This window comes from Chenopodium album, chromosome 15, assembly GCF_948465745.1.
Source record: "Chenopodium album chromosome 15, dcCheAlbu1.1, whole genome shotgun sequence".
In the NCBI taxonomy this organism is placed as follows: Eukaryota; Viridiplantae; Streptophyta; class Magnoliopsida; order Caryophyllales; family Amaranthaceae; genus Chenopodium; species Chenopodium album.
The window spans coordinates 42,596,004-42,740,182 of record NC_137848.1 but is presented as its reverse complement, the minus strand read 5'-3'; the positions used below and the strand labels follow the sequence as shown (position 1 = coordinate 42,740,182).

Below are 144,179 nucleotides of genomic sequence, written 5' to 3'. Positions count from 1 at the left end.
CCCAAACCCGATAAGATGTATGGCCCAACGTGACCTGACTCAAGCATGACCCAACCCGAACCTGACCCGCATAGGTTACGGCATTAACCCGAATTAACCCGACCCGAGTTGACCCGACCTACTCTTACCCGACCCGTTTACCCGAATTGACAGCTCTACTTCTTATTCCTAGCAGCCTTCTCACTCGACTCCATCTCTCTTTATCCCTCTCTTCTACTTCACAATCCTTCCTTTTCCTTCCTATGAGAATCATTTCAGCATTCATACTATGATCAGTCCCTAGGATCTCTTTTCCACCCTTTCACAGCCCCACTATCTCCCTTTATTGCACTACTCCCACCTAGACCTTCATTTTTATTTTTCTCCGAAGTAGCAAGTACTACTAAAAAAGAAAACATCACTCCCTCCAATCTTCTCATTTTCTGCACTATCAACATTCTTCTCCTTCACAGGTTCTTTATGCAACTCCACTTCACCAAATTTATCCAACAACTCATTCACACGAGATGCCTCTTCGGGATCAGAAACATGTTTCTTTGGTTTAGTGATAAAAAGAGGACGAGCACACTTCGTACTGCCATGATCAGCCCCTTCATTCTTAAACCCCATGCTATATTTCCATGGGGATGCTTCCATCCAAGCACCATATGTAGTGACCGGATTATCCTCATCCCTGTACTCATCACAAATCTTTGTACCATGACCCATAAGCCCACAATAGAAGCAAAAAAGTGGAGGTTTCTCATACTTCATATCAAAGAATTCCTTAATTCCACCCCTTAACTTTAATTTAACTTGTTTAGCCAAAGGTTTTCGAACATCAACTAGAACTCGAATTCTTATAGATTTATCAATACCCACCCTAGCATCACTATCCATCTTTACAAAAACCCCTAATTTATTTCCAATTTTTTCAACATTGCTAATATTTAATCTTCCCTTAAGAGGGAGGTTGTATTCCCTAATCCACATTGGCAAAAAGAAAAGTTCAATATCAGAAGGTTTTACCGATTCTATTGTTTCGCCAAGGATCAAAGCATGTTTTTTATCACGGTTGCTCCTCAAGAACACGATTTTTGTCTCGCCAATGATAGAATTGGAACATGAACACGTTTTTCCCAATGCTCGTAATATCAACACCATGCTTAGGTTGCCACACTCCTTTGATTGTTGAAATAAAGGCATTAACATTAATGTTACGTTCAGTCCAAATCTTCCCAACTGGGGCAAGTTCTATACGATCATCATCATCATCATTCTCTCCAGTCTCGTCCCAATCAATTGCTTCATTCGAATCAACCTTATTATCATGATCTTTATTACTATCTTCACCCCCCTCCTTCTCTTCTATCGAGAGGGATTGGTTTGTGAATTCCATAACGAAAAATAAAGAGCAGCAATGCAACAAGCACTACGAAAATATGAAAACTCAATCTAAAATCGAGAAGAAACCTTGAAAAATAGGAAACCCTAGCCAGGGAGATTAGAAGAAACCCTCTCAAGGAAAACCTAGAGGGAAAATAGGCTCAGGGATATAATGTTCTTTGCTGCTCCATAAATACCATTTCTCCACCTTCATTTTTTGTTATTAATTTACAAGAATGTTAATCAAGATTTTTTTTCACTTGCTCATAATAGCTATCAACGAGAGAAGGCTTAACCAAACTAAGTACGCAGAAACTTTTTCAAAACCACAAAATGCACTTTAAATTGATACCAAATGACATGTTATCAATAATATTCCTTGATTAATTAACATCATATTGTTCAAATAGGCTAGAATAAAGTCAAAAATAGTAAATTACATCATTGACCACCAAAAGGTTTGCTTATAAAATAATGGAACGCTCATAATATACTAATGTCCACAAAGTTATAGTCAATGATATGGAGTTTGATGCACGGTTGAAGCCTCACTTGATTGACCTTGATCTTATGAGCGGTTGCTTCTTCTTGACCTCTTCCACTTCCACTTCCACATCCACTTGCAAGTGTACTACCATCAGTGGAAACTTAGGAGATCATGTTCATGGAGATAAAGGGAGGCAGTAGATGTCGTGGCTTTTTTTATGAAGAAAAATAGTCTCTAACTTTGTTAGTTGAAGTTAGAAGGAAAGGTGTTAATGCCACATCTGATAGGAATGGTGTACTTCGAACAAGTGTATTATTTCGATAGAGGGTTCGGAGCTACTGAAAAGCTATTTATTCAGTAAGTTCAAGTAATCGGAATGCCTAGATGGAGGCTGCTTCCGATCAGTAATATTAATGCATAATTAGTATTACAGCTTAATCTTGACTGAACCCTTCGGGTTACACCCAAGCAACTAACAATCTGACACGACGAATTAATTCGGAAGGAATTAATGAGTCGCTCGAGTAATAAATATTTACACGTCGGAAATCGAGCTAGGAGCGTCGAAACCGAGCGTCGCAAGTCGATTCGAATTAATTAAAGACGAGACGGTAAAATCACTAATTAATCAACAATTTACCGAAATACCCCTAGCATCGGAATGCCCCGAGCAAACCGAGTGCTAGGGGCATTTGGTATAGCAAGGTGGCTAGCATGCGCGCCAAGCCGAGCCTAGCATGGCTGGCTAGGTGCTGCGGCATGCTAGCGCACCATGGCTAGCTGCAGGGCTGCCAGCACATGGCTAGCAAGCCATGCTAGCATGTGCGTGGCAGCCGCAGCATGCTAGCAGCCCAACACGCATGGCGCTACGACCAGCCGCACATAGCAGCAGCGTAGCGCGCATGGTGCTACGGGCAGCCGCACATAGCAGCAGGCTAACCGCACTCCAAGCGTCAGCTGGGCTGCTTGGGTGCCTAGGCTCGGCCTGCCACGTGGCGGCAACTCGTTAGGGCACATGGCACTAGGGAGCCGGTTCTTGGGAAGCCTTGGGGATCAAGTTTTGGTCCCCCCCCCTCCCTTGTGGTCCTTACCTAACCCCTTCTCTTAGAATGCCACTTATTGATTAATTAGTTGTTAGCTATTTTCTTTTGTTTATGATTAATAAATAAAAGGAGAAAATTGATTTTACCAACTCTCCCACATTGATGGGAGAGTGGAGTTCTCATTGAGTTTCCCTATAAATCCCACTTGGGAATTGGGAAAACTCACTTGAGTAAGATCTCAATTAGACATTTCCACTTGAGAGAAAACCTATAAGCTCATTCATTACTCGGGTAGTCTTTCTGGTCGGACTTGGCTAACCTCCAAGTAGTAGACCGATCGGGTCGCGTTGTGGGTGGACTTCGTCGGAGATCCTCGCTCTTTATGAGGCTCGGCTTTCTCAAGTAAGAGCTTCATCCGATCGAGCGAAGCACGCTACATGGGTAATTTAGTCTTTTCTCTATTCTTGTTATTTATTAATTTTGTTATATTAATTATGAGTTTGTTCTTGGGCTCAGGTTTTATTTCCGCGGTGAGCTGGACTCATCGAAACCCAACAACATCATCAATTTTATGAGCCAAATTAGTCTTATAAGTTAAAAGTTACCTGTTGAGTTTTTCTTAGCAGGTTAAAGATAAATTTTCTTGTTTAAAGAAAATATACAATAAAGTTTATAATAGTGATGAATAATTAAAAGTTTGTCTAGTTTAAAGAAAACCAAGTAAAGTTTGTATATTTATATTAATTTTTCCTTATTATTATTATTATTATTATTATTATTATTATTATTATTATTATTATTATTATTATTATTATTATTATTATTATTATTATATCTCAAAAACAAATAATGTCATTACTATTATTATAATTTATTTATTTATTTTTATAATTATTATTATTATTATTATTATATCTCAAAAACAGATAATTTCATTACTATTATTATAATTTATTTATTTATTAATTATTATTATTATTATTATTATTATTATTATTATATCTCAAAAACAGATAATTTCATTACTATTATTATAATTTATTTATTTATTTATTTATTTATTTATTATTATTATTATTATTATTATTATTATTATATCTCAAAAACAGATAAAGTTATACAATCTATAGAAAATTAATGGGAAGCCAAGATACAATCTAGCTAAAGAAAAGTCTATCCTACTAAAATTATTATTTATTTATTTATTATTATTATTACTAAACTTTTCTAATTTAATTATTTTAGTAAACTAAAAATGTAATAAATATCTTGATAAAATAAGCGGATTCATTGTCGAAAAATGACAATCTATTTTTTTTATTAGTGTGTTCAATCAACATAAATAAATTATATTTAAATTATTCGTACATTAACAAATTACGTAAAACTATATATGCATTAACAAATTATGTAAATCTTCTATATATATATTTACGTGATTATGTCTATGAATATTTTTTAATAATTTTCTCATTTGGATTCTTGATCAATGATCTCACCATGTGTATTTCCTGTTAATCAAGCAATACTACCATCCAATTACAGTACTCGTATCAATATGAACGATAACTTCACTCCCGAACGTAGGATTTAGATGATTTCAAGAACTATTGTAAATAGAGAGTCTTTTATGGACTTGATTTGAAAGTAGCACAAGCTTGAAAAAAATGAGCATGCACATATAATTAAAGAGAAAGTATTGGGTTTCTCAAAAAAAAAAAGGGTTTTTCTACATTATAACCCTCTAATTTTCTGTTTTCTACGATGTGCCCTCCCTTTTTGAGAAATCTACACTGTAACCTTAAAATACATTTAGTTTCTATACGCTAACCTTGCCGTTAACAAATTTCGTTAGTGGGGCCTACTCACCATTTTATAATATTTTTTTATCAATTTGCGTGTTGAAAATGGTTCTGTTAAAGGTTTTGGGGGTATTTTGGCCTTAAAGGTCCAAATTGAGCTCAGATTTAGCAAAATAATAACACAAATGCCTCGTTTTGCATATTAAAAAATGTCTCGATTTGCGCGTTTACGTATTTAATATGCAAAATAAGACATTTGCGTCATTTTTTGTGAAATCTGAGCTCAATTTGGACCCTTTAGGACCAAAATACCCCCAAAACCTTTAACGGAACCATTTCTAACACGCAAATCGATAAAAAAATATAACTAACGGAATTTGTTAACGGCAAGGTTACCGTATAGAAGCTAAATGTATTTTAAGGTTACAGTGTAGATTTCTCAAAAAGAGGGGGCACAACGTAGAAAACGGAAAATTAGAGGGTTATAATGTAAAAAATGAAGGAATTATGTCTTCGATAAGTGCAATTACTAGATATATCAAGGATCACTATTATGGAGATAATAAGTTCATTCTATTGGGGCGTCATCCTCTGTTGCTAGACTATGAGAGATGATCTTTGGGCTAGTCAAATGGTCCAAAGCCCTTTAGAATGGATCCTATATTGGTCACACACAAGGGTATTGGGTTAAGCAAGTAAGAGGCCCATTAATGGGCCTCATGAGCAATTAACTAATCATGAATTGGATTGGGCTAGCATAGTTGGATTGGAATTAGGTTTTGGGCTTTTGACATGGGCTCTTATTTAGAGATGAGATCTATAAATAAGATCCATGCCTAGGGTTTGTAAGAAGGAGTCATAATTCACACACTGTGAATTTTGACATCAATGCAACCAATCCCAAAACCCTAACCTTCTCTCCAACTCACGGCCCTCATCCTCCCCTCACGTCCGTACGGCCGGCCACCCCTTGGTGGCGCATGTGGTGGTTATCGTGGTGGTTCTTGGTTAGTATGTCTCTCCTCTCCGTTGAAGGTTGATTGAAGCGTTCAGTCACGACTAACTAGCATTAGTGGAGGTCTTAATCTGTGCCCGTGGACCAAGTAGAGGAATCACGCTTGGGGTTCTTTATCTCCCTTTGTTCTTGCTCGATCGCACGTGGAATCACGCTTCAAAGGTACAATTATTTGTGCTTTATGTGTTATGCATTAGATCCTTGGATTAGGTACTGTATGAATATGATTCATGTTTATTTCCGCTGCGTAGTACCTATAAACTCCTACAGAACCCAAAAAAAAAAAAAATATTGGTTGCGGCAAGTCGTACCAAACAATTCGTGCGTTAAGTATATATGATATGCATTATTTAATATAGGATATATATTATTTGATAGTGGATATGTACAACTTATTGGAGGATATGTGTTATTTGATAGAGGATACGTATATTTTGTTGTAGGATATACATTGTTTGTTATAGAATCTGTAGTATTTGATAGAGGATATGTACAATTTATCTTTGATAGAGGATACGTACAGTTTGTTAGAGGATATCATCATATAGCCAATAGAATCATCCAGTGTATATATAATATCATAAACACAATTATAAATTATATCATATAGCCAATAGAGGATAACATCCAGCCTGTATATGATAGCATAGACACAATTATAAATGATATCATATAGCTAATAGAGGATAACATCCAACTCATAAAAAGATACTCGTATCATAAAAACAATATAGGATGCTAAAAAAAAAATAGAGGATATATCATCCATCATATAGATTATATTATAGATACAATACATGATATCATCCAATCTTTAGATGCATGATATCATCCAGATAATTAAATGAATAAAATTATACATATTTTATATTTAGTAATCTTTATTTTTTAATAAACAAATACAATAATTATCTTCCTATATAATTGTATTTACTCAGTAAATGTACAAATGTTAGTTTACATTATAACTAAATTAATTAAAAAAGTAGGTGGTCTTTAATTTTTTTTCTTTTAGATACAAATAAAGATTAGGATTTTTTGGAAATAACCACCTACTTTTGTTGTCATTTAGTAATTACCACCTACAATTCATTTTTTTTTTCCACCTACTATTTTTAAAAACATGAAAATTTCCCACCAGATTTCCCAAGCCCTCATACATGACGTCATCATGCCTTCTTTTTCCTCGATTCTCATGCTCAATGATTTTTTTTTCAATATAAATAAAATAAGATTAGGGAAAAGCATTTAGTAGTTGATTTAACATAATTTAAGCTCACATGAACATAATTAAGTCACTAATCATTTAGGGTTAATTCCAAATTTGGGAAATTTTTCAAACTGAGATAATTTTTCAAATTAAGCATTATTTACATTGATTAACTCTGTATAGAACTAATAAATTTGCTCAATTTAGGTTTGTAAATCAAAATTTAGAAAAATGTTTGATTTTAAAATATCCCTAAAATACATATGAACCCTAATTTTTCATATCAATAATTAGTAATAATTTCTTAACAATAATATCAATTTCGGTACTAATTGAAGACATATTACGTTAATCGTTGCAAAGTAGTCCCAATTTCATGAATTAATCACTAAATAACAAACTCCTAATTTCATTTCAAAACCCTAAATGATGAACACCATTACACCATCTTATAGTTAATCCTAATTTTGTAAATTAGGTACCTAATTTAGTGGTTTGTTTGCATAATTTAGATTTGCAATTCAAAAAATCGAAGATCAAGATTAGAAAAAGGAATGAAATTGAAAAAATCCGTCGGTGGGGCCCATAATGACGTCATGTAGGCAATCAAGTGGGAAATTTTCATGTTTTTAAAAATAGTAGGTGGTAACATACAAAAAAAAAAAGAATTGTAGGTGGTAATTACTAAAACGACAATAATAGTAGGTGGTAATTGTCAAAAAATCCTAAAGATTATACGAAGGAGTAACTTGTGGGTTGTGGCAGTACAACGAAAAAATAATACGAAGTATATTTGATTTTGATTTCTCGTCGGTTTGGCATTGAGTTTCGTCTTCCAACCATTGAAGGTCAACAATGGCGGAACCACCATTAAAGGTCCCGTACTTAGCTCATGGGTATAACATAACATGCTCATTTCTCAACTAAAATACATGCATTTGTTATCAAAACGCTCACAATTCAACAAACACATAGGACAATCAATTTCAACAATTATACATCACACAAGAAAGCCCCAAATCGATTTTTTGGCATTTTTCGAAATATCCGAGAATTTTAAGCAATTATAATTCAAACATAAGTCATGGACAAATATAATCAACAATCAACGAGTTTCTCGCAATCGAGGATACCACCGCCAATAACAATGCCGCCGATGGGAGCCATCATCGGTATAAAGCAAAAACCCCACGAAAAATTTGACCAGGCTGAACTGACGCAATAGTTTGTGATAATTGAAAGCAAAAACAAGTAACACTTAGTTTATCAATTGAACAAACTCCTAAAATCCAACAAATTAACACCTAATATAATAGCAAAAGAGCACAGAAAATCGACCTTATTAAATCAAAATAAAAAATCAGGTGTAGCAAATCTACAAAATTATTAGCAGTCACGTAGTTAACTATCAGGGATAAATTGTTGAAATGTGGCATACAAAATGAGTCTTAAACATGGAACTTAAAAAAGGCAGCACAAAGTGATTAAAAGCAAAAACAGCGAAGTATGTAACACTGGCATCTGAGCTTACAACTTCAAAATCATATAAAACTTAAGTCAAGGACGAGCTTTAACATCAAGTTTAACATAGGAGTTCAATTATTAATAGGAGAGATAGTCTATAAATTAAGCAAGTAAACCAACTTACCAGTAGAGGAGCAGTAGCACCTGAAGATCGTTGCGGGACGCATGGCGAACATTGACGACGGCATGCTGAGGGATTGCAGGTAAATCATACAAAACTTAAGTCAAGGACGAGCTTTAACACCAAGTATCAAAGTAACATTTGTCATTCCATTTCCTTAGCACAATCAAATCAGGCAAGAGACTAATAGTCAACGCAATAGAGCATTTGGTTCTTAGCATTATCAATAATTAAGAAGGCAATAGACTAATAGTCAACGCAGTGAGTATTTGGTTCTTTGTATACATAATGCTAAGGCATAATATCATTGTAGTAACCAAGCTAAACTTAGTCTAGTGGTAAGATTGACACCTTCCAACCTTGAGGTTGGGGGTTCTATCCCCACTAGTGACACTTTGAGGGTGGGAATCCCTTACCCTTTCCCCTCACTCTCAAAGTGTCGGACCAAAAAAATCGTGAGGGTCGATCAGGGTCTCTCCGGATGGAGTAGATCAAAAAACGTAAAAAGCCTAATCACCTCTCCTAGTTTAAGATAAGAGAAATCCCTCAAATGAGTCCCATGAGATTTGATCCCTACACCTTAGGGATACGAGGGAGCAATGCCACTACCTCCTCAACCTCATTCCTGTTTTTTGATGGAGAGTGGTTCATTTAAAATGGTGCGACTATTTCAAGTTTGCTTTGGAGGCTTTTTTTCTTCTTCTCTTTTCGAAGAAGTCATTTCACATCAGTACAACCTAATAAGTAATAACACAGCAGCTTAATCAGATTCAATAAAGATTACCAGGCCAAGAAATTCATCTATTTCATCAGATAAGGAATAAGTTTATTTTACATATTCTGTACACGAATTCCCACATGATATACATCATATACTATCCTCTAGCTAGTTGAAAAAAAGATATTTAAAAAATCTGCCCAAGAATCACCCGCTCAGAATGGAGATGCATTATCTTTTCTGCAGATGAACCACAATTCAGAGAGCCAATGAACATCTTATTGCAGCTCCGGAAAGAAGTCACAGGACGATGATGAATAATTTCAGATTTTGCTTCAACTTGCAAAATTTGTGCCACAATTTTAACAGCATTGCTGCTGTTCAGCAGTACAATCCTTCAGTAATATAGGATGCAATGCAGCTTCATATACACAGAAGCTGGACCAACTGAGCAAATTGATGTTCCAGACAGAGACCTTATAAGTGCAGATTAACAAGTATTCAGTTAAGTACATTGTGAACTCGTTCAAGGAGTTGCACCACCTGGTCAACTGATACAGGTGAATGAGGAGACCTGGAGCTTGATGAAACTTCGGCAGTTGCACAAGGTAATCCCAACACAGCTTCTTGTTGGATGCTTGTAAGCTCCAAAAACTGAGCCAACATGTCTCCATCAAGCATTGTAGGCACCACACCCTGATCAAGTGAGGAAAAAAGTAACCAACAGAGCAAATTGGAAAAGAACAAAAAAAAAAAAAAAAAAAAAAAACCTCTTATCTAAGTTTTAAATGTCTAAATAGATAAGAGGGTTGGCTGTGGGCCCCATTAAAGTCACCAGAATACCCTCTCTCTTACTAATATAAGTAGATGTGCTCTTACAAAAATGGGATGTCAAGACAGGACAATTGGACTGGAATGTCTGCGGTATAGCTTATAAGGTAACTTGGTGATTCCATCTATATTTATACGACTCTGCCGTTCATGTTAGAAACTTGCAATTCATCTAACAGAAAACTTCCTAAAGGCTATGGTGGTTATAATATGTAATTTAAACATAACTTCTTTCACACAATCCAAAATTTTAAATGTGATTTAGTGATGAAAAGAGCATGAAATATGTAATAAAATCCATTTTTCATATATATACTTTATACAAACTTTAAGGGGATTACGAAAATAACAATTCTCTAATGAAACCCATCGTTTCTTTTCACTTGATAACTTTTTACTCAATTGGACTTTATGCTCATTTGAAGAGCGCTCCTAATGAACAAAAAAATACCCTTTGATACAATTAACTCTAGAGGTATCTTACCCTCCCATTCTACTACCCTGTGCATCTGTTTATATTTGCATATTATATATTTATATTTGCCGATTTGCATTAAGGTTACATCAGGTAATTGTTTTAAAAGTAGTATCTTAGAAGAGTATGATAAGTTTCAATCCTAGATACTAAAATGACAAATAATTGCTAAACGCGTGAGAATGAACTTAGGGTGTGTTTATAGTTAAGACTATAAATTTACACACAAGTTAATACACAAGTTCAATAAAGTCCATAAAAGTTTAACTTAAAACATTAAGATGTCAAAATAAGTTGATGAGAAGACCCTTTAATAGACCAAATCAAACACGAAAAAGAAATATCCTGATATACCTGGTTCTCACGACTACGAAACTCGCTATGATTGTTCCCAAGTATAGGAGCAGTAAGAGGATGAACTGCAAGTCTGGCTTGTACAGGCTTCAAAAGCTCATATTCCTCCCTGTGGCAAAATCAAAGAGAGCATAAATGACGTACCAAAACCAGATTAACTCATTGAACTACAAAGAACACCCACAGAACTAAAGAAGTACAACAATTTCATGGAGTTGTTCCTCTAAACCGGCCTTTGAACACCTTCAATAACATTATTTATAAGTAACAGGTACATAAATTTGCTAAATTGTCAAAAAAATGAAGACAATCAAGGGATTAAACAAAAGAAATCAGCTGAGACAAAACAGGTTTCTTTTTCCCTTCAATTCCACGGAGACTGCTTAGTGTCTCAAATTGGGATTTCAATAAGGGATACCTTCCTTGCTACTATGTAATGAAGTACATCACTTTGTAGGGTTCGACGCTTTAAAAGCAGCTACCATCAGGGCTGGCTAATACCCTACGCAAGTTGTGCAACGAAATAAGGCCCCCGATTTCAAAAGGCCCATGTTTTTGGAAAACAAACAAAACACAACATATGAAGGTTCACAAAAAATAATACGTAAACTATTAGCAATGACTCCATGGTTGGTTGTTAGCAAGATAAGATAACCCCACCGCAAGTAGCAGGATCAAATCCCAATATACATGCTTTGCAATTTATTTTTTAATTTATAAGATTTAGTATTATGCTTTGCTACTTCCTTTTTATGTTTTCACCTTACGTTTTTTGGCTTCGCTAATTCATATCATTTCTCTTGTCTGCACCTTCCTCTTCCCATATCCTTCGTATTCGTAAATTTTCTTTTAGCTAAATTCCTATTTTTGTCTTTTAAAAAAAAAAAAAAAAAAACAAAACAAAACAAAACCAAAAACAAAATTGCTCTTCCATCTCATTTTATTTGATTTTTTTTACCCTATTTTATTGTGTTCCATCTGAAAATACAGAGGAAATATATGTAACACTGTAACACATGTCTTTTTTTAATACTCAATATATAATTTAAAGTTCCAGGACCACTTGGAACATTTCGCTTCTGAGCATCCTTTAGCAGTAGTTTGCTCGGCCTCCTATACCAGAGACCAGGGCAAACTCATGAACGAAGCTATTTTAGTATGGAGTAAGATTTTTAAGGCTCAATTATAAAATTTGCACAGATCCTCGTAATTGTTTAGAACGGCCCTAGTTACCATCTAGATTGAAAAAATACTTAGATTTTTAAGAGTGTAATGGCCTCAAGCCATTGTTAGAGAGTGATAGCCTCAAGCTATTAACCTATCTTTTGTAAACCTTGCAATTTTCATTCGATATTCAAACTTCTATTTTTATTATACTTGCATTATAAAATCTGAATTTCAAAGCTAGATAATCAGTCCATTACAAAGTGTATGCTCTATATAGTATATCCTGTTACAACTTATAAATCTGCCAGTCATTTTAACTGGGAGGGAATCATTAGCTAATTTAATGATAAGATCACTGAAGAGACTTTCAAGATAAGGGAGTAAATAATTGGATACAAATAAATAAACAATTCATCTGTTAAAATGGTAAATGAGATATTTACGTAAGGTTAGAGGATAATAGCTTGGTAAACTTTACATTTGTCTCCTCTATAATAAAATTTTCAAAGAGGCAGTAAAGTTCACTACTAATCAAATAGTTTTGAAAACAATATAGTTCCAGATTCAAAAGAAAGGTACCTGGATATAGGGATGAAAATTAAAATGCTTCCGAGTAGAGTACTGGCCATGATACCATTGCGCAACAAATCAACAACACTATTACCACCATCACACCCTTTAAATCCATCTTCAGCAGGCATTTTATAAGAGAATGACCCCTACACGAACACATACAGCAATATGATAGAATGCCATGTATTAAGAGTGACAAAATGAAAATCACATAGCATTAGAGAAAAATATCACAGCAATGTCCAAGAGGAACACAGTATCAATAGTGACAACATGATAGAATGCCATGCACTAAAAATGACAATGAAAATCACATAGCATTCAAGAAAACTTCACAGCAACGTCTAAGAAGCACACAATATCAATAGTGACAACATGATAGAATATATGCAATTTTCAATGCCTAAATAGTTTCCATGAAACAATCTATAAAGAAGAAAAGACATAGTAATTACATGAAAATAACAATTCATATGTGCAGCCTTAAACCTGGAAATGCCATCTTTCAAATAACGCCAAACCATTATCTCTAAAGATGAGACAAACATAAGAGTCATAGTGGCCCAATTGCATAAAATGAATTGCTGCATACACTAGTTTCCCTTCATCACCACTAAATTTGTTAAATTTATTTGCTCCATTACCACTAAATATAAGTAAATGTAAGTTTTAATTTAACAAAGATAAGTTCAGCAAAAATAAGCTAATGAGAATAGAGCCAGTGTTGCTCCTTTGTTATGAATTCATGACCGATTTATTTTGCTCACAGAAAGAAGACAGAAAATAGAGAGAAAGATTGAATCTTTCATTAATATACTAAGTTTCTTTTAACAAACTAGTAGCTTTAGGTACCACTCTCCATATAAGTGAAAAGCAACCATTCACCAAGGTAATGACTTTAAACAACAATTACCTGCCTACTCAGTTTTTCTCTCTCACTATCTACATACATGGTTTCAATCCTAGGATGATTCTAGACTGAGCTTTTGTCTCATGTGCACAGGTGGCGTCTCTTGGTTCATTGCATATTCTCCCTTATTTATACTTGTAATAATTTGATGACATCTAAGTACTAACAATATTAGACTACCTGTATGCCCATCCCCTAGGTTGGTTCACTACAAGGAGCTTCCCGACAAAAGCTCAACTGAGATACACTAAAGCACAAGGCACTGCGAGGTGCCAACAAAAGAGCATCTGAGTAGTCTTCAGACAACGCAGATCAAGAGGCACACACCACAGGATGCCTCAACCAAGTGCAAGGCTTCCCTTCTTGCACATCTTGGAAGCTGCCTAGGAAAGGGATAAAAGAAAATAACTTGTGAGAGATTGACAGATTCGGAAGAATTTTCAGTCTTTAATCCATCTCATCAACTTGCCAAAGGTATTGACTATTTTCTCTCTACATTTTCTTTTCTCCCTCCCTTTCTCTATTATAGTAGATCATGTGTTTCCCACTGCCTCCCATTTGATTATTCTTACTTTTCTTTTCAAACATAGCTTTCTTCTAAATCTTCTTCCAGATTTCTTTTTTTGTCAGTAATTGTTGATAGAGATATGAAAATCCCATCTCTTCTTGACTTAGAGGAGGCAGTAGAGTGTTGGGAGAAGGACTTGGGCCGGATGCTGACTGGTTAGGAGGTTGAAATCATGCGTACTTACCGCACTTGGCTTAACTTTTTAACCTTGTAAAACAGTCTAAATAAAATGTTAATCCAGACTAATTCAAGGAGAATAACCGGAGAAGGAGTGAGCATTTTATGCTCTTTGATACCATCCTTTGGTTTCACATCATCAAAATTTTCCACAATCAGGACAAACAGTGGTTTTTTTGTTTCTTTTGTTAATCATCTTCCAAGTACATATGTTTTAGATTTTCCATGATGATCCAAAATGATTTGCAGTCGGCTAACATGAATCGTCATAAGGAAATGTACCATATAAAGGAAAAGGGCATAACAAGATAATCAGTTGAAAGAGTTTGTAAACAGGTGAGTAAAGTGAGAAAAAGAAAGAGCATCCAAGAAAATATTAAGGTTGTTTTTAAAGAGAACCAAGAATAAAATTCAAGAAAGTTTTAAAAGAGTGGTTAAAACGTTGGAGTAAAAAAAACATATAAGGTTTGAGAAAACTTTAGCAAAGGATATCAATACAGTTCATAAAACACTAATGGGAATATGGGATAAAATAATAAGAGTAAATACTAAGATAAATTTAAAAAGTATAGATATAAAAAAGAATTAAATAATTAAATCAAAATAATATTGTTTTGATTTTTTTTATTTATTTACAATAAAGCTCAATACACATTTTAAAATAAACAATTATATGAAAGTAAAGCCTCATGTGAGTGGCTCAGCTCCAAACGATGACCCAGTTTTGCTGCCCTAGGGTTAGTATCCATGAGAGCTAATGTACTAATCAGCCCTAATGTCTTGAGGACCAAGATAGCACGCTGCAATGTTTTTTCTTCTACAGATAAGGTTATACACCTTTAAGAATAGGTATCTGAAATAAGGTTATACACCTTTAAGGTACTTGAGGTATCTGAAGTAAGGTAATCTGACTGACCTAAATTTATTAAGGCCTGATCGATTCTGATATGAATCTTCTTGGTCTTATCTCCTAGTCTAAGCATTGACCATATTTTACAACTAATTTCTAGGAAAAACATTATCATGTGGGGTCTCATTAGATTTGGCTCAATGTGTAATTTTCAAATATCAATTTTCATAATCTCTACATAAAAGTAATCAAAACTTTGTTTCCACAAAACAAATATAAAATTACATAGTATGCAGGTACCATTGTGTCAGCAGTTCACATAGTATGAAGGTTCCCTTGTGTCAGCACTTCACAATATGACAGGGGCAAGTGCCAAGTCCAAGCATCACAAAAAGGAAATTTAATTTTTAGGCCAATCTAAATGGATATAAATATAAAAATAAATTTACTGCGGTCGGAATTTCTCCTCAACTACCAGCCCAAAACTTCAATAAAAAATAGAATACGATACTTCATAAATTAAATAAGTACACTACACACTTTTTCAGATTAAACTATGTTTAAAATTATAGGTGAAACTTCTGTAAAAAGTATAGTCTCCGGAGTAATGCAAGGAATAATGAGAACAGATACTAAAAACAGCCTTTGACTTACCTTCTTGATGCTCATTGCAATCTCGCCTGTATAATATGAACAGCTCACTGTTAGGTTGCATTCAGGACTCGCATTGTCTGGGGCATTAGAGGAAAGATGTTAATGATCCTAAACATGTCATCTCCAAAAACAAGATACATTGTAGGAAGAAAAACCCCTACCTGATTAGCTAGATTTAAAAAATTAAGCTTATTGCCTACAATAATGAAAAAATAAAGCTAACCTTCCAAATGAGTTGAGGATGTTAGAACAGCAATGCTTCCCTTACGATCCGAAACAAAGGCAGTGCTGGTATCAGTAAGGAGACAATCAGCAACTAACCTCTGACCAGGATCACAATAGATCTGCTCCAGTTTCTTTGCAGTCTTGTGTTTTTGGTCATGGAGACAAGTGTTAGCACATTCATAGAACAGTTACCAAAATAATGTTGAGAATCAATTTTCATACCCAAAAAAAAAAAAAAAAAAAAAAAAGGTTATCACTAATCACAAACATACAATGGAGAATTTACTGGAAGAAGCCAGCAGTATTTACCTCATGATAATCATAAAACAGCACACCATCACGACAATCACCAACAGCAATCCTTGTGAAGTAAGCTGTCAATGAGACTATCATAAACCGCGTTCTTTCAACAGCATACCTTTTAAGTCTCTTGGGATTATCATTTTGAAAGCCACATACATAGAACTGAAAATAAAAAGAAGATTGGATACTCAACATCGTCAAGTACATCTAATAATCATCAGGATAAGAGGAAGGATAGCAATTTACAGCGTTGCCAGAAGAAGCTAAGAAGTACTCATCAAGGTAAGGACATATTGCAAGCACCACTCCAGGCCAAGTAATTGCACTAAGAAATTCTAGTTGCCAAGCTTCAGAATCTTCAAGCTTCACTTCATCACAGCTATTATCATCTGGGCTACTGCAACGGCTGCTATTAGACATCCTTTCAGCAGTGTATCCAGCAGCTTCACAAACTGGCGAAATATGTTGCATAGATGAACTCGATTTCAAACGCATTGTCATTGACCCACTATCCGAATTGTGCGAGTGCTCTAGGCGGAACATAATTAATCGACCCTTTGTACTGCCAAAGTTATGTCCAGTTAGGATGCACACATAAACAGGACATATTAAACTATTAACTCGAAAGTCATAAGAACGGAAATGCAAAAGGGAAATTTTATCTCGAACCAGATCCAAGTGCAGTTTTAAAGCTGAACTTAAAGAACCCCAAAAAAAAAAAAAGTCAGAAGATAAGGGAATCCAAGATACGACTAACCTTTCAGCCTCTCCACTAGGCATTATAGCTGGCCCAGAAGATAAACTGGTTCCAACCAACAGTACCTGCTGATTCCCAACCTGCACAAACTCCATGCATTTTCCAGTTTCACCCACATCAAACTTAAAAGCAGAGACCACAGACCCACTGAGGGGATCTACACAGCAAATATCAGAGGAAAACGGATCGATATCCAAATCAGTCCTCATAACGAGCAGCAACCTGCTCTCACTATGATACAAGACCTTTCGTGGAGTTCCACCCAGATGAATTTTCTGCACATTAAGCCTCTTACTATGCACCATCTCTACCTACAACATCAAGTTGTTTCTATATTATTAGTTATCACCAGCAAAAGATGTGTCTAATAACAAAAATACTACTATTATAAAAACAAAAGTTGTTGTTGGAGCAATATAGGTATGAGGTCCTATAATTAAATAGACAACAGGGCAATGTCAGAAGAAACAAATGTCCACGTATCTTTAAGTAAGAATATTTTAGACATAGGTCATAAGATCAGCTTTAACCGCCAAATCACCAGACTGAATGAAGAAGGATTTTCACTGATATAAACAGAGAGATTTTAATTTGTTTGAGGTAAATGACAGTTGGCTTTCATTTTGAGGATCCTTGTGTCCTTATCACAAGTGTTCCTATCAAACTCTTTATTCATTGACAGCTACACTCTTTAACAAGGCCCCATGTAGGAATGAATTAGCTACCTGACTTAATTAACCCAGCATATGGACTATAAAGGGAAAAAAAATCCAATAACAGCCCTAATCCCGTTGATCCAATATACTACAGAAACAACACTCACCAGATGTAGACAGTTCTCTGCTACAAATAGAAGTCCCTTTGGACATTCAGCTGAGCATACAGGAGTCACATAAGTTGAAGGTTCAAACGAGATTGAAATGTATGAAAGGCTGTGCCTAGCAGCTTGGACTAACCAAGGCCTGTCGCTGAGAGCAATAACATCAGCATCTAATGACTCGCTGAGAGGAACAAGGAAAACAGGGGTAATACCAATCCGACGAATAGCAATTAATAGGAGATGAACAGGATCATTATCCTTTGGCCTTTCATAGGAGTTGACACCACTAAGCTGTGGACCAAGAACGGCTGGAGCTGATGCCTTTAACAAACCAGATTTTGAACACAAAGTGGTCCTATAACAGGGTAGATCAGATTCCCAGGATGTTGTAGGCCACTCAAAGCGTAACAACATTCCATTTCTTAACCCAGAGAGAATATACAGCCTATCAACCAGCACAAGCCTTACATCCTGCGGAATACACCCACTGATAGCGGTACCAGTCGTGTTTGTCAGTGATATCATTCCAGCGGCAAGAACTCGTATTCCTTGACCATGCACATAAGATAGAATTTCCACAGATGGCTTGTGTGTACCAATCACAAATGTATTACCGATATCAAATCCAGCTGGGATAGGACCAGAATCTCTTCCTATACTGTGCATTTGTGGAATAGATATGCAAGACAATTCACTTTGAAGTCTAACATGTTGCATCTCATATATTTCATAGTCATACAATGATAGCAATTTAACACCAAGAATTATAAGGAAACAAGGATTTGCAGTGGCAACAATTATCATGTTGTGTCCAACAGCTCCTAAGCTTATACCAACTTTATCAGGAGACCAGGAAGTACATGTTGGTGAAGACATCGGAATACCATCTGGATGAGCAACTGAAGTAGGCAAGCAAAGTCTGACATAATTTTGATCAATCTGAACCAATACATTATCAACAACAAGACCACATGCTAATGTACAGACATCAGGCTGAAAACCAACTGACTCTGTTACATCAGTGAAGCTTACACCAACTGACAACACCCTGGTTTCCTCAACAAAAGAAAGCACAAGAAAAGAGTGATTTGAATCTTTTATTCTCATCTTAACAGTCCATATAGCAGTTATTCCTTCATATATAGGAGCTGTCCTTACTAATCTTTCCAGACTTGCACCATTTCTGATTATCCTCAATGATCCTTCAGGAGCCACTCCACAGCAAGCAAACATTTGATCCTGCTTTTCATCGTGATAATCCATGACTGACATGTCTAGGATGGGAGCAATATTTTGAATCGGACCTACATAAGCCAGATATTCATCTTTCATTTCACCAACATCTGCCAATTTTAGGACCATGCCATCGTCCATCTCCACAATTGCTGCCAAATAGCCACCGGTGGTCCATAATAATGCTATACTGGGAAGACCAACAAAAAGACAATGAGATAACAAGACCTCAGGACCATCAGGGCCAAAAGTGATTTCAATAAAAAAATATTCCCCTGTATCCACCGAAAATATCATCCTTGGTTTCGTATTTGTTCCTGGTTCCCAACTCCATGAACTTACAAACATAGGTACAGATTTAGCACTGTGCACATCCACATCGATGCTCATGGGATCATTACCCTTATTAAAATCCATCCCATAATCCTGCAACTCTAGCAAAGCACGAGCAGCAATGAAGCCTTCATCGTCACCATCCTGCATCTTGAAAGGGTCTTCCATACAACTCTTCTCCTCACTCGGGTTGATTGGAGTACTCAGGTCTGTTCTTTGCACACAAAAAGGATTACAAGCATCACTAAGATCCAAAAGTAAGATATCACCAACCCTAAATAAAAATGCAAGTCCCGGAGATCCATGAACTTCAGCAATAGTACGAGCTAAGGGTCCACTTTCCACAAACCTAGAAAGAATATGGATTGTATTCTCTCTGACATCCCAACCCAAAAGAAGCAGCTCATTCAAGGATGATTCCTTCCTGCAGATTATTATCTTTCTTTAAACTTGAGGCACATATAAAGAATGACCTTAGTCATCTAACTAGTAATCAAAATAACAAGATCCATGAGCATAGACAAAAAACAGCAATGTTTTCTTATCTGGAATTTTTTATCATCATACCTGGTGACAAGAATTGCTAGTACAGGATTGTTCTCCTTGCTCAATTGGTCAGAATGCTTTGAAATAAAGCACATGCTCCAAATAGTTCCATTTATATATGATATTGGAGGTGTTGGAGCAGACTCTACACTTATTTCCTCTACAGGCAATGAATTAACCAAGATAGACTGGCCGGTTTGCTGGAGTTCTATGTCAATCAAATCATCCTCAGGTTCAGGGGGATAGGTTATTCGCTAGAACAAAGCAAAGGAAAATTTCAACTTCATAAGAAAAACCCCAAACAGAATATACTTGAATAAAACAGAATAAACTTGCAGTACATTCCAGGATCAAGGATCATTTGCATATAGTAAACTCAAATAACTCTAATACCTTGTCAATCATATCAACATCGCTTGATTGTGAAACAGAAAAAAGAGCCACACGTTCTTCATAAGCACTAACGGCAATGTAAAACCCTCTGGAACAAATAGCACAATTAAACACACAAACACAATCAAAAACAAGAAATTGATGGAAAGCAGTAGAAAGAAGAGGGTAGTGAATTAGGGTGGGAGAATGTGAACAAAGATTGAAAGAGAACTAGAATTAAGAAGAACAATTAGGGAGAGAAATTTAAGCACAATATCAAGTTCATGGAACACAAAATTAAAATTACAACCAGGAAATTGACACATGGTCATAAACACAACACGCACACAAGATTATAGTGTGCCAATGTATTAGTCACATTAACCAGATCAAACATCTAGGCATCCAACACTCAAAGTCTCAAACTAGGACTCTCGTGTCATTTGTGATACCGGTGAGTAGAGATGCATTTACTAAATAATCCTTCTAGTGCAGCACTCATGGATAAATAGAAACCAGAAAAGCCCTCTGCTTTTAATTGACTGATGATCCAGCATTGAATCCATCACGCTAATTTAAACAGTTAAGAGTGTAGCAAGAATCTATTTATTGATGAGGCACCCTACATTTGCATCAGGGCAAAGCATAGCCAGGATATAGTCTCCAGATATGGATATGAAGAGGTGGCAAAATTACATTGCAATAACTCCAAAGAAAATACTTACAAGGCATCAACAGCAAGCATTCTACCAATCTGGTGTCTTGAGTTGCCAGGGACTGAAAGTTGAACATGAGTCACTGGAAAGAACCTAATCAGTCAGCGGAAGCACAAATATAAGTCACCAACTAAACCATAATTAGTTCACAACAATGAGAAACTATAAACACATCCAATTTTACTATTAAAAAGCAGAGGAGAACCCATAGAGGAAGGCTCTAGATGAGAGTATAACCTGTGCATTTCATTACAAAATGTTAGGAAAGAGAGCTTTCCAGAATCGGAAATGATAACCAACATGTCTTTCCCCATAACCTGCAGAAGGAATAAAATATGCATTCAATTACCCCGCAAGAAAAGTGATGTAGCCATTATGAGCAGTAAATGAGGGTTCCTTATATCATGTAAAACCTGTGAGTTATGTGTACGAAGTTTCTTAGTCCTAGGTAGAATAGCCATGTCTTTTATTATACCAAATACTGATTGCTCGCAGATAGATTGCACCACGCCATCCTCACTCATTTCTACCAACTCAATAGATGTCTCCTGCACGACACAACCCATTTAGACATATTCTGAATAGAATACCAATGCATAAGACACAATTGCTTCATTCTACATGATAACACCTTTCTCTGACTTGTAAACAACTCAAAATAGAACATACGGAATAGGCAAGAAGACAAAATATCTGCAGATGACCACTACATTTGAGACAAATTGACAAAAAGAGCGTAGTATAGAAACAAACAACCGAACAAAAAGAAAACACAACCTCTCATTTCACAATGATTATCAGTAGCGAATGAGAAAGTTAACTAACTCTAAATCAAAATCCCCTCATTGCCATTTAAGTAAATATCATGAAAATAGATACGATTAAGGGCAACCCAAACAATGCAATCGCAGAGATTTCAATTTTCAACAAAATGAAAAGTAATTGTTTTTCATGATGCCAGTGAGTAGATGCAGTAACTGGGGAGTTTTTCCCCCTAAATTTTTAAACACTAGCTCATTTTCATCACCCATACAAAGAACTTTTAACAGACAATAACACAGTTTTCGTAATCGATACAAAGAACACTAAATATGTTACAAAACTTATGAAACCTAGTAACACACAATCACAGAAATCAATTCACTATATTGAATTAAACCCAATAAAAATTGAACAAAACCGATTTCAAAAATTAATCAAAAATAAAAAGAATCCAAAATTCACTAAGAATTACAATCAAATCAAAGTTTGATTAAATTAAATAAGACCTTGCCGAAAACGATGTCATTGGAAGAAGGAGAACGAATATGGCCATGAACAACTTGAAGAACAACGGAGCTCGGAAGAACGCATTTAGCGAGATAGTGAGCGCCATTAGAAGGCTGAAATTCAAAATTTGATGCTGGTGTTGAAGATGATGATGATTCTGCTTCAGTGACCGCCATTTTTGTGGGAATTTCTGCAACTTTTTTTAGGGTTCATAGATGATATGATGTCGAATTAAATAGATTGACGATAAATTAGATGTAGAAAAGTGAAAATTAGGATTATTGATTTGATTGTGTCGAGATGAAAGAAGAATTTTTAGGGGGGAAAGAGAAGAATTTGGTTGGTTTTCTCACTCTTTTTCTTCCTGCTTAGTAGGAGTTATTTTTTCAAATAAAAAATTTGCCAATTTTGTAATTTTTGGAAGACTCCATATTACGGGAGTTTTTTTTTTTTTTTTTTTTTTTTCTCTTCTCTCTCTCTTTTTTGTGTTTCCTATTACAGGGAGTGTAAATGTGTAATAATACTAGTTTGACTAATTTCAGGAATAAGATTAAACTAGTGTGTGGCACGGGCGATGCCCAGACTTGCTAGTTTGTACTTGTTTAATTTGCTAATTAAATTCGACTGTTTAGATAGTAAGACTTGTTGGTTTTGAGTTTAAGTTTTGGTATAAACATTTTTTAGTTATCAAACTCAATCATTACATAATGGAAACAAATAGTATAATAAGACACAAATTAACTTATCTAAGTTAACTATAATTTTGATGGATAAAAAAAACACAATTAATAAATGGTTATGATGGTAAGACTCTTAACTTAAGACTTGTTGGTCTTGAGTTCAAGTCTTGTTATAAGCATTTTTTAGATGCAAACCAAATACATGTGAAAGTGACAGTGGAACATATTCTGTTTTAGGAACGCTTATTCAGTAAAGGCAATTTGGGGTGAAAATTCCTTTTCTCTCCCCACTCCCAAAGGGCCTAACCCGCTAACCCGAGTCGGGTTGACTTGTGAAATGTTCTAATCTGATAGACCTTTTCTCTTTACCATAAATAAAAAATAAAAAAATATTCCATTTACTGATAATTTCACGCTCTCTTCGATCTCAACAATGGAAGTTGAGGAGTTCTCAATTTCGCAACAATAGAGCTTGAGGATCGATATCAATAGAGGATGGAAAACTCACACGCAAATGATAAATATCTTTCCTTTGGAGTTAATTATGCCTTAAATTTGTATATTTTGCTTAGGATTTTCTTTGTTCCGCCGTCAAAATGGTTGTGTTGGGGTTGATGGTGTTGGGTTTGCTGTTTGATGCACTACTGGGTCGTATTTGTCATTGTTGTTGAGATATGGAGGAGTTAAAAGGATAAAAAAGACTAAAGAATTACAACAATGTCATTTTAGTAATACATTTTGTTACTCATATTGGTAACTTAAGCACGCTTTTTATATTAGAGAGAGACATATTTAAAGAAAGAGATTTACAGAGCAATTTATGTCAATCTAAGTTTGATGATTTTGTAAATAAAGATGAAAGTGATATTTAATGATTCAGTTAACCTTTTTAATTTGATTAACTATATGTTTTTATTATTAGATCATTATATATGTTATAATAATTACATTATTTTGCATGATTATCGTGAATGTCATTGTTTCTTTGCAATTTTGATATTTATTGGATCTGTATATTTATTATTGCAACAATTTTTTTAAAATTGGTGGTCTTTTGCAACATTTTTTTAAAAGGTGGTTATATGCAAAAAAACAAGATTTAAAAGGCGAATTTATGCAAAATTTCGTTTTTTTAATCGAATGGAATATAATCTTTGAGTATGACCATTATGTTCTATAGGTCTAACTTATATGTTCGTTACATTACACAAAAAAAAAAAAAAAAAAAAAAAAAAAAGAAGTTTTGTAAGGTATGTAAAAAACATAAATAAAAAATCATTAAGTTTTTTCAATAATACGAATAATGTTCTTTTCAATTGCATTATATGTTCTTCAATATTCATATTCTTTTGGGCATTTTTTTAAAATTATATTATCCCTTATACTTTTTGAATTTGGTTCGTATGAGTATTCATGTTCTTTTGTTTTATCCTTTATGTATTTTTTCTTACTAGAAAAAAATGGTAAAAATAATCCCAACTTTTGTCCATTCGCTTAAAATAATGCCAACTATAAATTATTTTTAAATAATCTGAATTTGGGGGGTTATCCACTTTTACTGGTCCCAATTGACTAGTAATTTGTTAAAGAGATATGTAATTTTTTTTTTTGTTTGACACGTGTCACCACGTGATTGCTTAAAAAATAATAATAAAAACTAATAAAAAGCCCCTCCCACGCAAATCCACCACCACTTGGCAGCGCCCCTTACCATAATATGTGAAACTTTTGTGTCAAACAAAAAAAAAATGTGAAACTGAAATGGAGGGAGAGAAAATATTTTTTGGAAAATAATATTTTTTGAAAAGACTTCATCAATTATTGCGGGACATGGGTAGTTTTTCCAATTAAATGAAATCAAGATTAGAGTATATCATGTCCTTTTCGTAAAGCTTTTATATTCTTTGGTTGGAAATGTTCTTTTTCAAAATGTAGTACGAAGTATGTTCTTCCCCTCCTTTTTTTAAGTTTGTTCAATCCATACATTTTATTTTATTGGGTATGTCGTTTTTAATCGGGTGTAACATGTGTATCGCATGTTACACCCGGGTGTACACATCAGGGATTAAAATGAAAATGTTTTCTCTATTATGTGCGTTGATCTCAAAGAACAAACCAATGATACCATTAGCGGTTTTCTAAATAGAATCAATAATGATTTAACATATTAATTTGTCTTCTATTCAAGTCATAAGTTTATATTTTGTACTTGTTGATCAACATTTAAAGTCGCTACTAATTATAGAGGTTTTTTTTTTTATAAAACCGCAAACACTAGTACAACCATTGAGTAACTATAAATAAAACAATCTATTGGTGTTAGCTTTTTCATTTTAAGTAAAAGTCATATCGTCGATAACGTCTTTAGACTAGCAAAAAAAAATGTAATAGATTCCACAAAAACGTTATGTTAGTTTGATGCTGTAGAGGTTCCATAAATAAAACGCAGCTAATATGTTCATTCATTGCAAAATTCGAGGCATTGCCCAAACACTCAAACTTCTCTCTGTTGTCACTTTACATTATTATTTGGTCTAAGGGCATGTTCGGCAATACCTTTTGAGTAGCTTTTAGAGTCAAACCACAACGTAACAAAAAAATTTGAGTGTTTGACAATGTAGTGGTGGGGGTACTTTTTAATAGTAAAGGTAGCTTTTATCAAAAGTTGCTATTAAAAGTTAACCTATACTTCCTCTGTTTTTTTAGAGCATCCATATTTAGGGATGTCAATGGGGCGGGGTGGGGCGGATGTTGGCCTTCCCATCCTCATCCCCACCTAACATTTTCATCTCCATCCCCGCGGCGGGTCCAGAATTCATCTCTATCCCCGCCCCGGCGGGTACAACTCCAAAACCATCCCCGTCCCGTCCCCCACTTAGATATCCACCCCCACCTAATCCCCACTAAAAACCCGCCTAATCCCCACCCAAAACACGTCTAATATTCGCCTTTCAAATACACAATCCAACATAATTAATACGTATTACAATAAAAAAAAATCGATCTTAATATTACACACTTTTTTGTTTATAATATAAGTGTAATACAAAGTATTATAATTAATATTTTATTTCATGTAATTATTTTATAAAATAGTATAAAAGTATATAATTTTGTTTTTAAAGATATATAAATGTGGATATTAGGTGGAAATAGGGCGGGTACGAAGTGGGGCAGGTGGGATGGGGCGGGTACAACTTAAAATCCACCCCCGCGCCCATCACCCATGGTGGGTATGGTTTTTATCCCCATCCCCACCCCACCCCACCACCCGCCAAATCAAGACCCATCCCTGCCTCATTGGGGCGAGTCTCCTACTTGACCCGCCACGCTGACATCCCTATCCACATTGGTGGAGTAGCTCACAATTTTTCTCTCCAATTTTAATTCTTCCACATCATATTCCACTAACTTTAGCTACTAACTTGAGTCACTCATTTACTTTTTTCACAATGGTGAGCTAGTTCATTACAATTGAAAAAATTGTTTTATGTTAATTTTGGACAAAAAAAATAAAATGAAAATATAAAAAATTGCCACTTGTCTTCTCCTTGCTTGTCACTGGGCTCGTGTGCCGAGGTTGTCAGTTAATTGGAAGAGGGAGGAGCCTCACCCTATGAGTCACCTTTCACAATAGTAAGCTAGCTCAAAATAGGAGAGAGAGTGTTGTGGGGAGGGTCTTGAGTCACCCATTGTGGGTGCTCTTATACTTGCAACACTTCTCTGTTCACGCTTATCGATGCATTATTTCAATCGTTTATATCTTTAATTAGCAATATGTAAAAATTATAAATGTTAGATATTAAAACAGTATAAACCGAGACGAATCTAACAAGATCCCACATGACTATATTTTTTCTTACCTATAAAACATTTAAGCTAGTCAAAGTAGAGTACATGAATATTGTAAAAGTCAAACTGTTGCAAGTATAAAAAAAACGGAGGAAGTAATTTTTTTAATTTTTATGTGTAACTGCTAGTCAACTGCTATTTTACCAAACATTCATACCTAAATTATCTATTTTCACAACAACTACCTTCACTGCTATATTTGCCGAATACGGCCTAAATGTCATTAGATTTTGTCGTTGAATCTAACCACCTAGAATTGAGCCTAGAATCCGGATTAGCATAAAAGGTGAAGCGGGTGGAACACACACACACACACACACACAAAAAAAAAAGATTTTTTTTACAAAATTGTCACTTGGAATTGATATTTTAACAAAATTGTCGCGAGTTATCTTTTTTTACCAAATTGTCATTATGAGTTCGTTTTGTTTACCAACTTGGTCCATTAGCTGAAGGACCTATTCTCTTCAGCTTAATTTCAGTTCAGTTTAGTTCAGTTCAGCTCCTAATTTCTTTCTCTCATAAATAATTTCATTATCTATTCAGTTCACTTCAATTCATTTCCAATCAATTCAGTTTAGTTTAGTAAATCACAACAGATCCGAAATTCACAATTGATAAAAGTTGTTTTTTATTTACGAAATTGCCACTCATAGAGTAATTTACTTGAATTTCCCGTTTTAATTTTTTTTTTTTAAATCACCATTCTCTCTCATACCTCCGCCCAAAGCGGCAGCCGCCATCATCGCCGCCTTGCAATTGGCGGCTGTACATGTGTGCCTTCTGGGTCACGTGACTCAGCAGGGAAAATAAATAAAAAAAAAAAACCAAAACGCGTGAAGCACTGAAGCGAATAGGGTAACCAAACGAAACTCAAAGTCTCGACTCAAACGGCACAACCCTAACTCCCTCTCTGACATCATTCCGATCGCCGACGCCGGACGAGCCACCACCAGCCCACCGTACCAGTACGCGCCAGCCACCAGGCCTTGGATCTACGGCGACCACCAGCCCACCGTTTTGTAGATCTGCGACTGACTGTAGTCTCCTCAGTCCTCACTCTCCTTCCTGTCTGCAACTCTGCAAGCCTGCCTCGCCGCCACACCGCCTTCCTCCACCGACCGGGGTGAATGAGTGACCACCGTCCACCGATTGAACTTTGAGGCAGAGCAAGAGCAACTGAGCAAGGTATTATTGTATTAAAATTTAAATTATGAACTATCTAATTTGTTATTTACTTTTAATTTTAATTATGTATAATTTCAGTCTTTTGATTGATAAATTGAACTGAATTGTTGATTTGTTCTTCATTATTGTGTTAATTACTTAATTAATTGTAATTTCAGTCTTTGACAGGTTGTTCACTTCATCACTTGTTCAATATGTTCATTGTGGTGTTCATTGTTGAAATGTTGAATTGAATTAAACTTTATTTGGTAAAATTGGTACTTTGTAGTCTTGATTAGTTGGTTATTGACCTTATTGTTTCATACTTTGATAGTTTGATTTGTTTCAGATTTGATTGATATTTGATTGTATTATTTGTATTCAAATGAACTGAAATTCTGTATATTTGATTGTATATTTCAATTGCTGAATTTTTTGTTATTTATTGAATGATTTTCAGAATGATGCGGAAACGTACTCCAAATAAAATGCATAATATCGCTAGTTTGATTGAAATCAAGTACTATTTGGTTGTATTATGGATTTTTATGTCTTATTTGTTTGATTGAAATCAAGTTGGTTGTCATATATGTTTTTTTGTTAATATTTTTGGATTCGAAATTTTTTTGGTACTTTTACGGTTCATCAATAATTCAGGGTGACTCACAAGCTCGGAAATCCTAGATCTGCCACTTGTAGTTGCAAATGGCGACAGCAACATATCCTCCACCACCACCATTCTATAAGCTTTACAAAGATTACACACAAAACCCTAAATCTGCCCCTGAACCACCTCCTCCTATTGAAGGCACCTATACCTGCTATGGCGCCACTTACACCGTCAGTTTTCTCTCTCTTCGATAATTTCTGATTTTGCGTGATTTTTTGCTTATTTTGTGAATTTATTTGTGTAGTTGCTCATTAATTAAACTTTGAGTTTAATTAATATTTTGATTGATTGATTGAATTGTTGTATAATTTGAAATTAATTGTAGACTGATGATGTGCTCCCGAGTTTGGAAGATCAAGGTGTTCGACAAATGTACCCTAAAGGGCCTAATATAGGTATTCTTTTGTTCTGTTAAGTTTGTCGAATTTTTGGGTGTATTCCACATAATTGTTTGATTTTGGTTTTGTACATTTTCTCGAAAATTGTTTGATTTTTAGGACAAAATGTGGGAAATTGATCGAGGGATTAGTAATGCTGATGAAAATTGTGGAATCCTGAATTAGGAGATACTTAATTCCCTGGCTGCTGGATGGGTTTATGCTGATATTTTGGTGTGAATTTTGTTCATTAGGAAAAGAGAAACGACACGCTATATGTGCTGGTTATCTCTTGTAGTCTTGTTATTAATATTTAGGTTTGATCAGTGTTTTTCGAAAGGGTTTAGTTGTCGTAGAGATGATGCACAACATTTTTAAATTGAAGTAATATAAATACTTTCAGGGTTCTATTTAGAAAGCAAACTGGTGTTGTATGTATTTGTAATTTGTTGGGGGTTAGTGATTACTCCCACCATCCCTATTTTTTTTGCTCCATTGGAAGGGTTGGACTTTGGGAGGGAAAAAAACATATGTTCCTTGTGGCAATCAATTGTCATCTGTTTTTGTAGTTATTAATCCTACATGTTGGAAATTAGAGCATGCACTATTCTTTTCATACTGTAATCTTTATACGTTTCTGTCTGTGCCAGAAAGATAGTTTTTATGCTGCTTGAAAGTCTTCCTTCTTCCTATGTGGCATAATTCTAGACAGTGGCAGATCAGGAAAGAGTGAATCGTGTCATGTTGTGTTAGGATATAGTGCTAATTGTGCATAATATATATAAAAATAAATATGTATAATGGGTTTATAAAAGATATTATTGATAATATTATATATTTTTTTTTGAGTTTACAATGATTTATATAGAAAGATTAGTTACATTGGCATAGTTATATTTGATATATGCCAACTTGATTTTACATGCATAACTATTAATTTACATTGCCAATTCATATGACAACAAACTTAACTATATATATTTTGGTGAGAGTGAGTAAAATAAGGAAGGCCTTCACATTTTAACATGTTGTACTATAGTCATGAACTGTCACATGAGATTGTGCTTCTGCCGTATAATTCTCATTCGATATATACCTGAATAGCTTGTCTTATTTTTCCTCTACTTTGTTTGTAATATTAGTGTGCCTAATGATATAGTATAGACTTCAAGAAAGAATTGAAGACGCTCAATAGGGAGTTGCAGCTGCATTTGTTGGAGCTAGCTGACATTCTTGTTGAAAGACCATCACAGTATGCTAGAAGAGTGGAAGAGATATCGCTTATGTTCAAGAATCTACATCATCTGCTCAATTCACTACGTCCTCACCAGGTACTATTCTAACCGTTGAGTTTTCTTTATCTTACTACGTCTTTTTAGTCTTCCTGTGCTATGTATATTTATGCATTTACTTTATTATTCTTAGGCTAGAGCAACACTGATCCACATTCTAGAGCTTCAAATACAACGAAGAAAACAAGCTGTTGAGGATATCAAAAGGTGTGTTTCTTAAAATGCCATCCTCTGATTTATTTTACCCAGAGGCTGAAATAGAAGTTTGTAGATCCCTTCACCATATTTCTACTAAATTCTCTATAGAAAAAAATACAATATTAAGAGTGAAGAATTAGAGTAGGTCTTGTGTATGATTTTTCAATTTGCATCTAGAGCTTGATGATGATGTTATACTTTCTATGAAGCCATAGTTCGTGTTCTGTGAGGGTAATGAGCACATATTTTCATTTTGCATCTGGAATTTTTAAGATGATAATATACTTTTTAATTGGTCAATCTTTCCATTTTGTGTGGGTAACTAGGGTACCAAATGCATGAAGGTTACACATTAGCTAAATCAATCAAATCTCACACCTCACACCATCCAAATATCCAAAGAAAGGCCAATTGATTTTAAGACCATTAAAGTACTACGAAGCTTCTAACAAAAAGTCAATGTGAGGCTAACCTTTTGGGAAGACTTTTGTAGAGTACTAGTTGTGCACCCCATGTGCATGCATAAATGCCATCCTCATACCAAATAGGTTGCTACCTATCAACAAACAATAGAATATTTGCAAACATCTCGTCATTTGTCTTAAAATTTGGTCGTGGTGTCACTACTAGAATAAGGGTCTTTTATGACGAGATATTTCTTCGTTAAAAGCCAAAAAATCCTCGTTTAAACTTTTAAAGACCAAAAGTATTTTGCCGTTTTGTAATAGTTTTGTCGTTATTGGTTTTTAATGACAATCATTCCTTTCGTCGTTTGTAATTAATGATATTCTAAAGACTTATAACAATAACGACTAGAGCCTTAATCCCAAAGATGAGGTCAACTACATGATCCTCTCTTTTTATTCCCTTATGTCGAATGTCATATGTTCCTACAATACTAACTTCTTCATGCTCTCAACTCCTTCCATCCTTGTCATCTTTGGTCTTCGCTTCTTCTCGGACCCCCTTATCACAACCCTATACTTTCCTTATCGGTGCTTCTTCCGATCTTCGACTATTATGCCTAAACCAATGCAATTGGTTCTCCTTATATATATTTTCGATTTTGGAAACTCCAAATTTCCTCCTTATATCTTCATTTTTAATTCTATCCTTAAAGGCTTTCTACATATACATCTCTAATACTCCCATTTTCCTAATATGATCCTATATGCCCTATAGAATTTTTCTAAAATGGAAATATCATATTACTTGACCCATACTATATTTGGCAAGCTTTTGGTAGACAAATTCTTTAAAATACCCTAATAAAATGCATGTGGAGCTATGTTGCACTTGAGTTTGGGTGTCATATCAAAGTAGGGGATCGGATCCTTCGATTCCAAAAACAATTGATATGGGGAATTGGGGATACGGTAAAAGAGCGGTTTGACTAATTTTTTGGACACGGCTAGCATATACAGTGTCGGGAAATTTTTTAGTTACTTCTGGAAAAAAATTTACGTGTAAAAAAACAAAGTCAAACCATCCAATTGTTGTAACATAAACTACTTTAACTCTTTTATACTACTACGTACTCCCTCCGTCCCTTATTTTTTATTTTATTGCATATATTTGAGTCAAAATTTTAAAACTTTGACCATGAATTCTCACTAATCTTTAAGTGATAATATATTCATGTGGTATTTTGTTGGAACCGTCTCATTATATATTTTATTAATATTAAGTTTTTATAATTTTTACTTTTATAGAAATGGAGATATATACGTTTGAAGATACGTTTTGGAGATAGTAAAAAATTAAATGGGACAAAAAATTAAGGGACAAAGGGAGTATTAACCTTCCTCCAATTCTTTGTGCTAGGAAGGGATAAAGGGTGTGGTGTCATGTAGAAGTAAAAAAATAAGAGGGTATAAGGGTGTTGGGTAAAAGGGTGTTGAATAGTTGCTAGTGAGGCCAGATTGACTTCAAATAATAATAAAAGTGACTTTGAGCTGTCATACTCCATACCCTACTATACCCCCATTTTATGGAAAGAGTAAAGTAAGAATTTTTAGCCCATCTTCAAGGATTTCAACCTTATATCTAGGTCAACTTTTATGGAGCAATTGAAAGCCATGTGCTAAGGATTCCGCCACTTGCTTTAGGGCAATCTTGTGTTACGCGAGTCGATGCTTAAACCTACGCGTGTCGCGTGTCGTGTCGAGTCGACACGCGATACTATATGGGTGGAGGAGTGTCGGGGTAACACATATATGGGAACAACTTTCGAGGGTAATAAGGTGAACCATGTGCATCAAAATATAATTTCTCTCCTCTCCTTAAATATTGTGTCAAATGCTATGGGTAAATAATTAGAAAAGGAGGATGTAATTGTTAGTGGTGTTAGTTGTCTTATTAAGCAAGTATTTTGATTGTGTTAATTTCTTTATTTTAGCTAATGAGTTTCACACTTCACTTGTAAAGGCTATTTATGTAGTCTAACTTTCCATTTGTTGAATGAATGAATGCAATATTTTTCTGCGTTACCCGACATTCTCCTCCACCAAGAGTATCGCGTGTCGACTCGACACGATGCTAGACACGCTTGTGTTGAGGCGTTGACTCGCATACTATAGAAGTGTCCAGGAGTGAGTGTGGGGATCCTTAACAGGTGTGTATAGAAGAAGAAACAAATAATATTTAAGCCCTTTTTTTTAAACCACTTTGATTGTTATGAACAAATATTCGACTACATTAAACGCTACTAACAAAGATCCGAAGAAAAAAAAAAACCAAAATTTTAAGCTTTTTCGGCGATGACTTTTGATTGCTCCATAAAAGTCTCTCTGGATAAGATGGATGGGCGGGCTGAAAAGTCTTACAAAGTACTTTATTTTTTATAAATGAGATACCAAAGTTGGGTATGGTGTGTGACAGGTAGAAGTCACTTTTATTTGAAGTCAATCTGACCCTATTAGCTATTCAACACCCTTTTTCCCTCGTATTTTTTGTTTCACATGGCATCACACCTCCTTTTCCTTTTTTTAATTACTAGCACAAAGAATTGGAGAGGTTAATATTAAAAAATTAGATGGTTTGACTTTGATTTTTTTCAATGTCAATTTGTTTTTAATATTAGAATTTTTTTACCAAGTATACAAAAAATTTCCAAACTCTTTATATACTAGTCGTATCCAAAAAGCTACTCAAAGATGCTCTATTGACCGTATTCTCGTATCTGCTATTTTTGGAATTGATGGATCGGATCCTCCGATCCCTACTTTGATACGACACCCAAACTCTTTGCAACATAGGTATTTTTATTTCCAACGTTTTCCTTGCTTTTGCATTATTTGTTCCAACAAAATTGGTATCAGAGCCCGAGTTCAGTTGAGTGTTCTTCTGTATTATGGATAACTCACATTTGAGGGGGAGTGTTAAGCCCATGAACAAACCCACATATGAATGGAAGTGTTGAACCACATTAAAAAGAGTATAAAAGTAAAGGAAAGTGTTGGGATGTGTATCGCACATTGAAGAAAAGTGATAGTTGTATCCACTTTATAAGGCTAAGGGTCTGTTCTTTTCAGCTTAATTTCAGTTCACCTCAGCCCGCTCCAATCAATTCCTAATTTCCTTCTGTCATAAACAATTCATTTCAGCTCTAATCAGTTCAATTCAGCTCCAATCAGTTCAGTTTATCTTAGTATAGGCCCTAAGGGGTAAAGGTGGGCACGGGCCGTGCCGGCACGCGGGCGGCACGGGCACGGGTGGCGGCACGGCACGGCGGCCCACCTGTGGGCCGTGGGCCGTGCCGTGAACAAAAATCCTGGGTGTGGCACGGGCACGGCCCTTGGCACGGCGGGTGGCACGGTGGCCGGCACGTGGGCCGGCACGCTGGCACGACCCGCCGGCACGGCACGTGGCACGGCCAGGCACGGCGCGGCACGAAGCCAGGCACGGCCCGTGCCTTATGGCCGTTGGAAAGTAGCCGTTTATGGCCGTTTTCCAACTAAACATGGGCACGGGCCGTGCCGGGCCGCGGGCCAAACCGTGCCTACCTTTATTTATTTATTTTTTTTTTAAAAAAAATAAATGTTAAAAAAAAACGAATTAAAAACAGAAATGCATATAATAAAAAAAAAATACTAGTGCGATGATCCGAAAACACAAAAAATTGAAGAATAACTTATTTTATTATATGACGGTAGCCGGTACGAATGTACGATAATTCAATAATACAAAATTACAAAATAAGTAATGATAATTAAAAATCGTACAATAGTGTATGAATATTGAATAACTTCACTTATTATACGGAATACGAAGTTCGATAATACAAAAAAGAATACAATAGTGTATAATGTAAATATGTAATCATGTAATTATTATTGGTCGTCTTCGTCTTCGCCTTCGTCTTCATCTTCGTCTTCGTCTCCTAGAGGTTCAAGTTTATCCGCCAATTGAGTGGATCGAGAAGTGTGAGAACTAAAAGAAGTCGACGTTCCTTCATCGTCGTCGTTTTGTGCATAAGTACGATCTTGAGAACGAGTTTCGGCATCCAACCAATCCTTGAAGCAAACACACATTTCAAGTGTTTCGGGTTTTAGTTTTGTTCTTCTATCGTCTAGAACTCTTCCCGACGCACTAAAAGCTCTTTCGGAAGCAACGGAGGAGACTTGGATAGCAAAAATATCACGAGCCATTGCCGACAAAATTGGATGTTTCACGGCTTGTGATTTCCACCAATCAAGGATGTCGAGGCCAAACTTCTCTTCATCGTCCATGCCTTTCATGAAGTCGTAACTTAAGTACATTTGCAACTCCGAAACATCGCTTTGTGTTCTCCTAGATGATGATGATTCTGTACCTGAATACTTGGACATCAAGTTAGCAGCTTGTGCAAATAAACCTTTGGCCCGTTTACTTACATTTTTGGATGTTTGAGAAGGGGCAAATCGAGACACGGTTCCATATTTACTTTCATAAACATTATATAAATTAAAAAACTCATCCGTCACCTTATTCTTAAAAGTTTCAACATCATCTTCAAAATTCATGTTACTATAATAAATATCAATTAATAAAAAGGTGCCATCATATTTTTGTCTAGGATCTAAAATAGATGCAAAAATATAAATCATAGGAATATCGGTGTAATATTTACGCCATTTATCCTCCATGGATGGAAGATATCCACGATAAACATGTTGTGATCGGTGTTCCGCAAAAAGTTGTGCAAGTAAACATGCATTGCTAAGAAAAGAATGAGCACAAGGATTATATACAGAAGAAAAACAATGTGTCATACCATATAGTAATTGTAAAAACTGCATATATTTTTCACAATTAGCCCAATCATCTTCAAGTAAAGCATTTTGTGGAAATTTCATATTATAAAAAAGTGTTAAATGAACCTTGTACTCGATTGCCCGACTCAACATTTCATAGGTGGAGTTCCTAGTTGGACAATCCGGTGCTATTTTTATGGTTTTTATCCGTTGTTGCCTGCAAAAACCTTTCCATTCTTGATATCTCATGTTAGAGCTATTAATAGTGCAAATAGCATTCCTTATTTTGTGATAAAATGGACCAATTGCTTGTGTTCCATCCTTCACACACAAGTTAAGAACATGACAAATGCATCTAACATGAAGTGCATCTCCATCTAATATAACATCGTTCAATTGGGATTTGACCAAATTCGCACTATATGTCATAGAAGTTGCATTATCGAAAGTCATAGACATGATTTTATCCCTAAGACTATATGCATCAATGACTTCCATTAAATGATGTGAAATGTTAAGACCGGTATGAGGGTATTCAAGCATTTTGAAATGAATGATGCGTTTTTGTAACATCCACTCATTATCTAACCAATGACAAGTAACACATAAATAGTGAAGTCCGTACCCACCATCCCATGCATCGGCGGTTAAAGAAACTCTACTAGGAAGATTAGCTAATTCATTTACTAATTTCAATTTGTACTCTAGATAAGTCTTCATGGCAGCAGATCAAACGGTTTTTCGGGAGATTTTTTTGTGTTTTGATTGTAGTGCTCGGTTAATATAGTTGTTGAAGGCATCATTTTCGGCGAAAAGAAAAGGTTGTTCTGCATGTACAATCATTCTCCCAAGTTCATCCCTATCTCTCTCGTAATTGTAAATGAAACCTTGTGGATGGAATTGAGAAATTTTAGGTTGGGTTGGATCACTAGATGGTCCACCACATTTTTTTGTATGTCTAGTAAGGTGTCCCGTCCCTCCCTTGGTATCGGCCGAGAAAATTTTACCACAAGTCCGACACTTGCATTTTTTTCCATCTTTACTTAATTGATAATGTGCCCAACATTCACTCTTTCTTTTGGTTTGAGCAAAATCCTCTTCGGTACACCACTCTAATATGTTAGGATTTTGGGTGGATGGTTCACTCGACCCGGAGGCTTGTGTTTGGCTACCTTGGGAAGGAGGAGGAGGAGGAGGAAAAGGAAATTCATATTGTTGAAATTGAGTTTGTTGAAATTGGGTCCAAGGAGCCATATCATCCATTTGTTCTTGCCCTCCCGTGTTTTGGGGATGAAAGAAAGGGGTGGAAGTGTTTGGAAAGGGCATGTTAGAAAAGGGAAAGGGCATGTTAGGGGGGGGCATAGACATTGAAGTGTTTGGGTTTGGTGATTCCCTACGTTTTGACTTGACTTTTCTAGAGGAGGAGGAAACGTTCTGGTTTGATGCCATGATTAATTAATAATAATAACACAACTAACAATAACAAAGTAACAATTAACAACAATGAGATCAATGAGAATTAATTAGTAAATAGTTTTTATATAAATTAAATTTTCAAAAATAATTATAATAATAGTAGATTACTTGGATCAATGAGATCCCAGGTAGGAGAGGTTAGGATCGACGTTGTCCAGAGCCCAAATCCCGTCTTAGACAGATTTCAACAATCCAAATAACCCACAATTAAAATAGAAAGTAGTTTTTATATAATTAAGTAGTTCCAAGAATACAATAATAATAATAATAATAATAACAATAATAATAACAATAACAATAACAATAACAAATTAAAATAAAGTTGAGTTAGATCTTACAAAGACGCTTTAATGCTTTCCCAAATTTATAATTTCTCGAACTTATAATTTCCCGAATTTTTAATTTCCCGAATGTAAATATAACAATTTTTTTTTTTTTTTTTTGGTAGTAGACTAATAAAAGTAATAATAGTAAAAATGTAAAATTTATAAGAGAGTAGGAATTTTTTTTTTTCTTTTCACAAAAGAGAGGAAGATTGTATGATTTGTAGGAATTTGAGAATTGAGAATTTGGGAGTAAGAAAATTAGAGAATAAGAGAGAAGAGATGAGTTGATGAATTGTGAAAATTTTGGAGGAAAATATGAGGTATTTATAGGGTATTTATAGGTATTATATAAAAACTACTTTCTATTTTAATTGTGGGTTATTTGGATTGTTGAAATCTGTCTAAGGCGGGATTTGGGCTCTGGACAACGTCGATCCTAACCTCTCCTACCTGGGATCTCATTGATCCAAGTAATCTACTATTATTATAATTATTTTTGAAAATTTAATTTATATAAAAACTACTTACTAATTAATTCTCATTGATCTCATTGTTGTTAATTGTTACTTTGTTATTGTTAGTTGTGTTATTATTATTAATTAATCATGGCATCAAACCAGAACGTTTCCTCCTCCTCTAGAAAAGCCAAGTCAAAACGTAGGGAATCACCAAACCCAAACACTTCAATGTCTATGCCCCCCCCTAACAGGCCCTTTCCCTTTTCTAACATGCCCTTTCCAAACACTTCCACCCCTTTCTTTCATCCCCAAAACACGGGAGGGCAAGAACAAATGGATGATATGGCTCCTTGGACCCAATTTCAACAAACTCAATTTCAACAATATGAATTTCCTTTTCCTCCTCCTCCTCCTCCTTCCCAAGGTAGCCAAACACAAGCCTCCGGGTCGAGTGAACCATCCACCCAAAATCCTAACATATTAGAGTGGTGTACCGAAGAGGATTTTGCTCAAACCAAAAGAAAGAGTGAATGTTGGGCACATTATCAATTAAGTAAAGATGGAAAAAAATGCAAGTGTCGGACTTGTGGTAAAATTTTCTCGGCCGATACCAAGGGAGGGACGGGACACCTTACTAGACATACAAAAAAATGTGGTGGACCATCTAGTGATCCAACCCAACCTAAAATTTCTCAATTCCATCCACAAGGTTTCATTTACAATTACGAGAGAGATAGGGATGAACTTGGGAGAATGATTGTACATGCAGAACAACCTTTTCTTTTCGCCGAAAATGATGCCTTCAACAACTATATTAACCGAGCACTACAACCAAAACACAAAAAAATCTCCCGAAAAACCGTTCGATCTGCTGCCATGAAGACTTATCTAGAGTACAAATTGAAATTAGTAAATGAATTAGCTAATCTTCCTAGTAGAGTTTCTTTAACCGCCGATGCATGGGATGGTGGGTACGGACTTCACTATTTATGTGTTACTTGTCATTGGTTAGATAATGAGTGGATGTTACAAAAACGCATCATTCATTTCAAAATGCTTGAATACCCTCATACCGGTCTTAACATTTCACATCATTTAATGGAAGCCATTGATGCATATAGTCTTAGGGATAAAATCATGTCTATGACTTTCGATAATGCAACTTCTATGACATATAGTGCGAATTTGGTCAAATCCCAATTGAACGATGTTATATTAGATGGAGATGCACTTCATGTTAGATGCATTTGTCATGTTCTTAACTTGTGTGTGAAGGATGGAACACAAGCAATTGGTCCATTTTATCACAAAATAAGGAATGCTATTTGCACTATTAATAGCTCTAACATGAGATATCAAGAATGGAAAGGTTTTTGCAGGCAACAACGGATAAAAACCATAAAAATAGCACCGGATTGTCCAACTAGGAACTCCACCTATGAAATGTTGAGTCGGGCAATCGAGTACAAGGTTCATTTAACACTTTTTTATAATATGAAATTTCCACAAAATGCTTTACTTGAAGATGATTGGGCTAATTGTGAAAAATATATGCAGTTTTTACAATTACTATATGGTATGACACATTGTTTTTCTTCTGTATATAATCCTTGTGCTCATTCTTTTCTTAGCAATGCATGTTTACTTGCACAACTTTTTGCGGAACACCGATCACAACATGTTTATCGTGGATATCTTCCATCCATGGAGGATAAATGGCGTAAATATTACACCGATATTCCTATGATTTATATTTTTGCATCTATTTTAGATCCTAGACAAAAATATGATGGCACCTTTTTATTAATTGATATTTATTATAGTAACATGAATTTTGAAGATGATGTTGAAACTTTTAAGAATAAGGTGACGGATGAGTTTTTTAATTTATATAATGTTTATGAAAGTAAATATGGAACCGTGTCTCGATTTGCCCCTTCTCAAACATCCAAAAATGTAAGTAAACGGGCCAAAGGTTTATTTGCACAAGCTGCTAACTTGATGTCCAAGTATTCAGGTACAGAATCATCATCATCTAGGAGAACACAAAGCGATGTTTCGGAGTTGCAAATGTACTTAAGTTACGACTTCATGAAAGGCATGGACGATGAAGAGAAGTTTGGCCTCGACATCCTCGATTGGTGGAAATCACAAGCCGTGAAACATCCAATTTTGTCGGCAATGGCTCGTGATATTTTTGCTATCCAAGTCTCCTCCGTTGCTTCCGAAAGAGCTTTTAGTGCGTCGGGAAGAGTTCTAGACGATAGAAGAACAAAACTAAAACCCGAAACACTTGAAATGTGTGTTTGCTTCAAGGATTGGTTGGATGCCGAAACTCGTTCTCAAGATCGTACTTATGCACAAAACGACGACGATGAAGGAACGTCGACTTCTTTTAGTTCTCACACTTCTCGATCCACTCAATTGGCGGATGAACTTGAACCTCTAGGAGACGAAGACGAAGATGAAGACGAAGGCGAAGACGAAGACGACCAATAATAATTACATGATTACATATTTACATTATACACTATTGTATTCTTTTTTGTATTATCGAACTTCGTATTCCGTATAATAAGTGAAGTTATTCAATATTCATACACTATTGTACGATTTTTAATTATCATTACTTATTTTGTAATTTTGTATTATTGAATTATCGTACATTCGTACCGGCTACCGTCATATAATAAAATAAGTTATTCTTCAATTTTTTGTGTTTTCGGATTATCGCACTAGTATTTTTTTTTTATTATATGCATTTCTGTTTTTAATTCGTTTTTTTTTAACATTTATTTTTTTTTAAAAAAAAATAAATAAATAAAGGTAGGCACGGTTTGGCCCGCGTCCCGGCACGACACGGCCCGCTAGGCACGTGGGCCGTGCCGTGCCGTGGGCTGGGGTGTGCCAATTTCAGGCACGGCACGGCACGGCACGCCGCGGAGCCGGCACGGCACGGCACGACACGGGCACCACGGCGGCACGGGCACGGCCCGTGCCCATGTTTACTAAGGGGTTACTCCCCTCGTTGCCATATGGTTTTGAGGTGGAATCTCCTTAGACTTATATAGTGGACACTCGTGGCTAGCGTGACCCAGTTCGTTTATCAAATTGTAACCATTGAGGAAGAATATATCATAATATCCGTCTTGATGATAAAGAGGTTTTTGTGGCTCTTTCTTCTTTCTTTAGTTGCCATGAAGGTTAAAGACGTTAAAAGTTTCAATTCTAATAGTTGCTACAAAAAAAGTGAAACTTATTAGCATTAGAAGTTCTAAACAATCAAGAAATTATCATGTCTTCTTAAGCTCCTTGAATGGGGATTATAGAAAGTCAACAAAAAAATTATTTTTCCATTTAGTTAGAAAAGGAGAAATTCATCTATTAAAGAATATGAATCATGCTCAATAACTCAATAATAAAACTAAACTTACAAAATTAAGCTATTAGAATATTATATTTCTTTCATGATAACAAAAATTCAGCACGTTAACTATTTATATACTTTTATTGGCTATCAATATATGTAATATTATACTCAAGCTCCTCTTTTTTTGCTAAATATCGAGTTATTCACTTATCACTATTTCTTTTTATATTCATTTAACGCAAATAATTACTCTTTAAAATGGATTGGAATATGAGATTTACCTATATAATTAAGAAAAAAAATTCCCACTATACCTCATAACTAGGTAGTTTGACCTTTCACATCTCCATAAGTGAACACCCGTATGGGCAAAAAAATTAAAATAGCAAATAAGTTGTAAAAATAGAGGCATAGGTTAGGTAAACCCATCAATTCAGTTGGAGTTTAATTAAGCACTTTATCAATAGGAGGTTTGTTCCCAAAGCTAGTCTTCGATATTCTAAGCATGGAAAATCGGACAATAGATCAAGAATGATGGGTATAAAAAGAATTACAAACTTTGTTTAAACTATTTCTGTCATATAAGTAACCAATTTTCTGCAACCAAGTTACTCGATACAATTGCTAAAGCAGTGATCCAGGACTTATACTACACATCAAAGTATCTAACCACTGAAAATTGTCATATTCACTTGAGATAAGTTTAAAGGCAAAGGAAAATAAAATGAGACTCTTAAAACATAAATTATGGATTATGTGATTCATTAGATAGGAATTTCTTAGGACAACTTTATTTACAATACTACTTTTTGAATTGATGGAAGGACCAAAAGTTGATGTTAAAACAATTAGGGGTTCAACCTTTTCACCAAGGAGAGTTGAACTCTCCAAAAGAAGAAGAATCCATCTTATACAAAGCATCAACTTGCTAAATCAAGGGATGTCTAAGGTATTAAACAACAGCATCCAACATTACTTTATAAATGGAAAGCAAAATAGTTATGCACTCATATATACAATAAGAAGGATGGGCAGTAAAGTAAAGGAAACATGTTATTAAATAAATGGTAAAGGAATGTAAAAATTGTAGCCAGATAGTAGCAGAATAAAGCATCAATGGAGTATGGAAGCGGCCATTAGAGGAATAATTCCCAAAAAAAAAAAAAAAAAAAAAGAAGCAGCAGCAGTGGAGAAGTCATTGCTGACTTGAATTTATAGGTTTGGTTAATATATTGGTTCTTGATAAGCAGAGCTGAACAACTTTATTAAAAAAACAAGAAATGATAATATTAACTGTGGTTGATTTGTTTTAGATAAAGTTTTGATGATCTATGTTCACTTTCAGCGTAAATTCAAAGGTCTGGTTAATATACACCTTGTTTGGATAATAGGAAATGGAAGGAAAAGAAAAGAAGAGAAAGGGAGGGGGACAAACTCTCTTGTTTGGATAAATGATTGGGGGAAAGAAGGGAAAGGAGAGGGAGGGATCCGTTTTCCCTCTCTCTTTAATAAGCATTTGCGATTTGGAGAGAAAATGGAGCTCATCTCCCCCTCCCTTTCTTTTCCCTTCCCTTCCTCCTTTTTCACTCCCCTTGAGGCATCAATATTTTGTTTGAAATGTGCATATGGCTGATAAAATTCTTAATCTCTACTAGCTTAATGTGAATTGTTTTAGATGTCTATGAAAGGATATCATGGATTCATGGTGATGTTTTCGTTAAGCTAGTATACAATGTCAATACTTTGTTATTGGTATTGTTTTCGTTAAGCTAGTATACAATGTCAATACTTTGTTATTGGTATTGCATTAGGTGACACAATTGATTCATGGGCTATGAATGCAACTTTATATATACATTATATAGGTTTGAGTCTTATATTTGAAGCTGCAAAACTATAAGCCTACCTATCTCTTTGAATTTATGATATTAAGGAGTTTCTTAGTTCTGCAAGATTTGATTGTTCCTTGTCTAAGCCTGAGTGTTATTCAAAGCTGCAAAATTATCTACTTACCAATGCCCAACAAAGTAATCTAACGCAAAAAATTTATTGTAGCTATGACATATATATGATAGTTCCGTAAAATTATTATCATCAGAATTTCAGCCTGCCGGTAAAAAAAGAGTACTTCCATTGAAAACAATTAAATGGAGTACTTCCATTCAAAAAAAAAAATAAAAATATTTAAACGAAATTACACCCAGCCTAAAAAATAGAAACAAAAGGCGATTTTGAGTAATTCAGAAAAATTAATGCAACAAGCAGAAAAGAATTGAGTAACCAGATTGTAAAAATTCAAGAAATCCTAAATTGATAGGGACGAAAACCTACCGAAATGTTGATAATTATCTTCTTCCCTTTTCTTTTTGAAGTGACTACAAAAATCTTCAAGCTGCAACCAGCAAAAGTACGAAGCTCAACATTTTTAAATGTATATTCACAATTACACTTCAATGGTGTAAAGTTTCTGTACTTCATAACTCAAATTGTACCATGGATTTTCAGGGAAGTAGAGCGTCAATTAGGCTTTGTGTTTAAGATAGCTTGCAGCGGGATTCGGAAATTGGATAGGATGAGCTAGCGGGCTCATGAAATCTTAATACCTTGCCAAATAAATCCATATAGTGTTTATTAAGATGGACGACTTTAAATACCTTTCTTTTTCGTGATTATATTAATGACAGGTCAGGTATATTATAATTCACGTCAAATGCCTAAAATTCTCGTTATGATTGCAAATCAACGATAATTTATTACTTTAATCATTATTGATTGTCATTAAATACCCAAGTTTTAGCAGTGAATTTTTAGTATGTCCGTAGGATTCTTGGATTACGAGGGAGTAGATGTTCTGTTGAATTTCATCCATTAGCATCTTTTTTATATACCTTTAGTCTGCAGGGAGTTATTCCATGAAAAAATAAGGCGAGTGTTGCTTGAGCTTCACAAAACACATTCTGTGTTGACATCCTGGATTTCAGCCTTTTTAGTGAACATGACAACAAACAAATAGTGCTAGTAGTATAGTCCTAGAGTTGGGATTGATGTATCTGATTTTAGCTATTTGGTTTGGGATTGCTGTATCTGAGTTCAGATCGATATAGCTCAATGATTCTGTATCTGGTTTACCTGGGATTGTCAGGTGTCTGCTGGGAGCCTAGGAAGCTAAGTGCGGAGTATTGTCTAACATCCAATGAAGTCAAAAGGCAACTGAATCTTGTGTTGCATGCTACAGACGTATTATGTAGGAATTGGAAGCAACTTTCCATAAGATATCACTGCTAGAAAATTTAATACAGTAGCAATGATATTAGGGCCTTTGAATCCATTTTCAATTGACTTGTATGAAGTACAATCTTTTCTGATTGCCAGTTATGTTCCTCGTAAACTAAAAGTAATATCATTGTCACATTCAATGATCACTTTTGAATCATAATCATATTAACCTATAATAGTCTGCGCTTAAAACCTATCATGATGGTTCATGGTTGGATACTTGAATGTAACAAATTAAATGACATGTAATAGTAATTTGTTTTTAAGTGATACTTCACTACTATATACATTGTTGAATTTGATACTCTAGGCTATAAGTGATGATTGACGATATATGTATCATTGATTTTGTAACTTAATTTGTGTAGGAGGCGAGAAGAGGCACAAAAACTTCTGAAGGAAGCACTCGGAACTTTGGAAGGACAGTAGCTCTTTCATAAAAGAATTTTCAATGAAGTGATTGTGCATTATTCAACACTGATAAGCACGGTCTGATGATCTTGATCTCTACTTTGCTTCTGTACTATGGCTACATAAGAAAACATGGGAGGATCTACGTCGACCAAATCAATGGCTGTGTTACTGGATGGATAAGTTGATCCTGTGTGGTAGTTTACTTAGGCCATGATGGTGATTATCCCATTGCTACATAAACAATCTGATGATCTTTGTATATTAGGACTAATATAACGATGTTACTGTATCTGGACTACTGGTAACTATATTTCCATATGTCTCGAATTGATGATACCAACCAATTAACAAAGCAGCTGTCAAAAAAAAAAAAAAAAAAAAAAAAACAAAGCAGCAAAACTACCACTAGTATTTTGTAGTATTACATTTACAAGTAATTTATGTGATTGTAAAATGATCAATTAGTACTCCTTCCGATTCTTTTCACTCTCTTGTTTCCCAATTTTGAAGGATTAAAAAGTGATCCCATTTAGAATTTTTGCATATATTTAAAAAAAATACTTTTCAGTTTTCCTTTACTTTATTTGATGAATGTGCAAATTCTATTATAGAGTAATGAGTAAATTTTTCTTTGTCGGAACAATTTTTCACAAATTGAATATCCCAAATAAACTAATAAAGGAAATGATCTGTTAGAGTACAAGTATATGATTGGAGTGTTTGGGTCAATCAACATGTCTTCTCTCACCTTTGCTCCACCACTCACTCTTGCGATATTACTGCCACCTCTCTTCCCGTTGCCACTAGCACCACCACAATTCACTATTGTCCTCCCTATTGCCGCTGCCCAGCTACCTCATTCTCTAATTGTTTCACCACCACATTAGTACAATTAGAGGTTTTAATGGTTAAGGATCTAACTAATGAATGCCCCTTAATCATTTAAAATATTTCTTAATTTGGTATTTATTTGGAAAATGCATGTCAAAATTACACGTTGATCAATGTAATTAATGTTCATTTCGATATTCTACTTTAACTTATCTAAACTAACGCCGTTAGAGCGGCGTAAGTTGATCATCTAAAACCATAAATTGATGTTGTACTTGTAAATAGGTATTACCGTATTATATATATTTGGATTTTTTTGGAAATAACCACCTACTATTGTTGTTGTTTTAGTAATAACCACCAATAAATTATTTTTTAATTGTATTTTACCACCTATTTCCAAAAACATGAAATTTTCCTACTAAATTGCCCAAGTCCCTGGTACATGACGTCATTGACCTTCTTCTCCCTTGATTCTCATGTTCAATTGTTTTTTTTCTTTCAACAGACATTAAAATTATGTTGGGGAAAACCAATTAGTAGTCGATTCAACATAATTCAAGCTCACATAAAGATAATGAAGTCACTAAATATGTAAAAATTATAATTTGTTGTTCTTTCTTTAGGGTTAATCCCAAATTTGAAGAATTTTTCAAATTGAGATAATTTTATAAATTAAGCATTTTTTACATTAATTAACTCTATATTGAACTTATATATATGTGCTCACTTTAGGATTATAAATCATAATTTAGAAAAACAATCAAATTTCAGAAAATTCCAAAGTACATATGAACCCTAATTCTTCATAACAATAATTAGTACTAATTTCTGAACAATAATATCAATTTTGGTACTAATTGAAGACATATTACGTGAATCGATGCAAACTAGTCTTAATTTTATAAATTATTCACTAAATATCAAACCCCCAACTTCATTTTAAAACCCTAAATGATGAACACATCTTATAACTACCCCCAATTTTGTAAATTAGGTACCTTATTTTATGGTTTGTTTACATAATTTAGATTTACAATTAAAAAACTATAGAACATAGGATAGATAGAGAAAATAAATCGAAAAACTCCGTCAGAGGACCCCTTAGTAACATAATATAGGAGGCTTTGGACAATCTAGGGGTAAATTTCTTATATTTGGAAACACTTGATGGTAAAATACAATAAAAAAAAAATTGTTGGCAATTATTACTAAAATGACAACAATAGTAAATAGTTATTTTCAAAAAACAACCAATTTCCCTCCCCAACTCATGATAACCACCGATCTCCCTCCCCCACTCATGAAAATCGCCACGAAAACCACTGATCTCCCTCCCCCACTTTCGAAAATCGTTGATTTCCCTCCCCCACTCATGAAAACCACCAATCTCCGTCCCCTACTTATGAAAACCATTGAGAATCCTAGCGGCATGGTAGGGAAGGGGCGTTTGGTGGTTTTCGTGAGTGGGGAGGGAGTCGGAGTGGTTGTGTGCGACGCAAGGGTTGGTTACTAGGGCTAGGTAGAGGGGCGACGCTAGAGGTGGGGGTGGGACGGTGGGCCAGCGAGGGAGGAGATGAGACTGGGTGGTTAGGGTGGTCCGGAGAACGGAAGGAGAGAGTTTTTTTTTTCAATTTTTAATTTTTTATTTTATTTTTTGGACCAATCAGGGCTTGACACGTGTCAAGTCACTTGTTACAATAGGTCATTGACTTTTTATTGACCGGTCATGAACTGATAGAAGAAAATACCCCCTAAAATTGAGATTATTCAATAATAATGAAAAGTTGCGATTAATCAAAGTAAATGACCCAAAGTTGGGGATTAATAATAGCAAATTTTCCTTTTCTGAATCTTTTATCTTGAATTTAACTTAGAATTTTTTAAAAAACTCTCTCTACAAGAGAGCCTCTCTCTGTAGATGTATACTAGAGCCTTTCACCCCAGCCACCGTACTCATTGACAACCGTGCTCTTACACCCCTCAACAATAAAGACCAATCAGATCACGAAAACGAAGAAGTTACGACCTTGCGGTCGGAAACCCCAATTTTCTAGAATAGCCTGGTGGTGCTTTGTACCCGGCTCACCGGCCTTCCTCTGTTTGCTGCCGCATCTTGCTGTTCAACAGCGGCCATCCAAGCTCATCGGTGACACTCCCGCATCACCGGCGACGGTATTTCCGTAGTTAATTTCATTTCCTTGTTCACTTGAAATGTCAGAGAACCATAATTCCTACCTTTCGATGGCGGGCTCCTTTGTTAATAATTCCCATAACTTCTAATTGATCCTGGAAGGGGTTCATCAGCACACAAAATCTACCAGCCAAAGCATAAGTTCAAAGGTACCTCGTCGAGATAAACCCATATAGGAGCTTCGTCAAATCTGATATTCTTTAAGGATTCGCCCTGCCTCCAAGGCTTGAAGATTATCAACGCAACCTGGTAAGCCGCTGACCCCTGCTCTAACAAAGCAGCTCTGCACGGGCGTCTTCACAAAGAAACAAGAATATGTTCTTATACTTTTGGACCGAAATTTCCCCAAACTTAATCCAGTGATTTTCTACCCATTGTTGACTCCGATTTTCTGAAAAACTTCGATTGTCTAAAAATTTGCCAAACACAAGATGTAAATGGGAGGCAGGAAATAGCTCTGTTCCGGGTCCGAGCTTCCCAAGCTCTATGCTGTTGGGGAACTCTGCAAGGGCTCGCTTAGAGTTAAACTCCAAATTCATGTTTTTGATCCGTTACTGCCGGGAGTATACTTGGATGTTGGCAACTCTGAGTTTAAATGGATTAATTTTAGATATGCGAATATGTTTACTTTGTGCTCTAAGTGTAATAGAGTTGGCCATAAGAAGTATTCTTGCAATTACACTCCTAATATCTGCACTCCTTTTCTTGCGAATAAGACTGGACTGTGTATGTCTAATACTCTTCTTGCCCACACTCTCTGGAATATGAACATTGGCCTTAAAAGATTTGAAAAATTCAGAACAACTAGAATGAATTTCCAGAGTATTTTAGAAAGAATAAACCTACCTCAACACCCCACAAACCCCCACAGTAGCCTATCAAAAAAAGACCCCATGTACTTACTACTCCATCTCTCTCACCTTTGAAAAAGAGGAAAATATACTTTGCATCAACACAATACCTTAATCTTACTCCAAAGGAACCAATCCAAACACCAAACCAAACCAGTTTCCCAGCCCACAACAAACCCCAATGCAACCAACCTAGTTTCCCAACCCACAAAAAACCAAACTTGGTTCCTAGGCCACTAAGAAACCAACATGGTCATAGCTCCTCTCAGCATAGTAGAAGGAAGCAGCATGGGTTTCAATGCAAGATGAGCGGGATGTTCCTTTATCCTCAAAAGGTCTTTCAAGTTCTAACTCTCTGTGGGACCCACAACAGTTTTATTTGGTGAAGAAAGCAATAACCCCCGAACACCTGAATGAGGTTAGGTTTAAACGGTCCACTCAAGCAACCCAAAACCTCCTTTTAAGAAATTCGTCTCTAAAGGAATATTTAGGACCTCTTTTTTCTCTTTTCTCAAGCTTCGAAGCGTCTCTACTTCTTGCTTGCCTCGCATAGTGACTAGGAAAGGTCTACGGAGGGGACGAGAATGGAGACGGAAGTTTTTGTATGATTTTGACACATGCATGTATGGTGAATTTGGAAGTTTTTCTTGTTGGCATTTGGAGAAACAAAGAGGTCATGACATTTTATAGATCTCTTATGTCTCGGCTTGTAACACCCCAATAATTCTCTCTTTAAACCTATAAATACCCTGAAAAAAATCCAAGAGAATTACTGACGTACTACCGCCACGTGTTCAAACGTTAAGGCTATATGAGAAATTAGCAGCGGAAAAACTAATTCAGTTATAAATAAGTTTCAAAACCAATAAACAAAACCAAACTAAATCTTACAATTTGGAACCATTAAGACCCTTATTCAAAACCCAAATTAGCAAAAGTAGTATAAAATGAAACCGAGTTTAATTGAATTCAAAAGTAAGTAGCAAAATAAATTGTGAAAAGCAACCAATACTCCACTCAAAATCCCACCACCTAGATGCGAATGCTGCATGTGTAAGAACCTGTGGTTAATCTGCTCCCCAATATTACAAGTGCAAAAATTGGATCGTCACATGGTCATTGAAAGGCGAGGCCATGACCAAAGAAAGACACACAAAAGCACGCAATCAGCAAAGCTGAGTACATACGAGCTGCGAAATATAATAAGAAATCCCTAGCATGCTATTAATAATCAATCATCACGCATCATTAAATTATAGACTCGACTCACGACTCAATTATTAGTTTTACTAATACTTCACTAGTTAATAGTAGCTAACTCATTTTATTTTATTAATTGGATTAAGCAATAGACAAGGTTGTCCATCCCATGCTCCATTTGGAACATCAATAAAAGAAAAACCCCATGCCTTCTTTTGGAAACATCAATAAAACATCCAACGACCACGGGCGTGACTCTGAGTATGAGATCTCATCTAACTCCTAGTTTTTGAAAAGTATTTGAAATAAGAGACTCGTAGATCAGACGACCTCTAGAAAAGTGCACGGCTAATACCCCGTGTACCCCAACCCCTGATTGTCATTACTCCAGATGTGCACAAATCCAGAGTTTTATTGCTCATCCATCTTGCACTTTACGTGATTTACAAGTTTAGACTTGGTGATGACTCGTATACAAAACAATACAGTCAATCAAATATCACATCATTCCAAGCAATCCAAATTTCCAATTCAATTCTTGATTTCTTAGTGGCAAACAATATTTAGTATTGAATCCTTAACTACCTCGGTGCATAAACACCTTAAGTGCATAGGGCACTTCAAATCCTGAACCTCGTCTTAAAAGACTTTAATAAACTCCCTCTACCCAAATCATAATTAATTCATGAAAGAGTATTAAAAATTAACCTCATGGAACCATTATCAAAATTAATTCCACTTATAGACAACCAAGAATCCATAACCTTTAATTAATCATAACACATCCAATTGATAAGACAATCACTTATACATCACCCACAACCGTAGTCATATACTTATATCTCAAACATGCCTCATACACAATATACAAAAATCATAATAAATAACCAAATAATTTAGCCAATTTTCTCTATACATGATACTAAGTTCTCGATACATCCCTAAACATGCATCTAAAGGCGAGGTTTCGTAACTTGTACGTACCTTTGAGTAAACGAATTGGTATGCCACTTTACTAACTAGAAATCACCTTGAATAAAGTCCTCTCCTAAACCAAACAATAAGATCTCAATCAATACCCAAGCAACCAAATTTACAGCAATACTAACTTACTTTAAAACCTTTAAAATCCAATTAAACAACACTTTAAAACCTTCCCTTTAATTGAAATCAAAAGCTTATATATAGTTCTTTAAGTTTCCTTCAAAATACCTTAAAATACACTCTTATACATGAAATTACAGCAAGTTTAAAGTTTAATAAAAATCTGAAAATTTATTTTACACATGAAACCTCAAAATTATAGTAATCTTTGAAACTAATTACATTATATTTTAAGTTAGTAGGCTTTAAACCCAAAACTTCACCAATTCAATGCATTTAGAGGCTTCAAAAACAATAACCTAAAATCTGAAAATTTGTTTAAGTAATAGAATGTATAAATACAACAATTTAAACTTGAAATATATAATTGGAATTCAATTAGTTTCATACGGACTTAATCAAACCTTCAAACTTCACAATTTAAACCCTAAAATACACACAATTAAAATCTGAAAATTTATAACATAAATAAAATCTGAAATTACAAGTTTAAGCTATCAAAAACATGAATTTGGTACTAAAAATATAATCTTTATACTATAAAATCAAAACCCAAAAATAATCATATGAACATTAAGCAAAAATAAGAAAACAAAGGAGGAGGAAAGGGGGCAGCCATGGTGGGCCGTTGACGAGCAGAGGGGCGGCGGTAAGGAGGCGCGCCGGTGGTGGATGGCGGCAGCAATTGGGTGGCAGTGAGTTTAACTCATGTAAGAAAGGAAAAAGAAAGAAAAAGGAAAAAGGAAAAAGGAAAAAGAAAATAAAGGAAAAATAAAAGAAAAATAAAAAATAAAAGAGAAAGAAAATAAAACTAACCTTTTGTGTGGGGAAAATTTTGGGGATGTATGGAGTATTTATAGGAGAGAGAGTTGTAGGGTAAGTAGAAAGATTGGACCTCATAAAAATAATGGGCCAATTAAGAAATAAAAATGGGCTAGACTTTGTTTATTTGGACATATATTGTAGAATTGACAGTTAAAAAAATCCTTTTGTAACAAAATCGTTTATCAACCCAAAATATTTTAAAACCTATAGAATAAATTCCAGGAAAAATACAAATAAATATTATAAATAAAATAAAATTTCATTTATAAAATATTTAAAAATACAGGGGATTACACGGCTGATAACTCTACTAAAGGGTCGGTGGCTCCCCTTATTAGGCCACCCAGTGTACTATGAAGTTTGGATCGTGGAAATGTAGGGGTCTAGGGTAGGCGGACTCCCCTAAAGTTCCATATATTAGATCTTTAGTCCGCTCATGCAGTTTAGATGTTATGTTTTTAATGGAGACTATGGTTTCTGTAGATATTGTTGCACAAAAGTTGTCTACTATTTCCTTTTCAGGCTTTTGTGGTTCAGATGCTGCAGGTTTGAGTGGCGGATTGTTTTTGTTGTGGTTTTCTCCACTTCACTTAGTTCCTATTTTGATAACCCCAAATTTTATTTTTTGTAAAATAGTTGTGGGTTCAGTAACAAAATTTATAGTTTTTGTGTACCGGGCACCCCATGTTGGTGATCGACCTCATGTTTGGTCATCCCTTTCAGATATTATGGGTTCAACTCCAAATTTGGTTTTAGTTGGAGATTTTAACCAGGTGGTGTTTTTAGTGGATAAAGTGGGTGGTTCTTCTTCCATTCCTGGAGGATATGATTTCATAGAATGGCGTTTGCATTTTGGGTTACTAGTAGTTCCGTTTTCCGGACCTTAGTTTACTTGGACTAATAATCAGACTGATTCGGACCCAATTCTTGAAAGGCTCGACAGAGCTTATGCCACGTTGTCTTGGTTGAAGGATCACCCGGATACTGTTGTCTTTCATCTGCCTATCTTGTTTTCGGATCATGCGGCTATTATTCTATCTGATTTAGAAAGCCGGGATCGAGCTAGACGACCTTATAGAATTGAAAATTGGTGTTTGACGGCAAAGGAAGTTCAATCTATTATAGTATCGGTTTTATCATCATTTTTAGCCGGTTCACTGATGTTTTCTTCGTTTAGAAAGCTTTCGATTCTTAAGGATCGTTTGTTAACGTTGTGCACTTCTAATAAAAGAGTTTGGGGGATCAATTAGAAGTCTTTAGCTTTGGAGACAATCAAGAGGATTTTAATCTCAGCAGTACAGTTGACTGTTGTCTTTTTATCACCACAAAGGAGGAGAAGTTGGCGGTGGTTCACGCTGCTTTTCACTATTGAAGACAATGTGCCAAAATTTGGTGGGATGCTACTAGGGAAGTACATTCAAAATTACTTTTCTCTTTGGTTCAGTCTCATCGAAGACGGAATGTTATATACTGCCTACAGGATTCGAGTGGGATATGGATTTCAGATCCGATGGGGATTCGTTCGCTTGTGCTTTCATTCTATATGGACTTATATATTCCTTCTCAGCCCATTGAAGTTCCTGATTCTTCCTAGTGGGATCAGCTTAATTTGCCCTCTCTTTTCGCTACTCAGCAACAGCATCTTCTGCATCCTTTTTCGGATGAGGAAATTTGAGCGGCCATGTTTTCCATTAATGATAATAAAACTCCTAGTCCGGATGGCTTTCCTTCAACCTTTTTTAAAACTCATTGGAAGGAGGTGGGTCCGTATGTTGTTATTGCAACTCAGTATTTTTTTGCTCATGGTTATATGCTGAAGGACTAGAATTGGAATTTTATAGGCCTGCTTCCTAAGGTGGACAATCCGGAATTAGTCTCCCAATTCCGACCCATAGGCCTTTGTAATGTTCTGTACAAGTGTATAGCCAAATGTCTTATGGGCAGTCTTCACCAGGTTTTGCCTTCTCTGGTTTCGGATTTTCAGAACGCCTTTGTTACAGGGAGACTAATGTCGGATAATGGTTTACTTGCACATGAGGTTATGTCATATATGAATGCGTTGAAAGCTCGTAAGCGGTTTTATGCAGCTCTTAATCTTAATATGAATAAGGCTTACAATCGGGTTAATTGGTTCTTTCTGTTGCGTACTCTCTAGGCCTTTGATTTCCCCGCGTATTAGATCCATATTATTCATCAGTGTATTTCGACTGTTTCTTATTAGGTTTTGGTGAATGGTAGTCCTTCGCCTGCTTTTCAGCCTCAGTGTGGTTTGCGGCAGAAGGATCCTTTTTCGTCGTATCTTTTTGTCCTTTGTATGGAGGTTTTTTCAGCCTTGCTAGGACGTGCAAAGAATTTGTCTCAGATTCAGGGCATTCATATTTCAAGGGGAGCTCCTTCCATTTTGCATTTGTTCTTTGTAAATGATTCGTTGTTGTTTTTTCAGGTTTCGCTAGTTGCTTGTGATAACCTTTTGCAAATTGTTCAGCAGTTCTGCGAGGTGTCAGGTCAAATGATTAATCTTCAGAATCCTTCGTCAAATTCAGTCCTAATACTCCTCCAGATTACAGGGGCTATTTGGCGAGATGTTTGAGTCTGAAGCATCAGCCATTTGTCGGTTCTTATTTGGGTCTTTCGGTGAATTTGGGCCTTAGTAAAGTTTCGGAGTTTCGGTGACGGCCTTTTGCAGTTTGATTCCCTTAACCTTTCCGCAGCGGCAAAGTTGGTTATCATTAATTCGGTGTTGGTAGCTTCTTTTAATCATGTTTTGTTAGCCTTTAAGGTTCCGGCTTCGATTTGTAGCCACATCGATAATATGTTAGCCCGGTTTTGGTGGAGGTCTTCCTCTTCTTCGAGGGGTATGGAGATCCGGTCGGCTTTGCTTTTACATCTTCCCAAAGGACTGGGAGGTTTGGGCCTCCGTAGTATGACTCTTGTCAATCAGGCCTTGCTTGCTCGCAACGATGGCGTATTTTCCAGCACCGTCAGTTGCTTCTTTCCAAGGTCTTATGTGCGAGATATCCTTTTTTTTTGTTCTCTTGGCTTGGCTACGGTGTCTCGCTCTTCTTGGGGTTGTCGAGGCTTGTTGGAGGGGAAGTCTGTCTTGAATAAGGGTATAGCTTGGAAGGTGGGGTCAAGTTCCCGAGTTTGGATCCTTGGCGATGATTGGGTTCCTGGGGGTTTGAGTTTTAAGTCTTCTATGTCTGAGTCGGAGGTGTCGACTCACGTTTCTTCTATTATTATTCTGCACTCCGGCGCGTGAGACACTTATAAGATTCATCGGCTCTTTGATAGTCCTTCGGCACATCGCGTTCGGGCGCTAGAAAGGCCGAACCGAGCCATGAATGATTTTGTTTACTGGAAATTTACTAGGGATGGTCGCTTTTCAACTAAATCGGCTTACACTTTGCTGGTTCAACAATCTGTTGTTTCGATTGACAGTACTCCAGCTCTTGCGCTGTAGTGGAAATGTTTCTAGGGTCTCCCTCTGATCTTCTACCTCGATTTAAAATGTTTGGTTGGAAGTTGCTCCATGATGCTTTACCCCTTCTAGAAACTTTATTTTCTAAGGATATTTCGGCTAATCTAGTGTGTATTTTCTGCCACACCAAACTTGAGACTACCTCACATCTCTTTCGCGACTGTCCCTTCATTAATCCTCTTTAGCCTCCCGACCTTTTGACTTTGAATGGCAGTCTCCCGGGCTATACTTCTTTTCCTGATTGGGTGGTGGCTGTTGTTTCGTTTTATAGGCAGTCCAAGGACTTTGTTGGTCTGGTATCTTTCTTGTGGGCTATTTGGGTTATGAGGAATCATTGTATTTTCCGGCAAGCGGTGTGGTCTCCTTTTATGCTTCACCATCTTTCCCAGGAATGGATTACTAGGGCCGTGCAAGCTCGTGAATTTCAACAACACCTCCTGTCGATGGCCAGACACTCTCCTTCTCCTCCTCATGATTTGATGCCGTTGTGTCTGTAGGGTTGTGCCTCAGATCGTCTCTCATTGTCTGATCTTTGGTGGTGCTTGGCTTTGCCAGGATAACCGTGCAGGTGTTGGTTGGGTTTTTCGAGAGGTTTTGTCGGATACGGTTCTTGGAGGTTGTGCGAAGGGTCGAGTTGCTACTGCTCTACAGGCGGAATTTACAAGCTTTTCCGTGGGCACTTCGAGCTACCATTTGTCAGGATTTTCTTTGTCTTCTCATTTATACGGACCGCGCTGCTCTGGTATCCTTGTTTCAGCATTCACGTTCTACTGATATCTCCTGTTTGTGGTTATTACAGGAGATTTGGGGGATTCTTCCACGCTTTTCTGTTTGCCAACTTTGTAAGGTACCACAAAGTTGGGTTGCTCCTACATACTGGTTGGCTATCCGTGCTCGTGATCGCCATTTCCTCTGCTGGTCTTTTTAGCTTGTATTTGTTGTTTTGTTTGTTTCTTTGTTATTTCCCCCGTGTTTTAATAAGTGTTATACTTACTAAATGCGGCTATGTTTTAATAAGTGTTATACACTTTCTTTTTTGGCAAAAAGCTACATTATAATATCATATCTCTCTCCTCTCACATTCATTACTTTTCAATAAACTATTAACCCCACTATATTTTTTTTTTCAATTTTTCAATACTCCAACAACCCCACTTACCTCTTATTTTATTTAAATCAATTAAATTGCCTAAAACTATGTGTCGATCAAATTGTAACACTTATTAAAACACGGAGGGAGTATTGATCTTTGTAAAAAAAAAAAAAAACTTTGAATTTTTAAAATATCTTGCTTGATTTTCATTTTCGAAGTGTGTTGAGTTTTGTTTGAGTGGGGTGGGGCCTAGGGGGATGGTTTGCATGGGTATGGTTTTCGGGGATAGTGGGGCTAGTTTTGGGAAGTTGGGACCATAAGTGGGCTGGTTTTGAGTGGGTGGGAAGTGTGATTTTGGCCTTTTCGGTGGTTAAGTGAAATTTGAGGAGGTTTGGATTAGCTATGGGTGGTTATATACAACTTCTAGGATTGCACTTTATCCACTCAAACTTTTACAATGAGTAAATATCTTTTTTATGTGTTATTCCTTTTGTTCCTTTTGTTTTTTACATTTGATATTATGTGCGGTTGTTACAAAAATATATAAAGTAGAGACATGTTAACATTAATTCAATGATTGAGAGTACAATCTATCTAAATCTATATATATACTACGTATTTTCGATTTTTTTTAGTTGCAACTTTGGGGTATTATTTGAGAGATATAAAATATTTCAAAGTTGCAACTAAAAAAAAATCGAAGGTAGTATTTTAAAACTCAATGTGACTCGCCATGTGTCACCATTAGTAAACAGATGATGTGGTACCATGCCATATAATTAAAGATTACTATTATTCATTAAACAAAAAATAACAATTATTAGCATTAATATTTGAACCCATAACCTCATGTTCATTATACTTCAATAAACTTGGCAATCGGATCATTCGGGTCGGGTCAAGTTCGGGTCAGCAAATGTTCGGGTCGGGTCGATTCGGGTTTCAAAGTTCGGGTCGTGTCTATACGGGTTAGGTCAATTCGGGTCGGGTCAATTTTTAGGATTAATTTTCGGGTCAATTTTGGGTCGGGTCAATTTCGAGTCGAGTCAATTCGGGTCGGGTCTATTCGGGTCAAGTTTGTGTCGGGTCACCAAAATAAATTCACTTACAAAAATAGTTGGAAAAATAAAGTAAAGTTAAAAAAATATAAAAAAATCGTGAATACCTATTACTTAGGAAAGAAAGAAGCTCTAAACTAAGTAATTCACCATTTCACCCTATTCACTTTAGGATTCGGGTCAATTCGGGTCGGGTCGATTAATTCGGGTTAAAATCGGGTCAGGTCACTTCGGGTTTCGGGTCAAGTTCGGGTTTTGGGTCAATTTCAGGTCAGGTCATTCGGGTTGGGTCACTTCGGGTCATCGGGTCATGTTCGGGTCAACTCCATTTCGGGTCGGGTTCGGGTTCGGGTTGGGTTAGTTCGGGTTCGGGTCATTTTCGGGTCAACTTTCGGTTTACGGGTTGGATCACTCGGGTCGGGTCAGGATGGCCAGGTCTATACTTCAACTATTCCAATGGCACGTCTTATGTTTATAATGTTTTGTTAAAAAGATTTAATCATATTCATAAAACTTAAAGATTTAATGTTTAATTTTATACATTAAAACCTATAGCTTTTTTAAATATGTAACCCAATGTATTGTACTTTTTAACCTAATTTTTTTTTTCTATAATTATTGAATAACATTTTGATTATTCTCAAAGGTCAATCTAAGTTGAAGTGCCCCGAGGAATATGACAAGTTTGTTTGTGCCGAAATAACTCCTGTAACCAGTCCAATGCTACATAAGATAGTAATTCGACATATGATGCATGGACCTTGTGGTCATTTGAATCCACAATGTGCGTGTATGCGTATGAATGGTAATAAATCCTTGTGTAAATATAGCTATCCAAAAGCCTTCTCAGCAGAAACAACAACTAATGATGAAGGGTTCCCAACTTATAGGAGGAGGAACACTGGTGAAACAGTTACAGTGAGAGGTGCACAGCTTGACAACTGATGGGTTATTCCTTATAATCCCTACCTTTCAGTTTTGTTTGACTGCCACATAAATGTAGAGGTTTGTTCAACAATTAAAGCTGTTAAATATTTGTACAAATATGTATACAAGGGCCATGACAAAATTTCATACAATGTTATACCTGTTAATGGTGACTCAGTGGATGAGATTAAACAATTCCAGTCAGGGAGGTGGGTTTCCCCATGTGAAGCTGCATGGAGACTATTTGCGTTTGATCTGTTTGAGATGCATCCTCCTGTGCTGCTTTTACAAGTGCATCTTCCTAATCAGCAAACTCTGCAGCTGCATCTGCATGAATAGTTAAATGTTGTTGTGTCGAATCAAAACGACATCGTATTATGCTGACTGAATTTTTTGCGATGAATGCTGCTGTGCCTGGCGAAACTTGGTACTTCTATAATGAGTTTTGTGAGCATTACACATGGGATGCATCTGCCAAAAGATGGACTGAATGGTTAGGGATAGATATCAGGTGGGTCGTTTGGCATTTGTCTTTCCAGCTGAAGGTGAACGATTTTATTTACGCTTATTGCTTCTAAATATTAAGAGTCCTGCATCAGTTGAAGCTCTGAGAACTGTCAATGGCCAGTTATGTGCAACTTTCCAAGAAGCAACTTTGAAGTTAGGCTTATTAGAGGCAGATGATTTGCCAAATCTGTGTTTGGCAAAGGCATGTGAGGTGCAGTTGCTTGATGCATTACGTCGCCTTTTTGCAACGCTGCTGGTTTATGGACAACCAAGTGACCCCAGGACTTTATGGTCTACATACTATTCATTTCTGTCCGAAGATTTCAACCATCGATTCCCAAATGAGTTGCTAAAGGTTTGACGGCTGACTATTAGAGCAGTTGAACGACATTTAGAAGCACTAGGCAGATCACTGTCAGAGTTTGGATTAGACAATGACGATGATGATGTTGATTCTGAATTTAGGCGAACAAAGGATATCATTGACGCTTTAGATGCCCCTATTCCTGCAGAATGTCTTACATGTAAAGAGTAGTTGAATATATCACAGAAAAATGCATTCAATGACATTATGCAACATGTCCTTTCAGACAAACCGGGTGATTTTTTTTATAGATGGCCCTGGAGGCACAGGAAAAACTTTTTTGTACAATGCTCTGTATGCTGAAATCCGGCTGCTAAAGAAAATTGTGTTGCCTACAGCGACATCAGGAATAGCCGCAGCAAATATTCCTTCTGGTCATACAACACACTCAAGGTTTAAAATCCTAGTTGACTCTGATGCATCATTGGCATGTGCTGTTCCAAAACAAGGCAGCTTGGCTGCATTGCTCAGAAAAACAACTTTAATCATCTGGGATGAGGCTTCTATGGCCTAGAAAGAAAATATTGAATCCTTAGATTTGTTTCTCCAAGATTTGTGTGGGAACAAGTCTTTGTTTGGTGGAAAACTTGTCGTGTTCGGTGGAGATTTTAGACAAGTTCTGCCAGTTGTACCATGTAAAACACAACGGGAGGCAGTTGAAACGAGTATTGTTACTTCGTACATATGGCCACAACTTATCAAGTTTCGCCTCACTGAAAACATCAGGGCCAGAGAAGATCCTGAGTATTGTGCTTTTTTGTTGGCCTTAGGAAATGGAGAGTTGCAACAGACTGAATCAGGATATGTTAATTTGCCGGATGAAATTGTAAAGCCTGTGCCTGTTGATGGAGATCCTGTGAAGGCGCTTATAGAAGGGACATTCCCTGAAATTGGAAAAAGTTCTTTTACCGCAGAGATTTCACAGAGCGTGCTATTCTTTCTCCATTGAATGATGATGTTGATTCTGTGAATACATATTTGATTGAACATTTCCCTGGTGAACCTGTTGTGTACAAGAGCTATGATACAATCCTTGATGACATGGGCATTCTACAAAATTTCTTAATAAGCTATGCCCTGGAGGAATGAGCCCGCACGAGTTAGTTCTCAAGAAGAACTGTCCAGTCATTTTGTTAAGGAACATATTGCCTTCATCAGGTCTATGCAATGGTACAAGGCTCATCTGCAAAAGATTTTTTCCAAATGTCATTGAGTGTGAAATTGCCATCGGTCATTATAAAGGGAAATCCCATTTTATACATAGAGTTCGTCTAAGACCTACAAGTTCGGCAGGGTATCCTTTTCAGTTTGAAAAGAAACAATTTCCTTTAAAATTGAGCTTTGCAATGACAATTAACAAGTCACAAAGGCAAGCGCTTAGCCAAGTGAGTGTTCACCTTCCATGGCTATGCTTTTCTCATGGCCAGCTTTATGTTGCCTTGTCTCGTGCTAAAAAAGCGAGCAAGATAGCTGTTCACACTGTGGTTCCTCCAGCACCATACTCACCTAATCATACTAAAAATGTTGTTTCGTATGATGTTCTTCGATTGGCTGGCATAATTGAAGGCAACTGATTTAAGCTTGTTTATTGTTCTAAGAATAATTAGGTTTGGTAAATGTTGTTCTAATTGAGGGCTGGTGATTAAACCTTTTCCAGTAGTCTTGCTTAAAGATTAATGAGGATCGGATGGGGTATAAAACACCTAAACAAGTTTACATGTGACGCGCTTTTAGTAACAAGAAAATGTGTGATAGTAATTAATTGGTACTTTGGTAGTGATGCACATTTAAAATTTAGTACATTTATAGTAGTTAAGTTATTAAAATGTAACCCTTACCATGTACATACTTAAATATGGGCTGTCTTTGAATTTTTCAAAGTTAAAAAACACCTAGGTATAGGTGCATAAATTAAAACATTTTGGCAAGAATACAATGTGATCAGAGCTATTTACATGTGATATACTTCCTTTTGAGAAAAAAAAAAACAAAAAACCAAAACATTTGACATCTTGTATTAAATGGATTTAAGATTGCTTCCACTTTATAAATTAGGCTGATTGCATTTAGTTAAAGTAACAGTAACATATATCCTCTTCCAGAAAAAAATGTACTAAGTTGCTTATATAGGTAACTTCACTATAGCTGAGATCACTGTAGGGAGTGGTCATACTCCAGAGATTACATAGGTGTGCTCATATTGGAGTGCTGTTTTGGTTGAGGGATTAATGTGTGTAAACACTTGTTTTTTACTTAAATATGCTGGATTACTTTTTTATGTTCTGTTTAATTATTTTTGATCATCAATTCAGTTCAGGTTTCTCACAATAGTTTGCTTAATTTTTGGGTTTTTGAAATTAGGATTTGATTTTCTAAATGCTTTTTGTTGCATTGTGCAAGTTCCCTTAGTTCTAGCATTGTGCATGTTAGGATGCGCTATTCAACAGTAGCTCCTACATTGATTCATTTTGTATATGCTTCAGCTGTAGTCTTACTTTGCTACTAATATGTGATAGGTATAGAGGAGTGTGAGTTATTACATCTTAATGGAATAAATATTCACAAATCTCACCAGAGTGTTTCAAGTTTATCTTCATGTGTTTTTAATTTTGTACATGTGTTCATAAATGTCTAAGACTTTGTATATTTCTGTGGGATTCCTTCTCTTGTAGCTTTTACTTTGTATATGTCAAATGTTCATGCATTAAAGCACTGCTTTTCAAGATCTTTATTTTTTGTTTACTTGGTAACAACGGCTATGTTTTAAGTGTAGTGATTTGGACAACCTACAAATTAAATATGGAGATTCAAGGGAAGTATTTGGATGAGTTAACTCCAGAGACAAACAGTTATGAGGTCAAGGTGATGGTTGTTGATAAAGGGAAGCCTCAAGTGGCTCGCAAGCTGAGACTCATGTATCAATCTTTTGTTCTTGAAGATGACAAGGTATGCAATACTTGGGAGAAGGAATTGAAAGCTCTTAAGTAACGTATTCATAGTTGCTAATCAGGATTCTGTTTAGTTTCCTTAGATGGTCTTTTAATGAATGTATTAATTTAGAGGATAAATGCCATATATAGGTACATATAAGTTGACAGTAAGAGAATACATGTCAAAAATTAATTATGTTGATGCTTTGTTATGTATTAATGTACAAAAGGTTGTGGTTTATGAATGGACAAAACTATGTGATTTGTAGTAGTTTACATACATATTGTTGATGTTTGACATATAATATAATTGAACAGAACAACAAAATGCGCTGCACTTTGTTTGGGGGAGAGCAAATTGAAGCATATGAAGATCTCATACAGCTCAAGGGACAGTATGAGATATCTAATGCTCCAGTAGTTATGTTGGATGAACCATTCCAAACCAATCCTGGTGAGCTGCCTCTACAGCTAACTGTTGATCAAAGGACTGTCATATATCCTACAAATCCTGGACGTGGTATGCTGTTGCCAGAATACTTACCTTTAGGGTCCATTCCACGCACTATAGATGAAGATAGCAAATACGGTTAGCTGTCTCTTTGTATCGTATGGTTGTTAAAGTTTGTTAATTCATTCTGTGATCACTGAGTTAATTTTGGGCTATTGTTCTTAGATGTTGTTGCTGTTATGCTATTTGTTGAAGAGCGGCCTCGTGAGGTTATCTCTGCTTCTGGAAGAATAAACACTGTTTGGGAGATAGTGATTACTGATCAGAGGTCTGGTACTTTTAGATTGATAACCAATTGTGCACTTGGCAATGTTGCAAGGTATATATTCTCAAAACACATTTACTTCAACTGTATTGACAGCAATCCCCAGCCTATCACTGTCTCGGTTTGGAATGCTCTTACTGAACAAGACTGCGAACGTCTACGTCATTGGGCTGCCAGGTTTCAAGTTGTAGGATTCACATCTCTCAGACCTGTGACTAGGAGAGGTGACCATGCATTCTTTCCTGTTAATATATGACATATAATTGATGCTGCTGTTTGTTAACATTTAAAGCTGCGTAGGTTTTGCACTTACTTCTGGAATGACCACAAGGATCATTCATAATCCCAAATGAGATAGGGCTAATGTCCTCCGCGAATGGTACATTATCTACATGATTGTCAAAATACTTGAATTGAGAGGGATTTGCTATTGAACTACTTTGTATTGGCTTTGCTCAGGTCAGAACTCTATGCAACTATGATCTTGGATAGGCAGGCTAGAGTTCTTCAAGTGATATATTCATCTAATGACATGATTCTCCTTACAATGGATGAACTCAAACTTAAGAAGGTTGTTATCCTGCTTTAGATTCAGCTCTAAACTATTATTTGTGTTCGCACATGGGAATAATTTATTAATTTCATTATGTGAATGTTAAGTAGGCATATAATGCTCTGCAAGATGAGCGCTTCTGGTTAAGGGTGACTATTCCAGATCCAGAGCTAAATCAAGTCAGTGCATACATTGGCTGCAGCACTTGCTCAAAATGGACAACTGTCCTCTTTGGAACACAATACCAGTGTTCTGTGTGTCGAAAACCAGACTGTGTGTCTACTAACAGGTAGTTTTTTCATTACTTTTTCAAGTTTAGTGTTCAGATTTTAGTGCTGATATATTTTTTGGTTGCTAAACTTATAGGGTCACTTTCACATTTGAAGCTACGGATGGAACAGGGACCATGTCATTTACTACTCTTAATGATGACACTGAAAAGTTGTTTGGAAAGACTGCCTCAGAAATTTGCTACATCAAAGAAATGGTAAATAGATTCTAAGATAATTGCAATTAGTAAGGTTATTTCTACTTTTAAGCATATGCCTCCCACTTTCTGTGCACTCCGGTTGACCTCCCATGTAATATTGTAGGTGCTTATATATGCTGGATGCTGTGTAGATTTAATAAAAACAAACTGAGTGTATGCAGTATAACCGAAGATTATGATTCCTTCTTGGAAGGATGATCAGGCAGCCTTTCAGTACATTCGGTATTTGTTACAAACAAAACCAGTGCTGATCAAGATTGGACCAACATCTGCTTTGTCCCGTGACAATGTGCTGAAGTGGCAGCTCAAAGGTTTGGAACTGGAACGTGCAGCACTTGAATCTGATGAGAGAGCTTCGTTGAATAAGATTAATGAAGAACTAACTGACCTGGTTGACTGCTCAAAAGAAAGCAAGTGTTCACAAAACAAAGAACTTGCTCTATTCTACTATGAGAAAACTGAAACAACTGAGCCTGTAGCTGTAGATACTACGCCAAAGAAAGAAATCGAGACACGAGTATTTACTGCAGAAGGCTTTACTACCGCCACAAAGAACCGTGGTCGTCTTGATGTTGGGAGTAAGCTTACTATTGACACCCCTCCAAGAAAAGAAACTCTGAAAGGTGGCTCTTCAACGATCATCTCTGATCAGTCCTAAATTATTCTATTATTCATAGTGGTGCCTTTTGATTGGTTGAAATACAGCATCCTGCACCACTAGCATCAGTGGCTTATTTAAAGCTGAGCTTCTCAATACCATGCTGAAGCAGATAGACTATCAAAATTGTTGGTGTTATGTAGTAGTGGCTATTTTTGGGTGGTTGCGAAAAACATACACAGTGTTATACGTTTTAACCAAGCACCTTATATTAAACTCTGCTAAATATTTTGGGGCGTTTTAAAGGAACATAAACAGTAGTGTATGTTCCTAGAAAACACCTGTTATCAAACTGCTTTTGCTTATGAAGTTGCCTTGATTCTGTTATATATAAATTCAGGAGATTTATATATATTTATTGTTTATTTATTAGTTATATTTTCAAGTTGTTTCTTATTAATTTTGCCTTTTACAATTATAAGGTACTGTTACCAGCTTCACATTGTCACAAATAATTGCATATCTAAACAATTTAACAGTTTAAACCCTTCCACTGCTTTCATCTTTTATAATGAATAATTACAAAGTTAAATATAATATGATTTTTCAAAAAGAATGAACAGAACAGTTGAACATACTGAGATCTAAAGAACTATTAGTCCTACTTTATGATCAACATTAAGTTAAATTCTTTTAAGATTAATTAAAGATGAACACAAACTAGTATACAAATAAATCTGATAACTATCCTACTACAAATTTAATTAGTGAAATACAACATGTGCTGTACTTTAGACTTACTCACCGCCCTCTACATTTTGTATACACTACTTACTTAAGGTAAAAAAGTGATCATAATTTGGGTAATTATTAATTAATAAATAATTACCTTTACACAGTAGTACTCTTTTTGATGTGTGCAAGTGCAAATACGTATGCAGCGCAATATATATATATATATAGTTGAAAATTATTTCCATTTAATCTATCTATATTCATTTATATGTTTGTTAAATCCCAATTTTGATCACTAGATTTATTTAATTGTCTTTTTTATATCAACAAATGATGAAAAATGTATGAAAATATACCATGAAAGTGATCTAATAGTAACATAGTACTCTCTCAGAGACCACTAAATTTGTAACTTGCTTTAAATTGTATTCTGCGACATGAAAGTGATCTAATAGTCAGCTACTTATTGCGGTTCATTACCCAAGCGTCACGAAATTACACCCCTGATAATCGTATGGTTATAAGTACGCCTAATGTATAGCCCTCATAAGTAAAAGATCTTAGAGTATTTATTTGGTCCATACTCTTTTTGTATTAGCTAAAATTGCACAAATCTGAGTACACCTAATATATATCCCTTATATAGTCATAAGGAAAAGATCTTATAGTAAATTCAACGTACACCTAACACATAGTCCTCACAACTTTAAAAAAACACCTACCAATCTACGTAATATAATGAATTGGACAAATTTCTTTACCTCAGAAGAAATGAATAGGAAAGATTTACTAAATATTTGGATAAAACAGTACACTTGGTTTAAAGATCTTGGGAAGCAACATAGTTTGCTTCTAAATTTATCTTTTGGTACATGTATTAAGAGTTGCATGTTACTATTGGTGCATTATTTTATATTCAAACAATTTATTCATACCTAACCTCACACATGTAAATATCTTATACCATTTTTTTATGAGGAAAATTATCTTATAACATAATAATCTCTTGAAGACTTATAGCAGCCATTGTTAATACCGTTTTCACCCACATTACTTGCTAAAAATAAGAAATTGTGCCAAAAACCAATCTAATTATGCTTAATCGTGGCTATAGGTTCATGGGTACCTACAACTGGTTGCTTTTACAAGTTTTCTTTTCATAATTCTATCTTTTGAGCAATTACTTTATTTTTAAAGAGATAATATTACTCTTTTTTTGACCAATTACAAAAACATTAATTTTGATTTTATTTATATTCATTCTATTATGTATATAAATAGAGTGAACTTAACTCTCGTTTTAAATAATTGTAGTAACATTTACAAAGAAAACTTGTGCTTTGCCCATGCTACTCTATTCTAATAGTCTTATTTGTGGTACCTTGCTTTTTTATGGTTCGGTAAATAACGCGCTTCGGAATGTATACAATTTGTTAGACCAATCAATCTTGACCGGAGTTAACCGAATGCAAAAATGACTTGAACTGTTTGACATAACAACTTCGATTTCCAAAATTGACTTAAGAAAACTCAATATTTGAAATGGCTTGACTAAAATGTTCTTATAATTAAGCTTTAAATGAATTAAGATCAAGATTTTTATAAAACAAAATTAATTACACATTGTAATTTTGCATTAACACCAACCTCAAAAAAAAAAAAAAAAAAAAAAAGAAAACCGTAATAATAATTAAATAAAAAAAATTATAAAAAAAAGGCTCGAATGAAATGTAATATAATCCCTGAAAACCCTAACTGTTCAAACCTCGGATTTTTTTGCGCCACCAATTTAGAGGCCTAAATGTATCGAAATACCCTATGATTTCGACACATTCAGGCCTCCAAATTGTAGTAACATTTACAATTACCCGGTGTATTTACAAAGAAAACTTTCCCAAATACACATTGCGCCACCAATTTGGAGGCCTGAAAACCCTAACTGCTCAGACCTCGGACCCAAATTTACCTTGGCCCGACCTGAACATATCGATACATAATTTACTTAAGTTTATTTTGAAATAAAATATCTTAAAGCTATTTTTTACTTACAAAGGTCAGTCTATAAGGCACATTCCTTGTTATTTTAGAATATAAATATATAGGCAAAAAAATAGGCAACCTTCCTTTTAAAGAGGAAAGTAAATAGTATTATTGTACTACCAAGCTTCCTCATTTTAAAAAACAAGAGGAAAAGTCACTGTTACTTTCACCTATTCTTGAAGATCTATTTATAAGATTAGGTGTTATGAATAGTCTTATAACTGCTTTGTTCAAATTTAAGAAAATTGACCAGATTTCATGGGATAAGAGATTGTTTAGGCACCCAAAAAAGAGGAATGTGAATGTACAGTCATTTCATTGATAGGGTGATCCAAAGTAGTCAAAGTACTGTTTGTTGAGTGTATTTGGTAGAAATCACGGTAGTTCAATTTTATCTCTGAGCTATAAATACAGCTTACCAACCAAAATGAACATAGAAATCAATTCCAGAAGTTAAAAGGTACGATTTCCTCTAACCTCTTCAGTTAATTTTAACATTTTGTTCTAATATATTGTTTCCCTGTTGTATTCATTGCTTGCCTTTTGTTCTTAAGCTTTTAATGCAATTCTTTTCATGTCTGCTATCGAATTTACTCTTACTCCACAATATAATCTTAGCATTAAGTGTGTACACCATATAATAAATGAAATTTAGTGTGTTATGTTAGAATAGAATGAATCAAATAAATGTTAGTCTGTTAATTAACTAAATTTGTCTTGCAATAAATAACTACATGCATGAATACATAAATGCAAATCAAATAATCAGACAAACTAAGATTTGTTAGTTTCTACTTTCTTATTTATTATAGCATTTACCATAAATTATATGTTACATAATCTAGAATATCTAAAGTTGTTTAGTCATATTTATATTAATTAAAGGACAGTTACCTAAAATGGTTGTTTTTATTGTAGTCTTACATGTACTTTAAACTTCTGATAAATTGTTAATTTAGCTTTGTCCATATATAAATCAATGCAATCTCCTTCGAAATTTAACTTTTGTCTTATATAAATGAATGCAGTGTGCTTACTTTGTTCATATATATATGAAAGCAATTTACTTACTTAGAAGAAACTAATCCAAGATTATTTAAAGTGGTTGCTCTTGACTAATATAGATACTTAAAGAGCTAAAAAATATGAAGCTTGAAAGCATGTCCTTAGATGAACTTACTCCACAGTCAAAGTCTTACAAAGTTAAGGTCATTGTGGTAGACAAGTGGAGGCCTCAAGTGTCTCCCAAAAAAGGAGTCAGATTTCAGAATTTCTATCTTCAAGATGATAAGGTATCCAATTATTCTTATATTATTATTGAATATATTTAAAACATTACATATAACAAAGCCGAAAGTTTTGGTTTATGCTAAATACTACAGCCTTTGAACCTTTACCTATTGCTTAATTTAGTTACAGTTGTAAATTAATTTTTCAAAACATAATATTCAATTGGAACTATGAGCATTCCTTATAATTTATAGTTTTGCTATTTAAGCATTTGATTTGTGTGTATGAAATTGCAGCTCTACTTACATGAAAATACAGCTTAGTTATGGATATGTGTACTGTGTTCCTTTTTTTTTTTACATAAATTTTGCTTGTTCCCTTATCAAAGTAGTTTATGGTTACAAAACTATTTACAGAATATAAGAATGGATCAGTAATATCTATGGCTAGGTTTCTTTTGAGTATTTTTACACTGTAGTAATTGACATTAGGCATAAAATTCTTAAAAATGATCAATTTAACTTATAAACCTTTCACACTGTCTATTTGCTGATTAATAAATCTTTATCACTTTATATTTATAGAACAACAAAATTCGTTGCACCTTATTCGGAGAACAGATTGAAGGCTTTAAACATGTCATACAGAACAAGGGGAAGTATGAGATTTCTAATGCACCTGTGTCTTTGCTGGAAGACCAATTTAAGACCGTTCCTGATGAACTTCCCTTACAAATGACCATTGATGACAAGACTGTTATTCAGAGATTGGATGTTGAGAGTGGACCTATTGTGCCAGACTATCAACCACTAGGATCAATTCCGCGTGAGATTCAGATGGCAAATATGGTACTACCTTTCAGAAATACCATGCTAATTATACTTTCCTACCATGTTTTGCAGAACTAATTTGTTTGTTCTTTTTGTTTGATGTTAGACATTGTTACCGTTGTGCTGTTTGTGGAAGAACGGTCTAGAGAAATTATCCACCATACTAGTAGAAAAAACTACGCCCGTGAGATTGTAGTTACCGATCAGAGGTCCATATATATACATCTCTGCTCTTTCCAAGTTCCCTTTAAAATTATATTTAAATCTAAGAGTCTTTACAATTTCTTATATTGGCAATGTTTTGTAGCAATGATCAACCTGTAATAGTCTCCCTTTGGAATAATCTTACTGAACAAGACTGTGAGCGCTTAATAAATTGGGCTGCAAGTTTCCAGGTTGTGGGCTTTACATCTTTGAGAACTATCACTCGAAGAGGTAATTACATATTTGTTCTATGTTATGATGCCTTTTCGTCAACACATTTACACCTTCATCACGTTAACTTTGTGCAGGTTTTGCGCTCACCTTTAGAATGTCAACTAGAATTATCCATGAACCTACAGGAGACAGGGCTAATGTCCTTAGAGAATGGTGCATTATTCATGAATTGTTAATTTAGTGTCTAAGATTTCTAAATTTCTACTCTAACTACATAAATTTGTTTTACCCAGGACAAGGACATCCTTAGCTACTTTGATGGACCGACAAGCTAGAGTTCTTAAAGTTAGGTTTCCATCCAATGAAAAAGAGCTTGTCAAAATAGCTGAATTGCAATCGAAGAAGGTTTATTCCTAAACACAAATTTATCTATCTTATTCCTTATGTTGTCACACACAAAGTATCAAGTAGAATTCATTTTGTGCTTCTTTTGCAGCCCTACAATGCACTGCAGGATGAGCGCTTCTGGATAAGAGTGACTATCCCAGATTCTAATTTGGAAAAGGTCAATGTCTATGCTGGCTGCAGCATTTGCTCAAAGCGTACCATGTCCCTGTTGGTACACCTTTTCTCTGCAGCATGTGTCAAAAACCAGAATGTGTTTCTGCTCACAGGTATACTCTTGAGAAGTAGTAATCAGCTTGTTATTAAAGGTTGCACACTAATACAAAACAACTGGTGTATTTGATAGGGTGACTTTCAAGTTTGAAGCAACAGATGGAACAAGAACTATGTCGTTTACTACCTTCAACGACGACACTGAAAAGCTATTTGGCAAGACTGCTACTGAGATTTGTAGCATCAAGAATACTGTGAGTTTGCTAAACTTATACTGAATTAAATCTGTTTTTCCTAATCTGATTGCATTGCTTCCAAATTGTATTTAAATGCTTATGGTGCACTAATAACATATTAAAAGTTCCTTGCAATTAAAAAATGCTACAAAAATGTACATACTCCAAAAGTTGCCTTCTTAAAAGACTCAAGACTATTGACAAACCAAAAACAAAAAGAGGGGAAAACAATTCACTGTCTTGATTTTGTTTACAAAAATTCTCAATTGGCATAAACAATTTACCAAGTAGAGATAAATTTCTAACTTCAGGAAATCCGATAGGGTAATTTCAGACATCTTTTACTTAATTCAAAATGATTTGAATCTTTAATGTGTTTTCGGATGTTAGCAAACTTCTAATAATCACCTTCAGTAGTCTACACTTAGTCCATAAATATTTACCCTACAATAAAAATGATTTGTTAGCTCATTTTATAACCAATTTTGATTCTCATTACTATGTTAAATGTGAGTTCAAATAGGAATGATTTAAATGTGCATGTACCTTTTTGATTTAAGACAATTCCACATACACGTAGTAACTTTCATATAGTTTGTATTAAAATCCACAACCTTTTACGGCCTACTTAATTATTAGATTGCATTTTCCTCCTGCCATTTGTAGTTATGGTGAAATTCATGGATACTTGATAATTTGCAGGTTCATATTGTCAGATACAAAGATTTCGTTTCTAACATCTTTGTAACATTTATGTCATGTCTTAGATACTTTTTGGTTTTCACCACAAAAACTCTGAACAAACATCTATATGATCTCAATACCCTTAGTTAGCTTTTTTCACTTTGAACCCTCCTTTACTCGTTCAAGTATAAAATACCAATTTCCTCTGCCTTGTTATTAGTTCATCCATTCAACCAGTTGTATTTTTTCTAAATATATATATGCACAATATTAGATAGCTAATACGCTATTTCCTACTTTACACCAGGGAAATCTTGAAGTTTTTCAGGCCATTCATTCCTTTTTGTAAACCAATCCAGTATTGGTTAAGGTTGGACCAACATTGGCTTTGTCCCGGAACAATGTGTTATAGTGGCAGTTGAAAAGCATAGAACTCGAACGTGCAGCACTAGAATAAGATGACAGAGCTTCCTTGGACAAGATGGATGATGAATTGAATGAGCTGCTAGATTCCTCAGAAGAACACAAGTACTTAGAGAGCAAGGAGCTTGCTTTGTTCTATTTTGAAAAAGAAGGTCCATTAGAAGTTGTAGCTGAGCCTAGCCCCGCAAGGAAGAAGCTCCGTACAACACTTTTCGTTGCAGATAACCTAGCTACAGACAAGCCAATACCTTTTCCAATACCATCTGTAGCAGCATATCATAATACTAAGGATAGTGGTTCTAATTCAGAAGGAAAGGCTATCACGAATGATCCACTGAAGAAAAAAGGTATTCAGGCAAGCTCTTTAGAACCCAATTCTGATCTCCTTTGAAGTATTTGACAACTTCTTATGGTGTCTTTTGCTTAGCACAAATAAAACATCCTGCGGCAGTATCACCAGTGGCTTATTTGCAGTAGATTTATGACTATCTAGCTTAATTAGCAACCATTTATATTCATGGAAGTAATGGGGTAACTGTGGTTCCTTTTGGGTGTTTTAAGAGAATGTAATTAGTAGTATCCACTTCTGCAGAACACTGTTGCAGTTGATATAACCTAAATCTCTTGAGGAGTTTTTAAGGAACATAGACAGTTATGTGTTCCTAGAAAACACCTTCCTGCTGGGATGATTATATTTAATAATAGGTAATTGAATTGTGATGTACAAAACTTATGATGGCTTATTTATATAAGTACTTTATTAGCATATTTCGCTGCCTTATGCTTCAGAATATCTCATTAGATTTACTTTACATTGTGAACTTGATCCACACCATTATTTGCTTTCAAAAAACTTAACCCCCCCTTTTTTTTGGGTACACAATTTGCTTTCAAAAACTTAACCTTAGAAATGGAATGCAGTGTTACCTATTATTACAACATGTGAAGTATTACGTTGCTTATATACATAGTTTATCATGGTCACTTTCTATTCTTCAACATAAATTCCAATCCTGTTATTGATTCATATATTTATATAAAAAGTGTGTTAAGATTTTTTAGCAAGTAACCACTAACATAATGAGTTTATTTCAATTTTGGAGTAAAAAACTCTGCCATTATGTATGGACCTTTGCACTGTCTGTTTCCAATATAAAAGCTTCCCCATAATGGAAGACTGATTAACCTACCTATATATATGAGTACTCTGACCAATTTTTTTAAGTGGTTGCCCCCTTCAATTTTGACCAAGGTAGTGACGTGGGGAAAACTATGTCGTTGAACTAATCCTCCCTACGGTCAAACAAATTTATAATCACTCAACTACCTAAATACAAGTATAGAGGTAAGTCAAGGGTCGAACCACTAGGAACGGTTATGTTCAAGTATTTCTAATTAACGCCTAAGCTAGGTCGAAGTCTAAGGTGAAAGGTAGGGCTATTCTACTTCCTAAATCAAGAATCAAACAAATGAAACACTAGGGAATGGGGATCAACATGCATTCATGATAACCAAGCTAATTAGGGAGTCAAGCAATCCAAGCAATGCAAAGACAAATAGTAGGAGCAATTAGGGGCATTCAACTAATCATCCTCACACTCTCTAACATAGATTTCTCTAGTGCTAAATAATATGAAGAAACATAATCAAATACTCAACTAATTATGATCAAATCGATATCAAGTGGTCATGTCAATCAATTCAATCATGCAATCAATGCTAGCAATCATGGTTAGCTACTCCAATCAAACTTATGCAACATGCAAACCTCTATGAATCAATTTAATCACAATACAAGAACTACTCAAATTCCCAAATCAATCTCAATCCATCAATCACACATGTTTACCCAAACCCTAGCAAGTAAACTACTCAAGAAACATGATTAAATCTACTATCAACTATAGAGAACAAGAATCAACAAAATATCAAGAACAAATACTCTAATCAAACATCAAATATCAAAATCAAACCAAACAACCATCAAATTAAACAAAGCAATTGAATGAGATAGAGTTTAGAAATGCTCATTGATAATTAAGATGATCTCCAACACAATTGTCACACTTGCATCTTCAATCTCTCAATCACCATTGAAATTCTTCACTTTCTCTCTCTAAAACTACTCCTAAGCTAGCCTAAACTAGAGAGAGAAGCTCTCAACCTAAGAGAGAGAAAACTATTCTAAAACTAAAGAATTACATGAATGAATAATAAAAGAAACCAAAAACTATATAAACAAAAGGATAAAAGAAGCTTAAAATCGTAAAAGACCCAGAAACCCGCGCCCGCGGAGAAATCGGCCGCGCCCGCGGAGAAGAACGGACACCCCGATAGCCGCGCCCGCGGCCCAAGCCCGCGCCCGCGGGGCCAAGGCCCGCGCCCTCGGGGAGCCCTCGGGACAACCGCGGGTGCTTACTGCCCAAATACGGCAGTTTTGGAGCAGCAGCAAACCCGCGCCCGCGGGTACTGTAGCCCGCGCCCGCGGCAGTTTTCCTGGGCCAACTTCAGAAGGCTGTAACTTCCGATCTAAGAATTGTATGAGGGCGTGCGACCTATCATTGGAAAGCTCTTTAAGTCTAGTTTCCAACCCAACTTGAATCACATCAATCCGATCTGTAGAACTTGAGATATGGCTGAAACAATGCACAAAGGTCATATTTGAAACTTTGCAATCCTTCGTTTTCCTTTGTTTCAAACTCAAATTCAATTCCGAAAAGTGCATATTGATGCTAGTGGGTGCTATTTTCAATTTCCATGCATATAGCCCGCGACGTACCTACAAACAACACAAAGAAACGGAGAAGCGAGAGAAATAGCCGAGAAATGAATAAAATGATAAGAAAACCATTAGAAGCATGCATTTCTCTAAACTAACACAAAATAACCCAAATCGAGCATTATTCTCTATAAACACGACACAAACGACTAAAAATGAGCATAGAAATATAAAGAAAACATAGCCTAAAAGTGCCATAAATGGCACGGATCAGGTAGCTCAGCTAACCAAATGCCTCAATCAGTCACTTTGATTACTGGACCACAGAACTAGAAAATCGTTGCTGATATTTTTTTCCACCGGAAGACACACACACACTTCTTGCACCACCGCTTTTCCAATATGCATTCACAGGAGACAATGTCTTATGTTAATAAAACCAAATATATCCTTTAGAGACAAACACTAAACTTACTACTTCGCTGTTGTTTGTGACTGCACTTTGTTGCAAGTTAATGAAAATTATTTGCACAATACCTTAAGCTAATCTACCACTGTTTTGGAATTTATTACAAATCCATGCAATTTCCTTTTATATATGTGTAATTTCAATACAAATCCGTTGTAATTGAGACTAGTGTGGCCTTCCTTATTTCTATCTCCCTCTATATTACCATAAATTCATAAATATTATCTTCCCTATATATGAAATAAATATTGTAATACTAAACTTTGCAATAGTAATCAGCATTCAATAGTAATTTGATACCAAATATAATAAGATTCACAATACAATATCAGAGCAGAGGTTCATTCAAAATCAGCACTCAGTTGTAGTGTGATATCAAACACAATAGAATTTCCACGGCAATATGTAACAATCGCACCTTCATCAACTTGTATATCATATTAATCAACTACAGCAGCAACTCCGTTCTTGATAAAACACTGAATAATCTTCTTATCGCAACTCTTAATTTTCAACTAAGCATCAAACTAAGTATCATACAATTGGACAACAACATCAGTTGATTTTGGAAATAAACCAAAATGTGCTTTATCAAAGTCCAATGTAACATTCTGCATCCCAAACCAAAAGGATTAAGCACAGCCGCATTGTAACACTAAGCCACAAATATATATATATATATATATATATATATACAACCTGGAAAGTCCTTGTGAATGATAAGATTTAGAAAACACAACCTGGAAATGTGGCCCTTCACAATTAGCAGAGGCGCCATACAACCAGGCAGCTGTCTCAGCAAATGTATATGGAGACCCTTGCACAAAAGGTTTCCAACCATCACATCATTACCAAGTACTCTTTTTTGGTTATGATTTAAAATTTATACGTAGTATTTATTGAAGTGATATTAAAATTATGATTTTAGAAATAGTATTATTAACAAGGTGTACTTTTAGAGTATCATTTTATGTTTATATTTTATAAAGATTTGTGAAATATTTCTACTTACTATTTAAAATATTACAAGTAGTATGAAATATATATATAAAATAAAGTTCCCATTTTATAAAAAATTTGATTTCCCTAATTAATATTTGTTTTTTTATTAAAAAATAACTTAACCCACTGAGGAGGACCTTCTACCGGGGCCATTTGAGGCCCAGCCCCCGGTAAATTATTGTATTAATTAGTTAAGAAACTTAAATAACTTTATTTTACTTATAAAATATTGTAACATATAGTGATTAGTTTTGATTATGAAGTAAAATATTCATATCCCAGCCCCTCTACTATTTTCGGTCAAGATCCGCACTGTTAATCCACACCATAAGATGACACATCTTACAATCTATGATTTTAAGTAATATACTTTATAAATGCTATATAAACTAACACGTCATTGAAAACTAATCTTCACATCTCATTCACGTAAAACAAAGGAATATATAATTATTGAATTATTTGAGATTGTTATATGTTTATTCAAGTTCAATTCAGCTCTTAATTTTCTTCGTTCATAAAATATTCATTTCAGTTATATTTGTTCAATTCAGTTCAGTTTAGCTCCAATAAGTTCAATTCACTTTATTGAATGTCAACAAACCTTTAACCAAAAATTATTTCATATTTTGGCGAAACTAAAATTAATTAGACAACATTAAATTTAGGTGTCTACTTTATACCACACCTAAATTACAAGAACCCAAAAGATATATTCGTTTGGACTTAGGTTCTAAAGTAAATTAAGTAGCTTTGTTATTATCTCGTTCCTAATGAGATATCTCCGTATGTACTTATACACACTAACCGCTTTGTTGTCTTTAAAGAAAAAAAAAATGGCTTTTCTATTAGAACCAAATCAGATTTCCTTTTTCTTTTTATATGTTGTTTGACACGATAAGGCCTTTAATCTAATCTAGATTTTCAAATTAGCTCTCAATGGTAATTTGCATTCTCCTTCTAATTGTCGTTATAATTCGACCCGGACTCTAATGAATTTATAATATAAGACAAATAAATACAATTAAAATACTACCTTTATTTATTATTATATGCTACAAATTAATGTTTTTTATTTCACACATAAATGTATTTATTACATATAATAGAAAAAACAGAAGTACTACTAAAAAAATAGAAAGCAGTTACAACTTTTAGCATATACAACTCCACAAGTTAAGCCAAAATTGAACTCAATTTACTGTTATTATTTATCACTTTCCAATCTACAACTCAACAAAAAATTCATTTTTTCAAGATTCATCACTTGTCTAATCTACAATGCCAACAAATTCACAAAGTGAAACATCAGTATTCATAGCTACTAAATCACCATTGTACTAGAATCCTTTTAAATATTCATAACTACTACTAAATATACAATCACTTCTTTCACATTACATTCCACTTAATCATTGATCTTCGCTGTTGCTTTCTATCGTCTAAATTCTACTGCCATTCAGAAGATAAAATGTTACTATCCAGAGAGTGTGATCAAAATAGAAGCAAAAGCAACAGAGCTGGATGTAAACTCTAAATTTTTCTCTTGTTTAATGAATAATGTCGCTGAAAAACCAATTTATGAGTCATGATTTGATCCATCATTTTTTATTACTATCAAGAGAATGTGATCAAAATGTTCACATATATATCTACAGAAAGCCAGCCTAATTGATCATTGTAGAAAAATAAATGATTTTCCTACAGACTAATCCATGTCTAACTTTCATCAATTATGAATCATGTAATTAAAACTCATTCAGGAATCCCGCGAACCAAAACTCATACTCCTTATTCATCACAACTTGTAGGCACTTTTTTGATATCTTATTTACATTTTCACTTTCGTTTGCTTGCCATTTCTTAAAGGAATTACAACCTGCATTTAGATCAATCAATATATATTACACAATACTTAAAACAAAACAGTATGCATTATTTTACAGATTGATTGACAGTACAATATGTTTAAATTAGTTACTAAAAGTGATTTACCTTGTAATGATATCTACAAGTTTCTCCTAAAGGAGAAGAATACTTTGCAATGGCTTTGTCGCTGCAGAAAGCCAGATTTTTCACGGAGATAAAGAGGCAGCCTGTAAGAACTCCAACTGAGGTAAACAAACATCACTGAGAAGCCTTTAAAATTTTACTCCTTCACTGACAGTACATAATCGTCTGAATACTTTTTCAACCCCGCCTACTTCCAGAATCTTTGCTCCTAACTCAGCTTCCCCTTCGCTGTTCAAACAAATCAGTATATACAAAAAATTAGTCTTATAACTCATTGAGAGTGTGCTTTTAAAATTTATAAAATTTGTTCCGTTCTCGACATACTGAGTTTGTTCATTTTGCTGAAAACTGATTCGATTTTACCCTGCATCATATTTTTTGAGTTACACCCATCTGCAATACAGCTAGATCGTGCTGGTAACACCTTCACAGGTTTATTTTGATCATTTATCAATAACTCAATTCTAAGGACATAATCTCCTAGCAAACACTTTAATGATCTGAATACGTTTGCTCCTTCCATTAACATTTGAGAAAAATCATAGCTATTATGATAATAAACAAAAATAAAAAGAAACAAGTATAGAAAATAACATTAACATTAACATTTCAACATATACCATGCTTGCATATTTTAGATAATTACACCCTCCTTTCTCCCTTACTTATTACATTTACAAAAGATCCCTAATTAAATACTTTTCTACCTAAGCTACTATTCAAAAGAAACCCTAACAGACTTTGAATCAGGAAACACTTCTAAAATTCATCCCAAAACAACCCACCAACAACAAACAAAATACACCTCCTGTACCTAATTCTTCCCAGCCAAATTTTAATCATAAATTCTCATAGCAAACATGGAAGAATCTTCGCTCGTTTCTTCGTCTGCTTCATGATAATTCCTAAAATCAGAATGCATACACCTATCATCATCATAATAATCACTCTCTGACTCAAATGATGTATCTCACTCTACAGCGGCGTTTGCCTCAGTACGAGTTTCAGAATCCGAATTCAGATCACTTTCACCACTCTCATCAAAATCATCAGCTTGCTCTGTCTCGTCTTCTTCATCAGTATCCTCCCCGTCCTCTTCTGCCTCACTTCCTTCCTTCTCACCATCTTTCTCAGCCTTGTTTTCTTGTTTAGTTTCCTCCCCTTTCTCTTCTGCCTCACCCCCTTCCTTGGGTTCTATTTCAGCTTCATTACTGTCTGACTCGACAATAATAACTGGCCATTCTCCACAGCCATCTCTCACAACTTCTCGTTTTCGTTTCCTGCTTGATTCTCCTTTTCCTTTTTTATTTTTATCCAACCTTGAAATTCCTTGTTTAAGAAATTCCAAGTGGCCGTTCATCTTCTTCGTCATATCCGTGACATACTCACGGAAACTTGCAACATTCTCCTCCGTTGATTTCAACACATTAGGCCTCCAAATTGGTGGCACAAATACCCTCCCAGAACTAGCGGTACTGCCAATACTAGCCGTTTTTACACAGAAAGGGAAAAGCTTTTTAAAAAAAACGAAAGAAGATGAATGATACAACAGAAGAGCAGAGCAATATTTATAGACAAAATATTCAAAGAATATAGACCTTGTAGCTTCCAAAATACAACTTTTCAATTCCTTAAAAAACAAAATAAAAAGTACAACTTTTCAAATTTTCTAACCCAAAAAATATGCTACTCTTTAATTGTACGTGCATCTTAAAAATCTAAAAATAGCAACTAGATTTTCGTAAATTTCCGTATATGCGCAACATTTATATACACGCGTTCAGTTGTGTTTTAAATTTTACAATTGTACCGATTTATCGATTTTAAAACGCAATAAAATTAATCGATACCATGGTTGATGATTTCTAAACTTACAAATCCATATATCTCTATTTCGTACAAATTTAAAACAACTTAAGATACATCTATATTCCCTAGCTTTCAAAGACAAATAACTTTAAAATTTTTAAGAAGACAATACTCAATTAATAAAACAGATATTTATCCAATATTATTTTGTCATTAATATTTACTTTAAAATCTATATATTGTAGTGTTTTATTTTAGTCATTCACTTTTCTCTATCTCTATTGTTCTCTTTTTTATTTATTTATTTTTTACACCGCACAAACTCATTTTATTAAAGATAACCAAGCTCCAAATCAATCATTACCCTCCTACTAGATCCAAAACCGATTACAAAATTATCCGAATAAATTTTAAACTCATGTACACATAATAATATAGCACGACTCAACTTACAAAACTTACCCAACCTGGCCCAAGCTTATCAATCATCCAAATTGAGGCCTCTAATTAAAACCCCATCAACCATCATTTCGTAGTTTTTTATGAATTACACTATAGTTACCAAACTCTTAACTACATTATGTATATAACTAAACCATATAACACATACCTTACAAAAAATTACGCAATCTATTCCACACATTTAACTTCGCAAAATTGAGGGGGCACTCGCGTTGCGGGTGCACCCACAACTAGTACATATAAAAGATAAGATGTATAAAACTAATATATGTTGGACACTTTGAGACATGTGTGGAACTTAGAACCTGAAGGAACTGACACACAAACGTGGAAGACATAAAACTATTCCAGTCAAGTGAGACACTATTTGGAATGATAATTAAAGCCAAATAGTTTGGAATGAAAGAGAAAGTCTTCTTTTATAGTGCTCCAAAGACAAACCCATTCACCCCATGATTTCCATGCATAAATATATATAGTAGTGCTTTCGAAACACTAGGCATGATCTCTGCTAACTTCATGAACGTAGGAAGTAATGGAAGACTTGGATTTGAGTCAAAAACATTTTTCCATGATCTCCTAGTTTTTCTCTCCTAAAAAGTTGTTTCATTTTTTTTTTAGAAAACGGATGGTGTGCCTTATATTGATAATTTATCCATCATTACATATGGGGTAACCCTACAAAGACTATGGTTTAATCAAACTTGTTCCACTACAAATGACACTAAATGGGCTAAATTACGAGCTACACAATTTCCTCCCCGTCTTACATTACACCAAAACACAGAATTGAAAAAAGAACTAGACCAAAGAATATCCTTAAGCAGTTTATCAAGGGCAGTTTAGTATAAAGAAGCCTTGCATAACCTTCTAACAAGAACTTGATAGTTTGATTCAACAATAATATTTGAAAGCCCTTGTTTATGAGCAAGTTTCAGCGCCTGAACAATAGCCTTGCATTCGACAATAATTGGAGGCCAAAACACACGAATACACCTGGTAGCAGCGAAGAGCACTTCCCCACGCCAGTCCCTAGAAACTACTCTAAGCCCTACACAGTCCTCCTCGTTTACCGAGCATCTTAGTTGAGCATGACGATGTCTTCAGGTGGCGCAATCCAGGTCTTTGTTCTCTTACACTTATTCCCCTCTGTTTCACATAAAGCTTGCTAGTGTAGGTGTTGCAATCCTTTGCCAATCTCTTTACTCTCTCACCAATCACATGATAGAAGCTCTCAATTCCTTTAAAGATCTTGTCATTTCTTCTGTTTCAGATATTCCACATGATATGAGGATAGCCTCTATGCACTTCTCAGTCATCTTGAGCTCGCTTACTCCAAGAGTCCAGATAATCAATGAAGCTTAAATCAGTTGGCCAAGGCACAAGGTGATTGTACTCACATTTGTTCCAATAGTCTTGAACAGTGCGACATTCGAAGAGAGCGTGACGCACTGTTTAGGGGTAACCTACGCACTAGGGGCAATCATCCTCATCCTTCATATGACAGAATTTTAAATAAGCATTCACCGGCAACGTACATGTACAAACCCTCCGAAGAAAATGGCGAACCTTAGGTTTGGCTTCAAGCTTCCAAATCTCGACCCATGTTTTATGAAAATCCAAATTCCACGATTTTCCCAACATATAAGCTGTAGGGAATATTTCAAGCATCCCACACTTGAGCCCCATTGTGATCATACACTTAAGCATGGTGACGTCCAAAGGGAAGGAAGCTAGAGTAAAAGAGTCGCCAACAAGTTTTAGGAACTTGTAAACCGTTCACAGGGTGAAGGTTACACCCCTTAACGATCCATGAGATCGTTAATTCCAATAGGTTTGGAACCAAGACTGGAAGTTCGGGGATGAAGGTACAAATTCAACCTAAAAGAGATTGAACCTTCCCTAATAATAGGCCTCTACTTCATTCTTCTCGTATTCATGTGCGCTTTCTGACTAACATGCAATCAATAAATTAACCCTAAACCTGTTTATCTATGTTGGTTGAATATTAATGTACAAATAAATCTATTATTGGCGATCACTTGAATTATAATCAAATTAACCCTAAACAAGATTATTAATTATCTTATTAAGCGTGATTACAAGTACAAATTCCCTTTAAACATGCATAAAAGGTGTGATCAAGCAATAACAATGAATAAGCATCAAGCAACATGATAATCATAAATCATAATAATTATAAAAATAATCATGTTAAAGCATAATAATAGCAAGATCCTAGGCATGATACTAACAAGATTAATAACAAACCCTAGCATGTCACTAAGCAATAAAAATCAAAGCTTTAGCCCTAACATGATACATGATATTAACAAAGAAATAGGAAGCATTCTTTTAATCATACTTGATATTAGAAATTTTAGTTGTTACCCTAAACATGATACTAGGAAGCAATAAAAACATCCTAACATGATACTAGGAATCAAAATAACAATCTAAGCATGATTTCTATATCAAAAGATCAATAAAGCAATTAAATTACTTACTTCGATGTCTCGTATCTCTTTCTAATAACAAAACACACACGTTAGTAACTTCAAGGAAAAGTATAAAATCAAATAATTAAATTAAATAATTGAAATAGGGATTTGGGACCAAACCCTCAGAAATATCAAACCTTTCACGTATAGGGTGAAGGCAACTTCGAACTTGGCTAGGTGTGTCTAGATCTTGTGAATGCGGAATTTTGTTTGTGAAAAGATGGTTTAGAAAGAGAGAGAGAGTATCAAGAAATTCTTAATGAGAGTTGGTAATTAAAAACGGAGGTTTAAGGAGGCTATTTATAACAAAAATCAGCTGGAATATGATAAAAAAGAATCAGAGTTTCAAGAAGAATAAAACACGACGCTGTCGCCACACAAGCCTCTGTCGCCGCGCGACAGGCCTGTTGCCAGGAGACAGCCTGTGGTGCGGCGCTGCAGGCAGTTTTTTAACACGTTTTCATATTTTTGATAAAATTAAGCGTACGAGGGGTAAAACTGTGATTTTACTTAAAACACTTCTTTTATTCTAAAAACTCAATTATCAATGCTAATCACATTAGGATTCAAAAGAACCTTCTAGAAGATTCTAGAAGACTATAATCAATCCTAATTGCATTAGGAATCATAATAGGCCCTCCTTTAGATCATTGGGCCGCATATAAAGGTCAAACCGGGCCTAGTTTTGTAATTTGGCCATAACTTCCTCATCATTCATCGGAATTGGGCTTATAATATATCATTAGAAAGCTCTTTTAAAGCCCAATCCTACTACATATTATTGGACCAAACTAAACTGGATTGGCTATTTTCATAAAATAGGTTTTCAAAACTAGAGAGAAAGAAAAGAAATAAAAACTAACCGCAACACTAGACTTTCCACACTTTTACTTCATTCGATTATGATTCGACATGAAAAGTATTCATCACCGGGTTTGGTTTTGGGGAGACACAAATGGGTGTCTATAGAAGCCCCCACTTTGACTGAGTTTGGAGAAACGCAAGTTTCGAAAGCAAAAGTCAAAGTAGCGATAGGGACGGAGAATGATTCAGAATGTTCTGCGATCCTAAACCATTCTTGTAACGCCGATACCTACAAACTAGCGTTAGTTAAAACAGATAAGAGAGTTAAGAAACACGTATCTTGCACCATCGAGCACACGTCTTTGGAGGTAATCGGTTTGTTGTGACGATCTTCCTTAAGCCAGGGGATACCGCCTGAAGACTGTTACGCTTGTAACTGCCTCCAATCTCCGCTGTGATAGTCTTCTGCAAGCCAGAGAATCCTATCGAAGACTGCGTCGCTTGGAAAGATCTTCATTGCTTTGTGACCATCTTCCGCAAGCCAGGGAACATGATCGAAGATTGCTTCGCCTGAAGCCATCTTCAGTTGTTGCGATAATATTCCGAAGAAAATTACTGAAGATCAACGCCTGTCGATCCTTAATGCTGCTTGAATTTTGCTGTTGATGCTTTGGGTGATGACAATCCTCTTTTCTTTAGGAACAGTTGTCAACACGTCTGTTGTATGATGTATGACAATCCGATTTAGGGAAAGTTGTCAATGCCACGTAACAATCCATCCTTGGAAATGTTGCTACAATGAAGGGACAATCCGTATCTCGGAAAATTTGCCAAAATCCAATTTTGGGTAAAGTTGCCAATGCTTCGTAACAATCTATCATAAGAACTTTGCTACGATCGACAATCCACATCCTGGAATATAACTCTTGAAAGCAATCCACCTTGGAAATTTGCCAATGATATGCGACAATCCTTTTAGGAAAATATTGCCACTATTGACAATCCGCGTCTTGGAACATTTGCAAAAAAGAGTCGACCGATAATCCACTTCGGGAAAATTTGCCACTTACTGAAATGAATGACAATCCTTGTTGAGGAACCTTTGCCGAAATTTATGATGAGTAAAGACCTACGACAATTATTTGGGAAATTTTGCCATAGGGAACTATGTGTATGACAATCCAATCTTGGAAAAATTGACAAACAGAGTAGGAGCACGACAATCCACGCTTGGAAACTTTTCCAGAGATGACAATCCAATCTTGGAAAAATTATCGTTTAAGAAGAATGCACGACAATCCACTTTTGGAAATATTGTCAGCTGGGGATAACAATCCAATCTTGGAAAAATTGACGTATAAGTGCTTGCTTTTGAACCGATGCCTTGGTGCTTGTAATGAGCCAATGCTTAGTTACGCTTAAGCTAAGTGAGACGATCGTCGTCAGGTCAATCACATACGGCGATTGTAATCGAGCCGACTACTAATCATGTCAATTTGCTTATAGGGGCTAACTGGCGTACCAAGGAACTCGAAATTGCTGTATGAGGTCCGCATAATCCAATATGGGACCACACATCTTGTCGCTGCACCGGCGCTCGCCAGAACATATTGTCGCCGCGTTCTCGCTCTGTGGCCAGGCGACAGCCTTGTCGTCTGACGTTGGAGTCAGGTTTTCATTCGCGGCTTTTTGAAAAAAAATCTGGGAATGTTCTTGCTCACTGGAATGAACCTGCATTTATATTTTGGACTATAGGACTTTGCTTATCTTTCTTTAGGGTTGACCTAAGACTTAGTGTTGCTTGACTCATTGACTTGACATAACTCAAGGTATAAACTTGACTTAATGATGACTCACTCTGTGTGACTTGTGTGTGCATAGTGTTGACTCATGAAGCTCGATATGTACATGACTCGAAATGCAGAAAAATAAAAATTAACAAAAATTTCCATCATTTTTGTGGAGGGTACCAACTTTCTCCAGAAAAAGAAAGGCGCGAAAAAAGAAACGAAGTTTTTGATAGTGCATGTTGAATGAGCTTAGTCAGACGTTGTTTGATACTATCTCTCAAGGTGCAAGGATTAACTCATCCTAGGCTATCTCAATTGTTGACTCAATGATGAAAGTATTTGGGTAACTTAGGCACGGAGGCTAAGCACTTCATACTTTGTGATGCAATGATGAGTGATGAGTGATTTTGTTATGACAAAGTATGCTTCAATGTTGTGTTAAGATTTCATGACAAAGGGTTCCTAAGGGAAGGACTATTTGGTCATGTATTTGTGATGTGTGTGATAGTGACACTAAAGTTAGGCTGCAAAGGCTAAATGTATGGAAAGATATTATTTCAAGAAGAGTCAAATGATGGTGACTCTTAGGCTAGGTAAGTTAATAATGTAGGGATCAAGCCCCCAAGTCTAGCTCTAAATGAATAGGGATGAGCATTGGAGATCCTTTGATATGATCATGGTGTGAGTGTGTGAATGTGAATAGGAATGCATGTTTATTACGGCCGCACCCCTTTGTGAGGTTGCCTACGTATCCGTTAGGAATCAGGCCGAACGTAGCTCTAGCCGAACCTCGCACAAGTATGTGTATTCCTCAAAGAGGTCTTTTGAGGGTTGTAACGTGGTTAGGCTAAAGGTTGAAGAAGAAAGGGATAAAGGCTCAAGACCCTAGATAAGCCCCCAAGGTGTGCAACCTTGCTTTTGAATCTTTGTATTTGTATGCTTGAGGATTCCTCATTTTTGAATTTATATTTTTACTCTCTTTTTTTTTTTTTTTTGCTTTTGCATTTTTTATTTTGAACCTTTTGATAAGTGTGGGCAATCCCGATCATGCGGTCTATCACTCACTTGGCATTCATGTTTCTCAGGCACGGTACCGAGCACTTGATAAGAAACGCAATCTGAGACGTGTTCATATCAAAGACATTTTCATATCAAAAACATTGGAACACTTGCCCTTTTGTACACTTTTATTGTTTTTGCTATTTTATCTATTTTGATCTTTTGAAATCACTCAAGCTTTTTAAAATTGCATAAATTGCACACTGTCCCATCCCAAGGTTAGGTAGATGTGGGTTGAAGAAAGAAAGGTCTATCGTTAGACGAGGCTCAAAGTGGTTTATCAAAAAAAAAAAGATTGTATATTTGAAAGGGTGAAGATGATATGAGCTACAAGGGGTGCCTCAAATCATTGGTATACCTTGTGCTTAGTTCGACATGGATTTTTTTATTTTTTTATTTATTTTTTTTTTTTTTTTGCGATGCAATGATCATATGTAAGGAAATAAATGCTCATTTTATTAAAAGGAAAAAGGAAAAAATCCTATAAAATAAATCTAAGGAAAGTGAAAGGTGCCTATGCTAGACTTATTGGGGAAAGGAAGAATAAAAGAAAAATAGAAAAAGAGGTCACGAAATCTTGTCGTTGAAGCCCGCCTTATATCTTTTGCTTTATCATCACCTAGTCTTCTTACTAGCTAGAGGCAATGAGATCTTGTTTGCTTCTATGAGATCTTGAATGAGATTTTAAAACCTATAGCATTCATCGGTGGTGTGACCGTTTCCTTGATGGTACTTGCAATAAGAATTGGGGTCCCATCTTGAAGATCGCTTTTCTAGCGTTGGATCCTCGGTAGGGCCAATAGGTTTGATTAATCCTTGATCATAAAGACGATCGAAAGCAACATCATAGGTCATTCCAATGGGTGTGAGTTCTCTTTCGGGTTTCTTTTTAGATCCTTGATTATCCATGGCTAAGACACCGTTATGGTCAAAGGTACTAACATTGTTACTAGAGTGGGCGTTTTCGGAAGAAGAAGGATTGTCGTTCTTCTTTCCTTTCCAGCCACCGTGGTTACTATTGTTAGTAGCTTTTTGCTTTGCGAGGTCATCTTCGATTTCGATACCAATGTCATAGACGGCCTTGAAAGTATTCAAATTATGTTGATATTTTAAATGCTTCGAATACTTCTCTTGGAGATTCTTGATAAACATCCTTACAGATTCTTTTTCGGTGGGCACCTCAATCATCTTAGCAGAAGTTTCCCTCCACTTATTAAAGAAAGAAGTAAAGCCTTCATTCTCTTTTTGTTTTAGCATCTCAAGTTGTCTATAGTCGGTTTCGACTTGAATATTACACTTATATCTGTTAATGAAAGCGTTTTTTATTCCATCCCAAGTGGAAGTTTTCTCTTTATCAAGAGAAAAGAACCAATGTTGACAAACGGTTTCTAAAGACATTGAGAATAAAGTGTGAAAAATATTCTTATCAATCCCCCTAATGTTCATTATAGTTTCAAAGGCCCTTAAGTGAAAGTAAGGATTGTCCGTTGGCTGGAACTTAGGGATGTCATTGGCATTGAACTTCTGCGGAAGAAGCTCCTTGTCCATTGAGACCCCTTGTGAGCTAATGCCCTGGAATCTATAGTCATTGGATATTTTGCTCAAGCTTTCTTTCATGAGCTCCATTTGTTGTTGTTTCACAGGGTCATTGATTTGAAGGGTTAAAGCCTTCAACACCTCAGTCACATTAGCCATTTGCTTCTTAAGCTCATTGACTTCTTCTTGACTTGCCATTATCTTCTTAGCTTTTCTTTTTCGACTGACTTGTTTATCAAAAAGTTGAACTTGAACGAAGGTGTTGTCCTTGATTAGTCGCCCTTCTCTCCTTGACCAAGTGCTGTGGAAAGGAAATTGAGGATATTTATTGTTAATCATTTGACTCAAACTCTATTCAACATGCAATAGATGGAAGGAGGTTGGAAGAATGTGATATGGAGAAAGCATGTAGAGAATGGAAAGATGATGTAGATGGAGAGATATAGAAGAATTAGGAATATAATGGGAATAGATTGGACCCCCACTCGAATGACGGAAGACGACTCATGCATGAACCTAAGACATGGTCATAGTGACATATACAAAGTGTGTGCTAAGACTAGTGGGTGTAGGTGACATGCTTTGACTCTTGTGTATGACCATGAGCCTAAGTGCTTATACTCGATTAAGGACTAAACAAGGGTACTGTTATTAACAAAATAATCAAACTGATTAGCAAACTGTTTAATTAGACTCGTCATGATGACTCGAGCAAAATCCTAAACTGTCGCCAAAGCAACAGGACTGTCGCCGCCCACTGCAGTGCAGCGCCAGACGACAGGGTTGTCGCTCGGCGTTGCATAGCAGCGTGTGGCGCTGCAGCCCACATTTCTGCGCCATTACTGGAGCATTAATCTGGGACTTCTTTTAGTATTTTTACTCTACGGGACAGGCCTAAAGTCGTACTAAGTCAGTTCGGATTAATTTATTCAACTTTGATTACCCAAATTAATTAATTAATTAGGCAAAGTCCTTTTAGTCATTAATTAATTTATTTAAGGCTTAAACACAAGTCAAACAAACAGTTAGGAAAAACATGTAGAGTATGCGCAAAAAATAATGCACAAATAGTCAAGTAGGCACAATATGATGCAATGAGTTTGCAACCTAACCATGGCTCTAGTTCTATAAATTTCGGGATATGGGTTAGTTAAAGAGGGTCCATGGTTATGAGTCCGGATGCATCACGAAGAAGCCTTACCTTTGAAATGGTTGGCGCGAGTGGATGGGACCTCGCGAGTTAAACCCGCTTCCATGGTTTGGTGGATTTAACATTCTCGGATGTACCCTTTGTTGCTCAGAGCGTTCAATCAGGTAGATGGAGCATGAATTCCCAGAGGGTTATGTCCATATGTAGAACACATATGGGTTTCGGAAAAGTGAGAAAAACTCAATCAGGAAGTAGAATCGAGCCAACAGTGCTAGATTTGGTCGAAATTAGAACTCATATTTCTGGCTCGGTATTGGAAGAACGCAGCGCCAGCCAACAGAGACTGTCGCCGCGATATAGCCCTGCCGCTTGGCGACAGAATTGTCGCTCAGCGACAGAGCCATATCTTCGGCGACATGCTCTATTTTCTAGACGCCAGTTCCTACATGCCTCAGCAGCTTTCTATGTTCGTAAAATTTTCCAGTTTTTCGCAACATTATTTCAGTTCTAGTTGTGAAAGATATTCCTCAAATTTCCTACGTGTAAAAAATCCTATATTTTTTACTCATTACGGATGGTCTTTCCAATGAGAACCTTTTTTATGCATATGACAATAATGTTAATCAAAATTACGCACAAGAAATACTTAGAACTTTTCGAGTCTCATCCACTCATTCTAAATAATTACCAAAATAAATTTTAGGAATTGAAATAGAAATCCTCCCCAGTGGAGTCGCCAAAAACTGTAGGGAATATTTCAAGCATCCCACACTTGAGCCCCACTGTGATTATACACTTAAGCATGGTGGTGTCCAAAGGGAAGGAAGCTAGAGTAAAAGAGTCGCCAACAAGTTTTAGGAACTTGTAAACCGTTCACAGGGTGAAGGTTACACCCCTTAACGATCCATGAGATCGTTAACTCCAATAGGTCTGGAACCAAGACTGGAAGTTCGGGGATGAAGGTACAAATTCAGCCTAAAAGAGATTGAACCTGCCCTAATAATAGGCCTCTACTTCATTCTTCTCGTATTCATGTGCGCTTTCTGACTAACATGCAATCAATAAATTAACCCTAAACCTGTTTATCTATGTTGGTTGAATATTAATGCACATATAAATCTATTATTGGCGATCACTTGAATTATAATCAAATTAACCCTAAACAAGATTATTAATTATCTTATTAAGCGTGATTACAAGTACAAATTCCCTTTAAACACGCATAAAAGGTGTGATCAAGCAATAACAATGAATAAGCATCAAGCAACATGATAATCATAAATCATAATAATTATAAAAATAATCATGTTAAAGCATAATAATAGCAAGATCCTAGGCATGATACTAACAAGATTAATAACAAACCCTAGCATGTCACTAAGCAATAAAAATCAAAGCTTTAGCCCTAACATGATACATGATATTAGGAAAGAAATAGGAAGCATTCTTTTAATCATACTTGATATTAGAAATTTTAGTTGTTACCCTAAACATGATACTAGGAAGCAATAAAAACATCCTAACATGATACTAGGAATCAAATTAACAATCTAAGCATGATTTCTATATCAAAAGATCAATAAAGCAATTAAATTACTTACTTCGATGCCTCGTATCTATTTCTAATAACCAAAATACACACGTTAGTAACTTCAAGGAAAAGTATAAAATCAAAAAATTAAATTAAATAATTGAAATAGGGATTTGGGACCAAACCCTCAGAAATATCAAACCTTTCACGTCTAGGGCGAAGACAACTTCGAACTTGGCTAGGTGTGTCTAGATCTTGTGAATGCGGAATTTTGTTTGTGAAATGTTGGTTTAGAAAGAGAGAGAGAGTATCAAGAAATTCTTGATGAGAGTTGGTAATGAAAAACGGAGGTTTAAGGAGGCTATTGATAACGAAAATCAGCCGGAATATGATAAAAAAGAATCAGAGTTTCAAGAAGAATAAAACACGACGCTGTCGCCACACAAGCCTCTGTCGCCGCGCGATAGGCCTGTTGCCAGGCGACAGCCTGTTGTGCGGCGCTGCAGGCAGTTTTTTTAACACGTTTTCATATTTTTGATAAAATTAAGCGTACGAGGGGTAAAACTGTGATTTTACTTAAAACACTTCTTTTATTCTAGAAACTCAATTATCAATGCTAATCACATTAGGATTCAAAAGAACTTTCTAGAAGATTCTAGAAGACTATAATCAATCCTAATTGCATTAGAAATCATAATAGGCCCTCCTCTAGATCATTGGGCCGCATATAAAGGTTAAACCGGGCCCAGTTTAGTAATTTGACCATAACTTCCTCATCATTCATCGGAATTGGGCTTATAATATATCATTGGAAAGTTGTTTTTGAGCCCAATCCAACTACATTATTATTGGACCCTTGCCATGGACCAAACTAAACTGGATTGACTATTTTCATAAAATAGGTTTTCGAAACTAGAGAGAAAGAAGAGAAATAAAAACTAACCGCAACACTAGACTTTCCACACTTTCACTTCATTCGATTATGATTCGACGTGAAAAGTATTCATCATCGGGTTTGGTTTTGGGGAGACACAAATGGGTGTCTACATAAGCTGATTCAACCGAGTAATTACCATCCGTCATAAAATCCCAAGAATCAACATCCTTCACATTTCTTATACATAGAGGAATCGATAGAATGCAACGAGTGTCTTTTAATGAAATATCGCGAAATTCATGCTTCGTCCCACTCTCGTTTCTCATGATCTATATATCACTCACAAATTGGATCTCGTCAAAACTAGGCAATTCAATGAATTTTCTTGAGCCGTCATCCACCCAAGGGTCCCTCCATATGCTCACGTCGGAACCATTCCCGATCCTCCATAAAAGACCCTCCTTGATTAGATCCTTGGAAGACCAAATACTTCGCTGAGAGAAGCTTTTGGAGTACCCCAACCGAATGTCAAGAAAGGAGCTCTTACCATTATATTTAGGTCTGAAAAATTTGCTAAGAAGTGAGCTTGGATTGCTAACCAATCTCCACACTTGTTGACCAAATAGAGCATCATTAAAAACATTCAATCCTGAAATCCCAATCCCCCTAAGCACTTGGGTGTACAAAGATCTTTTCAACTCTTTCAGTGAATTTTAAAATTAAACATGTAAATTATTTTTTTATTTTTTGAATTCTAAACAATTATAATCTTTTTTTCCTTTTTTTTTTAGGAAAAACCAATTATAATTTAAATATAAAATAACATAAAAAACCTAACCAAATCAGGCTTTTATTAATTAAAATTTGATTTAGATTTTATTCATTGAGAATAAATATTTTATATATATAATATTTTATTCTGAAATAATAACTAACTTGTTTAATTTGAAATACTAGATTTGTTAGAGATCAACAACCCAAAATTAAATTCCTATAAAATAGAATAAAATAAAGAGAATAATTTATCACTTTGACTTAAAAGAAAAGCATATTTTATTTTAAAAACTTATCTTTTATAAACTAAAATCTATTAGGATATAACAATACCAAGTAAAACCTTACTTCTAACAAAATTGGCTTATATAATAATTCAATGACTATTAACGTGGAAAACAAACTTCTAGTGCTGTGCAAACTTGTGATCCTCCTAAAGACGAATTCTAGACTCACTGTAAGTTCCTTATTAACTGGTTAGCAACACCGAGTTCCTTAAATTGGTGACCGAAGTTCCAATATAGTTCATTAGGCTTGTTCCAAACAATTTCTCTTGTCCAACATACTTATATGATTTCTGGAAAAATGTATTCATGGGCTTCGGTGTTCCTCTCAAAACTTCTCTTTGCTTGTTCCACTAAGAACTATCATGGCCAATGTTCCCACACTAAGGAGCTGTTGCTTATTTCTTCTAAAGAACTGCTTCTCGTTCTTCTTAGGATCTGCATATAAAGTCCAACAATACGTTTGACTTTCAACTAGTCATCTTCTCTTTGTCTTCTCTCTCATGAACTCAAGCACAATCCACACATTAAATTGTAAGTTGGGAACCACCTTCAACAATGATCTAAATCGTAATCAACAATCTCCATGCTTTCGTGACTTAGCTTGTTCATGCACATCTCAATACACATATTAGTTAGATAATCATCATTTGTTGAAAATCATCAAAACCTTACAACATGACCAACATAAGAAAAAAGAGTGTCCTTTACCCCAAAAAAAAAAAAAAAAGTGTAGCTCAAACCCACAATTAACTTGATATGAAAATAAGATCTGACTTATTTTTATAATACTGTATGACAAATTGAAATGAATCTCTCATAGTCTCATTTGAGGTTTAGTGGCGTTGAAAGTGCATTATAATCTCATAAAATAACACATACATGTGGTATATGGATGATAAAGCTATGGTTAATTACCGACAACTGAGAAAATTAATTATCTTTGTGTTTTATTTATTTATTTACTTATTTATTTATTTATTTCCTTGCAGTTTTAACTTTAGCTGAAATTGAACCAAATGAGGTGAAATTCCTTCTTGATGAAGTGATCATGAAAGAACCTAATAAGGAAGTGATTATTGAAGAAGTGGTCAAGTGCAAGAGAGGTGGAGAAACTTGTGATGAAACTTATGATCCTTGTTGCAACGGGTTTGTTTGTATGATAATCATGGATTATTGCGTCTAAATTCTAAGCTGCCTAACTATTATGCCATGTGATGACTTATCATTGGTGAAATATATATTTTGTAATCTTGTATGGCTGATGCTAGAAAAATATGTATCAACTTATTTATCAGAAAAATTTGCGAAAAACCTCTGTATAAAACACTACTGTTTTTTTTTTCGCTTGTGTGGAATAAAAATTATTGATTAAGACGGATTTTTATTAACTTATTATAAGACGGGTAAAGAGTAGAAAGTTACCCTTATATGCTACAAAAGTTACCATTTTTCTAACATAGATTTTACTATTAGAAAAACACTTATAATGTATTAGATTGACCTTATATGCTTTTATATATAGCATGTATTCATTAGAAAATACACTTTAAAATAAGGACCCATTCAATTCACCTTATTTTTGCTGAACCGGAATAATTATTACTGAACTTAAATTATTTTTGCTGAACTTAAATTAATTTTAATGAACCTGAAATTAATTTTACTGAACTGAAATTATCTTTGCTGAACTGAAATTATTTTTGCTGATTTTCAATTATACTTCTTCTTTAGGTTTACTGATTTTTACTGAACTGAAATTAATGTTACTGGACTGAAATTATTTTTACTGAATTATTATTTTTATAAGGTGAAGTGAACAGGGCCTAAATGAAAATCATGAATAACATAATACTAAAAGTCTAAAACATATACCAGGAATGACACATCTCACATTTTGGAGCAATTTATATATATATATATATATATATATATATATATATATATATATATATATATATATATATATATATATATCCAAAAACACCATTTTTTTTTCTTTTGCTTCTTTCCTTTCATCAAATCTTTTTCAAATATATTTATCATATTATTATAATATAACCTTGCTATTTTACCACCATATTATTTTCAAACACTAAAAAAGGTTTATGCCATTTATATTATTGCAAATATTAAAAACTATCACCAAAATTAAATATAATTCCATATATTGTTAATATATTTTTCGAAAATAAATCTTAAAATACATTTAAATTAGTAATCAATTACACTTTAAGATTAGTAAATCAATGTAGAGTCAACAAGTATCACTTTATGATTCGTTTGTCTTATATCTGTAATGTTATTATCTCTAAAGAAAACACTTGAATATTAGTTAGCTTCTATTATATAAATTATATTGATTCCTTCAGTAAAAAAATAAAAAAATTAAAAAAAACTTATATTGATTCCAAAACATAATTTTTTGACTTTGATTGATCCTAAATAATCAAAAGTTTGTTCATGCATCGAGTGTACAACAAATTTAATGTACATTTGGTTATTGTATACCTAAAGTTACCCATATTATCACAAAAATACTCTAATTTTTACAAAAGTTACCCTTATTATTGTAAACACCTGATTGTGTCTCCCCAAAAACCAAACCCAGTGATGAGTACCTTTCACGTCATTGAATATCGAGCAAGGTGAAATGTGAAGAGTCTCGTGAATTCTTCTGTTTTCTAAAATGTTTTAATAAAAATGCTTCTTTCTGTTTTCGAAAATATTTCTTTTCGTACCTTATTTATGGAAAATGTCCAGTCTAATTAATTTTGGTCCATAATATGGGTCCAATAATTGTGTAGTTGGATAGGGCTTGAAAAGAGCTTTTTAACGATATATTATAAGCTTAATTCCGATGAATAATGAGGAAGTTATAGTTGATGAACACTAGACCCTAGTGTAGGTACCACACCCTACACCCCCCTCTAAACTCAACGTTTAGCATCCTACCCACACCCCCCACTAACCCACATAACATCAGTAACTACCCACTCCCCCCCACTAACCGCAGTAAATGAAAAATAACCGCCCCTACCCCACATATATATTTACATAAAAAAAACCTCCAAATTTCAAATCATTTTCTCTCTCTAGAAACTATCTTCTTCATTTCTTTAGAATTTCTCTCTCATCAAACCCAATGAAAATCGATTTAAAATACTACAAAATTGCTTCAAAATACTCCAAAATTGCTTAAAATGTCTGATATTCGAGAAGAAATTAAACAATCCCAACAACATTTTGATAAAGAGTAAGTAATTTTGTTCATTTTTTTGCAATTGTTGTGCAATTTTATGAATGAAACCTTATTTTTGTTCAATTTCTTGCGATTGTAGTGTGATTTTGCAAAAGAACACTTCAGAGAAGAACATACAAGATGAAACTGCAAAATCGGAGCAAAATGTAACTAAGGAGTAAGTAATTTTGATCATTTTCTTGCGATGGCGATTGTAGTGCGATTTTATGTATGAAACCTAATTTTTGTTCATTTTTTTGTTATTGTAGAGTCACTTTCGAGAAGAATACTTCAGAGAAGAGTACTTCGGTGAAAAATTCTGACGACGAGTATGAACCCTAATTTTTGTTCAATTTTGTTCAATTTCTTCACATTTTATTTATGAACCCTAATTTTTGTTCAATTTCTTGAGATTGTAGAAGATTTTACAGAAAATTAACAATTTAGTAAAAAATTAACAATTTATTAAACAAAACAGAGACGATGATGATCAACCTCTTCAGTCAAGAGTAGAAAAATTGAAAAAAAACCGCGAAAAGACTCCAATTGTAGATCCTGAACTATTAAAAGATATTGACAAGTCAATTGCTACAGATTTAAAAATGTCTCCATTACCAAGGTATATAATCATTTACAGAATATATTATGTTCATGTTTAATATGCTTTTTGTATTTGATAATATTTTGGTTTTGTCATTGTTTAATATGCTATTTGTATTTGATCATACACAAAGTTATTATGATTTGGTTATATTATTGTATATGATCATATTCGACACTCATAATGTTCATATATAGATATAGTTATGAACATATATTTATATTTGTTCATTTGAGTATTCATTGAGGCTTAAATAACAAATGTACATTTCGTTGAAACATCATTGTATATGATCATAGTTGATACTCATAATGTTTATTTATAGATATAGTTATGATCATATGTTTATATTTGTTCATTTGAGTATTCATTGAGGCTTAAATAACAAATGTACATTTCATTGAAGCATCATGCACATATATTAATGAACATTATGCATTCAAACTAATGTACTATAATTATTTTATAATGTAGTGATGTGCCATTTAGAGTGATACACTTGCTTCAATTTAGAGATGGAAAATCTGAACCATTAACTCTAAAGAAGGATAAAGAACAAAATGAATATGGTAGTAGTTATCAAAGATACACTTTAAACAAGTAAGTTTATATGTATAAAATAATGTTCATTTCATTTCATTTATGTGTATTTTTATTTAAAGTATTTTTTAATATTAATTTCAGCAAGCAAAAAGAAGTTCAACCAGAAGGGCAAAGCAATCCAGAAAAGAATACTCTTGGCCAAAAGTAAGATAATTTAAATGTTCATTTTGTATAAACTTTATATTCATTTGCAAAGCAATACAAAAAACAATACTCCTGGCCAAAAGTAAGATAAGTTAAATGTTCATTTTCTATAGACTTTATGTTCATTTTTTATTTATTTAATCAAAATTGTAAATTCAAACAAATTTTTAATGAATTATCAGAAAACCCAAAGATTATGATCAACAGAAGCGTGCAAGGAAAAAAAATAAATCAAAAATAACAACCTTAAAGGACAAGATGCAACAAATACATTTACACATAGAGAGAAACCCAAAGTATGTTCAAATTTGAATAAGTGAATTAATATAATCAAATAATGTAGAAATTTCAAAATTATATATCAGTATCATACATTTACAGGAAGTAAAAAGAATCGACAATCAGAATTATGAAAAATCTCAAAAGAATGAAAAAGGCAAGCAAGGAAATCAAGAGAGGTAAATGTTCAAATTTATTGAATATTTTTGTTTAATAATTATAAATATCAATTTTAACAATACTATTACTTTTGAAGGTGAAGCAAAATAGAAAGAAAAAGTGCCAGTAGAAGAGAAAACTGTGGAAACAGAGCAGAAAGGTAAAAAATTTTAAAATGTACATTTTTATTACATAAAATGTTCATATTAGATTTGCATAATATTGAATGTTCAATAAGATTAATTAATTTTTAACTGATTAAATTTTCATAGAAGGACAAGATGGAAAAAAAGGGCCTGAAAAAGAGAAAAGCCCTAAAGAGAAAACTGTGGAAGATGTCTTTCCAAAGACAACAAATCTGAAAGGTAAAAATTTTAAAATGTACATTTTTATTACATAAAATGTTCATATTGGATCTGCATAATATTGAATGTTTAATAAGATTAATAAATTTCAATTTTAACTGATTAAATTTTCATAGAAGGACAAGAGGGAAAAAAATGGCCTGAAAAAGAGAAAAGCCCTAAAGAGAAAACTGTGGAAGATGTCTTTCCAAAGACAACAAATCTGAAAGGTAAATATTGAAAAATGTACATATTCATTACATAAAATGTTCATTTATATTGTATATATTAAACATTTGTCATCCTATTTACATAAATGTTTATTTAATGTTTTATATTTGATCATTTAATATGCAGCACAAATGGCATCTGATTATATTGAAATTGAGGATGAAACTCATCTGCTAGATAAAGATTTGGATAAAGATTTCACAAAAATAAGTTAGGAAACAGCTGCCTCATCTCAAAAGAGTGAACAGTCAACCAAAAGGAAATCAAGATACAAAATGGTTGCAAGGAAAAACAAAAATAAAAGCCCTGTTGTGCCAAGTGGTAGAGTTACAAGAAGCCAATGTAAAGGTAATACTTTTCTATTTAATAATAAATATTACATTTTTAACTTTACTAACATAAAATTTATAAACAAAATAGATGTTATGTTAGATGAATATGAAAAGGGAGGCCAGAAGGAGGCTGTTGACCCTCTCGAAGAAACCGTGAAAAAAGGTCAGAAAAGAAGAATGTCTACAAGGACTTCTCCTATTCAAAAGGAAGCTGATGCACCATCTGCAGCACCTACTCCAATCAAAAAAATGGCAGGTGCTCCTGCTGAATATGTTGCAGCACCTCTTAAAAAATGTCAGGTGCTCTTGCTGAAAAAGTTGTACAAGAACAAGCCAAAAAGGGTAAATGTTCAATTTTAATATGTAGAATGATCATATATAATGATGTATTATTAATGTTCAATTTCAATATATAAGTGGAAAAAAGAAAACTGCAGAAGAAGTGAAGAAAACTTCTAAGGTTGCTGGCAAAAGAAAAGCAGGTATATAATGATATGTTATAAATGTTCAATTTCTATATATAGAATGATCATTTATAAAAACAATTTTGTTCATTTTATCATTTTGTTACTGTTCATTTTCAATACATTAAAAATCATATGGAAATGATTTTAATATAAATTTCAATTTTCAGTTGTCAGCCATGCCAAGAAAAATGCTGGGAAGAGGAAAAAAATACAAGAAGTACCATCTGATGAACCATCTCAAGATCCTACTGATGAAAGTTCAACTGACAGTGGTGATGATAGTGAAGAGTCAATATATAAAGCTGAAGCAGAGCCTGCCAGTGAGGAAGATAATGAGTTAGAGGAGGAGAAGGAGAAGGAGGAGGAAATAAATCCAAAGAAGAAACAGGCAAACAAGGGGAAAGCACAGAAGTTAGTGAAGGCAACGGATGAAAAGGGGGAGCAAAAGTTGGTAGTGTATGATCAAGGAAAGAGCGAAGGTAGGGGAAAAAAGAAAATGAAAACTGAAATAGTTGAAGCAATGGAAACTGAGGAAGTTGAGGAAATACAGGAAGAGGAATTTGAGGAAGAGAAAGCATCAAAAAGAGGAGGACATGTCAAGTTCATGCAATGGATAGATAAAATGATAGTTGAGCAAAAACAACAAGTTATTGATATAGGGTTAGGATCACTTCTTGACATTAGTTTACCTCAACTTGATCAAAGGTTTTGTAATTGGATATTGGGAAGTTTTGAAGAGAGTAGCCAAACTTTTGAATTGCCAAAGAATGAAAAAATAGAAATTGAGGTAGAGGATGTGAGGGTAGTTTATGGCTTGCCTACAGGAGAAATTCCAATTGTTGAGGCAAAGTCTGATAAAGCTAGTGAGGAGTATGCAGAATTTCTGAAGAAATGGAGAAAGTCATGGGGAGGAAAAACTCCATCAGTGAGTCAGGTATGATCAATTTTAAATGTTCATTTATTATTCATTAAATGATCAACAATTATAAATATTTTGGTCATTTTGTTTACATATTGTCAATGGATACATACATGACAAATTCATCAAAAACAGACCACCAAGTGAACATTTCATAACCAACTTTTTAGCAGTGGATGTGAACTGCATGATGAAATGCAGTGCAAACAATCAATGTCATTTCAAGTTTCTTTTTTCTATGATGGACAAAGAAAGAATAAGAAATTTGAATTGGTGTCAGTATGTATTTGACTCACTTATCAAAAGTCATGTTGATTGGAGAAAGCAGCAAGGCAAGGGGTTCTACAAAGGCCCTCTGCAATTTCTGATCGTAAATGCTTAGATACAAAATGTTCATTTATATTTTGATAAATGCTCATTTCTTTTATTGTTAATGTTCATTGTTTTCTGTTTTCTTGTAGCTGTTTTATTTTGATAGGGTTCAGAGGTTAGACAAAAGGCCTCCAAGAACATTTCCTATTATATCTGCATGGAAAAGAGACATGGTTCTTCAAAGGATAAAGACTGAATTTGATTTGGGATTTGGGAGAGGAAAAATTCTACCAAGGATTGCTGCAAAAGTTGAAGAAAGTCCTCAGGTTATAAAAATGATCAATTTCGTTAATATAAATGTTCATTTATATGATCTTAAATATTCATCTGCATAATTCTGAATATTCATTCTTATAATCTAGGTTTTCATGGATGATTTTGTAACCCTGGTAAAGACAACTTGTTCAAACCTGTCAAAGCTTTCTACAAAATTGGTGAAGGCAAAGGACATCTTTTCTGGAAATGACTTGGTCAAAAAAGTTGATGAAGTGTTAGGAAAGGTGGCAAGTAGGGAACCGTCAATTCTAAGCCAAGATGAAGGATTCTTTAGCAGTGATGATTTCCTGAATGCACTTGATCAAGCTGAGAAGGATTTGATGCAAGCATCTGAAAAGCAAACAACTGAGAAGAAAATGACTGAGAAGCAAATTTATGAGAAGCAAATGACCAAAAAGGGAAAGGAAAAAGAACAAGAATATGACATCAGAAAAGCTTTCAGCTTGGGGTTGACTCCACCTTCTCCAGCCATTGGTAAATTCTAACTCAAAGACACTATTCTGATTTTTATATGCAAAATTCTCAATTTGTGGTCTAAATTATTTTAATTTGTTAATTTTTAAAAACAGGAACGAGACCCAACACTTCAACACTTAGTAATATAATTGAACCATCAACAACTTCAACAAATGGTAAAATGTTCATTTATATAATAAATAATGTACATAGGTGAAAAATAAATCTTCATTTCTAATTATTATGTGTAATACTATTAACTTTATGTATATCCATAATGATGATTTATAATACAGCTGAAGAAATGGATATGGGTAAAACTTCAGCAGCTTCAGAAGAAAATATTGAAGGATTGCCTAGAAATGGTAGAATGTTCAATTATAAAGAGTCAAATGTTCATTTACAAAGAAATAATATTCATATCTAATTTTATTTCTTCTTAGATGCAGGATCTGGTTCAAAAGTTGATGATGATACTAAGTCAGATATTGGTGGAAAAAGTGATGATCCAATCGAAGAAGCAGAACAAGACAAGGAAGATGTTTTTGAAAAAACAAAGAATGATGAAAAAGTGGACGGGTAAAAACTTGAAGACATGTCTTACTATTAGGGTTATGTAATTAGTAAGGATAAATTATCTAGATCGAACAATTTAACTTATGTAACTATTGTGTTGTGACTTCAAACTGGTGTTTCATAAACTATTGTATGTGTGTACAATATTTTGTTGAATATGTAATATGAATGTGTGGTTTATGTTATATAAATATCTTTGATTTTATGAATTGAAAACGCACATAACGTATTATATGTACTGACACTGTTTGACATTTCAGTGAACCCAAGGAGACTGATACAACATCCTTAAAAGTCACAAAAAGGTACATACATAAAACTAATGTTCAAAATTATTAATGAACATTTTCAGATAACTAAATGTTCATTTTTTTTATTTAATATGTCCAGGAATGATGAAAAGAAAAAGTCAATTGCAGAAAAGGATAAAAACACTAGAAAGCAAAAAGTTGAAAGGTACAATTTTATATTTTTTTATGTACATATAAATGTCCATTATATAAGAAATAATGTTCTTAATTTCACTACTTTATTTAATGTACAACAAGACCACAACATGAAAAGCAAACAATTCCTCTTGCTTTCCTATCTCCTTACATGATCAAATACAAGGATCTATTCAAAGATGACAAAACCATGAACCAAGTTGCAGTAGACTTTGCACTAGGTGGAAAAGATGAAAGGTATTTACTTTTACTAATTTTACTTAAGGTTAAATATAATCTTTGAAAATATGTTCACCTTTATATTACTAAATGTTCATATTGCAATGCACTTTTATATTATGATGGGTTGAATCACATCAATAGACAAGAAATGAAAACACTTGGAGATGATGTTGAAGTGACAAATTGTGTGATAGATGCATGGGCAAGGTTTCTTAATCATAAAAAGCCAAGAAACAAGATTTACTTCTCAACAATGCTTCATGTTAGTTTTACTTCTTTTTTAAAGTATAGGTGTTGTTTTATATGATTTATAATTGCTAAAAATTCATTAATTTTGAATATGTTTGTGTCTATTTCAACAGCACATTATGTGCACAAATAGAGTTTGTCAAGAAGGCTCATCCATGGAGAAAAGAATTGAATCCTTCATAGAAAGAATGAACAACGAGCTGAAGGGGAATAAAATTGATAGCATTGTTGGATACAAACAGGTATTGCCATGATAATCATATACAAATGTTCAATTATATTTAGTAAAATGTTCAATAATATTTTATTATTTATTCAGGTCTTCTTCCCAGTATCAACTTCTCAACATTTTTTTTTTTGTTGTGCGTCAATCATATAGAAGACAAAATTCATATAATAGACAATAGAAAACTGCCACAACATATCTCGGTCCAAGGAAAGTATGAAGAACAACCAATATTGATGGTGAGATAATATGTTATACTTTGGTACATGATCAATTATGTGTTATTAAATGTTCATGACTTCATCACAAAACCAACAATTCAACAATTTTTTCTGTTGACTTTATCAGTTAAAAGGATTGGCAGAATACATGAAACACCTTGGATATGAAGATGCAAATAGAATTGAAGACTACACAGTTGTTTTGGAAAAGATGAAATGGCGTAGCAACGATGATCATACAAACTGTGGAATTTACATTATGAAGCATATGGAAACCTTCACTGCTGATCCTAATGAGAGTTGGATTTGTGATTTAAAACCAAACAATGTAAGTATGATAAATGTTCAATAATATAAGATATAATGTTCAATTATAAAACAGTGTTTAAAAATTAAAATTTGATAATTCATTTTCTTCAACAGGTTAACCAAATTAGGAAGCTTAGGATCCAATACACAGCAGAATTGATGTTGTTTGAAGAAAATTTTGAATCAAGAATAAATAGAATGAAAGCAAGAAAGTTTGCAAAGGAGTAGTATCATATGTTCATTTACAAATATGTATATGTTCATATATTATATATAGACTTATAGATATATTTTTTTCTTTTTAAGAAATAGACTTTTAAATTTTATTTGTTAAAAATTTATTGTTGATATTTCATTTTAATCTTTGAATGAAAAAATTTATAAGTTTTATAAAATGGATAATTGTTCTTTACTTTTGTTCATATACAAATGACTAAAAAATCATTTATAAATGTTGAATTTTAAAAACATATAAAATTCTAATCTAAAGTTTTAATTGTTCTTTACTTTTGTTCATATACAAATGACTATATAATCATTTATAATTGTTGAATTTTAAAAACATATAAAATTCTAATATAAAGTTCTAATTGATCTTTACTTTTGTTTATATACAAATGACTATATAATCATTTATAAATGTTGAATTTTAAAAACATATAAAATTCTAATATAAAGTTCAACATTACAAAATATATAAAATAGAGTTAAATAGAACTATATGAAATAGACAGAAAATTTTTATGTCTTTAAAATAATAAACAGAAAAATCAACATTACAAAATAGTACTTAAACCACCATTACAAATAAGAAGTTAAATCCAGATTTATAGAGATCTAATATACTAACCTATTTATCTTTATTAGCCAAACGTTTAGCTACAGTTGTATCAAAAAAGGCTAACAACCTGTCATACTTAGAAGAAATTTTTGCAGAACCTAATTGAACATTTCTTGATTGAACATTTGGAACACGAACACCTTGATCATTTCTTTGAACTGTTGGAGGAATAACTTGAACATTTTGAACACGAGAACCTTGATCATTTGTTGAATGAACATTTCTTAAATTGGATTTGAACTTTTCTGGATTGAATTGTGAACAATTCTGGGGGGCAGTTTGAACAATCCTAGAAACCGTAGGTTGAACACCAGCAGGAGATTTTGTTGACACACTAGGTGAACACAAGCACCTTGATAATTTCTTTGAACCGTGGGAGAAATTACTTGAACATTTTGAATACGAGAACCTTGATCATTTCTTTGAATTGTACGAGGAATACCTTGAACATTTGTTGAATGAACATTTGTAGAATTGGATTTGAACATTTCTGGATTAAAGTTTGAACAATTCTGAGCTGCAGTTTGAACAATCCCAGGAACCGTAGGTTGAACACCAGCAGAAGATTTTGTTGAAACACTAGTATGAGATTGAACAGCAGAAACACCTTCAACAACATTTAAATCTTTCGCCTATAAAAAATTAAATTGATCATTATTAAAAGTATATATGATCAATTACAAACACTTATATAAACATATAAGGAAAAAAAAAACCTTGGCAAGAGATGAAATATCAACGTCAACAGATATGTTGGATTGAACAGTGCTTTCACCAGAAGCCTACAAAAAATAAATAAAATATTATATACATAATATATGCATAAAAATAAAATAAATTTATAATTAATAGCAAACAAACATACCTGATCAAAATCATTAGAAAAACTCTGATCCGATTCCTTAGAACTAGAAGGAATTTCTTCTGAAACAACTGAATTCAATCCAACCTATATTTTTAAACAATTAAAAATCATTAATATATAAAATATAAAAAAACTTTTTTTTTAACATTTAAATTTACCTGAGACTGTTTATTTCTCAAAACAATCAATTCAGTGGGATCACTGATAGAATTAGCATAGGTAACAGCACACCCATTCTCATCAAGTTCCTATATAATATATATATATATATATATATATATATATATATATATATATATATATATATATATATATATATATATATATATATATATATATATATATATATATATATATATATATATATATATATGTTCATTTCAGAAAACACAAATGTTCAATACTGAAATATTAAATGATCATATACCTGTATAACTGCTTGCCCTATACCCCTTTTGTAAGGAGTGTACATTGACTTTTTCCTCTTCCAATTACCCTTTGCCTTGTTGCACTGTTTCTCCAAGGTACTCTTAGGCCTTACATTCCTCTCACCTTTAGGCCTAGCTTTTGGAGGATTCTTGATCTCAAGATCAACAATTTCAACCTCTTCAACAGGTTCACTAAAATCAATTGCACCTGATATGCTCTTAACCTTTTCTTTTAAAAGATTGAAATAACATTCAACCTCTGCCCTTGCATTCAAATAATTCTGACAACTTGTTATCAACTTAACAAACTTTCAAAGTGTTTGTGACCTCCAAACACTAGTAGCCACAATATTTGTGCTCAAAGTAGGTTCTTCAATACCATGACTACACATGGAAGCCTTTGTCCATCGTTTCATTATATACTCTTGTGAAATATTACGCACACAATGCAAATGATAAACTCGAAGAGAATGAGAACAAAGTAAACCAGTCTCACTAAAGTACATGCATGTGCAACAAACTGCATGTGTTTCTTTATTGAAAACAACTTCATGCTTAATTATATCCTTCCCAGGTCTCCAAAGAAGATATGAATTTTCTGGAAAACACAAACCATTATCAACATGATCATAAGCAGTCCCCTTAATGAACTCTTCTTCAAAAAGAACATAAGCTTGAATAGTGTACAATGATCTTGCATGAACTAATATACCAATATTAGCAAATGCTAGGTGCCTATTACCCCTCAAAGTATTAAAATCTTTGCCACCTTCCTTACTTCTCCACTCAGAAATGACATCAAGAAAAACATGATAAAAATCACATAAACCTTGGGTCTTATTAAGACGTTGTGAAATTGACTTATTAGTAGTTTCACTACGTTGAGAGGACAAAACACCACCACACCAATACTTTTTAGAGTAAGCAGGACACCACATTTCTTTTATTTTATACAAATCACATAACCAATCAACATTTTCACACTTGTATTTATCCAACATCCTGTATAACAGAAATGATCATATATTAATTGAAACTTGAACAAAATATAAATTAATATATGTACATTTATATAAAGAATAATGTTCATAAACAACATGGATACTAATAAATATTATGATATCATACAAAAAACATAAATTGTATGAACATATGTAAAACACTAAATGTTCATATACATATGACATAATAATCAAATATATCAGATAATAAAAATCAAAAATAAATATTAAAATAATAATATACCTTTTCCAGAAATGTTCAAATTCAGGAGGAGTTTCACAGTACTTCAAAAGATATCCAAACAAATCTGTAAAGCCTTCCAAAGCTCTCAATGATCCAATGTGTTTCTTCGAATTTTGTTCAAGATGCCATACACATAAACGATGATGGACGGTTGAAGGAAAAATGTTTCTTATACCCGCTGTAATCGCTTGTGCTTGATCTGTCATAATTGTAATAGGACTTTTCCTTCCCATTGACTGTAGAAATGTATCAAACACCCAATCAAAAGACTCGGTGCGCTCATTAAGAATAAAACCCATACCAAACATGACATTATTACCATGATGGTTTATCCCAACAAATGGAGCATATATCATTCCATATTTGTTAGTTCTATAGGTTGTATAAAAAACCAACAAATCTCCAAAGTAATGGTAATCTCTCATCATCCTACCATCACGCCAAAAAAATTTAACTAAAGCACCACTATCATCTTGCTCAAAATCATAGTAAAAATCTGCCTCATCCACATGTCTCTTCGCAAAATATTTAATCAATTGGTTACTATCACATCCTTCAATTTTGACAGCTTTTTCAGATGATAATGCATTGTACACATCAGGAGCAGTAAAAGAAAGATTAGGAGATCCACCAACCTCCTTCTTTAGAACCCTCAAAGAATCAGTAACTTTGACTCCGCTCAATTTCATTGTAGAAATGAAGAGAAGTGAATCTTTATTGGCAGCCCTTTGAGACCTTATCAAATGCCTTTTTTCAGGAGGAATCATATCATGATTATGAACCATTTCATGTCTTGTACATGTATAAACACCTAAATGATTAATATGAAACTGCACAAAAGCTAAACAACCAGTTCGAATATCCAGCTTCTCATAAACCCTTTTATTCTTACACTTATCATCTTTGAATCCTTCATTACAACAAACAAATCTTTTCATCAAAAATGAATCATCTCTTCTTCTTTTACTGTTCCCAATTCGAATTCCAAAACCTTTCCTAAAAGCATATTCGTTATACGCATCAAAAGCTTCATCTTCAGATTTAAATTATTTATCCTTTAATTCAGACTTTGATGCTTCTTTATAAACAATATTATACTTTTTTTCCACTGCACAAAGTTAAAATATACAATTATAAATGAACATAAAGGGTTTCAGGAATGAACAATAATGAATAAATAAAATGTTCAAAAATAAAACAGCACATGATCAATTTTAAAATTAATTAAACCAACGAAATAAAACCGACGAAATGTTCATAACAAAAACACACAATTCTAAAACACAGAGCAAAGAAATTAAACCACCGAAATGTTCATAACAGAGTATCACAATACAAACTTACAAAATATAATATAATCAAACTTACAAAATTTCAGCATAATATAATCACATTTGAAAGTTAAAACAACAAAAATGAATCATAATATACAAATTAAGTTCAAATAAACAAAGCATTATAACATTATGAAAAATTACAAAATTATGAAAAATTACAAAATTATAATATTAATTACTAACATTGTTGAGCAAACAATTCAACCAAACGAACAAATTATTCAAATAAACAAAGCATTATACAATTACAAACTTACAAAATTATCAAAAATTACAAAATTATGATGCTAATTACTCACATTGTTGAGCAAACGATTCAACCAAACGAACTCCAGAAGGAAACAACCGCTCGCAATCACGATCAAAATCATCGCAATCTACAGATGAAGAATTTTCCATTGATGAACAATAACGATTATCAAATTCGAATGAATTAACCAGAAAAAAATCAATTCAAAAATAGTGAAAATTGAGGTTGATCAATTACAAAAATGGAGGTTCATCAATTGAAGAGAGAGAAAATATAGGGTTTAAATTAATATATATACGTAGCTTGAAAAGAAAGAAAAAAAGAATTAAGGAAAAAAGGAAAAAAAAAAGGAAACAATTGAAGAATGAAGAAGCTTACTGCGGGGTGTGGGTAGCACGCAAAACGCTGCGTTAGATGGGGTGTAGGTAACACTATCTACACTGTAGTGTAGGGTAAAATTTTCAAGGAAGTTATGGCCAAATACTAAACTGGGCTCAAACCAGATTTTACCTACGGCCCAATGATCATGTGGAGGGTCGAAAGGTTTAATCCAATTTCTAAAATAATTAGGATTAATTAGAAGCTTCTATTAGTTTCTAAAAGATCTTAATTATCCTTTTTGAAAAGATAAGATCAAAGAGTTTGAAATTGAATAAAACTCCTCTTTTTAAGAGTCCTAATTCTATTCAAAATAAAAGACGTTGAAAGATGATTAGATATTATTTTCGTGCCACATAATTTTTATCCAAATATTAAATGGTTGGATAGATATTGAAATTATCTTTCCAATAATGTATTATAATATTAATTCCGAGCTATTACGAAAAAGATATGAAAGAAATACAAAACTTTATCCAAAACTGACACCGTCTCACTATTTCAGCTATATTTTTTATTTTACAAAATATTTTAATTTGATTCTAATTGGGTTAGAAAGTATACTTCAAGATCTTTCCAACGACATATTATATGACTTATTTTAACTTCTGGATCAAAAGTTATGATAAAAACAAAATCCGTAAAAATATGTTTTTATCGCGACGCGATAATCCTATCGCGGCGCACGATGGTCTTTATCTTGCCGCGTCAAAAGGAATTTTAATCCGATTCAAATTCTAACTCTTTTCTAATCATTTTCAGATGTTTTTCACCATAAATAGGGTCGTATTTCCCCGTTTTAATCACCAACAATCATCTAATTCTCTTCTCTTTTCTCTCTAAAAGCTAGAAGCTTGTTCTTTCTCCCTCTTTCAAAATCATCACGAGTCTTAGCCGCCCCTAACCAAGCTCGAAGTTGCCTTCGCCCTAGACGTGAAAGGTTGATAATTTCTGAGGGTTTGGTCCCAAATCCCTATTTCAATTATTTAAATTAATTGTTTAATTTAATATTTTTCTTGAAGTTACTAACGTGTGTATTGTTTTGATAGAAAGAGATACGAGGCAACAAAGTAAGTAGTTTTATTGCTATATATTTTTAGAAAGCATGCTTAGATTATTTTCATTCCTAGTATCATGTTAGGATGTTATTTATTGCTTTCCAGTATCATGTTTAGGTTGCTTCCTATTTTCTTCTATCATGTTAGGGCTAAAACTTTGATCTTTTATGCTTAGTGACATGCTAGGATTTGTTATTAATCATGTTAGTATCATGCCTAGGATCTTGCTAATATTATTATGCTTTGATGAGAATATTATTTTGATGATGATGATTGTTGTGTCAATATAATATTATTGTTGCTTGATATTATTGTAATTGCTTGATCACGCCCTCTCTTGCAGATTTAAAGGGAATTTTTACTTGAAATCACGCTTAATAAGATAATTAATAATTTTATTTAGGCTAATAAGATTTTAATTCAAGTGATCGCCAATAATAGCTTTATTTGTGCATTAATATTCAACCAACATAGATTAAACAGATTTAGGGTTAACCTAATGATTGTATGTTAGTCAGAAAGCGCACATGAATATGAGAAGAATAAAGTAGAGGCCTATTTAGGGCAGTTTCAATCTCTTTTAGGTTAAATTTATACCTTCATCCCCGAATATCAAGTCATGGTTCCAGACCACTATAGAGTTAGTGATCTCATGGATCGTGAAGGGGTGTTACCTTCACTCTGTGAACGGTTTACAAGTTCCTAAAACTTGTTGGCGACTCTTTTGCTCTAACTTCCTTCCCTTTGAACGCCACCATGCTTAAGTGTATGATCACAGTGGGGCTCAAGTGTGGGATGCTTGAAATATTCCCTACAATTACCCATTTGCTTTTATTCTCACAAAAATACCCTTAAATCATCGAAAAAATTTGTAGGACTTTATAGGTACTATAAGCGGAAATTCATGAATCATATTCATAAGCACCTAAACCAAGATCGCATGCATAACACACAAGACACATAATCATACTTTTGAAGCTTGAATTTCATGAAGCTATTTGATCGGCAAATCAGGGAGAGAATAGAGCCCTATGTGTTGCTCCTCTACTTAGTCTACGAGATTTGAAAAAGTCATCCACTAATACTAGATTGGTCGAGTGAAGGCGAAAACCACGATCAGCACCTTTATGGATAACCGACCACCGCACAAACCACCACCACCAAGAGACACCACCGGCGCCGAGAGGAGGAGAGAGAGTTTTAGAGGCTTGATCTCTTGTTTGCTAATTAGGGTTTCAACTTAACAGTAAAACTATTCTAGTCTAATTTTCTAGGAACCTAGTCTACTTATAATCATATTATAATTAGACTAGGTCGTGAAGCCTAAAGCCCTCTAAATCTCCCACTTGTGTTAGACAAATGTGCAATATTCAAATTACTTAAGTCAATATGTGTCGATTTGATAATATGATTGCATCCCATGTCGGGATCATATTAACCTACAAATCGTTTCTTGAAATCTGAGTTAGAATTACAAAACCAAATGATTACTGAGTAATGCATTTGAACGCAGCCACGTTTTTTCTAAATTCTCCCTCTTCAAGCGGCCATGACACATTCCCTAAGTTAATAGATAGACTCAATCCAATCTTGTGGCAACCAAGGCTCCCATTCAACTTTTGAAGTAACCAGGAAACACCCTTTATCATCTCCAGTTACGGGAAGACGTTTGAATGTACCATAGTTAAATAAATCATTGAATGGAATCAATGTTCCATTCATGTCAAAGGAATCCACTAATATATTTAGAAGCTCTATTGAACTTCAAAGTAGGTCAATAGTTTGATCATGCATCATTCATGCATATCCATGTGATTGACCGAGCATCACTATGCCTCTATAGCCCATGAAACTGCGTTATCCAATCAATCTTACATGCTAGTCCATTTATTGAAATCATTTATGTCCACTTTAATGATTTTGAACTAGGAACTTAAATAATATATGAATTTAGTGTACCTGTGTGGTTTCATTCACTAGGTCATCAACTCATAATTATTTTGGACATTTTATTTAATTTCAAAATCCATAATTAAATAAGAGAAATAAAATTTATGTTTAAACATAATTTTGCAAATTGGTGCATTACTTATGTAATTTGTTTTCTCAAAACATACACAACTTAAATTACATAACTTGCTTTAATCTAAGACTTTAATATGACTCTCATACGTTAGGATGTGGAAGGTGTTTAATAAGTAAATAAGTGATATTCTCACTCATAATAAAAATTTGTAGATCATGACATTCCCGCTGGTCATTGATCTCATAAATGAGGTGATATCTCATATCTATTTGTTTGGATTTGTGATGTGACCCTGGCTCCTTTGTTTTAGCAAAGGCACTCTTTTAGTCACAGGACAATTTAATCCAAACTTCCCATTCAACTACTCTTTTTGCAGCTAAATACTCATATTCGACATTGATTATGCAACAGCGCTCTGCTTTGAACTCTTCAAGCTCGCTGTCCTTCTCCATTACGACACAAAATGTATCCAGATCAACATCTAAAGTCATCTTGTCTGTTTGGAAACTTGCATCCGTATAACTCTTTCGAAAACTTAATCATTTTTTCCACCTTAAACTATAAACATTCCTTTAGTCCTTCTCAAGTACTCAAGGATTGGTTCTTAGTAGCTATCAGTATACTTATCCTGAATTTGCTTGAAATCTGCTACACATGCTCAAGTCATATATGTAACATCTTGCTTTGTACATATAATGGAACATAAGATGGACCCTTTTGAAAATGCATAAGGTACATTATCCATACGACTGAACTCTACTGGCTTTTGAACGCACTGAGTTTTACTGAGCGTAATACCATGAGACATGGGAAGATATCCTCTCTTAGAGTCCTGCATCTTGAACTTATTAAGAACCTTATCAACATAAGTCTCTTGGTTAAGTCCAATCATTCTTTAAGATTCATTTCGTGGAATTTGATTCCTAATACGTACTATACATCTCCTAAGTCTTTCATATAGAAACAACTCCTTAACCATTGCTTGGCTTAGTCAAGCACTGGTGTGTCATTCCCTATGAGTTGTATGTCATCTACATACAAGACTAAGAAGACCAGATTGCACCCACTAAAATTATTGTATCTACAAGATTCCATTTCGTTCTTTTAGGAAGTCTAACTATTTGATTGCCCAATCGAAACGAATGTTCCAACTCCCTGATGCTTACTTCAATCCATAAATGGAATTTTGAAGTTTACAAAACTTTCTAAGATTTTTGGATCAACAAAACCCTTAGGTTGTATCATATACACATCCTCCATCATGAATATTTCAAGAAGACGATTAAGATGTCCAACTGCTAAATTTCGTAATCAAAATCAGCAATCATTAGAAGAATCCGAATAAACTTACGCATCTAATAAGTTTGACTCCATTTGTAAGTCATTCAAGGACTAACATGTCTTTACCCACATGGAGTCCATTCTAGATTTCCTGAGTTGGTACTTACAAAAGCTTACTTGTAGGTTATGGGTTCCAATCATTCCATTAGTAAATTTTGGAATCCACGTTTTACCAGAATTTCAACAAACTGTTTGTTTTTATCCTAAGTAACCTATGATAGGTAGGAGCAACAATAGAATTATTCTGTTCAACTCTTTGAAGCCTTTCATTCAAGTGGGACGATAGAAGCCTCGCTAGTTGAATTAGCTTGCTTCGACACATGATTTATCAAATTACCTGACTTCATGCGCCTTCGTCTCTGATGTGGTGTTTTTCACATCCATTTGTTGCTCGTCTCGAACCTCTTCAAGATCTAACTTTACTCCCACTTGGCTTTGTAAGAAGAGATTTCTTTCTAAAAAGACATTATCGCGAGAAACAAACATTTTGTTATCTACGCGATTGTAGGAACAATACCTTTTAGTATCAATGGGAAAACCCACGAATAACTATTTATCTGATTTAGGGTCTATTATGTAACTTTTGTAAACATTTTACATAGATTCCATAACCTTCAATCTTGTTTAGAAAAGACAACTTTGGAACTTTTTTCAGTCAATAACTCTTATGACGTCTTTTCAACTGCTTTGGTTGAGTTTCTGTTAGTATATTTGCAATTGTTGTTTTAATGCATATTCTCAAAACGAAATTTGTAAATCATTAAAGCTAATCTTGGATCGAACCTTGGCAAGAAAAGTTTGATTTCTGCTTTCTAACACACATTTTAATTGTAGTGTTTTTGGATTGTGAATTAATTCTACAAGTCCTTAGATAATCATTAATATTAAGTTAAATAACTATCACAACAATCATATTGTGGTTTTAAATTGTTTATCTTAAACTGATTTTACATTTCATTTTGGAATTTTGAACATTTCAATAATTCTAAGCTTTAGTTCATTAAGTAATTAGGGACATATTTACTTAAATCGTTAGTAGAAGTAATGAAATAGTTAAATCCCTTGCTAGTTTTTATATAATGATCGATGATATATATTATTAATGATCGTTATTTTTCTTTGTCCAAACAATCAATAATGATTAATATATATTAAAAGACATACTAGTAATAACATGTGTCATCTTCTGATGTGTTCTTAGGTATTATTTCAAATCTTTTATTTTGATTTCAACTTTGAATTTTTAGAAAATCTTACTTGATTTTGAGTAAGTATAGGCCCATACCTGATATAGTCCATACCAAAATTCTTTTTTGTTTCTATATATGCTGTTATTATTGATAAATATACTGTTATTGTTGATTTTATACTAGTATTCCCTCCATTTTTAAATACTTGCTCTATTTCTCCATGCGCGGAGTTTTAAGAGAAATTAAAGAAAGTAATAAAATATGGAGGTAGTAGAATAGGTGGAAAAATAAAAAATTATAAAATGAAAAAGTAGGGTGTTCTCTATTTACAGATTTTTACTTATCTAAACTTATCTTATCTTTTTGAACTTATCTAAACTTATCTGATCTTATCTGAACTTATTAGCGCATTAGAACTTATTAATTAAGTTATAAAATAAACTTGGACAGCCCTGATTAACCCTTATCACAACTTATCTGAACTTATTTTTCCTGAACTTATCTTATTTGAACTTATCTAAACTTATTAACCCTTATATGAACTTTTTAGAATTTACTTTTCCTAAAATAAGTGAAAATAAGGTGAACAGAACAGAGGCGTCGTAGTGAAGAGAATTGTAGGAGAGAAAATATGAAATTAATAAAATATGATTCATGATGGGGCCAGTAGGTGAGAGAAATGAATTAAATATTTTAAAAGCTTTCCCAATAAGGAAATAAACAAATATTTAAAAATAGCCGGAAATGGTAAGTGAAGCAAGTATTTAAAAACAGAGGGAGTATTTTATATTTTATACTGTTATTATTCCAGTGAGATTTTCAATGGAGGAAGAGGGGGGAAAAAAAAGAAAGGGAGTATTTTTTTATTATACAGTTATTGTTGATTTTATACTGTTTTCGCTCCTTAATATGGTCCATATACGGTTGCGGTCCATCACGTCTCATTGATTTTCATTTTCGAAGTGTGCCGACATAGAGAGTTGTTGGATATTTATTTTATAAATATTTTTTATATTAATGAAGAATTATGTATCTAATGTAGATCTGTATTGTATGACTATTGGATTGTATATTTGGATAATTGTAACTTTTCATTGATGATTGTTAATGTGAATAGTTGTGTTATTTCATTAACTCTTCTTTAGTTATAATGGATAATTATGCCATTTCATTAATTGCACCTTTTCATCCATGTTTCTTTGTCTATAAATAGTTGTTGGTTGTTTTGTTTTAGGGAGTGTAATATTAGTTTATGATTACTCTCTCTAAATGTACATGCATATAGTTGTGGTTATTCTAATCTAGTTTGTTCGCTGGTTTCTTATAATTACAATACCATTTTATAAGAAACGAATCTCGTTCTATCCCGGGAGACAATTGCTTAATAACCTTGGGTATCGCAGAGGGAGTAAAATTGTCTTAAGGACACAACGTGATTTGTTGGGCTCGGGTTATAATAATTACATTTTAAATCAAGTATAAAGGTATGTGTAATGTTTAATTTGTTTTATATATTAGATATATATTATTTGGTTTTTTAATACTTCCTCCGTTTTTTTATTATTGCACCATAGGGGTTGGGTACAAATATTTTGGTAGTGGAAAAAAGTAAGAGAGAGAAAGGTAAAAATACAAAATTGCCCATGTGACATATTGATAAACTAAAAAATAATTGTGAAAAAACAAGGGTATGTTGGGTATTTGTAGTGTGAACACAAATAATTTTTTTCCTAAAAAGGAAATGGTGCAATATTTGTGAAACTTCCTTAAAAGGCAAGTGGTGCAATAATAAAAGAATGGAGGAAGTACCAATTTGGTGTAGTATCAACAACAAGAGTTTGCAAGGTGGTTGAGTTTTATTTGAGTGAAATGGGGCCTGGGAGATGGTTTGCATGGGTATGGTTCGGGGATAGTGGGGCTAGTTTTGGGAAGTTGAGACCTTAAGTGGGCTGGTTTCGAGTGGGGCTAGAAAGTTCATGCTCATAATTACTATTGTTATGAAGAACAATAAAAAGTGTCTATTGATTGTTGGTACATTTATACCTTATTTTGGCACAATAATTGTACCAACATAAAGTCTAAAAATACCAACAATCTTGTTGATATATTTACACCTATATCAAGATGAATTCTAAAATAACGACGGTGTCATTATTTTTGAAGATATGGACTATTTTTTATTCACAACATCGTGGAAAAAGAGAATTTGGGTGGTTGGGTGAAGTTTGAGGAGGTTTGGATTAGCTATGAGTGATAATTTATAACTTCTGGGATTGCACTTTATCCATTCAAAACCTTGACATATTTATCATATTTCAAACATAGATTTTTTTTTTTTTTCTTTTTTTTTTTTTTTTAATATTTCAAACATAGTTTTGTCATTTTATTTTTATTTTTTGAATTTTTATCATAACAATCAACAACCCCAACAAATCTTTATTCAAAATAATAATAATAATAATAATAATAATAATAACACTCCCTCCATCCCCTTTTAATAGTCATTTTTGTTAGAAAATCACGGGAATTAATAAACATAAATAAGAAGTAGCAAAAGTACATTAAAAAAGTAAATTTACATTGGGTATGCAAAAAAGTAGAGAGATAAAGTAATTAAAGTACATGGGAAAGCAAAATTTACATGGAAAAGTTAAATTTGCACAAATATTTTTGCAAATGGGAGAGAATTTTGGTAAAAAAATAATATTAATGGTACTTGAAAAATGCAAATGTGACTAACATTTTGGGTCACAAAAAATGGCATAAGTGACTATCAAAAGAGGACGGAGGGAGTAAAAATAAATCAACAACTCCAAATCCTTAATAATGTTCGAATATTATAAACAACATTACAACTTTCTCTCTGTTTTTGTAAGTGTCCATTAAAGCTTGACACACATGCTGATATAGAATTTTAATCAATAGGAGTAATATTTTTAATTATCAATAATTATAAATTACTTTAATTTAATATTACTCCGCAATGATTAATTGTGACAATTTCACCAAATATCTAAGCACTATATTTTTTCTTGTGTATAATTCACAAGTATTGGTCAAAGTTGATCAAATGAATAGTGCAAAAAGTATCAATGAAACACTTATAGCATGTTTGGTTAGTGTGTATCTTGGGTTGGAAACAATCATTACCGTTACCAAATGTTTGGTTAGAAGGTTTGGCAACAATTCCTAAAAGTATGGGATTCCATCCATTTGTTATCTCTCTAAAACCTAAGGTAACAATACCCTTTTCCTCCTCAAGCAAAGTGATTCATTTCCATAGTTAAACTAAACAAATGAAAAGGTAATAGTTAAATGATTCCTTTCTCTCCTCTTATTTGTTTCATTTCCACTTCATTCTCATTGTTCAAACGACCTTTATATTATGGAATAATCTACTGACATAAATGGGGGATAAAGATTGTTGTAATTAGAGCTAACAATCATGTCGTATCGTATTCGTTTTCGAAATTAAACGGGTTGAGAAGCCTCGACACTAACCCGACCCATTTATTAAACTTGTCGTATCATTATGATCCGTTTACTTAAACGTGTCAGAAACTCTTGACACTAACCTGTTTCTTTCGTGTCCGATTCATGTCGAGTTGGTATGTTATATGAAAAAAATATTAGCCTCATTGAATAAATTTATCAAAATTTCCAATATTTATTAATGTGGGTTTTTTTTTCTTAGGCGAGTTGAGTCGTGTTAATTTCATATTGGAAATCTCAACACTAATCCGACCTGTTTAAGTAAACGTGTCGTGTCATGTAGACTCGTTTAATTAAATATGTCAGAAACGATTGACACTACCTCAACATTTTCGTGTCCGATTCGTGTCGTGTTATCGTTTTGACCTTTGCCAGCACTATTCATAATGTAATGTGATGACATTAAATGAGGTACAACTCATACAAGAGTGGAGGGCGCCTCGCCACGGTAGTCACTCAATTATTTCAAGAATGAAGGACTTTTGACAAAAATTACGTAATTGCCTAAGGCATTGTATATATATATACACAACTTATGAACAAATGATGTTACAACAACAACTTATTAATATAATAGAAATATAAAATTATGGAAAAAGTTGCTTTCAGTTATCTTAAGCTGGTCATCTTTGCAGCACTATTGATGACTGCTACAGATTCGTCTCTTTGTAAATGAAAATTTTATTTTAGTTTCTTACTTAAGCTAAATTTGTTAGAATTAGGCCCTCCTAATTTTTTTTTTTGCTAAACTTTAATAATTTTCTGAAATTATTTTTACTTAACTGAAATTATTTTTATTGAGCTGAATTTATTTTTACATAATCTTATTTTTTAGGTAAAGTGAACAGGGCCTTAATCCTTTATGCACATAATACATGTGTTACGTAAATTGAATAACCAATTAATTTAAGTGAAACTACCCTAACTAAGGAGTAAAAATTGTAATAGCAATTGTGTAAAATATTGGAGTTGTAGCTACAGTTAAGCAGAAAACCTTTATATATACATAAAAAAAAAAAATGCATGCATTGCGTATGTGTAGGACTGATGCTTATTAGCTAAACTTATTTTTATTGCAGTAGAACACATATGTGAATGTGTTGGAACCGTATTTTTGTTGAAATCTTATGAAATACTCCTTTCGTTTTTAAATATTTGCTCAATTTTTCCATGTGCGAAATTTTAGGAGAAATTGAAGAAAACAATAAAATATGGAGATAGTGGGGTTGGTTGAAGAATAAAAATTTGTATAAAGCAAAAGTAGTGGGGAGAATTGGAGGAGAGAGAATATGATATTAATAAAATATGATTTATGTTGGGTTCATTAGGTGAGAGAAATTAATTAAATATTGTAAAAGCTTTCCAAATAAAGAAATGGAGCTAATATTTAAAAACGGTCGAAAATGGAAAGTGGAGAAAGTATTTAAAAATGGATGGAGTATTATTATTTATTTTGTACTTCCTCCGTTTTTTTAGTTGACACCATTTGACTTTTTACACTATTCACACAACACACTTTGACTAGCTTTTGTGGTTTATATATACGATAAAAAATATTCATCTGGGATCTTGTTTGAATCGTTTCAATGTATATTTTATTAATATCCACTATTTATAATTTTACAATGTTGATAATTAGAGATATTAATTGTTAAAAACATGCGTTGACAAGCGTGATAATAGAAAGGTGTCAACTAAAAAAACAGAGGAAGTATTTGTTTTATATGAAAAAGTCAAAATAGATGAAACAAGTTAAAAACAAGCCCTAACTTAGTGTTTGTCGTACTTGTTTATAAAATTATACCAAGTATTATTCGTTCTTGAATTGTTTTACTAAATTATTATAATACCGTAAGCCAAATTGAAATGAATTGCTCATAGCTAGTCTTTATGTGAGGTATTGAGGTTTACTGTTGAAACTTGAAAGTACGTTTTAGTCCCATAAAATATCACATGTGGTACATGCATGATAAAGATATGATATATTACCTACTGATATGAAGAACAGTACAATTAATTATCTCTCGTGTGTGTGTGTTTTTTTTTCTTGGTACTTACAGTTTTAACTTTAGCGGAAACTGAACCAAATGAGGTGAAATTCCTAGTTGAAGAAGTGATCATCAAAGAACCTAACAAGGAAGTGTTTATTGGAGAAGTGGTCGAGTCACTCAAGTGCAGGAAAGACAGAGAAAATTGTAATGTTTTTAGTGATCCTTGTTGCAACGAGTTTGTTTGTATTTTACACAGATGCGTCTGAAAATTAAGTTGCCTAGCTGCTTTACCCTGTGATGGCTTATCAAATCATTGTCGAATTATATATTTTGTATTCATGCATGGTTAATGGTGGATAATATCCTACTTTGTAAGATCTTTGGTTAGTCAAGGTCATATATATATGGAATAAATAAAAAGTGTACCATTATTATATGGAACTATGTGTCTTATTATTATTTTTGGTAAAATTAAGATAAATATGTCTGTACTTATTTATTAGGAAAATTTGCCAAAAAACCTCCTTATAAAACCTTTTTTTGTTTGTTTGTTTGTTTATTTGTGTGAAAACACAAATTCTTGATAGAGGCGGACTTTTATCAAATTATTGTAACATTGGTTAAAATTATTTTAAATATAGGAAAATTTGCAAATTGCAACCATTTAAAAAAAATTGTAAATTACAGCCCAAAAGTTCTTATAAATTGTAAATTGCAGCCTGATTTAACTTTTTCATCGATTTACGTGTAGAAAAATATTCGATTAAGGTTTTAGGGGCCCATTTTAGCTCTTAAGAGCGAATTGAGCTCAGAATTAGCAAAAAAATAACATAAGTGCCTCTTTTTTTATAGCAAAATATAGTTGCCCACAAATTAATACATTTTTGTTACGCAAAACGAGGCACTTTGCAAATTATAGTTGCCTCTTTTTAAACTTATGTTATTTTTTTGCTAATTCAAAACTCAATTCGGTCCCTTCAGAACTAAAATGGCCCTAAAACCTTAACCGAATATTTTTCGACACGTAAATCGATGAAAAAGTTGAATTGGGCTGCAATTTTCAAATTTTTTTAAATCGCTGTAATTTGCAACATACTAACTTTAAATGGCTCCAATTTGCAAATTTTCCCTAAATATATTATAAAAGTTACCATTTTTCAAACATAAATTTTAATTTTAAAAAAAACACTCATAATGTATTAGATTACCATATTATATTTTATAACATATGATCATTAGAAAATACACATTAAAATAAGTTAAACTCATTACAAATTAAAAAGTTACTCTTATTAGGGCTTGTTCTCTTCAGATTATTTTTAGTTCAGTTCAATTCTGAATTTCTTTCTCTCATAAAATATTCAGTTCAGTTCAGTTCAGCTCTAATAAGTTCAGTCAATCAGAACTGTTGACCCTAAGTTTTGATGATGACTCGAAGGAACCTAAGCAAACCCATAACAGTTTTACTTGTTGACCTTGTTGAGTTTGATGACAGGAACTAAGTTTTTGCTACGAAATACTGGAGTAAGAATGGAGCATAAAACAAGACCTAAAGTCAGCCTTTGAAGATAAGAAGGAGTAATGAAGATAATTAGAAGACAAGTTCCTTGAGTGAGGAACTGAAGCTCCAGAGTCGAAGCTTAAAAGAGTGTTCAAGAAGTCTAATTTATTGGTTTTTTTATTTTAAGCTTCTTATGTTTATGCTAAGTACTTTGATGATTAATAGGAATTAAGTGGATTCTATTTTATATGATACAGTTTTATTTTCCATACTCTAACTTGATTATTTTATCTTTGAAATTATTTAAGAAAAATATCTTTTGATAAAATATCTCTTGGTTAAAGATTTTCTGATTGTATTAAACTTAGGAAAAATTGACATTTACTACCAGCAAAGTACCTTGTGTTACATTTGTTACCCGTTTAATTTTTTATTTTACTTTGCTACCACCTAAAATCAAATAATTAAAATTTCACTACCACTTAACGGAATCCGTTAAGGTTTCGTTAAGTTTATTAAAAAAAAATATTTTAAAATTAAAAAAATTTAAAAAAAAGTGACCCAGCCACCCCTCCACCTCACTGCTACCCCTTCCCTCTCCCCCCTGCCAGTGGCTGGTGCCCAGAGCTTCGGCCGGCTCCGGCGCGAACCCACCCCCTCCCTTTCCCCCATCCTACGTAGCCAACTCCCCTTTCCTTTCCCCGTTTTTGCTGCCTTGACCCCCACCCCAAACCAAACCACTTCCTTTCCTCTTTCCTCCACTGGAATCGGCCCCTATCCCCGTTCCACCCACCGAAATCGACCCCCCTACCCTACCCTTTTCGGCCTTCCCTAACTAAACCATCACCCCAAAACCACCCTAAACGAATTTTAGGGTTTCGCTTATGGTGGTTTTGGGGTGGTGGTTTAGGGTTAGGGAAGGCCGAAAAGGGTAGGGGAAGGGGAGGGGGGTCGATTTCGGTGGGGGGAACGGGGATGGGGGGCCGATTCTGGTATGGGGAAGGGGAAAGGGGGTGTTTTTAGTTCGGGGTGGGGGTCGGGGCAGCAAGAACGAGGAAAGGGAAAGGGGGTTGGCTGCGTAGGGTGGGGGAAGGGAGGGGGTGGGTTCGCATCGGTGCCGGCAAGGGGGAGGGGTGGCTGTAAGATGGTTGAACGGTGGATAAACCCAACTAACGGAAATAGTAACGGTGTATGTCATTTGGTAGTGAAATAAATATTTTAGGGGTTTGGGTGGTAGCAAAAAAAAAAATAAAAAAAATAAATAAACGGGTAGCAAACGTGACACAGTTCTTTTGCTGGTATCAAATGTCAATTTTTCCTTAAACTTACTTTTTGGAAAATAACCTTGAACATGTGTTTTACCAAGTTCAATTTCAGTTGGTTAGGAAGTAGTAAAACGTTTTCTGAAAAATAGGGATTAGTTCGACTTTGCTTGCTTCCCAAGATCCCATTACTTGCACTTCCTATTTCTAACACTTCCTATTTCTAAGGAAGTTGTGACTTAGTGGAGATTAAGCAACGACAGTTTTAACTTCCCCTTCAGTCTATAAATAGACTTGGTTTTCTGTTGAGAAAAACACACTTGAGCATTGCAATATTCTAGTTTTTGAAAAGAGTCATAATCTAATTAAGTCCTTGAGTGTCTTAGTACTTAGTATAAGAGTTTAATCTTGAGTTGTATTGGGTTAGAGTTGGGTAAACTCTAAAAAGTTTTTACTTTGAGTGAAGTAAAAGAGAAAGAGAGAAAGAGTTAGAGAGTTTAACTGGTTGAGGGATCAGTTGAAGGGAACTCAAGTTCGTTGAGGAACTTGGGTTAGTGTCTTAGTTTGTAATAGGTTGTTTTGCCCTATTATAATTAAGAGTTGAGCTTAAAATCCCTTGTGGTCGAGGTTTTTCTTCTTGATTAGGGCCAAGAAGTTTTCCTTGTAAAAAACTCTCTTTGCACTTTAAGTTTCTTTAAGTTTATTTTACAAATTCCGCAAAAATTACACCATTTCCTCAACAATACAATTCACCCCCCTCTTGTATTGTTCATTAAAGTCAACAATTGGTATCAGAGCTAGTTCCTCGAAGAAATCAGGAAACCCTGACGAGTTAAGTTCTTGGAATCAAGATGAACAATCACGAGAAGTTGGAAGAAGGTTACTCTACGCAGGGACCTCCTATGTTCAATGGGAAATTCTACACCTATAGGAAGAACAGGATGGAGATTTTTATCAAAGCTGACAACTACCAAGTCTGGAGAGTTATTGAGGTTGGTGACTTCGAAATCACCAAAACCACTGCTAATACTGAGGTAGTTCCTAAACCCATGTCTGAATTTGAAAAGGAAGATTTTGAAAAAAAGGAAATTAATGCACTTGCTGTTAAACTGCTTCACTGTGGTCTTATACCTTACGAACACAATCGTGTTATGGGGTGCAAGAATGCTAAAGAAATTTGGGGCTTACTTCAAGTTACACATGAAGGAACTAACGAAGTGAAACGTTCAAAAATTGATTTGCTTATGTCTAAGTATGAACGTTTTGAAATGCAATCAAAAGAAACTATCTAGGAAATGTTAACCAGATTTACTAACATTATTAATGAGCTAGTTTCTCTTGGAAAGCAAATCCCAATTGATGAGCAGGTTAGGAAAGTTCTGAGAAGCCTTCCTCAAGATGAGAGATGAAGAGCCAAGGTGACTGCATTACAAGAAACTAAGGACTTCACTAAGTTTAACATCGAGCAGCTTGCTGGTTCCTTCATGACCCATGAGCTACACTTGGGAACCAGCAACAGTGAAGGGAACAAAGGAAAAGGCTTGGCTCTCAAAGCTGGAGAACAAGAGGATTCAGAGGTAGACGAAGAAGAGGCTGCCATGTTGGTGAGAAGGTTCAAAAGAATGTTCAATCGAAATAATTGAACAAGAAACTTCACCAAAAAGTCCTCTACTTCAAAAGCTTTCTCGGGATGTCACAAATGTGGATCTTTAAAACATGCACTTTATTCGAGAATGTCCTCTGTGGGAGACTGAGAAAGGAAAAGGGAAGGCCAAGGAACAAAGCAAGAGCAACAAAGCTCCTTTTAATAAGACAGACATCTAGAAGGCTATGATAGCTGCTTGGGGGGATTCTGAGAGTGAAGATGAAGAGGAATAACCTGTAGAAGAAACAGCCAATCTTTGTCTAATGGCCAAGCGCGATGAGAAGGCCTACAATGAAGATCTGGCTAAAGAGGTGTTCATCGGTCCTAATCACCTTAGAACTCTCTCTAAACAAGTGCTTATTGATTTTCTTTTAGAAATGGAAGATGATTGGAGAATTGATATTAAAAAGCTAAATGAATGTGAAAAAGCTCTCAAAGTTTGCAAGGAACACAATACCTGGATTGAGAACCAACGTACTGATGTTCAAAGCAGATTCTTTGATCTCTTTGACAATAATCTCCTGCTAAAAGAAATGAATGAAAGACTCAAGTATGAAAATATTATGGTTAATGTAGAATTGACTCAATACAAGCTTGCTAGTGCTAATTTAAAATCGTCAAGTTCCTCTTCTAAATCATTGCCTAAATTTAATGAAGATTTTGAAAATTTAAAACATAATATTGATGAGTTAAGAATTGAAAAGGCAAATTTGGAAAAGGAACTTGCTATCAGAAAAGAAAGAAGCACTAGTCATCTTAGTATACATAAGTGGGTTGAGAATGCTCAAACCAAAAGAACTGATGGACTAGGATGCAATCGAACTAAGCACAAAGGTAAACAAAAGAAGTATGTTGATTTGCCTAGTTACAAAGTATGTTCCTTCTGTGGAAAAATAGGTCACTTAGTGGATACTTGTTATAAGAAGGAACAATCTATTAGTAAGAATGTTAAGCAAGTTTGGTCAGAAAATCTGACATTGCTTCAACGTCCAAGGAACCTAAGGAAACCTGGGTTCCTGAAACTAATCAATAAGTTCTTTTACAGGTCCTAGTGAGGGGGAACAACACGTGGTACCTCGACAGCGGTTGTTCAAAGCATATGACAGGAGACAAATCAAAATTCCTCTCACTTGAGGCCTATTCAGGAGGAACTGTGACCTTTGGAAACAACAAGAAAGGCGAAGTCATAGCAAAAAAGTAAGAAGGTCAAGTTCCCATTCAATTGAAAATGTACTTTTGGTCGAGGGTTTGATGCACAATTTGCTGAGCATATCACAATTTTTTGATAAAGGAAACTCTGTAAGTTTTACTTCTGATAAATGTAACATCATTAATAATAAGAGAGGAAGGGTTGTTCTCGAAGGAACTAGAAGAGGGAACACATACATTGTGGATCTCAATTCTGTTCCAAGGAACAACCTTACCTGCCTAAGTGCCATTAGTGATGATCCTTTATTATGGCATAAACGTTTTGGACATGCTAGCTTCTCACTCATGGATAAAATTCGCACGAGGAACTTGGTCATAGGTTTACCCTCAGTCAAGTTCCTTGTGCAACATATTTGTGAAGCATGTGTGAGAGGCAAGCAAGTCAGATCTTCTTTCAAAAGCAAAAACATGGTCAGCACCACAAAACCATTGGAACTCATTCACATAGATTTGTGTGGCCCCATGTGTATTTGCCCCCAAGCTTAACTTTTTCTCGTCCTCAAGAAAAACCAAAACAAGGGAAAAATGATGAGCTTATTCAAACAAACAAAAGAAAAGAGAAACAAGAATATACACTAACTCAGTTTCGTAGGAATCACGGTCAATTTTAGCAACTAAAGACAAGCCATTTAAACCCCTAGATCGCCCTAGAGGACAAGTAATGCTCTTGTAAGGGTTTCCTAAGAGATTAACCCATAACTCTCACAACCCAAACAAACAACGCAAAGCATGAAAAAGAAGCAAAAAGAAAAGAAAACAAAACAAATGTTCATGAGTGGACTTTTGTAAATGAATAAGCACGAATGGATGCAATTCTTTCTAAACAAGTAAGGGAGTGCACGTTTCAAGATATCCAAGGTTGATCAAAACATCTCCCTCCACCGACTTGTGACTCAACAACAAAGGTCAAAAGGTCTTGAAAAGGGTTGTAATGTAAGGGCGAAAAGGGTGAAGGTAGGCTAAAATTAGAAATTTGGTGGTATATCTAAATTGTGAAGTAAAGGGTGATCAATCCTCAACACCATAATCAAGTAATCACTAAACAAAAACACCAACAACCCCAAGCTTTTTCAAAGCCAAAATCACATATATACAAAAAGCGTAAGAACGCTTTCCCCCAAGCTTGAACAAAGCATTGTCCTCAATGCTTAAAATAGGGAGAAAACATTTACATCAAAATATTTTTGAACATTTTCATTTTTCACATTTTTATCACTTTTGCCAAAGCTTTTTGAATTTGCCTTGCTTTTTCTCATTTTTTCAATTTTTTCACTTTATTTCATTTTCCTTGCCTCTTTTAACTATGGACGACTTTTTCAACTTGGTAATTTGCCTTTATTCACAAAATATACACAAACAAACTTGCTTACATTATAAGAACCAATATTGAAACTTATCCACCATAAACTCCTACAAAATAATCAATTGCTTCACAAAAACCAATAATGGAAACAAGAATGAAACAAAAGGCTCAAAATCTAAAGATATGGCTTGAAAATAAGGTTTATGACTCAAATGGTTAGCAAGTAGGCAAATGAAAACCCAAAATAAATAAATAGAAAACTATCCTAGAAAAAGAAAAATTACCACCCCAAAAAGATGCCTTTGTCCTTCCTAAATGGTTCGGTCATTATCTCGGGAGATAAGAGTCAAGTTCTAGATAAAACATACAATAGTCAAGGATCTATGTGTCGCTCATTCAAGAAATGTTGAAAGCAAGAAGAATTAAAACCTCACACGGTTGTAGCAAAAACTCACTATTAGTTTCAAATTCACCAAAAGGGAGCAATTTCAAATTTTCAAAAACAATTAGAATCCAGCTTCAAGGTCCCAAAAGTTCTAAAGACACTACCTTAGAATACTCTATCCTAGAATCAACCAAAGATACTCTCAAACCATGCACACCGTTATCATTTAAGCAGAAAAACATTCAACTATACAAGTCCAAAAGTATTATGTCCAAAGCAAGAACAAAACAAAACACAATGCAAATTTGCCTTGAAAGAAACAAAAATCTTTTTGGAGTTTTTCAAAATAAAAAAACAAGGAAATGCATATACAAATGTGCATGGAATATATGAATCAACATCCCACCAAACATGATAGAATACCTTCCCCCAAGCTTGAATGAGATAACGTGCTCAAACATAAATCAAAGAATCCTGGGAGGGGAAAAGAAAGAAATCAAACCAACAATACCAACATATGTCCAATAAGTCACCAACCATTAGAGAAATAGCAAGGAAAGATATTATCGAATTTTAGGTGGGTATAAATATCCGTAAATGACCGAATTCAACCTTTTAAAGCCACTTTCCTTGAATCATACTTCCTTGAATCTCGATTCAAACCAATGCACCAAAGTATATCAAGTCATGTACCTAGCAAAAGGCACACAAACATTTCCATGAGAGAAAATCTATCCTAAAAGGAAAAGAAAATGAAAGCAATAAAACATGGGTTACTTCCCGAGAAAGGCTTGCTTAAGGTCCAAGCTTGACCGCTCTAGAAAATAATATTGCAACGAACGTAAGAGCTCGTCAAATGCACTACTACACATTTCGTAAGATAACAAGTAGGCACATGACAAAAAGAGAACATGCAACAAGATCATTGCACGCAAGTGAGAAGGGAGATGCCAAAAGAAAGAAGAAAAGGGATCAAAAGGAAATTCAAGAAAATAAGAAGTAGAAGGGGGAAAAGAAGAATGGAAAGAAAAAGAAAAAGGCAAATCCTCCTCACTAAATTTTTGGTTGGCATATTTCCTCTCTTCCTCAACAATGATGAAATGAGGGACATGAAAATCATCCATAGAAAAGGGCTCCCCAATAGGCTCTTTGAGGTAGGAAGGGAGAAAAATAGGGCAAGGAGGGATGTGGTCAAACCTTTGAGAAAAAGGGGTATGAGAAACGGGAAAAGGGTAGCTACTCCCTCACCACAAGGTCTCACATCGCTAATGAGGGCATGAAAACCAATCATAGAGTCCTCAAATGAAGAACTCTCACAATCTACACCTCCCTCAAGCTCAAAAACTCCAACGGAATCAACCTCAACCTCCTTTCCACCACAATAAACAACCTTTCCTTCAACTATCTCAAAACCCAAGGCCTCAAAACCGTGCATGAATGGAGGTAGATTCATCTCAAACTCATCTAAGTCCCAAGAAGCTAGCGTTCTCAATGAAATCATCCAAAAATCTATAAGTCCTCATATGAATCTCAAAAAACAAATGGGACATTACCTCAAAAGAGTCTATATACTCATAGATTGAAGGGTCACAAACATACACTTGACTCATCAAGATGGTAGAGGAGGTTAGGGTTCACAAATTCCACATTAGTTTCATTCCTAACTCCTTCACCATCACTCGAATGCTCTCTAATGGGATCCTCACACTCTCTTGGTTGCTCAAAATCATCATCATCATCCTCAATACATACATTAGATTAGGATTTTTCACAAACAAGCATCAAAGATGACAATTAATTTTCTAACTTTTCTTTTCTTTTCAATTCTTCACTAAAAAGATCTCCACGTTCTCTAATCATCTCCAATTGGCTCCTTAAAGTTTCCATCATTTGTCTCTCTAAGGGCCTAAGATTAGGATTCATCTCCAACTCCCTAAATGATTCATTAATTTGGCTATAAGGGATTAGAGACTCATTATTAGACTTTGGAAAATGAAAAGGTGAAGAGGTTTGAGGAGCAAGAGTAAAAGAAGAGTCACAACCAAAGGTAGGATCATCATCATTATAAACATGAGCATTTTCATTAAATTGGGGAAGGGGGCACAATCAAGCATATGAGATTCATCATTTAGGGAACAAAGCATATCACAATAAGGCATGGTAAAATGAAGAGTATTGAAACACACCATTAGCATCAACTTGAGCATGTACCTTATCATCATGAGCAAAAGAGGAAATAGAGTTGAAATCATTTGTTCTAGGTTCACTAATGGGATCATGTGACAAATCATGGGAATTCATGCTAATATTGGAAGAATCAACACATTGCACATCAACATTAGAATTATGATTACCCCTATTATAGACATCCCTAGCAAACCAAACATAAAAATCCCAAGCATCATCAATTGAAAATGCTCTAAATTCACCATTATGCATGCTTTCAACTTCATCCCTAGTTTTCTCATTCAAACCAAAATAACAAATCTCACAAGCCTCCCACATACTACAACAATTATAGTTCAAAAACCCTATAAGTCTATGGAAGTAGACATTAAAAGACTCACCATCATATTAAGGAAAAGAAAAACATGCCATTTTTTTTACACAAAACAAACAAAAATCATATAAAAGAAAGATATATACAAAGACCTAGACTCGAGCAATCAAGAACACTCAAACATAGACACCGTTCCCCGGCAACGGCGCCATTTTGACGTTGGATAAACTAGGTTGTTAACTAATCCTCCCTAAGTCAAACTAAATTTATAAACATTTAACAAACCTAAATACAAATATAGAGGTAAGTCAAGGGTCGAACCCAAAGGAACGGTTATGTTCAAGTGCTTTCAATTTGGGCGCCTAAGCTAGGTTGAAGTCAAGGGTAAAGAGGTAACACTAACAACAAACAAACAAACAACCAAACAAACAAATAAAACACTAGGAATGGGGATTAACAAATAATCATGACAATTGCAACAACTTGGGACAAACATGCCAATCAATGGTTGTGAATACTAATGATAAAAACTATTAATTAGAATCAAAGAGCTATCTCCTAATCATTAAGCTAGATGTATCTACGAATAACAAACAAAGAGAATCACAATCTAAACCAATCGATAGTTGTAATTCCTAAATCAATTGGTTGTGTCATTAGTAATCACAATGCAATCTAGCATAATTCTGAAGGCCTAATCGAATTACACACATGCAAACTTACATTAATCACTTTACTCTCAACAATCAATCAACACAATTCCCAAATTAATCACAATCAATCAATCATACAAGTTTCACCCAATTCTTAGCCAAACAACTACTCAAGAATCATCATCTATCAACAAACAACTGAAGAAATTAAGAATCAACAAAATATCAAGAACAATTACACTAATCAAGATCAAACATCAAAATCAAACCAAACAAACATGAATTAAACAAAGCAATAAAATGAGATAGAGTTAGAAATCCTCATTGATTGATTATGGAGATCTTCAATATAATAGTCAACTTGAATCTTCAATCACTCAAATCCCCAATGAAATTCCTCACTTTCTCTCTCTAACTCTACTCCTAAAACTACCCTAGATCTAGAGAGAGAATCTCTCAACTAAGCCAAAATTATTATCAAAATTATGTCTCCCAAAACTTTCTTACAAAAATCGGTTTAAGAAAAGTATTTATAAGAGGTGCAAAAACGAAATAGAGAGAATCTAGAAAACAGGGAGGAGCGCCCCCGCGCACGAGTTACGCGCGCCCGTGCACAAGGGCTGCACACCCGATTTCTTCTGGGTTTCTTCCGACTTTATCGCCGCTTCGTGCGTTCACATGGGCAATTGGGGTCTTCGAGTGCACGCATATGATGATGATAGACACTAAGGATGGCAGATTCAAATGGACTCCATGGTGGGTTCAACATCACTTCTTCATGGGAGCACGACTTGAGAGCGTAAGAGCTAGAACTTGGAGCATCCACTTCCTTGCATCTTGAGCTTTCCCAATGCTATGAGCTTACTCTAAAAGCATCTTCCAACTTAGAAAACCACCAACATCAAGACCCAAACCTCGTAAGATACCTACAACCATGAAAAGAGGAGAAATAAAGGAGAAAACACTAGAAAAACCATGAAAACACAAAACAAGAGAGAAAAAGGAAACTAAGGAGATAATGCATAAAACTAAGCATTTATTAAGAAATAAAGCTATGAAAAGACGGTAAAAACAACCTAAATACTCATCAAATGAGTGCCATAAATGACACTCATCAGTATTCAAAGTAGAAGTGGAAAGAAATATGTTTTAGTTATAGTTGATGGTTTTTCTAGATTTACCTAGGTGATTTTTCTGTCTAGCAAGGATGAAACCTTTGATGAGTTTGTGTATTTTGCCAAGAGAGTGCAAAAATCAAGTGGAAATTAAATAGTTCACATTCGATCAGATCATGGAACATAGTTTGAAAATTCAAGCTTTGATGACTTTTGCAAGAAAAATGGCATGGATCATAATTTCTCAGCTTCAAGAACCCATCAACAAAATGGGGTTGTTGAAAGGAATAAAAAGACCCTAGAAGACATGGCAAGCACAATGCTTATAGCTAGTGGTCTTCTAAGGAACTTCTGGGCAGAAGCTATCAATACTGCTTGTTACATTATTAATCGAGTCATGATGAGACAAATCATCAATAAAACTCCATATGAACTGTTTAAGGGAAGAAAACCCAATATTTCTCACTTTAGAGCTTTTGGACGCAGGTGTTTTGTTCATAATAATGGAAAAAGGAACATTGGAAAATTTGATGAAAGAAGCGATGAAGTTGTGTTTCTAGGCTATGCCTCACACAGCAAGGCTTATAGAGTTTATAATAAAAATACTATGTGTGTCAAAGAAAGCATTCATGTTATTTTTTATGAATCTAATGTGTTAATGAATGTGCAGGAACAAGACTATAATGATTACGAAATTGGAATGATTAGAAACAGGGATGAAGAAGATGAAAATTCTAAGCAAGCCAAGGATGGAGAAAAGGAACCAGTTCAAGAACCAGAAGAAAATGCTGAAGTTCCTCAACCTGAAATCCATGAAGAACAAGAAAATGAAGAATCTAGTCATAAAGAAGAGGCAGAAGGAACTGAGTAAGAAGTGCCTTGGATTGGAGTTCCAGCAAGAGAGTTTCAACCAAAACCATTCAAATATCAAGGCTCTCATTTTACTGATCTCATAATAAGTGATATAGGCAGAGGAACTCAAATCAAATCACAAATGAGAAACTTCTGTGCCTTCTAAGCTTTCCTTTCCATCATTGAGCCAAGAAATCATGATGAAGCTCTCAAAGATGCTGACTGGATAATTTCTATGCAAGATGAACTCAATGATTTCGAAAGAAACAAGGTCTGGCATCTCGAGGAGAAACCTAAGAACAAAAAGGTGATAGGGCTCAAGTGGGTATTCGGAAACAAGATGGATGAGTATTGGAACAATAGTAAGGAACAAGGCCAGAATTGTTGTGAAAGGCTATAATCAGCAAGAAGGTATTGACTTTGGAGAAACTTTTGCTCATGTTGCTAGGTTAGAAGCTATTAGAATGTTAATTGCTTTTTCTTCATTTATGGGATTTAAATTATATCAAATGGATGTCAAATGTGCTTTCTTAATTTGTTTTCTTGAATAAATGTTTTTGTGGAACAGCCACCTGGTTTTGAAAACCCCTAATTTCCTAATCATGTCTTTAAGCTTGATAAAGCTCTCTATGGGCTGAAGCAGACACTAAGAGCCTGGTATGAAAGGCTCTCCAAGTTTCTTCTACAAAACGATTTTAAAAGAGGAAAAATTGATAAGACCTTGTTTTTGAAATCTGGAGGAACTGGCTTATTAGTTGTTCAAATATATGTTGATGATATTATTTTTGGAGCAACTAACGAAACCTTGTGTAAGTATTTTGTTGATTTAATGAGTGGTGAATTTGAGATGAGTATGATGGGAGAACTCAATTTCTTCCTTGGACTTCAAATAAATAAACGGAAAGAGAAATTGCAATTCACCAACAAAAATATGTCAAGAAACTGCTGAAAAAGTACAACCTTGATCAAGCAAAAACCAACCATACTCCTATGGGTACTAGCACAAGATTGAAGATCTACAAGGAACTAGTGTAGATCAAACCAAATATAGAGGTATGATTGGATCTATATCTTCTTTATCTAACTATTAGTAGACCTGATATTGCTTTTAGTGTTGGCTTATGTGCTAGGTTTCAATCAAACCCAAAAGAGTCTCACCTTACTGCAGTTAAAAGGATCCTAAGATACCTCAAAGGAACTGAAAATCCCTGTCTCTTCTATCCTAGAAGTGATACTTTTGACTTGAAAGGTTTTGCAGATGCTGACTATGCAGGAGACTTGGTGAACAGAAAAAGTACTTCGGGAATGATCCAGTTCTTTGGGCCATGTCTAGTTTCTTGGGGCTCTAAGAAACAAAATATTGTGGCCTTATTAACTGCTGAAGCTGAGTACGTAGCTGCTACAGCTTGTTGCTCTCAAGTCCTTTGGATAAAACAACAATTAAGGGATTATGGTATGAATTATGATTGCATTCCCATTTATTGTGATAATACAAGTGCCATATGCATTTCAAAAGATCTAGTTCATCATTCTCGTGTGAAACATATTCACATAAGGCATCATTTCCTTAAGGATAATGTGGAAAAAGGTTTAATTAAATTAGATTTTTGTGATACTGAAAATCAAATTGCTGATATTCTTACTAAGCCTTTGAGCAAGGATAAATTTGAAAACATGCGTATGGAACTTGGCATGATACAATTGAATTAAGAAGACCTCAAGTTCCCCCTCAAAAGGTATAAGTCAATCTTGTATGCATCATCTGTGTCTTACACAACTTGAATATGTGAATACATAGTCCTGAGCATTAGAATGTATGGCATTGCATATGGGATTGTGGCTGTATGTGAAGAAATCAAATTGTATTAAGCATATCTATGTTACTAACAAACTATGTTGATTTGTTCCAAGTTCCTTCGCTAATTTTATCTCGTAAAGATTTGTTCTTATATTTCAAATTAATTGACTGATCAGTTAATTAATTTTATTCATAAAATCTTATCTTAAAATTCGGATTTCAAATTATCAATTTCTTATTTTATTTTCAAAATCTGAATTTTCAAATAAATCTTTTGTTTAAATACCCTAGACCGTTAAACTTCAAATCACATTCAATGAAGGATTTAATCTGACCAAGTGAAAAGTATTTTTACCATCCTCCTTCAATCGACACTTACCCCATTCAATTAACCTTTTACACAATTCCACCGACCTTTTTCACCTCTCCAAATTCCTACCCCTATATAATGGAACCAAACCCTAGCCACTGTTCCTCACCACCCTACTCCGTAAAATATACTCTTGTCTTTAACGATTCATCTCCAATTCCCATGGAAATCTATCCAAAAATTCAAAACTCACCACAAAAGGATTCACCCATGGAAATCGAGCAAGAAACCCCATCCAAAACCATTGTCGAAAAACCACAAAATCAACCCATGGCTCAAAGTGATTCGAAGAAGAGAAAGCTCGAGGAAGAAGAAGAACTAGAGTATGAGGAACTCTGGGAACAAATTCAGGGGGAAAAATCGAATTTACTAGGTTTATACAGAAACTAGGAATAAATCGGGGAACCTGCTTAGGAAATCTTGACTGCTCACTATTTAGGACAAATTCCAAAATAGATCGCCGCAGGGCCAACATAAGAAAAAGACATTGCCGCAAACACAAGTAGCACAACAAAACAATTCACATGTCAGCAAAAAGCTGAGTAATCATCACATATCAGAGTACAAAGAATAATAAGATAAGCAACATTACTAGCTCAATTAAATAATGTAGTTTAAAACTACATTACTCATTGTACTCTCGAAGTAACCTTTGTCAAATAAACCTCGAATAATAATACAATCCTTCACTTAATTAACTCATAACCAATAATTGTGCCATGCTCTTTGTTTTATACCTAGCCTTGGACACAGATAATTCGTATGAATAAACCGACAAGTATAAAAACTTGAATACTCTCAATAACCAGAAAATACCTTGAACCAGACCACATACGGGCCAATTCCCACTGTAGGGGACCATAGAAAATAAATAATAAAGATTGTACCTCATTCTTAACTCATGATTATTATCTCTTCACCAACATGTCAAGGACTAAGGTCTATAACGCCGAGCCTCAAACTAATAACAAAATAATACGTTAAACCTTTTGATCTCATACATCAATCAAATAATCATTCATAAACTAATAGATAATATCTCAATATTGGCACAAGTTCTCAAATTATATATTGCAATTCGATTCACAAAACGTCTCAACCCTTACAGAGAAATAATTCTAATACCCAAATATAATCAATTCTCAACCCAATATTATATTAGTAACCCTAAAACCTCATCAAAATAATACTTCCTAGGGCAACAACATTAAAACCGTAGGATAATAACACAATCAATCATATAAAACACTAGTAACAACGCAATTAAATATGATCAAATCATATAATTATATACATGAATCATACATATCAATAGCAAATCAGACAATAATTATACAAAATAATTAAGGATAGTGTGATTACCTTCAAAAACACTAAAGTACGTATGTATACATAAGCATAATTGCTCTACTGGTTTGGTCGAAAAATCTTGAATTCACATGATCCAAAATAATGCGGGTGAAAGAAAATACAAAATAATCCAATCAACTCCAATAAAAGAAAAAGGACGTCAGTAGGCTTAGTAACTACAATCTTATTGTTTTTAAAGAGATTAAGAAGAATGAATTGATAAATAATTAACATTCTTTGCCGACCTCGTAAAACTCACGTATAGAAGAATAGGAAAACTGAATAGAGTGAATAAATAAGACCCTTTTTTATATATATAAATATAAATAATCAGTAAACTTTATTAGGGTTTTAAGAATATTAATAGGATTTAAAATAGTTTATGTATGCTTACAAATATAGAATCCTATTTAAATTAAAATAGGGTTTTAAACCTCTATTAAATAATAGAATATAATATAAAATATACGAACAAAAATCAGATTTATATATATATATATATATACACACACACACACACACACACACACACACACACAAATATACTGGTATTACATACACTGAACGCCTTGATATTTTGGAAGCTCAAAATTGTATTAAGTTATTTAGTGAGTGTTTTGATAATGTGCTTTCTCATGCTCTTTTGAAGGAATTATGTGCTAATTTTAAAAATGAGAATGGTGTGTGTACTAGTAAAATTAAAAATCGAAAGATTAGTTTTGATGCTTATGATTTGAGTGTTGTATTTTGGACTCCTAATGAGGGGTTGATGAATATTTTAAAGGAGAAACTGAACTGAGTATTGATGATGTGCCAACTGAAAAAATTGTTGAGTCCATTGGAGGTAAAGCTTCCAAAGTTCGAACCAACCATAACTTGTTCTCCCCTATCTAAAAACTGTTGTTTATTTTTGTTCACCAAGCCATTGTCCCAAGAACCCAGCATAGAAATGAGGCTAATCACCTTGATGCTATGCTTATGTACTGCCTTGAAAACAAAATTCAAATCAATTTCTCATCTCTAATAATTCAGCACCTCACTCACTGTATCACCAACCATTTAAAGGTTAGGTATGCCAATCTTATTATTACTTTCTTTGAAAGCAGTGGCATCTCCATGATAAACTATGAAAGCCTCAAGCTTAAAACAAATCACTATGTCCAACCCAAAACCCTTAAAGCTAGAAGCCTACATGTTGTCAATGGAGTCACCCAGTTTCTGTCCAAAACTCTCCCTAAACCTAAACAGGATGAGAATGTGAATAAAAATGAAGATGAGGAGTCGGAGAATGGTTGGAGGAAGAAGAGAGTGAGGGAGAAGGAGAAAAGAAAGGAAAAGAAGAGCTATCTGGTAAGAAGGATAAGAAGGGAAGTGCTCCAACCACGGTGAAGAAAAAGAGTGTTAGGTTGGCTTTTAAGCCAAAACAAAAGAGTGAGAAGGCTGAGTCTGCTGCTTATGTTGATCTCAGTGAAGAGAAAGTAGGTGCTCAGGGGGAACAGGGCACCCTTGAACAAACTTCTATTGAAAAATCGTTTCCTACAGGTACAGGATTTGCTGACTTTGGTTCTGTAAGTTCCACATTGGAACTAAAGGCTCTCAAGGAAACTGTGCAGAAATTTTCAGATGCTCAACCAGTTCTAGTTCAAAGAATTGAAGCCCTTGAGAAGGTGGTGGCAGATTTGGTGAAGGCTTCAATCGAGCTTACCTCAGCAATGCAGTAGAGCACCTCAACTCTCTCTCAGGGGAAGGCCGATTTATTGAAGAAGCTGGAGGACTTGGTTATTAAAGAAGTTCCAATTAATGATGCAGGAGAAGAAAACCTGTCCTCTGCCCCTGAAGCCTAATTCTCTTTCCCTTCTGTCTTAGCTATTAAAATTTTGATCTTTGAACTTGGTCTGCATTGAACTTATTTTTATTTTGCTTATTTTGGGTCTGTAAACATTAAACAGGGTATTTTCTTTTGTTTTTGATGTTCTGGAGGAACATCAGTTTGGATATGTGATGTGGATAATTCTACTTTGATGATTAATAGGAATTAAGTGGATTCTATTTTATATGATAATGTTTTATTTTCCATAGTACTCTAACTTGATTATTTTATCTTTGAAATTATTTAAGAAAAATATCTTTTGATAAAATATCTCTTGGTTAAAGATTTTCTGATTGTGCTAAACTTATCTTTTGGAAAATCTGGTTTTGGAAAATAACCTTGAACGTGTGTTTTACCAAGTCCAATTTCAGTTGAGAAAAGTTAGGAAGCAGTAAACGTTTTCTGAAAAATAGAGAGTAGTTCGACTTTGCTTGCTGCCCAAGATCCCATTACTTGCACTTGCACTTCCTATTTCTAAGGAAGTTGTGACTTAGTGGCGATTAAGCAACGACAGTTTTAACTTCCCCTTCAGTCTATAAATAGACTTGGTTTTCTGTTGAGAAAAACACACCTGAGCATTGCAATATTCTAGTTTTCGAAAAGAGTCATAATCCACTGAAGTCCTTGAGTGTCTTAGTACTTAGTATTAGAGTTTAATCTTGAGTTGTATTGGGTTAGAGTTGCGGAAACTCTAAAGTGTTTTTACTTTGAGTGAAGTAAAAGAGAAAGAGAGAAAGAGTTAGAGAGTTCAACTGGTTGAGGGATCAGTTAAAGGGAACTCAAGTTCGTTGAGGAACTTGGGTTAGTGTCTTAGTTTGTAATAGGTTGTTTTGCCCTATTATAATTAAGAGTTGAGCTTAAAATTCCTTGTGGTCGAGGTTTTTCTTCTTGATTAGGGCCAAGAAGTTTTCCTCGTAAAAATCTCTCTTTGCACTTTAAGTTTCTTTAAGTTAATTTTACAAATTTCGCAAAAATTACCCCAATTCCTCAAAAATACAATTCACCCCCCCTCTTGTATTGTCCATTCGAGTCAACAAGAACAGGCCCTTAGATTAAAATCACCATAAAAATTGTTAGGAAAAATTGCCCAGAATAATCCCATCTTTGGGTCGTCCGCTAATAATAATCCCACCTTTAGGTTATTTTTAAATGATCCCACTTTTACCCCCAATCTGCTCCCAATGGTCCCAGGTGATCGGTTACCTGTTAAAAAGGTAAATTTTTTTTTTAGTTTTAAAGTACATGTGTCATCATACAATTTGTCTAAAATTTTAAATTAAAAAAAAGGAGTCAGCTAGCCACCACCTCCACCAGCCCCAGCCACCGCACTTGATCGTCGAATTACAGCAGATCGGATTGCAGCTCGAGGCTAGGGAGAGTGACGGAGGCCGAAATCGTGGTGGGAAGGCCGAACTCGAGCCAGGGAAAGGGGAGAGAGGCCGGAATCGGAAAGGAGATGGGGTTTTCGAGGGTGGCTAGTTGAATTTATATTATGGGTTGGAAAAGGGACAAGGGAAGAGGAGAGGGCCAAAAACGTGGTGAGGGAAGGGGGAGGGAGGTCCCGATCGGGACGGAGAATGGTTTCAAAGTTGTTTGGTGGTTTAGGGGAAGGATATGGTGGTTATCGCGTTTAGGGGGAGAGGTATGACGGTCGGAGCCTAGGTTTTCGAGGGTGACGTTGCCTTGTTTTGTGAGGGGAGGAGGCGGGTTGGTGCTTTAGGCAAGGGGGTTTAGGCCAACGCCGACACCGGCATTGTTGCTGCTGGTCCTAGTGACCAGAGCCACGGGGCAGGGGTGTTAGGGGTGGCGGGGAAGGCTTGGGCCAGTGGTGGTTTTTTAAATAATTATTAATTTTATTAATTTTTTCTTTTAAATATTTTTAACTATTTTAAAATTTTAATTTATTTTATTTTTATATTTTTGACAAATCACAGGCCGACACGTGTCAAGTAACTTGTTATAGCAAGTTACATGATCGATTAGGACCATTTAAAGCGAATTGATATCAAAGGTGGGATTATTTAAAAATAACCTTAAGGTGGGATTATTTTTAGCAGACGGCCCAAAGGTAATATTACTCCGGGCAATTTTTCCAAATTGTTAAAGTTATAGCTCTCAAAGTGACCGCCTTTCAATAAAACTTACATAAGTCCGACTTATACAAGAGTTATTGTGGGAAACTACTTTATAATATTTTTTTTTTTGGCAAGGCACCACTATATCCTGGTCACCAAACTCCACTCATATTATGACATATGTACATCCAATATACATTTTTTTATATTTTATTTAATGGAAATTATATTACTACCTCCGATTTTTATTATTTGCAAAGTTGGGATATTTTATTTCTCACAAATAATCCCCCAAAGTTGCAAATGATAAAAATCAGAGGTAGTATAAGATATTGTAGCTCACTATTTGAACATTTTGTAGCTAAAAAGTAGTGTAGCTGAAAAAATTGATGTGACAAAAGGCAAGCTATGTACAAACTAAGACATTGTAACTAGATGCTCTAAGAAGTAAAGAACGCATGTAGTCAAAAAATTGCATTTTACCACCCCCAAAAACATTTATGCTTTAGGAAAATTCGTGCTCTAAACCAGCAAGGGAAATGCGGTTTTACCTTGCCTGTTTCTCAGTCAAGACGTGCTCCTATGCACAAGTGCAGTTCGGATGTGTCTACAACAGCTCACTTGGGGAAGTTGGGTTCTTCTACCAAATTTAATAGCTCCTCAAAAATGGTCACAAAAAGCTCCTTGTAAGTAAAAGGAAGGCTGGACAGTCAAGCAACCTTTCTTCTCATAAGATTTCCAAGTTTTTGGAGGCTAGTTTTTCATCTCAAGGGTTCAATGTTAGTACTACTATTACTTCGTATGGTGGTTACTCTTGCAACCTTAGTTCGGCGACTGGCCCTTCACAGCCCCCCAAGGTGTTATGAAGATTACATCTTGGAATTGCCGCGGACTAAATGACCAAACTTTTCCTAAGCTTCTATATGTGTTTTGGTTATTACACTCTTTTGCTCCTGACTTTTTATTTCTGTGTGAAACTAAAGTTTCCGATTCAATTGTGACTAGCTTACTTAGTCTATCTAGTCCTACTTTGGTTTTTGGGGTTGATTCGGTAGGTATTAGCGGAGGTTTAGCAGTTTTTAGGTTTGGTGAAGAAGTTTCTTGCGTTTTTTGCTGTTCTAATGTTGTACTCTGTAATATAAAGTTATCTAATGGAAATGTGTGATGTTTGTTTATGGTGCTCCTGTTGTAGAAGGTAGACCTCAAGTTTGGGGTTTAATTCTTGATTTACTTGCTATAGCTCCTAATTGTTTGATTATTGGAGATATTAATCAAATAGAGCACCATTACGATAGATTGGGTGGGTCAAATATCTTTAAGGGTTAGGACTCTTTTATTGATTTTAGACTAAAATCTAGTTTACTTGCTACATCCTTCAAAGGTCCACCTTATACCTGGATGAATAATAGGGAAGCAGACATCTCATCTTACATTGTTTGGATCGCTCTTATACGACCTCTAATTGATTTCACAACCATCCAGATAGTCGATTAGTCAATCAACCGATCCTCAATTCTGATCATGCTGCTATTTTTATTTGAGACTCTCCCTTTCAACGTCTGTCAAATTGTCCATATCAGTTGGACAATTGGTGTCTTAATTATAACGACATTCATACCTTTGTCTTAAATACTTGGAAAAGACACGTCTGAGGCTCTCCTATGTTCATTCTCTCTAAGAATTTACAACATGTTAAGATTCTAGTGAGGAGCTGGTGTCTCAACAACAAGAAGTTTTGGGATGTTGATTGGAAAAATTTCTCTAGGGATCTCTCAAATGAGGGTGAGCTTCTACAGTCGGTTACTAATGCTTCTCTTTATATAGCTAATATAGTTACTTCTAAGGAGAATATTTTACTGCAACTACAATTTTGGAGACAACGTTGCAAGAAAAATTGGATACTTAAAGGTGATTGCCCTTCAAAACACTATTTTCTAAGGTCAAAATTCGGCAGAAGAAGAATCAGATTAGTTCTTTATTAGATGACCAAGGTATTATCCAACATGGTCAGACGGATGTTCAGCGTGTTATTGTGCAATCTCTTAAAAAGACCTTCAAAAGTAAAAATATGCCCCCTTATGATTCGGAAATTGATGTTGTCCTGCAAGAAATACATCTCCCTTGTTTCACTACATCTCAGCTCAATAATTTGGAACGTCCCTTCTCTGCCTTAGAGATTCGAAATGCTATGTTTGCCCTAGATAACTGCAAGTCTCCGAGTCTGGATGGAATTACTGTTGAATTTTTCAAAACACCTAGGACATTGTAGGAGAGTCATTTGTTTTAAAAATTCAAATTTTCTTTCAAACAAGGTTTCTTTTGAAAGAATGGAACTAGTCTCTTCTTGTCATCATTCCCAAGATTGGTACTCCAACAGAAATGGGCCATTAACGTCCGATTAGCCTTTGTAATACTATTTACAAGTGTGCTTCAAAATGCTTGGTCGCTTGTAGGGAATATTTCAAGCATCCCACACTTGAGCCCCACTGTGATCATACACTTAAGCATGGTGGCGTCCAAAGGGAAGGAAGCTAGAGCAAAAGAGTGGCCAACAAGTTTTAGGAACTTGTAAACCGTTCACAGGGTGAAGGTTACACCCCTTCACAATCAATGAGACCGTTAACTCCATAGTGGTCCTGAACCATGATTGGATATTAGGGGATGAAGGTACAAATTCAACCTAAAAGAGATTAAACCTGCCCTAGCTAAATAGGCCTCTACTTTGTTCTTCTCATATTCATGTGCGCTTTCTGACTAATATACAATCAATATATTAACCCTAAACCTGTTTAATCTATGTTGGTTGACATTAATGCATAAATAAATCTATTATTGGAGATCATCACTTGAATTAAAATCATATTAGACTAAACAAAATTATTAATTATCTTATTAAGTGTGATTTCAAGTACAAATTCTCTTTAAACCTGCAAGAAAGGGCGTGATCAAGCAATAACAATAATAATATCAAGCAACATATTGATACAAAAAATCACCATCATAACGATATTCTCATCAAAGCATAATAATATTAGAAAGATCCTAGGCATGATACTAACAAGATTAATAACAAATCCTAGCATGTCACTAAACATTAAAGATCAAAGCTTTAGCCCTAACATGATACTAGCATGATAGAAGAAATAGGAAGCAACCTAAACATGATACTAGAAAGCAATAAATAACATCCTAACATTATACTAGGAATTAAAATAATCTAAGCATGATTTCTATATCAAAAGAATTATTAAGTATTCAAATTACTTACTTTGAAGCCTCGTACCTCTTTCTATCAAAACAATACCCACGTTAGTAACTTCAATAAAAATATTACATCAAACAATTAATTTAAATAATTGAAATAGGGATTTGGGACCAAACCTTCATAAATTATCAACCTTTCACGTCGAGGTCTAAGGCAATTTCGAGCTTGGCTAGGTGTCTCTAAGTCTTGTGAATGAGGAATGTTGTATTTTGAAAAAGGGTGTAGAAAGGCTTAGAAGGAGGGAGAAAAAAATAAGCTTCTAGATTTGAGAGAGAATATAGAATAGATTATATGACCTCTATTTATAAGGAAAAAGGAGGGTCGAAGGAATAGAAAAGAATTCGAATTCGAATAGGAATAAAACTCCTTCGATAGACAGCAGTTTTTGCGGTTTTTTTTTGTCATAAATTTTGATCCAGAAATTGGAATAAGATAAATAATATGTCGTTGGAAAGATATTGAAGTATGATTTCTAATAAAATTGGAATCAGATCAAAATATTTTGTAGAATAGAAGATATGAACGAAATAGTGGGACGATGTCAATTTTGGATAGAGTTTCGTATTTCTTTTATATCTTTTTCGTTATAGCTCGGAATTAATATTATAATATATCATTGGAAAGATAATTTCAAGAGATATCCAACCATCTAAAATTTGGATAAAAATTACGAGGTACGAAAATAATATCTGATCATCTTTGAACGTCTTTCATTTCAAATAGAATTAGGACTTTCAAAAAGAGAAGTTTTATTCAATTTCAAATTCTTTACCTTATCTTTTCAAAAATAATAATTAAGATCTTTTAGAAACTTATAGAAGCTTCTAATTAATCCTAATTGGTTTAGGAATATAATTAATATTAATGGACCCTCAACATGATCATTGGGTCATAGGTAAGGTGGACTTAGGCCCAATTTAGTATTTTGGCAATAACTTCCTCGTTATAACTCGGATTTAGGTCATTGAAT

General features: G+C 34.4%; 6 protein-coding genes across 6 annotated transcripts; 5 read left to right on the top strand and 1 right to left on the bottom strand.

Moving 5' to 3' along the window:
- Positions 1-9,338: 9,338 nt before the first annotated feature.
- On the bottom strand, positions 9,339-22,858 carry LOC145583171 (uncharacterized). The gene is made up of 15 exons (XM_081640343.1): positions 22,418-22,858; positions 21,563-21,697; positions 21,387-21,466; positions 21,159-21,242; positions 20,455-20,542; positions 20,083-20,315; positions 17,953-19,939; positions 17,130-17,440; positions 16,619-16,934; positions 16,379-16,534; positions 16,068-16,209; positions 15,845-15,921; positions 12,692-12,831; positions 10,946-11,054; positions 9,339-9,981 (listed from the first exon to the last, which is right to left on the bottom strand). Exons 1-15 carry the CDS (start codon positions 22,592-22,594, stop codon positions 9,787-9,789), a joined length of 4,230 nt encoding a protein of 1,409 aa, XP_081496469.1. The 5' UTR covers positions 22,595-22,858; the 3' UTR covers positions 9,339-9,786.
- A 4,807-nt stretch (positions 22,859-27,665) lies between these two features.
- Positions 27,666-45,791, top strand: LOC145582270 (mediator of RNA polymerase II transcription subunit 7a-like). The gene is made up of 6 exons (XM_081639279.1): positions 27,666-28,138; positions 28,775-28,957; positions 29,113-29,182; positions 30,329-30,495; positions 30,590-30,663; positions 45,163-45,791. Exons 2-6 carry the CDS (start codon positions 28,823-28,825, stop codon positions 45,221-45,223), a joined length of 507 nt encoding a protein of 168 aa, XP_081495405.1. The 5' UTR covers positions 27,666-28,138; positions 28,775-28,822; the 3' UTR covers positions 45,224-45,791.
- Positions 45,792-52,674: 6,883 nt separating this feature from the next.
- Positions 52,675-55,472, top strand: LOC145581215 (uncharacterized). The gene is made up of 6 exons (XM_081638264.1): positions 52,675-52,759; positions 52,850-53,069; positions 54,158-54,335; positions 54,435-54,533; positions 54,657-54,797; positions 54,900-55,472. Exons 1-6 carry the CDS (start codon positions 52,675-52,677, stop codon positions 55,470-55,472), a joined length of 1,296 nt encoding a protein of 431 aa, XP_081494390.1.
- A 3,787-nt stretch (positions 55,473-59,259) lies between these two features.
- Positions 59,260-60,589, top strand: LOC145581214 (uncharacterized). The gene is made up of 4 exons (XM_081638263.1): positions 59,260-59,548; positions 59,657-59,800; positions 59,892-60,067; positions 60,155-60,589. The coding sequence occupies exons 1-4, from the start codon at positions 59,260-59,262 to the stop codon at positions 60,587-60,589; spliced, it is 1,044 nt and encodes a 347-aa protein (XP_081494389.1).
- A 136-nt stretch (positions 60,590-60,725) lies between these two features.
- LOC145581213 (uncharacterized) lies at positions 60,726-61,214 on the top strand. Its single transcript, XM_081638262.1, has one exon. It carries the CDS (start codon positions 60,726-60,728, stop codon positions 61,212-61,214), a length of 489 nt encoding a protein of 162 aa, XP_081494388.1.
- Positions 61,215-68,907: 7,693 nt separating this feature from the next.
- On the top strand, positions 68,908-71,096 carry LOC145581211 (replication protein A 70 kDa DNA-binding subunit B-like). The gene is made up of 8 exons (XM_081638261.1): positions 68,908-69,054; positions 69,577-69,817; positions 69,929-70,031; positions 70,130-70,257; positions 70,335-70,413; positions 70,494-70,605; positions 70,697-70,874; positions 70,978-71,096. The coding sequence occupies exons 1-8, from the start codon at positions 68,908-68,910 to the stop codon at positions 71,094-71,096; spliced, it is 1,107 nt and encodes a 368-aa protein (XP_081494387.1).
- Positions 71,097-144,179: the final 73,083 nt, after the last annotated feature.

Bases quoted from the DNA above. Each gene is read 5' to 3' on its own strand.
- LOC145581215 (XM_081638264.1), top strand. From the start codon at position 52,675: ATGGAGACTATGGTTTCTGTAGATATTGTTGCACAAAAGTTGTCTACT. The intron at 52,760-52,849 runs GTTTGAGTGGCG...TTTGTAAAATAG, and splicing joins TTGTGGTTCAGATGCTGCAG to TTGTGGGTTCAGTAACAAAA. The intron at 54,534-54,656 runs GTTTTTTCAGCC...TTGTTTTTTCAG, and splicing joins TTTTTGTCCTTTGTATGGAG to GTTTCGCTAGTTGCTTGTGA.
- LOC145582270 (XM_081639279.1), top strand. From the start codon at position 28,823: ATGGCGACAGCAACATATCCTCCACCACCACCATTCTATAAGCTTTAC. The intron at 29,183-30,328 runs GTATTCTTTTGT...GATATAGTATAG, and splicing joins CCCTAAAGGGCCTAATATAG to ACTTCAAGAAAGAATTGAAG. The intron at 30,664-45,162 runs GTGTGTTTCTTA...TAATTTGTGTAG, and splicing joins GCTGTTGAGGATATCAAAAG to GAGGCGAGAAGAGGCACAAA.
- LOC145581214 (XM_081638263.1), top strand. From the start codon at position 59,260: ATGGTTAGGGATAGATATCAGGTGGGTCGTTTGGCATTTGTCTTTCCA. The intron at 59,549-59,656 runs GTGACCCCAGGA...CTATTAGAGCAG, and splicing joins GCTGGTTTATGGACAACCAA to TTGAACGACATTTAGAAGCA. The intron at 60,068-60,154 runs GCATGTGCTGTT...TCTATGGCCTAG, and splicing joins TTGACTCTGATGCATCATTG to AAAGAAAATATTGAATCCTT.
- LOC145581211 (XM_081638261.1), top strand. From the start codon at position 68,908: ATGAAGCTTGAAAGCATGTCCTTAGATGAACTTACTCCACAGTCAAAG. The intron at 69,818-69,928 runs GTGAGATTCAGA...GTTTGATGTTAG, and splicing joins ACCACTAGGATCAATTCCGC to ACATTGTTACCGTTGTGCTG. The intron at 70,606-70,696 runs GTTTATTCCTAA...CTTCTTTTGCAG, and splicing joins CTGAATTGCAATCGAAGAAG to CCCTACAATGCACTGCAGGA.
- LOC145583171 (XM_081640343.1), bottom strand. From the start codon at position 22,594: ATGGCGGTCACTGAAGCAGAATCATCATCATCTTCAACACCAGCATCA. The intron at 16,210-16,378 runs GTAAATACTGCT...CAAAAACACAAG, and splicing joins TGTTTTATGATTATCATGAG to ACTGCAAAGAAACTGGAGCA. The intron at 12,832-15,844 runs GTAAGTCAAAGG...GTGTTCGTGTAG, and splicing joins TTGCAATGAGCATCAAGAAG to GGGTCATTCTCTTATAAAAT.
- LOC145581213 (XM_081638262.1), top strand. From the start codon at position 60,726: ATGAGCCCGCACGAGTTAGTTCTCAAGAAGAACTGTCCAGTCATTTTG.